The 139,791-nt window shown below is 33.4% G+C and overlaps 11 protein-coding genes across 16 annotated transcripts in view; 5 read left to right on the top strand and 6 right to left on the bottom strand.

Annotated features, from left to right (window-relative positions):
- Positions 1 to 5,681, bottom strand: part of LOC111704278 (uncharacterized) — a gene marked incomplete at its 3' end in the record, with an annotated part of 16,016 nt that extends 10,335 nt beyond the window's left edge. The window contains exons 1-3 of the mRNA XM_023476484.1: positions 5,409 to 5,681; positions 1,519 to 1,628; positions 796 to 853 (exon numbers count right to left, since the gene is read on the bottom strand). Coding sequence (XP_023332252.1) covers positions 796 to 853; positions 1,519 to 1,628; positions 5,409 to 5,475 — 235 coding nt within the window. The remainder of the gene's footprint in view (positions 1 to 795; positions 854 to 1,518; positions 1,629 to 5,408) is intronic.
- Positions 5,682 to 18,988: 13,307 nt separating this feature from the next.
- On the top strand, positions 18,989 to 27,179 carry LOC111704287 (venom dipeptidyl peptidase 4). The gene is made up of 2 exons (XM_023476496.1): positions 18,989 to 19,186; positions 24,388 to 27,179. The coding sequence occupies exon 2, from the start codon at positions 24,435 to 24,437 to the stop codon at positions 27,042 to 27,044; it is 2,610 nt and encodes an 869-aa protein (XP_023332264.1). The 5' UTR covers positions 18,989 to 19,186; positions 24,388 to 24,434; the 3' UTR covers positions 27,045 to 27,179.
- Positions 27,180 to 37,572: 10,393 nt separating this feature from the next.
- Positions 37,573 to 42,447, top strand: LOC111704286 (ADP-ribosylation factor-related protein 1). The gene is made up of 7 exons (XM_023476495.1): positions 37,573 to 37,730; positions 37,852 to 38,005; positions 38,534 to 38,574; positions 38,996 to 39,090; positions 40,468 to 40,540; positions 41,408 to 41,506; positions 41,653 to 42,447. Exons 1-7 carry the CDS (start codon positions 37,612 to 37,614, stop codon positions 41,678 to 41,680), a joined length of 609 nt encoding a protein of 202 aa, XP_023332263.1. The 5' UTR covers positions 37,573 to 37,611; the 3' UTR covers positions 41,681 to 42,447.
- Positions 42,448 to 42,571: 124 nt separating this feature from the next.
- On the top strand, positions 42,572 to 46,841 carry LOC111704285 (ras-related protein Rab-18-B). Its single transcript, XM_023476494.1, has 6 exons — positions 42,572 to 42,670; positions 43,475 to 43,511; positions 44,147 to 44,210; positions 44,751 to 44,842; positions 45,689 to 45,830; positions 46,157 to 46,841. The coding sequence occupies exons 1-6, from the start codon at positions 42,625 to 42,627 to the stop codon at positions 46,397 to 46,399; spliced, it is 624 nt and encodes a 207-aa protein (XP_023332262.1). The 5' UTR covers positions 42,572 to 42,624; the 3' UTR covers positions 46,400 to 46,841.
- A 2,448-nt stretch (positions 46,842 to 49,289) lies between these two features.
- Positions 49,290 to 67,687, bottom strand: LOC111704284 (chloride channel protein C-like). The gene is given in 17 exon segments (XM_023476493.1): positions 49,290 to 49,930; positions 50,453 to 50,654; positions 50,711 to 51,279; positions 51,531 to 51,711; positions 52,221 to 52,373; positions 52,720 to 52,846; positions 53,796 to 53,988; positions 54,829 to 54,999; positions 56,089 to 56,135; positions 56,498 to 56,722; positions 57,568 to 57,658; positions 62,515 to 62,608; positions 63,326 to 63,369; positions 65,370 to 65,487; positions 65,797 to 65,901; positions 66,295 to 66,689; positions 67,616 to 67,687. Coding segments are annotated over 17 exon segments (2,892 nt in total). The 5' UTR covers positions 67,656 to 67,687; the 3' UTR covers positions 49,290 to 49,793.
- Positions 67,688 to 71,482: 3,795 nt separating this feature from the next.
- LOC111704273 (AN1-type zinc finger protein 4) lies at positions 71,483 to 73,928 on the bottom strand. The gene has a single exon (XM_023476476.1). The coding sequence runs from the start codon at positions 73,431 to 73,433 to the stop codon at positions 71,505 to 71,507; it is 1,929 nt and encodes a 642-aa protein (XP_023332244.1). The 5' UTR covers positions 73,434 to 73,928; the 3' UTR covers positions 71,483 to 71,504.
- A 2,884-nt stretch (positions 73,929 to 76,812) lies between these two features.
- Positions 76,813 to 91,758, top strand: LOC111704282 (uncharacterized). Its single transcript, XM_023476491.1, has 6 exons — positions 76,813 to 77,225; positions 79,396 to 79,442; positions 83,476 to 83,598; positions 85,094 to 86,812; positions 89,470 to 90,527; positions 90,590 to 91,758. Exons 1-6 carry the CDS (start codon positions 77,104 to 77,106, stop codon positions 91,256 to 91,258), a joined length of 3,738 nt encoding a protein of 1,245 aa, XP_023332259.1. The 5' UTR covers positions 76,813 to 77,103; the 3' UTR covers positions 91,259 to 91,758.
- A 2,917-nt stretch (positions 91,759 to 94,675) lies between these two features.
- Positions 94,676 to 102,942, bottom strand: LOC111704289 (uncharacterized). Of its 2 annotated transcripts, none has more exons than XM_023476498.1 (5): positions 102,720 to 102,923; positions 98,240 to 98,347; positions 97,236 to 97,404; positions 96,437 to 96,564; positions 94,676 to 95,622 (listed from the first exon to the last, which is right to left on the bottom strand). In XM_023476498.1, the coding sequence occupies exons 3-5, from the start codon at positions 97,401 to 97,403 to the stop codon at positions 95,460 to 95,462; spliced, it is 459 nt and encodes a 152-aa protein (XP_023332266.1). In that variant the 5' UTR covers position 97,404; positions 98,240 to 98,347; positions 102,720 to 102,923; the 3' UTR covers positions 94,676 to 95,459. The 2 variants fall into 2 exon arrangements, with proteins under 2 accessions (XP_023332266.1, XP_023332267.1); XM_023476499.1 differs by lacking the exon at positions 94,676 to 95,622 and adding an exon at positions 96,614 to 96,779 and having other exon boundaries at positions 96,506 to 96,577; positions 102,720 to 102,942.
- Positions 102,943 to 107,349: 4,407 nt separating this feature from the next.
- On the bottom strand, positions 107,350 to 108,600 carry LOC111704291 (uncharacterized). The gene is made up of 2 exons (XM_023476500.1): positions 107,997 to 108,600; positions 107,350 to 107,771 (listed from the first exon to the last, which is right to left on the bottom strand). Exons 1-2 carry the CDS (start codon positions 108,424 to 108,426, stop codon positions 107,530 to 107,532), a joined length of 672 nt encoding a protein of 223 aa, XP_023332268.1. The 5' UTR covers positions 108,427 to 108,600; the 3' UTR covers positions 107,350 to 107,529.
- Positions 108,601 to 121,217: 12,617 nt separating this feature from the next.
- LOC111704280 (uncharacterized) lies at positions 121,218 to 125,690 on the top strand. 2 transcript variants are annotated; one of them, XM_023476489.1, is made up of 2 exons: positions 121,218 to 121,398; positions 123,987 to 125,690. In XM_023476489.1, exon 2 carries the CDS (start codon positions 124,131 to 124,133, stop codon positions 125,397 to 125,399), a length of 1,269 nt encoding a protein of 422 aa, XP_023332257.1. In that variant the 5' UTR covers positions 121,218 to 121,398; positions 123,987 to 124,130; the 3' UTR covers positions 125,400 to 125,690. The 2 variants fall into 2 exon arrangements, with proteins under 2 accessions (XP_023332257.1, XP_023332258.1); XM_023476490.1 differs by lacking the exon at positions 121,218 to 121,398 and adding an exon at positions 123,461 to 123,555.
- Positions 125,691 to 130,165: 4,475 nt separating this feature from the next.
- On the bottom strand, positions 130,166 to 139,355 carry LOC111704279 (tripeptidyl-peptidase 2; the record flags this gene model as incomplete). 4 transcript variants are annotated; one of them, XM_023476487.1, is given in 14 exon segments in its annotated part: positions 130,166 to 130,302; positions 131,183 to 131,267; positions 131,433 to 131,528; positions 132,572 to 132,630; positions 132,955 to 133,031; positions 133,575 to 133,728; positions 134,409 to 134,531; positions 135,469 to 135,657; positions 136,497 to 136,636; positions 137,283 to 137,368; positions 137,918 to 138,031; positions 138,365 to 138,570; positions 138,946 to 139,052; positions 139,229 to 139,355. In XM_023476487.1, coding segments are annotated over 13 exon segments (1,533 nt in total), but the record flags the coding sequence as incomplete, so codon positions are not given.
- Positions 139,356 to 139,791: the final 436 nt, after the last annotated feature.

Genomic DNA, 139,791 nt, shown 5'->3' with positions numbered 1-139,791 from the left:
ACAGACTTTATAAAAGGTTGAACCATATCAAATATATCAACACTAAAAAATGGTGGAAAGATGAAAAGAATATTTTTTTAGAATTTTCTCTAATCTTACTTTTTTCATTTTCTTTTTAATATAAATATTATTCCTGAAAAAAGAAAAGGGGAATATTAAATAGATTTAGTAAAAAATTTAAATAAATAAATATTTAAGCAATAGAAAATTCCTTAAATCTATTTGTATATATCATATTACATGTTATTAAAATACATCTTTTAGATTATGTTTTCAACATATAGCTTTATAATTTTATCATAAGCTTGAATCAAAACTTTTTTCCAGGAAGTGAAATTATTTGAATATGTCACACGCCATTATAAGAAATTAATCCCAAAGTACAGATATTATTATTATTCTGTTTCTATTATTATAGTTTGTTTGGACGGCTGAGACTAATTAGGAAACTAATTATCAGGGAGAAAAGGACATTTTAAAGAAATCTACGAACTTTATATTAACACGAAGGAAGTGTAATTAAATTTATAGAACTTTTACTGGTTTCTTGACATCCCCGTCTTCATCAGATTATTTTTTAAATTAAATTTCTTAAATAAAATTAATTTAATCAAAGTTACATTTTAAGCAATTTCATCTTTTCTATCAGATAAAACGAAGAATGTTTTAACTAAAAGTTTTCTCCTTTTAAATAAAATATGAATGACCAAAATTTTTTTACATTTAAAGATTGAATTTTTGATTATTTACTTCAAATATTTAATATTTTATTTTATTAGATTGTTAAAGGTTCACCTAGCTTGCTTCCCGTTCTTCGTTTTACACGCAAACATATTGTTCTGGACTTTATACACTGAAATATATATACATATTGTTCTGGACTTTATACACTGAAATATATATACATATTGTTCTAGACTTTATACACTGAAATATATAAACATATTGTTCTGGACTTTATACACTGAAATTAATTTAAATCATGGATTTTGATTTGAAAATAATTCTCATTTTTTTTATTTTGTCCTCATTGTGATAATAATAATAACAAAAATCTTTATTATTTTTACACATATTAATGACCCCGACTATAATTTAGACAGAATAAAAAGGTCACTGTATCCTTTTAGACTTTATAAAGTTGTTTTATTATTGATTTAACGCACAAGCACTAAAACAAACAGATAAACAGTGAGAACCAGAAAATTGTGAAATATGAAGACGACATTAAAGTAATAACTACATGTATTTGATGTTGTTAGGAAATCAAACATTTTAAGTAATAACATATTAAATCACTTATTAACTAAAATTGCTGTGTCTCATGTTTATTGGACTATTTAAAGTCTAAAAATCGTCTGCCTATTCCAAAGTTTTGTGGTTATCATTGTATTTAGTTGCACAATACACAGTAAAAATTCAAAACTTTTTTGTTCTTCTCAATTGCTTATTTGAAAGAGGAGTGTAGGAACTTGATCTAACGTGAAATTTACTTAAATTTTTTAATATGATACTCACATTATGAATATGTGTTATAACTTGAGAATGAGATGAATTGTTTAAAGATTTCCCATTGATTTCTAGGATTTCATCAGCAACCTCCAGCTCAGCCTTGTCTGCGGGGGAACCTAGAGACACATGAAGTTAGGACACAATGTTGTTCAATCTCAAGCTCTGCTCAAATTAACTAGAAAATAGTGAAGAAATTACCACAAGCTCTGATTTTCTAATCCCTATATTTTTGCAACCCAATATCGTGGACCTGAGATATTTCAACCTATGAATTCTGTTGGATCAAAAATTTCAAATATTTCAAAGTTTGAAATATTAAAGGGTTACACCATCAGGTTGAAAAGATATAGGGATTTAAAAATAAGAGTTTTTGGCAAAGACTCAATTCCTGTTATTTATTAGTAGTAGCGTGGAAACTAAATTTTCTTTATAAAAGTCAACCCACTTAACTTATAACCCAATCTAAGAACATTCCCGAGTTATGATCGGACATAAAAACAGACAAACAGAGATTACTACTTCGGAAAAATAATGCAACTTTGCGACCTAAGATTTCTCATCTTATTATTATTATTGCATATTAGAATTTTAAGACATATTTTTTATTATTGATAACAGTTTAAGAAAGGAGTTGTGTTGTAGTTTTCAAGATCTTAAATTAAAATTAAATAAACTTCGAATTGAAGCGATCTATTTATCTTCTTAAAATACATGTTCACTGCTCGCTCTTCGACAATTTTTTTATTTTAAATCTTTTTAAAACTTTAAATTATAATACAAAAATAAGGAGACATTATTAAACATGTCAAGCCATACAATGGGTTATGTAGAATGAAAGTGATACATAAACGAAGTCAAAAATAATAAAGTAAAAAGTACAATCAAATTTATTTTTGTTATTTTAACACTTTTTAGTTATTTTATTAAGTAATTGAATGAATATACTATGAAGTAATAGTTCTCTGATTTAGGCTTTTTAATGGTAATTTAAGACATCGAGATGTCTAGGCTATTTTGGTAAAGGTTTAATTATTCATACTTATGCTATTAAATTATCGAATTATACAATTTTGATTTACTTTTCAAAAAGAATCGATTCCAGACCTCGAATTGGTGTCCATTGATCGGTAATATTATGTAAATATAAAAAGCGAAAAAAGTTATTGAGTCTTTGCCACAAACTATGATTTTTTAATCCCTTTATCTTTGGAACCAATTGTAGTTGACCTGAGATATTTCAAACTGTGAATTATGTTGGATCAAATAATCTAAGTTTGAAACATCAAAGGTTACACCATCATGTTGCAAAGATATATGGATATATTATCAGAGTTTGTGATAAGGACTCAATTCCTTAACACAGTGCGCGATGTTATACAAATATTTCAATGATTTCTATTAGATCAAATAATCTAAGTTTGAAGGTTTACATTATCAGGTTGCAAAGATATAAGAATCAGAAAACCAAGTTCTTCTGTAGAAATATGAGACAGCTGTTTGTGGAACAGTACTTGTTAACATAGGAAATACACTTTTACAATCAACTGTAACAATAACACCTGGAGCAATAGAACTAAAGTTTTCCAATATTAGTTAATCGTAAAAACATCCCTGGAAATTTCCATGAAGGATATATAAAAAGGTTCAACAGAAAAAGATTTATCCGCGGTTTGATAAAAACTAGAAAAGAAAGGTGGAAGAAATTGTTGATTTAAAAGTTTTGGAAAGGAATCGAGTCTTTGCCACAAACTCTGATTTTATAATTCCTGTATCTTTCCAACCAAATTGTCGTAGACCTTTGATGTTTCAAACATCAATTCTGTTAGATCAAATAAACTAAGTTGGAAATATCAAAGGTGTACTTCATCCGGTTGCAAAGATATAGGGATTATAAAATTTGTGTTTGTGGTATAGACTCAATTTTTTTATCCAAATTTTTTTTTTTAAATTGCGATATGGTGGCTTGAAACCAATAAATAATACCTGAAAACCTGGATATCTAATATATTCTATAAACTGTATTGATGGAATTGTTTTGGTTTGAACTCTATCTTCAATTGAAACTTTATTTTTCTGTTTATACTTTGGCAGAGGAGTGGATTCACTGGAAGATTAGGATTTATTTTCGAGTTTTCTATTTATAGTTTTCTACAGACTTTATAAAAGGTTGAACCAAGGTTTTCTACTTTAATTTTGGTGTACCTCAAAAAACGCTACACATATGAAACGCTACCTCATAAAACGCTACACTCATTAAACGCTACCAGATAAAACGCTAGTAAAGAAAATAACGCTACTCTTATCTTTTTTAATATATTAATAATCTTGAACCAAGGTTTTCTATTTCAATTTTTTAATAGTTTTCTACAGACTCATGAAGTTTAAATAATATTTAACCAAGGTTTTATATTTCAATTTTAATAGTTTTCTACAGACTCGTGGAGTTTAAATAATATTGAACCAAGGTTTTATATTTCAATTTTAATAGTTTTCTACAGACTCGTGGAGTTTAAATAATATTGAACCAAGGTTTTATATTTCAATTTTAATAGTTTTCTACAGACTCGTGGAGTTTAAATCATCTTGAACCAAGGTTTTCTAAAAAGAAAGTTATCTCTAAAAGTTAAAGCAGAGTAGTTCGGTTTAACTAAACTCACATTCACTCCAGCGTTTAAACACCTTATAAAAGCGAACGTGTGGATTTTTTTTGGAAATCAACATTTTGAAAATATTTCCCGATCCGGGTTGAAATTTTAAGGGACCCTGTATTTATCTTATTAATGATGTTGAAGATAATGTCGTTTTTCTCTCTTAAAAATTGTTTATTTCTGTTAATATGCCTATTGTGCAAGTCATTTTTTAGCAAAAATAATAAACATTTTTTTATATTATAAATTGGTTTAAATAAGCAGAATTTTTCTCGATGAGCATCCGTGATCCATACATTACACAGCTCCATTAAGCACAGGATTACTTGCTTGATTTTGAACCTTTCTAACGCTTATTAAATACTGATTTATAAACCAATTGAATTATAACCACAAACTCTAATTTTCTAATCCCTTTCTTTTTTCAACCTGATGGTGAAAACCTTTGATATTTAGAACATACTATTCGATCTAACAGAATTCATAGTTTGAAATATTCAAGGTCTACGACATCGGGTTGCAAAGATATAGGGATAAGAAAATCAGAGTTTGTGGCAAGGACTCAATTCCTTTGGGATAAAAACGAAAATCTTTTTATTTAAAATTATGTAGAATTCAAAAAATTTAATTTTCTAACAAATGGCATGCATTCCAGATACCAAAGATATTACTTTAAAAGTTGTGACTTTTTTGTACAGTATATATAGTATATAATGTAGATATATATATTTATATACTGCAGATATAAATATACTGTAGATGTGTATATATATACTGTAGATATATATATTAATTTGTTCTCTTTAAAACTCTGCTGGTTTATTAGTTAAAATAATTATTCTGGAACAAATATTGTAAAATTTGGTCAGTAAATGTTTTTTTGGCTTTACAAGTGACTTATGAAAAATTAAGGTTGAATAATTTTATGGAGCTCTTTCATACTGTTCCGCATATTTAATGGTTTTTTATTTCTGTTCACAATTACTGAGATTAAAGTATAATAGTGAGAAACCCCATTGAAAAATTGTCAAGACGACATTTCATAAATTCTTTCCATCCTCCAAAGTTCTGGGTTAAAATTTATAAGTTTGCCTTTTCTATTATGCAAAATTTGACCCTAACAGAAGATAAATGAATTTTAAAAAAATAATCAATTTTCTTTCATTTAGACCTTGTAGATTCTAAGGTGTGTCTAAAATTTATCTGTTTTTAACCAACAAACTCCTGGAAAAGTTTGAATTAGCTCACCGTAAAGTTTGACCCTCTTATCCTTAGTCTCCACGAGGATGATGACGTAACCACCTAGATCCACCATCTTGGATTCTTGGAGGATTTCTAGTCGACTGTACTTTACCCTTTAGCCGCCATCTTTAATCGGAACTTTTATTCACTTTACTATTATCCTAGATTTATCATTGTTTCTTGTTATACTTCTCCTTTTCACTTAACTTCAACATTTCAGGGTTGTACTCATATAATCAAGATATAGCATCATTTTACATCACCTTAATCTTGCATTTTTTATCTAAAATAATATTATTGAGACATTTAGTTGAGTTTGTTTTAAATCTTCAAGACAGAAACAAATCTCAAGAACTGAAGAGGGTCAACTCAGACCGAAATATATTCTTTTTAAGTGGAACTAATACCTAATTTTTTACTATGAGAGGTTTGGAGCCTCATTAACACCCAAAGTGAGTTCCCCTAAACCCAGGTTTAGTTTAGAGTGATTCGCTCGTCTATAACCAGCTGTTTCCAAAAGTATGTTTCCTAAAGCCGATACACCCGCGAGATTAGAACTGACTAAGCGCAATACTAAACAGATTTATAATTCAAATTTGTAATGCTTTTAAAGGGTTAGTTAATTGAAGGAAATTACTGCTTAATTCTTTGTTGAGTGGAAGAAACAAAAAGTTTATATCTAAACTGGAGAAAAGAGGTGCGAAGCTCTCTAAATAATGTCTTAATCTTGTATTACTGTATTATGAGGGTTTATGCCTGTATATATTGTTTATGATCATGCAAGTCAGCACTACATAGTACATACTTCTTATAATTCAGGATAAAATAGCTTAAGAGGGTGACCGGGGGGGGGGGGGGCGGGGGGTTAACATGGATATATAGTAGAATGGATATCTCATAGACAAGCTTTGATGTAATTTTCTGGCTTGGGTGTCATGCAGTACATTAGACATTGGACCCTGGACTTCAAATTTGTCTGCGTTTTTCGTAAAGTTAACAGTCGTCAAAGGAGTATAGAAAAACATTATAAGTTTTTAAAACTTGGTAAAATTTTGCCTCCTTCTTTGTATTAAAGAAACTGTCGGAGATAAGATTTTAGTAACCTTGATAGTATTTAATAGTTTAAATCTTAGACCAGTTTGTCAATATCTCAGTCAACTCATAAGGTAAAAAAAATGGTAGATCAATTTTTGGAAATCCCAAAACAAGGAGCATTTGATGCTACTAATGTCTTGAGAGGCAATGTCATGTTTACACGATATTATTTATAGTATCTTGTTTTCTCTTACTCCAGGGCCCACCACTTACTAATACTCTACTCTGTTTTGAACCCTGAACTTGTCTCTGACAGTTTTTTAAGGAACTAGTTATTTTTCAAGAATGAACGATAAACAGAATGAAAATTTGTCAGAGTGAAACCTAAAGTACACGCACCCGGCAAAGATTTGAAAATTTCACTAAAAACCTAGGGCCCACTTATCTATAATCATCCAAAAGTATCCAGCGTGGTCCATAACAGTTCAAATAGGTAGATAGAATCATATCTATGAGCGTGGGGGGAATGTTGCTTTATAAAAGGTTACAAAACTTTCTTCGTTTTTTTGAGGGTTTTGGCTTCCTCAATAAAACCTCAAGGTATAATTAAGATGGGATTCCCAAAGGAGAGAAGTAGAAAAATTAGTTTAGAGAGAAAACTTATTTCTCTTTATTTACAGAAAAAAATGGTATAAACCATAATGATTGTCCTTTCAGTCTTTAAATCAAATAGACGAAGATAGTACCAATAATAGGATGAATAGGATAAGTACTAAGAATAGGATGATTATGTAACAATAATAAGATGAATAAAATACATAGAATTGGATGAATATTGGATACGTACAAAAAATAGAATAAATAGAACACTAAGAATAGGATGAAAATATAATCAATAATATGATGAATAGAATACCAAGAATAGGTACCAATAATAGGATGAATAGAATACATTGAATAGGATGAAATTATAACCAATAAAAGGAAAAATCGAATATTAAGAATAGGATGATTATGTACCAATAATAGGATGACTAGAATACTAAGATTAGGATGAATATTGAATATGTACCAATAATAGGATTAATAGAATACATAGAATGGAATGAAAATAGGATGAACAGACTTCTTAAAATGGGATGAATATGAACCATTAATAGAATGACCGGAATACTAAAATGGGATGAGTACAGGGAAGCTGGATCTTAGCTACCTGTCCGTGTATATTAGCCTGAGTGTACAATTAGGACAGTTTACTGATAAAGGATATAAAGATATCATGATCATTCGCATAATACAAACATCAAATATGCAGCACGCTTTCGGAGTACAAGTGTATGGGGAGGTTTTGTATCTTAAATTTTACTCAGTTTTCTCGGAACCGTTTATTAATGATGAAATATTGCTCTGTAAAAGACGGTAATAGTCTTCTTGTGAAAATATAATCCTGCATGCGATAAAAGAGCAGTAGATTTCATTAGTAAAATGGAAAACAAATTCTTCTAACCGGATATGCAATTGGCATTTTAAAAAAATATTACGGAAAAGATCAGTTTAAATAGTGTCTACAGTCTTATTAAGTTTTTTTGATTAAAACCTATTTCTGATTAAATGAAAATAGATATATTCAGAAATCACCCCCGAGTACTGTAAACGAAGAGTATAGAACATATATATAGATTAATAACAATACAGATAGAACACTAGATGTCGTCTTCGAAAATTTATGGGTTTTACGTTCACAATAACCCTGAGGCAGAAGCCAGAAGGAATTACGCGCAGGCAGCGTTGAATTACTAAACAGAGAGAGAGAATGCGCATTGTGCATAACTCCTTTGGGCTTCTGCCTCTGTGGTTTTTGTAAGCAAAAAAACCCTAAATCTTGAAAAGACGACGACATCTAGTGTTCTTTCTGTATTGTTATTAATCTATGGTTGGATAAACACTGTGTAGTTGGGTAGATGCTGATTCACATAGTAGTTGGATTTAGAAAGGAGATGGAGTAGGTTGGGATACAGGGGTAGTAGGTAGGGATACAGGGTGAGCAAGTAGGTATAAGGGGGAGTAGGTAGGGATACAGGGGGAGAAAGTAGGGATACAGAGTGAGAAGGTAGGGATACAGGAGGAGAAGGTAGGGATACTAGGGGAGAAGGTAGGTATACAGGGGGAGTAGGTAGGGATACATGGGGAGAAGGTAGGTATACAGGGGAGTAGGTAGGGATACAGGGGGAGAAGGTAGGTATACAGGGGGAGTAGGTAGGGATAAAGTGGAAGTAGGTAGGGATTCAGGGGGAGTAGGTAGGGATACAGGGGGATTAGGTAGGGAGTAGGTAGAGATACAGGGGGAGCAGGTAGGGATACAGGGGAAGTAGGTAGGGATCGGGGGTAGTAGGTAGGGATACAGGGGGAGTAGGTAGGGATACAGGGGGAGTAAGTAATGTTTGATTATGAAATAGTGAATGAGGAGGAGAGGGGGGGGAGGTAAAGTGAATGTAGAAAGAGGTTCCATTAAACAACTCGGAAACAGAGTAAATGGACCAGATTTACATTTACAATATATAATTCTAATGACGTTTTCTCTCTTTACTATCCCTTGCTAACAGAAGTACTCCTGCAAGTGTCATGTGTATATATAATCTTTACTGTTTTTATCAAACGTTTTCTTTTTTAATGAGTTTAGGGAACTCCTTGCCAAAGATTCGAAAATTTTCTCAGTTCTTTAAAGTAATTCATCGCCAAGTATATAATACTAGGCTTTTAGGGCGCTTCGCGCCCATCTTCTATTTCAATTGTGAACATGTTCTCCTTGTGTACATCGTAAAACAAAACAAAAGAAAGTTCGCGGATTTTAACAAAAAAATTCGTGGATTTACTAAATTTTCAAAAATTTAATAAAAATCGAATTTTGATGGAGACAAATATTTGAAATTTTGATCATTCATAAACCTTCCCTGGGGCCACTTGAGATCCCACACAAAATTTGGGCCTGATCGGTTCAGCCGTTTTTACGTTTATTGGATACAAACAGACAAGCTAATTTTATATATAGAAGGTGGTTTCATTCTCTCAATGCGCTCCAGTTTACGGGAAATGTCGTCAACTTAGCACAGATAGATAGAATCCTCATATGACGTCACTCTCGCCTCTATAATCAGTGACGTCATATGCAGATTCTATCTATCTATGCTAAGGAGAGGAAATTTTCCGTACATTGGAGCGCATCGAGAGTAAGCAACCTAATTATACAACCTTATTCTCTATACAGAAACCAGTTAATATTAAGTATAATAAAACATTACTGCATATATATTAATGTTAGGGGTTTTTTTCACAAACAATTTTTCCATTCATCGGTAAAAACCTGCATTCTTTTCTTCTTGAACCACTTCGACAACAACTTATGTCAACATAGTTTAATAACGCACTTGATTTCACCATTTTTATAATTTCAAATTACCTTTTATTTAAAGAGGGGCCTATCCGATACACAAAGGTACCCTATGAACCTTTAGGTGATTGATAATGTGGAAGATTTCGACGTTTTTCTACATTGAAAAGTGATTTATTCTGATAGTATAATTTTATCGTATCTGCAGTAGCAATACGCAAGTCACTCGATTAGAGAAAATCCAGAATTAAAAATAATAAATTTTGAAAGATTAATCTTGGTTGTTAATTGTTATATTAATTCTTCATCAAACAACGCTTTAAAGGTACCTTTGTGAATCGGACATAGAGACTCACTACTATACTCCTTTTAACTGTTTTGTATATTCATTCATATAATCTATTATCAATCTCTTTATAAAATACTAGTTTGGGAACCCAGCGCTATCCAGTGTAGTAATAGTTAATCCCGCCATTTACCCGCACTTTGTCGTGAATTAGGATTTTAGCTATTTTTTTCTGTCAAAGTGTACCCACTTAAGTTAGAATTTCAAAATCAAGCTAAGAACATATTACCGTGGTCCTACTGAGTTCCCTAATCAAAAATTGAGGCAAATCGGTCCTATGGTTCCTGAGTTATGATCGGACAAATAAACAAAAAGACAGACAGACAAACGGAGATTACAATTATATCTATATATAAATTTGGCTTGTCTGTCTGTTTGTTTTTATCCAATAAACGTCAAAACGGCTGAACCGATCGGGCCCAAATTTTTTGTGGGACCTCACGTGACCCCAGGGAAGGTTTATGAATGATCAAAATTTTTAAATTTGTGTTTAAAAGTTTTTTTTCTTTGAAAAATTTTGAAAATGTGCAAAAAATATTATGAAAACCGCTGGGGGGGGCTGTTCTTATTTAGAAGTTCTTAGTTCGAGGTTCTTTTTCTAAAATCAGAGATAAGAGAGTAAGAAATCTATTAAAGGCTAAAAAATATTTTATATTTTCCACAGCAGGTTCCATTGTGTACAACTGGAGTACACGACCAATAAACAGAAGTTTTTATTCAATGATATTTATGGATCCTTTGGATACTAAATACAAAACCTTCAAAAATAGACTAAATTCATAAATTTTATGTTTTATGTTAAAAGTTAGAGTATTACTTTAAAAATTGTAAAACTTAACCACTGAATGGGTATTACATTCAACAAGTGGCGGTTAGATGGCAGTCCAAAACCTTTCGTGGAAATGTAGCATGTCGTGCCGGTACAACTATAGGTTTGCTTAGCATATCCAGTGAGAGCTTATGAGCAGTCTGTGTATATCTAGTCTGTGGCTCAAATGATGTAAGATTGTAATGTCCCTGCTTTATAGTTTTGGGTTCCTGGTTCTAGATTTGGCTTAGATGGAAATGTCTGAAGGTTTAAAGGAGACTGAACACTTTTTATTCTTATCATAAAATCCCGAATCAGAACTAACACATCTCTCTATGAGTTCTTCAATGTTTTTTTTCCTGAATTAGGATTCATATTCCGTCAACCCTGATTTTTAGAAAGATTCAAGAAAGGAAAATTCTAGGATCCTTGCATTTCTGTTTATTGTATAATCCAGGTTACGTGATTGCAGAATCAGATTTAAGTAAGCAAAGATCAATTTCTAGTTTCAAGTATATTCCTTACTCTAGGTTCATGTTGTTTGTTTAACTTTTCAGATTTAGGTTCAACTTCAAGGTTTCTGGTTTTACTAAACTTTTTATGTTAGGTTCAACTTTGAGGTTTCTGGTTTTATTAAACCTTCTAGGTTTAGGTTCAATTTCAAGGTTTCTGGTTTTTCTAAACTTTTTATGTTTAGGTTCAATTTCAAGATTTATATTTTTATTAAACTCTTTAGGTTTAGGTTCAACTTCATGGTCCCATTTCTGTTAAACTTTCCAGGTTTTGGTTCAATATCGAGGTTTCATTTCTGTTAAACTTTCTAGGCTTAGGTTCAACTTCAAGGTTACAAATTCTGTTAAAATTTCTAGGTTTAGCTTTAACTTCAGAGTTCCAAAATCTGTTAAACTTTGTAGGTTTAGGTTCAACTTCAAGGTTCCAAGTTCTGTTAAACTTTCTATTCTTAGGTTCAACTTTAGAGCTCCAAGTTCTATTACACTTTGTAGGTTTAGGTTAAACTTCAAGGTTCCAAGTTCTGTTAAACTCTCTAGATTTAGGTTCAACTTCAAGGTTCCATGTTCTGTTAAACTCTCTAGGTTTAGGTTCAACTTCAAGGTTCTATGTTCTGTAACTTTCTAGGTTTAGGTTCAACTTCAATGCTACAGATTTTATTCAAATCTCTAGGTTTATGTACAACTTCAATGCTACAGGTTTTATTCAAATCTCTAGGTTTAGGTTCAACTTTAGAGTTTCAAGTTCTGTTAAACTTTCTAGGTTTAGGTTCAACTTCGATATTAAAGGTTTTATTCAACTCTCTAGGTTTAGGTTCAACTTCGATATTAAAGGTTTTATTCAACTCTCTAGGTTTAGGTTCAACTTCGATATTAAAGGTTTTATTTCGATATAAAATTACTGTCCCTATGTCTGGATAATGTCGGGGAACAATTAACTAGATGAATAATTAAATTCTTCATCAATAAACCTAATTATTTCATGGGTTTACTGACTATACAGTTACAATTCATTTGTAACTGTAACTTTCTCATATTCTTTTAACTGTACAATGTACAAATCTATGTACATTGAACACTGTACAATGTACAATTCAATTGTAACGAAACACATGTAAAAAAAGTGTAAAAGGTCAATTATATTTTACAAGTATCGTTTACTTTTCTCTTCACAATTTACACTGTGCAGTACATTTTACTCTATACGTACACTGTAATTTGTACGCTGTACGCCGCACATTGTACAGTACAAATAGAAAAGAAAACATGTGAAAAAGACTATTGTGCAAAAGGTTTATAACTCTTCAATTTAAGCTATATGATCCTCAATAATATGTTTAAACTTTAAACATTATCACGCTGTACAGTGTACGCTGTACACTGATATTTGTAATCATAATTCGTTCTAACATGATAGAGGAGGAGTAACAGGTTTAAAAACTAAACAGTGGAAACTGAAAACTGGAATCAGTGTTAAAGGTTTGAAGGGAGGTTCTCTACTAGCCTCCCCTTGCAGCCTCGGGATACATCCTCCAACTCCATCCATACCAGGATACAGGACTCATAGGATACAGGATATGTATAAGATACAGGATATATAGGATATAGGATATATATAGAATACAGGATGTATATAGGATACAGGATACAGAATACAGAATACAGAATACAGAATACAGAATACAGAATACAGAATACAGAATACAGGATACAGGATTAACGGATGATACAGGAGATACAGAGGATACAGGAGATACAGAGGATACAGGAGATACAGAGGATACAGGAGATACAGAGGATACAGGATATACAGAGAGGATACAGGGTATACATAGAATATATGGTATACATAGGATACAGGATATACATAGGATAAAGTGTATATATAAGATACAGGATACACATAGGATACAATATATACATATATGATACAGGATATACAAAGGATACAGGATATAATGAGGATACAGTATACAAAGAGGATACAGGATATATATAATACCCGATATATATATATGATACATTATATATATATGATACAGGATATACAGAGAGAATACATGATATACAGAGGATACAAATATACATAGAATACAGGACATATCAATGTACAGGATGTATATAGGATACGGTTTATACATAAGATACGGGATAAACATAGGGTACAGGACATACATTTGTAGAAAGTAGGATATTAATAAGGAAAAGGATACAAACATGCCACAACAGAATCATTATAAATATAGAAAATAGAATGCAGAAAACTGAGAATCTGTTTGATTTATTCGCATTTGTTTTACGATCCTTTTACAATATTTGTTCACGAACCACATGCAACTAAATGAAACAATATATGTTTACAGCATATGAAACTATATTAACTAATACATGTTTACAGCATATGAAACTATATTAACTAATATATGTTTACAGCATATGAAACTATATTAACTAATATATGTTTACAGCATATGAAACTTTATTAACTAATTTATGTTTACAGCATATGAAACTATATTAACCAATTTATGTATTGATTGCACGTGATTACTGTTTACTCAATATTTTTCCGTTATTTTGAATCATATCCTTCCGGTTCCCCGGGATATTTTCTACTATTTACTATTTAGAAACCAGATGGTCATATTCGCGGTTTGGATTAGGCATTGCACTAGACACTAGACACTAGATGCTAGACAATATACACTGAGATACTTCTCTGAATCTAGATGGCCTAAAATTAGATTAGATACTTGACACTAGACACCAGACACTTGACATTACATGCAAGACTGTAGAAACTAGATAAAGACACTAAAAACTAGACCTAGAAACTAGACTCTAGAAACTGTAAACTGTAAACTAGACTTTGGAAACTATTCACTAGAAAATAGACTTTAGAAACTAGACTCCAAAACTAAACATTGGAAACTAGACTCTAGAAACTAGACTCTAAAAACTAAATTCTAGAAACTAGACTCTAAAAACTAAACTCTAGAAACTAGACTCATGAAACTAGGCTCCAGAAACTAGACTCTAAAAACTAGACTCTAAAAACTATACTCTAAAAACTATACTCTAGAAACTAGACTCTAGAAACTAGACTCTAGAAACTAGACTCTAGAAACTAGACTCTAGACACTAGACTCTAAAAACTATACTCTAATAACTAGACTCTATAAACTAGACTCTAGAAACTAGACTCTAAACACTAGACTCTAAAACTAGACTCTAGAAACTAGACTCTAAAAACTATACTCTAAAAACTAGACTCTAGAAACTAGACTCTAGAAACTAGACTCTAAAAAACTAGACTCTAGAAACTAGACTCTAGACACTAGACTCTAAAAACTAGACTCTAAAAACTAGACTCTAAAAACTAGACTCTAAAAACTATACTCTAAAAACTATACTCTAGAAACTAGACTCTATAAACTAGACTCTAGACACTAGACTCTAAAAACTAGACTCTAGAAACTAGACTCTAAACACTAGACTCTAGAAACTAGATTTTAGAAACTAGACTCTTAAAAAAAGACTCTAGAAGCTAGACTTTAAACACTAAACTCTAGAAACTAGACATAAGAAACTAGACATAAGAAACTAGACATAAGAAACTAGACACTAGAAACTAGACTCTAGAAATTAGACTATAGACACTAGACTCCAGAAAGTAGACATTAGAAACTGCACAAAAGATAGACACTAGAGATTACATACAAGACACTATGCGCTGGACACTAGACAACAGAACATAGACATGTAACTAGACACTAGACACCAGAACATAGACATGTAACTAGACACTAGCCACCAGAACATAGACATGTAACTAGACACTAGACATGTAACTAGACACTAAACACCAGAACATAGACATGTAACTAGACACTAGACAACAGAACATTGACATGTAACTAGACACTAGACAACAAAACATAGGCATGTAACTAGACACTAGACAACAGAACATAGTCATGTAACTAGACACTAGACACCAGAACATAGACATGTAACTAGACACTAAACACCAGAACATAGACATGTAACTGGACACTAAACACCAGAACATAGACATGTAACTAGACACTAGACACCAGAACATAGACAGAACATACACGTGTATAATTTACAAATATGCTAATGATGGAAAATAAAAAAAAAATATAATGATATGGCTACAAATTAATCCAAACTAATCTCCGTATTCATAATTTCTATAGATTATTCATAAAATGTAATAGTGTGTAAAAACCAGGGGGGATGATAGTTTTGTACCTGTGCACTTACAATTGCTTACTAATAATGATATATACTATAGGTTAGGCCAGAATCAACTTATAATAAACAAATATGCAGTACGCTCTCTGTATAGTTTATGGCCTGTAAAATTAGTAAAGGATTCGCGTAAATCATCACTCTACACACTATAACCTCGTTGGTAAAAACTGCTAAATTTCCCCTTTCGGACAATCTTTACTGGCAAAACTGTTTAGACAAATAAGGTCGTCTTCAGCTGAAATATTAGACTTTTCTCAGGCAGTTTTTCTCAAATATACAAACATATTTGCTTAAATGTTTAAAATATCTGTTTAAATACTAAAAATGTTTGTTTTATATTAAAAATATTTGTTTAATATTTAGAATATTTGTTTAAATATTAAAAAATATTTGTTAAACTATTCAAAATATCAGAGATGTTCAGAGATACAAAATATCTATGTAAACAATAAAAGTGTCTGTTCAAATATTTAAAATATTAGTTTAGTTGTTAAAAATATCTGTTCAGAGGTACAAAATATCTATGAAAACAATTAAAATGTCTGTTCAAATTTCTAAAATATTAGTTTAGTTGTTAAAAATATCTGTTCAGAGGTACAATATATCTATGTAAACAATATGACGGCCATACGTAAAAATGATTTAAAAGTAAAAACTGGAAATGATTGTGGGTGCTGACAGCCACCATCTTTAATCCTGATATTGTTAAAAGCGCCAGGTGCTAGTCTAATGCAGATATTGCCTGCATGAATTTGAATATATGAGTCGTAGAAGTAAGAAGAGTATTTTCCCACAACCCCCCCCCCCTCCCCCTCTGGAAAAATCCTCCCTCTACATGGCTGCAGGAAAAATCTAAATCCAAAGAGAATAGAATATATATTAGAGTGGAATTTACTAGAAAAAAGTGTAAAACGGCCATTTTGTTGTACTGTTTCCATACTGCAGGTGTACTTCACGTATTTGTGCTACATAACCTTTTGGGCCCTGGAACATCATTTTATAGAAAATCTAAAGTTAATATTAAAAGAAAACCAAATTATGAAATAGGCTGGTTTCATAATTGACCAATGATCATTTCACATAGACTCCATGCCTTTCACTTTACGATAATTTTCCGTTATAACTATAAATCAAATGATGTTTTTTATTCACCTAATTAATTTTATAAAGTTTATTTAACAGCTATAAAAAATTCGAAATTGAAATGGATAGTCTAGGGAATATACTGTATTAATGTACTCTACTGCATATAAGTTGTGAACATTTACATGATTTGTACACTTTGAACTCCCTTTCAGGCTGAAAAGGACTGAAAAAATTCATACCGAGGGATTGTCTAAATTCCACTCTAACATATATTCTATTCTCTTTGTCTAAATCATGAATGTTTAAAAGCTCCCGAATCTTAACATGAAGCACTGGTTCGAACTGAGTAAGTTCTGTTCGATCACATGCGTTCGATACTGATTCGAGATGAAAAAAACATTATCCTGAACATTTGAAAGCGTTCCCTTGATCTCGATATCCAGTGTGGGCACTTTTTAATGTGAAGATCAATGCTCGGTCCCTTCATTTTAGTTATCCCTGCAGGGTATGACCAACACAGGATAAGATAAGATAAAGTTTATTGCTAAAATAAATGTATCTGTATACAGATAGAGTTTACAATCACAAAATTGATGATTATATTAACAGTACAAGTATAAAGCAAATAGGTAGAAAATAGCTCTTTGCTGTTTTGATTATTTTTTCCACCTAATTTTAATAATAATAACAAAACATTTCAATTAAAAAGATTTAAGGAGAACGATTAGAGATCAGGGTGCGATTTTATCTTATGCAAAATAGTTAATACATTAATTCGAATAACTAGAGTTTAAAGTAATTTTTTGTAATGTACACAACGAATATCAAAGCATATTAAAATATATCGAGGAGGAATTAAATTAATCCGAGGATCTGCATCAGATGAGTTGTATCAATCCTTGATCCGAGATTCACAAAACAAAAGTTCTAACTTTCTAGAGGAGAAAACAAGAAAAATATGAGATCTTCAGATTCTGGACTTGGGATAATTTTTCTATGAGAAGTAATTAAAGAAAGGCATCGTAGTTCATAATTGTCGGTTCAATAAAAAAATTCTTTTAATAGATCACAAAACCGTAAAAGCAGAAAGTTGCTTTCCGAAAACCTCCAAAAGAACTCTTATTTCATAATCGATGAATTTTTGCAATTTAATGCCGTAGACATTTGAATAATATTCAAAACTTTAAATTCTGCTAGATCAAATAGTCAGTATGTGTGTTTTTCTTTGAAACATCAAAATTTATACTATCACGTTGCAAAGATATAAGGATAGAGAATTGAAGTTTGAGGCAGGTGTTCAGTTCTTTTCCTTGTTAGTTTGAAATACATTAATTAAACCCCCCCCCCCCCCCCTGTGGAATGTTAATTGTCCACCCTCCTTTATCTTCATGGTGGCATAATAGAGAGCAGAGCAAGATCAAGGAATATTTACTTGATGTTACAAGATTAATAATCCCGGAACAATAATCCGGAACTCCTCATCATGCCTCTTCCCAGGAAACACGCGCTTCCGGTCCCCATCCTCTTCATCAGGAAGAAACTTGTGCGGCATTACTGGTATGACTTTGCGAGTTTTCATTTCACCCTCAAAATAGAAAAAGCAAATGTTTTAGTTTCATAAAAGATTTCAAAGCTTTTTATCTGAAAAATTAAGAAAAATGAGTTTTTAAGATCACATCAATGTAGAATATAACAAAAAATTTATCATTTTTTTTAAAAAGTGTGTATTACACATTTTTATGTTTAATTATGATATTTTGATGAAAATCTGTTTTATGTAAAATAATGAATAATTAAGTAGGACCCCCCCCCCCGTCATCTTTTTCCGTAAAATTCGTCTTTGCAATTTCGGTACTTTCCTACCATTGTAACTAATAACTTCCTGCAACTTCTCTTGAAAGAGATTACAAGATCCAACCCGGGGAACTAGAAACATATTTCACGGTTATAATCTCTTGTTAGATTTCTCTCACGAGATTATTTATCATTATTTGATCTGTTTAACCACGATGATACAAATACTTGGATTCAGGATCATTCCTTCCGATTTTACACCTGGATAAACAATATCCAGGGTTTAACTGAAACTGAAACCCTGGATCAGGATAGAAAGGAAACCCTGTGAACAGGTGAAACTAAGCCAGTCTCAGGCCGGTATCCAGTGCATACGTTACTAGAGATCTCTACGCCCAGGCAGTGAAACCCCTGCGTCAATCAGGCCGCAACTCAACGCATGAATTGTATTGAAATAGTGCAGAGACAGTTTCTCCTTTGTCCAGCTCATTCGTCCAGAACTAAACCCGTCCCGGAGAAGGAGAGAGAACACTCTAGGTAGATATAGATATATATATAAGCTCTAAAATCGTGCCAGGATTCGTATCCTTAAACTCAAACTATACGAATACGATCTCAGTTTGAACTCTGATGCATATTTACCCATTTTAGAGACAGTTTAGATTGGATTGTTTATCATACCAAGGCACGCTTGCCTATCTAGTTATATCTCTGTAAGATTATTCAGCTTTGTTTAAAGAAACTTACTTTGCCACAGTTCCTATTTAAAATATTGGAATATATTGATATTTGAACCCTCTTCCTCATTTTTTTTAATTTACATGAATCAAAATTTAGTTTTCTTCCCCCAAAAAAAGTTAAAAAGTTTAACTAAATATTAAAATTGTTCTATAAAAATAAAGATTGTTGTTGATAAACAGTTGTATCAGTCAGTCAGTTGTTTAGATCAGATTTGTTTACGTTTAGAAACAAACCAGAAAAATAACAAAAACAATAACAATATAGAATCAAGGTATCCTTACTTTACGCTGAAAAGGAATTCAGTCTTTGCCACAAACTCAAATATTCTAATCACTTTTTCGTTGCAACCTAATGGTGTGAGCCTTTAATATTTTTAAATTATATTTCTTGATCTACTCGAAAATCGAATTCATAGTTTAAAATATCTAAAGCCTGCGATATTGGGTTACAAAGAAACAGTATTAAAAATCAGAGCTGTGGCTCAATTCCTTCTTCTATCTATATACTTTGCTTGTCTGTCTGTCTGTTTGTCAGTTTGTACCCCATAAACGTCAAAACGGTTGAACCGATTAGGCCCAAAGGAACTGAGTCTTCGCCACACAATCGAATATTCCAATACTTATATTTTTGCAACCTGATGATGTAATCCTTTGAAATTTCAAACTTAGATTATTTGATATAAAAGAATTCATAATTTAAAATATCTAAGGTCTATAACATTTGGTTGCTAAGATATAGGGATTAGAAAATCAGAGTTTGTTGCAAAGACTCAATTCCTTTTGTATGGGACCTCACATGACCCCAGGGAAGATTTATGAATGCTCAGAATTTCAAAAAGTTGTCTCCAAAAATTTTTGATTTTAGTAAAATTTTGAAAATCCACGAAAAAATATCATTAAATATGCTAACTTTTTGTTTTTGTTTTATACTGTACAAAGAGAAGAGGTCCATAAAAGCAATTGGACTGTTTAATTCACTCCTACAGGATACTGCGTAAAGTTTATACACTAAACACATAGAAATCCATTTGGAAGCCTGCACATTCAATTAATCAGAGCTTAACATTTTAATATTCAAGATTTCCTGGATTAAAAAAATGGTTTCTTGGACTTTTAAATATGGTTCATTTTTTGATTCGATGATATAAAATGTGATCTCAAATATTTTATTTTAAAACTGAATTTTTTCAGCATCATCTTTTTTTAATTATTCTTACGTAAATCTAGACATACGAAAATTTTCAATATCTATGAAACAATTTTGAGGTAAACCACATAGAAAGCACAATTAATTAAGTTGAGTCGGTAGTATGTAAACTTGTGTCTCATGTGCATTGAAACTCCTTTCATTCACTATAGGAGGATTAATTATAAATCAAGGAAATTCAGTATTAGCATTGCAATATACATACATATCTAGTTTATAATTATAGGCGCAATTAGTTATCTTATTAAAGGGGGGGAGGAGGATCTTTCCATGTCTTCATAATGGTCATTTTGTTTGGGATAACGCTGGATCTCATCGCTGTCAAGCAAAAATTGATAAGAGTTTTGCGAACAAAGCTAACATAAAGTGCTTTATTGTGCTAAAATGTACATGTGAAGCGATAAAATCTAAGCCCAAGGCGTTGTTTATAAGCAGGCTGAATCGATGTGTTAGCATTAGCGACTCAACTTGATCTCCAAAATGTAAATTTTTAAATGAAAGATTCAAATTTTCTTTCGAGGACTAACTACAAATTCTTCAAAGATTTAAGAAACGGTTAAAGAGGATATTCACGATATTCTTGAACCGTATTCATGGTATTCTTGAACAGTATTCACGATAATCTTGAACCGTCGAGAGAAAAAACTGTAAATTATAAAAAAAATGTCTTCCTCTTATAAATTGTATAACAACATATCATAGCATCATATAAGGCTTTTGTTTTTCTGTTCAGCACAATAATTTATACCTGTTTTAACTGTGGGAACTCAATTTTTCTCTTTGGGATAAATCTTCAATGCTAATCTTTTGTATAGAAGTTGTACAGTATTCCATTTGTATGCAATAAAAGTCGGTGTAAAAAATAAGAATTGGGAAATATTTTTCTTATGGAGTAAATCTAACTCTAACATCTTTTTTTTAGAGGTTTTAAACTTGTTCTCACAAATGTAAAAGAAGTATTATTTCGGTTTAAAAACAAAAGACATGAAGTAACATTTATTCTTATTCAATATTTCCCACAGATGTAGTGCAGTCGTGTTCAGTTCCTAATTTGATGGTCAATAACAAGGAACTATATATAGGAACGCCCAACTTAGATATACGCTTATTATGTACTGTACTCTGTGGGAGGAATGTAAACAAACCCAGTGTCCCCACAGAAGTTGAAGGGAAAGGACCTAGGGCTCTGATGATATATTACAGTCCAACAAAAAACAAGTTAATATATCAAGTTAATATGATTTTTGGCTTTCTAGTCAATATGGAAAATACAATAGCAATAAATTTCTTATTCCCCTCCGTGGGCCCTTTTTCCTCAAAAATGATGGGCTCTGAGTTCTTTGTTTTGATCTCCTCCCACTGCAGTACACGGATTTGACGCATAAGATATGGCGGTTCCTGGTAAATATATAACTTGGTCAATAATAAGTTTTATTTTGAATACAAAGAATGATGATTCATATACTGAGGTTAGATTTCAATTCAAGGAAAAGATAAAGATGTGAGTTCCTGGAAAGGAAAAGATAAAGATGTGTGTCCCTGGAAAGGAAAAGATAAAGATGTGTGACCCTAGAAAGGAAATGAAAAAATCATAAAAATAAAACAAATCACTAGTAACGGAAAAAGATTGCATTTATTCCTTTCCTTCCTTTTATTGTAAAGGGACAGTATACGTAATTTCAATTGACCCTTTGCTTATAAAGTGGAATGTCTCATTCACAACAGTACCCTTTTTCTGAAGGATGAATAGTTGTTTCTCTGGAATAGCGAAAAATAAAGACAATGAAGGACATGGTCAGAATTTAACATTTTTACATTCACGATAGAAAAACGACAATATTTTTCTCATTTATACTCAGAGAGAGGTTGAAAGGGTAGCGATATGTATTTCTTTTTATAAATTACGTTTACAGTCCCTTTAATAAATAGCTATTGATTTGTTTTGTGTTTATTACTGTTAGATCTGGTAAAGGTTCCCCTGGAGAAATATCCAGGTTGGTTTACGGTTCACTTTCCACGCTAGAATTACTCCGACATTGGTTAACATAAGAGAAATTCAATGTCCCCCCGTCCCAGCGATCTTTTGGTTTTTATATTGTCAAACCTCAGACATTTTAGTTGAAATAACTTTTGCTAAAAGCTTTGAATTGCATTTTAGTGAATTATTGCACACCAGGACTGCACGATCTTGCAATGGTTTCAGCAAAACTTTAGTTCTATGGGTTTCAATTGCTTTAAAAGCTATCCAGCTATATTAAGTAATTTCCTAGAGAACGATTTTTGGATCCCCCCCCCCCCTTAATTTTGCACATGGTTCTCATATGTATCACATGGATATCATTGGCCATGTGGCCGCAGCGCCCGGCCCACTTGCCCGACCTAGCTGCGGCGCTCGGCCCCCTAGCCTATCTTAGCCGCAGCGCTCGGCCCCCTAGCCTGTCCTATAGCCGCATTGTCTTAACCTAACCTAACCCTAAAATACATAAAAATAAATAATAATCAATTTATTATTCAAGCTCTACTTATCCAATCATAAAGCACTCTGGAACACTTGGAATACCTGGAAAAATAAAGAATACAAATTTTACTGAAACACTGAAAAATAAGTGGTCAGACACAAAATTGGGGAGGGCCGGGGGGGGGGGGCAAAAATCGTTCTCTAGGACAGACGCCTACTGTATATTTTTCACTTCTACAACTGGAAATTTGATCCTAAATCCTTTAATCCTTTAATCTGATTGGATCCTTTAATCCGATATGGATTTTAATCTTATTTAATTATCTAACCATGAAAATCCCACCACCAAATTATCCTCCTACGTACGTCTACCTACATTGTACGTATTTTAAAACAATCAACTTTCATTATTCCTTGAGACAAACTCCTTTCAATTTCATGTTTGATCTTCTTTCTTTATTCGGTTAATCTCCTGAACACCAGAACAATTCTTTTTCTTTCTTTTGCCTTATTTCCTAAAAATCTCTCTCTCCTTTTCTCAACCAAACCCCTCTCCTTTCTTCAATCTAAACCCTCTACTTTCTTTAACCTAAACCCTTTTTTTTTCTTCAACGTAAACCATTTTCTTTCTTCAATCTAAATCCTCTTCTTTCTTCAACCTAACCCCTCTCGTTTCTTTAACTTAATGCCTCTCCTTTCTTCAACCTAACCCCTCTCATTTCTTTAACCTAAACCCTTTCCTTTCTTCAACCTAATCCCTCTCCTTTCTTGACAAAAGCCACTTTCCTTTCTTAACCAAAACCTCTCCTTTCTTCAACCTAGACCTTATCCTAACTTTAACCCAAACCCTTTCCTTTCTTCAACCTAAACCATCTCCTTTCTTCAAATTATAACTTCTCCTTTCTTCAAATTATAACTTCTCCTTTCTTCAACCTAAACCCTCTCCTTTCTTCAACCTAAACCCTTTCCTTTCTTCGACCTAAACCCTCTCCTTTCTTCAACCTAATCCCTCTGTTTTCTTCAACCTAAATTCCTTCCTTTTCTCAACCTAGACCCTCTCTTTTCCTCAAACTCTTCACTTTTCCTCAACCTAAACCCTCTCTTTTCCTCAAACTAAACCCTCTCTTTAGAGAAGAAATGGTAGGTGGGAACCTTTTTTAAAGTACACCCTTGACATGTTTAAAAACAAACATTTAAACCCCAACACGCGCCTCCATTTTTCATGGTTTTCACTTTTCTTTACAATATTTATTATTCATTTCAAACTAGTTCTCTGGGTATATTTGAGAACCATTTTATGATTTGGTTTATTTCTAATTCATTTTCATTCTAGGATGTGAAACCCTGGGAGTTGATTCAAGGATTTGAATATATTCAAGAATGAGCTTCTTAATATCCCGAGCCAGAGGTTTATTTCAGTACGGAGATCTAGAGGGAGACTCCAGGGTTTCATCAAATGGAAACTCTGTTGATATTGAAGGCACAGGAATACTCTCAGCTAATGCCAGGGTTCGGAGATCAAGACGATGTTTGTGGACCGGAATAGCAATCTGCAGTCTCTTAGCGATAATAATAATTTCGGCGGCCGTCAAAAATCGTCATCATATCAAAGCTGCTGCCGAAGCTTTGATGCAAAGTGTTGAAAATGAGCAGAAACTAGGTGGAGAAGTTGGCGAAGTTGTGCACTACAGTCCGCAGTCGACTGGAAACCAGTTTACATTCAACGATTTCTACACTGTGTCCTTCTATCCAGACTTCTTTAATGGATCCTGGATCTCTGATACTGAAATCCTGTTCCGAGATCAGTACGGAGGATTATCCATCTCTAACGTAGCGACCTCTGAGACCCAGACAGTGGTTAGTCACAATCAGGCCAGAGATCTTCATCCTCTTGACTTCTCCTTCTCCGCAGACCGACAATATCTTCTTGTAAAAACCCGGAGTCAACGGGTTTGGAGAAGATCTAGCTACGGAACCTATGCCTTAGTTCGGATGAACGGAGGAAGACCTGATTCGTCAGCTATTCCTCTTCTTCCACCGCATGCCGAAGTCGGTGACGAAGACATGAACCAGTATCTCCGGTTTGTATCCTGGGCTCCGGAAGGAAACGCTCTGGCCTATGTTGACTATGAGAACAATATTCACTACAGACATTCTGCTGAAGCAGAAGATATCAAGCTCACTAACTCCGGAAACGAAACCGTGATCTTCAACGGTATCCCGGACTGGGTGAACGAGGAGGAAGTGTTTGAGGATAACAAGGCGATGTACTGGTCTCCGGACGGAACTAAACTCGTCTACGGAGTGTTCAATGATACTCTTGTGGATATTGTTAAGCTCCCGAGATACGGGAACTGGAGACAGGATTCCTTGAACAGACAGGGATATCCCTTCCTTCAATACTTTCTGTTTGATGATTTTAGATATCCTAAGGTTGGATCCACTAATCCAATGGTCACACTGTGGGTTGCTGATGTAGGTCCTCCCGGAGTTTCAAATCCTATTAGACAGCAAAACCTTCCTCCTCCCATCAGTCTCATGTCAACTGAACATCATTTTACCTTTGTAGAATGGGCGAGTAACACGACAGTTGCCGTGAACTGGATGAATAGGATACAGAACACTACAGCCATCAATCTGTGTGAGGTAAAGAGAGATCTGCAGTGTGACGAAATGTTCGTGATGCCACAGCGTGAAGGTTGGGTTGATTACAAGTTCAGCGTGAGGTTCAATAAACACAATCCAAGCAGGAAGTTTTTAACCATCATGCCAGCAGCAACCATGAGACATAGGTTCCGACAACTATTTTTAATTGACCTTGAGAACAACAGGAGAACCTTGCTGACAAGGAAAGACTCCGAGGTGACCGAGATACTTGAGTGGACGAAGGAAGATCATGTTTACTATATTGGAACTAAAGAGAATGAACCTGGAACCAGGCATCTCTTCAGACTGGAGCTGGGTCAACCTGAACCTGATTGTTTGACCTGTTTACACAAGGATCATGTTACAGAGTTGAGTCACAGACCTGAGTGCGATTATGTGTCTGCATCTATGAGTAAAGATGGAACCTACTATGTTATGGATTGTAAAGGCCCAGGAATACCCTACTCCTGTCTGCACCACACTGCATCGAATACCCTACTATCAATCTGGACGGATAATAGGATTCTAGAGAACAGGTTCAGTTTATTAGATGTCTCTAGTGTTAAATACATGACTGTACCTGTACCTGGAACAACCCAGGAGGCGAGTGTGATCATCTATATTCCCTCCGCGGTTCAATCTCAGCCTGGGAAGAAGTTTCCCATGTTGGTTGATGTGTATGGTGGACCAGGATTCCAGTATGTGGATAAACAGTGGGGAGGATATGGATATCCGGCGTATATGTCCTCCTCCCAGGGTGTGGTTTATGTAAAGATTGATCCTCGGGGCTCAGGGTTCCAAGGAGATGCGTGGAGACACTCCGTTTACAGGAACTTTGGCTCAATTGAGGTTACGGATACCATTCACGTGACCCAGTGGCTCCAGAACAACCTGGATTATGTTGATGCAGAGAAAACAGCAATCTGGGGTTGGTCATATGGAGGCTTCCTCTCTCTCTCTGCTTTAACTCAGGATCTATCCAATGTATTCTCGTGTGGAGCAAGTGTTGCTCCGGTAGTAAGATGGGAGCTGTATGATACCTACTACACGGAGAGATACATGTCTACACTAGAAGATAACCCTGAAGGGTATAATACCAGTTCTCCTCTCATTGGAATAGAAAATCTACGCAACAAGAAGTATATGATGGTTCACGGAACCCATGATGATAATGTACACTACCAGCAGTCTATGCTGCTCTCTGCTGCACTAGAGGAGAAGGATATATTATTCCGTCAGCAGACCTACCCTGATCAGGATCATGGAATAGGAGATTATAGGAAACATTTATACCATTCTTTAACAAACTTCTTCTTAGAAGAGTGCTTTCATTCAAACCAATAATCTAGTTTTGCATCTTTCGTGATATTAACGGGACTGTCATGCAAATTTAAAGTACCCTCGATTAAAAAAATTAATTTTAATCAATATCTGACAAAAATTTACAAAATTATCGTCGTTTTCTATCTTTCTGTCTTAAATTGATCAAATCCTGAGCTGGGAACTTTAGAATGGGATACCTTTGATCCCGACTTCTTAATCCGAATATCCAATGTGGACTTTAATTTCTAGCTTAATCCACTCTTTTTTGAGTATAGTACAGAAAAATCAAAAAATGGATTTTCAAAATTATAGAGTCCCTCCCGTTTCTGTATATCAATCTTAAATGGCGCGCAAAATTTCAAATTTCCCGGCTTCTGATACGGGACTCTGATTGGTTGAATTTTATGCACTTTTCAGGATACAAGTACAAGATTAGGTTAGTCTCGAGATTCAGAAAAACAGAGGATCAAGCATTTATATCTACCATTCTAAAGTTTTCAGCTCTGGCCATATAGGAAAGTAGTTTAAATGGGTGAATAATTCCGAAGACAGTTCCTGTAATAACGAAAAATGTACTTATAACACATGTTGATATTTGTTAAATACTTTTTGTTAATTTATTTGATGAGCTTTTATCCGATATAATTCGATACATGGAAATAAACTTACCTGTCTCTACTGCAAGGGTAGAGACTGTAATGTATAAAAAGGTTATTTTTTGTTAATAAATCTTTACTTAAACTTTAAAAATTTCATGAACAAAGAGCTAAGATTTGTGGTATCATAAATATTCATATTTTTACTCGAATAAACCACGCTCAAATATCTCCAACATTCCTCCTTATTAACTTTTCAGATTTTATTGATTATTTCTTTTTCCAGCTTTCCTTCTCTTCTAATAATCAAATGCCTTGGTTACATTTTCATTTCAATATTTTATCTTCTCTAATCATTTTCTTTTATCCTCTTACTTTCCTCCATTCTTTTCATTATTTATCCTCCATTCTTCTCCTCTCATCATTTTCTTTTATCCTTTCACTTTCCTCCATTATTTTCATTATTTATCCTCCATTCTTCTCCTCTCATCATTTTCTTTTATCCTCTCACTTTCCTCCATTCTTTTCATTCTTTATCCTCCATCCTTCTCTTTTCATCATTTTCTTTTATCCTCTCACTTTCCTCCATTCTTTTCATTCTTTATCCTCCATTCTTCTCCTCTAATCATTTTCTTTTATTCTCTCACTTTCATCCATTCTTTTCATTCTTTATCCTCCATCCTTCTCTTTTCATCATTTTCTTTTATCCTCTCACTTTCCTGTATTCTTTTCATTCTTTATCCTCCATCCTTCTCCTCTCATCAGTTTCTCTTATCCTTTCGCTTTCCTCCATCTTATTCATATTTTATCCTCCATCCTTCTCTTTTCATCATTTTCTTTTATCTTCTCACTTTCCTCCATTCTTTTCATTATTTATCCTCCATCCTTCTCATCTCATCATTTTCTTTTATCCTCTCACTTTCCTCCATTCTTTTCATTCTTTATCCTCCATTCTTCTCCTCTCATCATTTTCCTTTATCCTCTCACTTTCCTCCGTTCTTTTCATTCTTTATCCTCCATCTTTCTCTTTTCATAATTTTCTTTTTTCCTCTCACTTTCCTCCATCCTTTTCATTCTTTATACTCCATCCTTCACCACTAATCCTTTTCTTTTATCCTCTCACTTTTCTCCATCCTTTTCATTCTTTATCCTCCATCCTTCTCCTCTAATCATTTTCTTTTATCCATTCACTTTCCTCCATTCTTTTCATTATTTATCCTCCATCCTTCTCCTCTCATCATTTTCTCTTATCCTCTCACTTGTACCTCCGTCTTGTTTATCCTTTATCCTCCATCCTTCTCCTCTCGTCATTTTCTTTTATCTCAGTTTTCTTTATCCTTAATCCTCCATTATTTTGCGCTCGTTGTTTTTCCTTTTATTTTTATCATTATTCAGCCTCTATCTTAATTTTTGTTCTTAAAAGTTACAGTTTTCTCTTCATCCTGCCCCCTTCCCGCTCTCTTCTCTCTCTTATTATCCATTCCCTTTTATCTCCTGTTATTCTCTGTTTATGTTTCATGTTTAATCCATACCTTTTCCTTGTATTAATTCTCCCTAAAGTTTTACCACAAAATCTAATCTTTTAATCCATATATTTTTTCAACCTGAACGGTGTAAATCTTTGATCTAACAGAAATTCATAGTTTGAAATATCTAATGTCTAACGATCCATTGGGTTGCAAAGATATAGTTAGAAAATCTGAGTTTGTGACAAAGACTCAATTACTTTCCTTGTTTTCAACAACACACCATCCTCCCTTATTTTACTCTATAATCATATATCCTTTCTTTTAAACTATTTCCATCCTCCATTCCTCTCTCATTCCATCTATCCTCTTATCCTACCATATATTTCCGCTTCTTAACCTTCCTTCTATCCTCTTATCCTACCATATATTTCCAATTATTAACCTTCCTTCTATCCTCTTATCCTACCATATTTCCAATTATTAACCTTCCTTCTATCCTCTTATCCTACCATAATTCCAATTTTTAACCTTCCTTCTATCCTCTTATCCTACCATATTTCCAATTCTTATCCTTCCTTCTATCCTCTTATCCTACCGGACCATATTTCCAATTATTAACCTTCCTTCTATCCTCTTATCCAACCATATTTCCAGTTCCGCTTCTTATCCTTCCTTCTATCTTTATATTTTGACAAATCATTGATGAAAATTGCAATTGTAATTCTACGCTTCGAATGTTACAATTTTATGCATGATTTTCCATATGATCGACATCACATAGATTCCACGTTCTATATATTTTAATGATATTTCAAGAAAAATTATTAAAATTTATCATTTCAATATTTTGATCAAATATTTTAAACTAAATTCGTAACAAGTAAACTATGGTATTTATAATTTATATTTATAATTTATTTATAATGAAGTATTCGATATCAAAATAACATTAGGACCTAATAGGTTTAGCCGCTTTCTGATTTATTGGAAATATACTGACCAAGAGACAAGAGAAAGGAACTGGGTTCTTGCCACAAACTCTGATTTTCGAATCCCTATATCGTTTTATCCTGATGACATCAAAGACTTGTTATATGTCAAATTGTGAATTCTGTTTGATGGAATAGTATAAGCTTGAACTATTAAAGGTTTACACAATCAGGTTGCAAAGATATATGGATTAGAAAATTTGTTGTATATTACAGTGATAACCAGAAAACTGTGAAATAGGAAGACTACTGTTAGACTCAAGGTTTGACTTTAAATAGTTAAATGAGCATTGAGCATGGGACATAGCAATTGTGCAGTGTAAACCGACCCATTTTACTTAATTAGTAATTTGATAAATGTCTAGTAAAACTATTTGCGTTGTAACAACCTCAAATACACTAAGCATTTCTGTAAAGTCGTCTTTCTATTTCAAAGTTTTCTGGTTATCACTGTACGTACAAGAACTCAGACTTTACAGGATACTTTCCGACCTGCTTTAGGGTACTGTATTTCAAGATTTTAGTGGGTTTTTTTTGTTTGTGAACTTTTTAAAATTACTGAATAGCTTAATAAGGAGACATTTTAGAATCCCGACCAATCATAGCCCTTCCCTGGGGCCATAATACCAGTAACCACATATAAATTTGGCCCAATGGGTTCAGCCCTTTTGACTTTAATTAAATACAAACAAAGCAAACACTGAGACAAATAAACCAAATGTAAATTACAAATGAATACACATACTCAAATTTTCTAATCTCATGTCTTTGCAACCTGATACACCATCCTTTTAATATTTAAAAATTAGTTTTTTTGATCGAATAGAATTTATATCTAAGGTCTATGACATTGGGTTGCAAAGATGTAGGGATTAAAAAATCAGAGTTTGTATAGGAAAGACTCAATTCCATTTCCGTGAGAACCTGTCTTATTTAGAGGATATTATTGGAAATCCATGATGCATGATTTCCATGATTAGTCAGTAAATTGTAAACATATAAATTTCATCGCTTTTCTCAACACTGACAATGCAAACTAATCCTTAACCCTGAAAAGACTTAATGCACTGTAAACTATATTTTTTCTCCATATTATTGTAGAGTCGTGTTTTTTACAGGTAAAAGTTACAAAATCATGGATTGATGGTTTTAAAAATAAACCCAAGCTAATTCAACAACGTTATCTTTACAGTAAGTTCGCAGTATAGTTCCATCAACCTACTTTTCCATGATTCTTGAGACAATAGTTGAAACAATAATTGTGATATTCCCCTGTCCTGGGATTTCCAAAATGTGATCTGCTTTTTCGTGATTTTGATATTACCGGAGAAATGAAGAATTTTGTTCAGATTTCAAAATATTTAATAAAATCATAATTGTCGAAATCTGAATAAAAGACAAACTTCACTTTGGAATTCTACTTCTAAAATTGTGTTACAAACAAATGACATAAATCCGACTGAAGCACTTCAATTTTATAGTTAATCGTCTTTAAATTCTTAGGATAAAATAGCCAAGAAAAAGTTATGCTCTCTTCTGCAAAGAAACCACAAATAAAGCTCGGACATCTCTTTTATCCATTATAAGACAAATGTTTTAAGAGTATTTCCGTTGCGAATCGACCATTTTACTCCAGAGAGACGAGTCACTTGAAACTACTTCTTTAGTTCCTTTAAGTAAGGAATACTTAATTTTGTCTAATAGATTATTAACGAAATTTGAAATGACTCTTTAATTAAAAACAGTCACATTAACAGTCATTTGAGTAACAATAATGGAGAAATTATCGTGTTTCCTTTTCTTTGAAATAAATATCTCATGTTGCTGTACAGTTAGGAATGCAACTAAACCAATCTTACTCCGTTTAATCATCGTTATATTTTCGCTTTTTTTGTATTTGTATATATATACAGGGTATTTCTGCTGAAATGGCAATTTCTATTTGTCTATAATATATATAAATAAGATTAAATTCGCAAAAGTAGTTTTGTTAATGTCTTACATATGATCATATCATTTTCTTTTAAAATTCGGTGATGGTGATGGACCAAACCTCTATAGAGTAAAAAAAGTAGATGTTAGTTCCACATTTATTGAAAATATATTTCGGTCTGGGTTGACCCTCGTCAGTTCTGTCACAAAGATTAAAAACAAACATTTTCATTTATACTTAATTATCGCCGCGCAAGGCGATTTGTAGATGCTTGAGTTAATTAAAAACGGCATAAATTCTGCCATTTTGGCAATCCCTTTTAGGAGAACTTTGTAGTATTTCTAAATATAACAATCTGTGTTTTTAATTAGCGAACCTATACCCTTGAATTATGGCCATGGGCTAAAATTTTATGAGAATGAACATTTTTGAGTGAAGTCATCTTGTCAATTTTTGTAAAAAAAAGATATGAGAAAAAGTAACGGAATTCTGACTGAATGATACTGCACTGCAGGAAATTCAATTTTACGGCTTCTTGGATCGGAACCTTTTATCAAAATCATCCAAGATTTTTACTTCAAGAAAATATTCATTCAAAAATATACGATATTGCCAATAATGCGATTGTTATTATTTTCTTTAGACTTCAGTTTCTTGCTTTAAAAAATTCTCAAATTTGTTATCCATAGAAAATGTATTTCTAAAACTAACTAAAATGATCCGTTGCACTGATTGCAAACTTTTAAACTAACGTAAAAGTGTAAATTCGTAAAATACAGAAGAAAGATGACAACCAACCATTTAGTTGTTTCTAATTATCACTGAAGCTAAAGCCATTAAATTTAAAACGGTAATGGTGACATCTCTTTACCATAAACTTGAAGTTTCTTTGTTGATTTTTATCCAACGAGGTTATTGTATATAGAGTTGTTGACTTTAAAAGTCACTATAATAAAATAAAAGAGATCCAAATGGATATTTCTAGCATTTATTTAAAAAAAAAAACGAAAGTTTTGAAATATTTTCCCAAGTATGGGTTAAAATTGGTTGGTTTAGAAATTAACAAAGGAATTAATGATGAACATTTGAGGGTACTTCGATCATGGGAGTGATGTAGAGCTTCATGTTGGTGGAGCAGATCAACAGGAACGGCGCACTGAGTATCTGCGTCATCATCATAAAGGAGTCATGGGGGTGATGTAGAGCTTCATGTTGGTGGAGCAGATCAACAGGAACGGCGCGCTGAGTATCTGCGTCATCATCATAAAGGAGTCAAGAGGCTCCCTGTGTCGGAGCTGTTACCAGCTCAACTCTCCAAACCTGACTGCGCTGGGATGTTTTATAGAGGGGTGAGGCGAGAACGGATGAGCGGGGTTTGACATGTGGGTGCTACATGGAGGAAATGGATAAACAAGTCTTGAGAAAAGGCTACAGCATTTGAGTCGGTAAAATCGTCTTCCTTATATTTCGAATTTGTGTTAACATTACTCCCTACTGGGGGTTAAATTAAAAAGGGATTTTAATTTAACAAAGATTAAAACAAATTCGAAATTTTAAAATCCAACCAACCAAGATATAACCCGCCTGGATTCCCATATTTCAAAATGTTGACTTTAAAAGTCACTATAATAAAATAAAAGAGATCCAAATGGATATTTCTAACATTTATTTTAAAAATACGAAAGTTTTGAAATATTTTCCCAAGTATGGGTTAAAATTGGTTGGTTTAGAAATTGACAAAGGAATTAATGATGAATATTTGAGGGTACTTCATGGGAATGATGTAGAGCTTCATGTTGGTGGAGCAGATCAACAGGAACGCCGCGCTGAGTATCTGCGTCAACATCATAAAGGAGTCAAGAGGCTCCCTGTGTCGGAGCTGTTACCAGCTCAACTCTCCAAACCTGACTGCTCTGGGATGTGTTATAGAGGGGTGAGGCGGGAACGGATGAGCGGGGTTTGACATGTGGGTGCTACATGGAGGAAATGGATAAACACGTCTTGAGAAAAGGCTACGGCATTTGAGTCGGTAAAATCGTCTTCCTTATATTTCGAATTTGTGTTAACAAGAGTGATGATGTAGGCTAATCTTTTACTAATTGTACTGGCCATGTACTTCACTTCCAAAGGTCAATCTGTAAATTACAGTACTCAGGGGTGATTTCTGAAAATATTTAAATGATGAATTTGTTTTCCATTTAACTATTAAAATTCACTACTCCTTTATCGTGTGCAGGATTCCATTTTCACAGGAAAACGTACATCATACATCCTTTTACAGAGAAATATTTCATCGCTAATTATAATTTTTCTGATAAAACTGAGTAAAATTCAAGATAAAAAACCTCCCCATACACTTGTACTCCGAAAGCTTACTGCATATTCGATGTTTGTACTGTATGAATAGGTCATAATATCTTAATATCCTTTATCAGTAAACTATCCTAAGTGTACACTCAGGCTAATACGCATGGAGAGGTAGATAAAATCCAGCCCCCCTGTTTTTATCTGATGAATAAAGAAATAAAAAACAAATGGTCCTTAAAATCGCTTTATTCTTTTTTCATAAAAAATAAATATCTTTAGCTATTTACAAATAAAAAACATATACAATAATATAATTTAAAGGGATTGTAAGCGTAATTTCAAGTGATCCTCCGTGCAAATATGACAACATACGCGGTATCCTTAAAACATATATGTGATCAATATTGGGGAAGATATTTTCGTTTTTTTCTAGGTTTAGTGTTACGTTCAAATAATTTCTACACGTTTTCATGCAGTAGAGAGGCGCAAGTTATTTTTTTAGAGAAACTCCAATTGAAAATCATCAGATGTAAAATCATAAACATCTTATTCATACTTGATCAGACAAAACTTTTAAAAGTACTATACTGTTGTGAATCGGGCATTGCCATCTTTGCCTGGAGGGCCACTTGAAATAACGCTTACAGTCCCTTTGAGGAGAGCTTTTACGATTTTTTCTCTTTTATTTCAGTTTTACTAAAATCTAGATACATGATAAGTAATGGAAGCTAAAAATGAAAAATGTTGCCGGGTAGCGCCATGAATTTTTATATTTTGGTAAAGTGTATGTATCCGGGTTGTAAACAATAGTGCGTGTTCAGGTTAGTCTTATAATCTATGCAAATCTCCTTGAGAATTGTATCTCCGTCATCCTTCAGGGTTCAGAGAATTCATCTTTACTCCAAAAACCTTCAATATACGTTGCTCCCGAAGAGAGCTGAGAGCAAACAGAGCAATCTCTCAACTTAATATATTTCTAGTTAAACCAGGGGAATATATTCCCGGTTAAAATATATTCCTGGTTAATACAGGGGAATATGTCCTTAGTTAAACCAGGGGATTCCTGGCTAAATCAGAGAAGTGATGGTTAAACCAGGGGAAACTTTCCTGGTTAGAACAGGCGTTAATACATACCTGGTTAGAAAAGGGGAATACATACTTGGTTAGATCAGCGGAATACATACCTGGTTAGAACAGGGGAATATATTCCTGGCTAAACCAGGGGAATATATTCCTGATTAGAACAGGGGAATATCTTTCTGGTTAAACCAGGGGAATATATTCCTGGTTAGAACAGGGGAATATAATTCTATTTAAGCCACGGGAATGTATTTCTGGTAAGAACAAGGGAATTTAATCCTGGATAAACCACGGGACTGTATTCCTAGTTAGAACAGGGAAATATATTACTGGTTATAGAGCAGGGGAATATATTCCTATAGGTACGTGTGTCATAAAAAATTAAAGCTTTTATAACTACAGGGTTGCTCAATAACATACTCATTGGACGATTTAAAGTCATAACAGTCTTATAAAAGTCGTCTTTCTATTTCAGAGATAACTGGTTATCACTGAAAATAAATTTCTTGTTAAAACTTAAATTTTTTATCTCAAATTAGGCTTTTAGGGCGCTTCGCACCCATCTTCTATTTAAATTGTGAACATGTTTTTTTTGTTTACATTTTAAAACAAAGAAGAAAAAAATTTCGCGGATTTTTAAAAAAAAGTCCTCGGATTTTCAAGAATTTAAATTCTTTTTAAAAAATTAAAAACCTTTAAAACACATTTTTTTTAATATTTATCATTCGTAAACCTTCCTTGTGGTCACATGATGTCCCACAAAAAATTGGGCCTGATCGGTTCAGCCGTTTTGACGTTTATTGGTTACAAACAAATTCAGACAGACAGACAAAGAGACAGACAAGCCAAATTTATATATAGATAAGGGTCAAAGGTATTTAAAGGTAGGGGGGGGGGGTTAAAGATCAACAATGTGAGGGTTAAGTTTTAATATATTGTCTTACGTAAAAAATCGGCTCGCTACGCACGCAAATCGTAAACATTTACCCTCCCCCAAGGAAGCCCTGAAGTACGTTCCCGCCCATAAATGGTGAATCTTAAGAGACGAATACAAAATATACTTTAAACCAATTCTTACATTATGGTTCCATGCGACAATTCAGTTTATTCCTTATTCAACTCCTTTGTATTTAAACGCTTTATTCAAGAAATTCAAGGCAGAATAATAAAATATAAAGCTTCATTATCGATAAGTACATTTACATAAACATACAATAATGCATTTCAGGTCGTCACTTAAGTCTCATACTTCATGAGTAACTCTGTATATTATATTTTTCCAAACCAAATAAAATCAGTAGACAGTGTACTGTGTCGGAAAACAGGGATATCTAACCCCATTTAAAAATATTTCTCTCTAAGTCTAAAATATAAATTTATTAACAAAAAAGCTGAAAACTTATGGTAACAATTGTAACAGTTATAAGTATCCCTGGGCCTAAAAGTAGAGTGTACATTTTTACATCATCTGTCTTTTTCAATTACTATCCGTTAAAAAACAATATTGCGTTATACTCAAGTCTACGATGCGTAAATTACGCACTGAATCATTTGTTTTCCTCTGACGTGTCTTTAACAATAAATATCTAAATAATTGTGATAAAAGTTTTTAATAAAAATCGTATACTAGGACAGGACCCTCTATGTCCTAAAGAACGATTTTTAGATTTTTTGATTTAGTTTAACTTTTTTTCTTTGTATATACATTGTTAAACAAACACAACAAAAAAGTTCGCGGATTTTATAAAAAAAATCATAGATTTTTTAAAGATTTAATGAAAATCAAATTTTGTTGGAAGCTTATTTTTGAATTTTTGATCGTCCATTCCCTGGGTTCATGTGAGGTGGGCCCGATCTGTTCATCCGTTTTGACGTTAATTGGACAGACAAGTTTATCATGTTAATATCTGAAAAAAGAAGATAATATGTGTTTCCATATTTTTCTCTAAATTATCTTTTTATATAAAGTTGTAATCTCAGTTTGTTTGTCCGATCTGAACTCAGGAACCCGTGGACCGATTTGCCTCAAATTTTGATTGGGGAATTTGTTTTTAGCTAGGTTTTGAAATTAAGCGGGTCGACTTTAATAGCGAAAATTTAGCGCTGGGTTCCCTGCTTGTTCATTATAAAACATTAGGATAAATATGCTTTTTCATGCATTTTTTGGTATATACATTGTACTGAAATATATTTATATTTTCAGACATCAATGTAATGTATACACTACTGCATGGTTTATATAAACATGTTACACAAAAAGACGAATTCTTCGTTCTCATCCTTGGTCTCGACAATGCGGGGAAGACGACGTTTTTGGAATCGGCCAAAACCAGGGACGAAAAATACAAAAATCCGCAAGATTTGTCCAATGTCATTTTTTAAAGTCTCAGCTGATCATTTTAACATTCTTTTTTCTTCTTAACAGTTTTTTTTCAAAATATTTTTCTCCTTAAGGTTTGTGAAGAACTACAAGGGAGTGAACTTGTCTAAAATTACGACCACAGTCGGACTAAACATTGGGAAGATTGATACTAATGGAGTTCGGTTAAACTTTTGGGATTTAGGAGGACAAGAAGAGCTACAGGCACTCTGGGATAAATATTATCAGGTAATTAACTGCTAATCATTGTTAATTAATTAACGGCTAATCACGTTTTATCAATTAACGGCTAATCACGGTTAATCAATTAGCTGCTAATTGCTGTTCCATGATTAACGGCTAATTACTGTTAAGTTTGATAAACAGCTAGTCACAGCTAATTAACGGTTAATTACGGTTAATCATGGTCAATTAATAAATGCAAACCACGATTAATTAAATAAAGATGATTATTAATTAAAGAATAATTATTTCACTCGTTTTTTGAAAATCAAAAAGATCTAAGAGTGGGTCAAATAAAGATGCCTTTTAAACAATTATCTATTAAACGTTTTAACACTATGATCCGAAACCGCACAAAATGTAATGAAATATTCACGAGCTGGAACCGGATCTATTTTTAGCCGGATTCGCATCATAATCAAATGGAATCTAAGCTCTATGCTCTTAAACTATTAAAAAGAATTTCTTTTGTAAATTGAAAACCTAGAATCCTATTCAAATAGATCTAATTTTCTAATCCCATGTTTTATTCAGGAATGCCACGCTGTGATATATGTAGTGGATACAGGAGATAGGTTAGTACTGGCTTTATTGTCTGGAAAATTTTCTTGAAAAATCATTTCCCCTTCTCTCAAAATAATTGGATAAATTAAATGATTTTTTAGAGGAAAATAATACATTTTTGGATAAAAGGTCCTTTTTTCCAGAAAGGTATATAAAAAGCTGAGTAAACTTGAATCACATGTCCAAATTTTCAGATTTTCCCCTTGATCATCAAAAATCAATTTTTATCATGTAATCCCATCACTTTAACTATCTATAAGACTGTTAATTTGGTTCGCAGTGTTAAAGTTTTTGGACAGAAATTTTCTCTTTATCGAGAAGGTTCAAGCCATTTTAGATTTAATTTTGTCCCGAGCTATAGCTAGGGGCAAAATATTATCTTAAAAGGCGAAAACCTTCCTTTTTAAAATGAATTAGTTTATATATTTGTAGGGAAAGAATAGGAGAATCTAAAGAATCTTTTATAAAGATGATAAAGAATGAGAACACTAGAGGGGTTCCTCTTCTAGTGGCCGCCAATAAACAAGGTAAAGAAAAAACTTACTGAAAAATACTTGAAGTCAATTTAATTAGAGCAAAATAAATAGACAAATAAATTTTGAAAGTGGATTATTTGTTAGATATTTAAGGAAAAAAGCAGTGCTTAGGATTCATTTAATTTTGATGCGGATCTGGATCCTGGATCCGCACCGGAAAAAATGGATTTGGATCCGGGTCCGGATCCAGGTCATTTCTTTACTGATTTACTTAATTTTTTTAACAAAAAATAATTTTCAAATTTTTTGTTTCATTTTTTTCGTATATTTTTATCCTAAAACTTGATGAACCAGTTAGAAATGCGGAAATTTTTAAAACCTCTCTTTTTCAAAAGGTCAGATTTAGGTTTCAGGAGTAAAAAAGTTTTTTTGCAGTTTTTGGTTGATATTTTACCTTTTGGATTCGGATCCGTGGATCCGCATATTTTTGCGGATCCGGATCCTAAGCACTGTTAAAAAGAAAAATAGAAATAAGAAAAAATAAAACATGAAAATATACCAAAATACTGTTCACTCATGTTATGCTAATAAAAAAGATAATTACATGTATAAAATTGTAAATTATGGAAAAAGTGGTTGGTGGTAAAATCTTTTTGTGTTCTTGTTGTTGTAGCCAATCATCGGATTTTTGTATATCTTCATGAAGTTCCTTTTCAATCATTGGATTTTTGTATCTCTTCTAGTAGTTCCTTTTTAATCATCGGATTTTCGTATATTTTCTAGTGGTTTCTTTCCAATCATCGGATTTTTGTATCTCTTCCAGTAGTTCCTTTTCAATCATTGGATTTTTGTATATCTTCATGTAGTTCCTTTTTAATCATCGGATTTTTGTATATCTTCATGTAGTTTCTTTTGTGGGTTCTCTCAGAGACTGATTATGAAAATAGGGATATGAGGTTGGGACTTGGTTTGGTTTAAATAGATTATCAAGTTCAATAGGTGGCAACAGATAAATAGACAAATTTTACTCGACGTCACAAGTGTCAAATATAACAAGGAAAACGAAATTTTCTCATATTTGTTGAAATGTTTTCCAAGAAAAAAATCAAAAAGTGTAAAAACAGAAAATAACGAAAACATAAAATTGCACTTATTTTACTATAAGATAAGCACTTTATTCTAAAATTATCATTATTATTAATAATTTGTCGGACACAAAAAATGAATAGACACTTGTGACGTCAGAATACAGCTGTACTGAGAGGTTAAAAATTCTACGTTGCCATCTATGTACTAGAATCTATTTGGTTTGGTTGAAATTTAGAGTAACATTCCGATTGGATAGAGAATATCTTATCAAATATTAATTAATGAAATAAAATGTTTAAAAAGGAATCAAAACAAACCAAATAAAAACAATTTGTTTAGATCTAGAGGAATGTATGGGAGTGCGTGAGGTGAAACCATTGTTTGAATCAAATGTTGATCACGTTGGAACAAGGTGAGAACAATTTTTTCAATCTGAAATAATCGGGATAGGGTCTTGATGGAACTAGTTTAATCAAAACAAAAACAAATATTGTAAATAAAGGTAGGAATTTGTCTGGGCAGGGTAATTAGTCCGGGCTGTTGTTAATTTAACCCCCCCCCCCCCTTTCGAAAATAATTTATTCCACCATAAGTTATACAATATACATATTTGAGAAATTTTTCGCTGAATTGGGAAAAATAAATAATTTTTAGGTGAAAATAAATAAATTGTTGGGTAAAAGAATGAAAAAGCTTGCTTTTTGATTTTAAATTTTTTTTTTTTTTTTTTTCCCAAATCACCGAAAATCATTTTTCTGAAAAATATACACCCCTGCCTGTTCCACTAAAATGTACACCAACGCTATCCCTCTCACCTATTGTGTACAGTATATACACACCTCCGGATAATCGGATATATGTATATATACAGGGTGAGTCAATAAATCAGGGATAATCAATGTTTTGGACATTATTTTTCAAAAAATTTAGTTTTGTTCGGATTTTAGGCTTAAATAAAATGATATATAATATAAAAATTCAAAAATTTGTTGGAACATTGAAAGAAAAAAACCGCGAAACCAATTTTTTTTTGAGGTCATAATTTGATAACATTTACTGCAAATTTCCATTCGAAATTTTTGGAGATTTTTTACGAAAGTATGGAAAACAATTAATTTACATTTTCCCAACAATTAAAAAAAAATCATTTTTAAAAAAAATTGGTTTCTTGGATTTTTATTTTCAATGTTCCAAAAAAAATTTGAACATTTTGTCCAAAACATCGATAAGCCCTGTTTTTTTGACTCACCCTGTAGTGTATATATTTGTATTTTTGTAGGGAGGTAATGGTATTAGCTACCTCAGGATTAACTGGCGAGGGAGTCGTGGAAGGGATTGACTGGGTCGCGCAGTGCGTTGTCAGAAATATGCACGCTAGGCAGAAAACTTTATCTGAAAAAAATCTTATTTTATCATGTTTTTGATGTTCAAATGGTCAATTTTTACTCCGGACTGACAAATATAAAAGTTTAATGAAGATTATTCAATTTATCCTTGATGAGAATGTTTTCTCTGATTCTGCAGGCCCCCTCACGACAAGGAGAAGAGCTAAAAACCAGCGGATTGATTTATTGATTGATACTAAGGACGGAGAAGTCCTAGTTGCACTGAATGCTCACAGCACAGGCGTGAATACTGAATATCGAACCACCGGTTCATCTTTGTCAAATATCACGTAAAATAATCTGCCCAAAATATTTATTTTAAATCATAAAAAATGTGCGGAAATAATGGCAAAAAAAAAGCTAACCAAGCATTTAGTTTGAAAGTTCAATTTATTTATGTTGTGCCAACTTTTGTGCGTTCTTCATTTTATGGTTGACCCCCCCCCCCCCGGGGGGTCAACCAATTGTTTGCAAAATAAAATGAATTTTTATTCCCCAAAGCACCTTGCCACTTTATCTGCACGCACTCTATTGTTTGTTTTTTAAATCTGTGATAAACTTGGTGTTTTGGTATTTTCATGTACGTTCTTCCATTTTTTGGAGTCAATGAGACGGTTGCGACTTAAGCTATAAAATCTTCAAAACACGGTTCTGAAATAATGATAATAATGTTGAATCTGGGACCAAATTTTATCAATATAGAAAAGTAGTTTAGCCGCGTTTAGTAGTTTAGCCACTTCTTTTGTGCGCCGGTTCAAGTTTTGAAGAAGTGGTTTAACTTTGTCTCCACGGTTCATCTACTTCAGACTATTAATTAAATCTGATCCTTAACTTACTTCTTTACCTTGCTTGCGTAATGTTAAAGACTCTTTTTAATTCTACAATGAAAGCTATAAACGATAGATGAGTTATAATAAATTTTTATAAACCAAAATCAATTTATTAAGTTTTAAAAAAGCTAAAATGAATTTATTTTTTGTCTTTATTGGTTAGATTGATATTTCCAGTATTAAGGTTTCCCTTACACTTGAAGAACATATGTTTATTGTTATGATATTTGATAATTATGATATATTTAAAATAGTTAAAAGATAATAATTTCAGATTTAAAATGGAGGAAGATCCCGTTTTAACCAATTTAAAGATATTGATAATCGGTAGGATTTTTTAAAGATGTTTTTTCTCGTGATAAAATCGATCTAGGATATAATTCACAACATCCTAGGCGTAATTTCAAGTGATGATTTATTTGAAGATGGGCATTTCCAAATTAAAACGGACCCTTTAATCTTTATCTGATAAATAGTTCTGACGATATTGTGAATTTCTATCTTAAAACGTGTATAATTCTGAACGTTTTCTTCATTGTTTCTGAAACAGAACTCCGGAAGTAACATTTAAAGAGAACCCACATTATAAAATTATCAATTTACAAAGTTAAAAACACGGATATCTCATTCTTCTTGATCATAAATAGCTTTGAAGGGTATCGTTGTAAATCGGACAAACCACTAAATTAATGACGGGTCACTTTAAACTACATCCTTCCTACAGTCGCCCTTAAATAACAGAACGTTAGATAAAAATAAGGTTATAATGCAAGGAAAGTTAATTGCAGTTGCGTAAACTCTCCGTACATATTGAAACCAGTTCTCTCTGGGCGGAATAGATGCATCAGTGTTCGTTTAGTATCCGAGGAGGTTAAAAACATTAAATTTTGATAATTTTGATAATTCACATAATTGTTTCCTACGGCCAAAATATTTCATTGATTTTTTATGTGAAAGAGGATTCCATGTCAGGCTTCGACATCCGTCTTGTGTTTACATTACCGCTCAGAGACAGTACACAGTGGTACAAAAGATGCGTACACCTCTGAAATAACTTTCCTTGCATTATAACCTTGCATACAAAGACGAGAACTACACAGATGTTGCAAGATTTAAATTTCTTAATTTCAGGAGAAAGTGGTGTTGGAAAATCTAGTCTGCTTCTCAGGTTCGTCACTATTTTATCTCATATTAAAGTTCAATGCTGAAGCTATAATATTTAAGTTTAAGATAGACGTAAACACTTGTGATTTTATAAAAATATTTCTCAAGATCAAAAATTTCATTTTCAATAGGGTTTTCTCCGTTTTTTCAGCTGACAGACATTTTTAAGTTTAATGTATATTCATTTGATAATTATTTTTACCCATGATCATTGGTCATTTTGGTCTCTAGGTTTCTAATGATCAATTTAATGCTTATGTTAATCAATTTAATGTTCAGGTTTACCCAGGATCAATTTATGTCTAGGTTTACCCATGATCAATGTAATGTTTAGGTTTAGTAATGGTCAATTTTATGTTTAAGGTTACCCAGGATCAATTAAATGTTTAGGTTTACCTATGTTCAATATGATGTTTAGGTTTACCGATGAGTAATTAAATGTTTAGGTTTAGTAATGATCAATCAAACGTGGTTTACCCATGATCAACTTAATGTTTAGTTTCATCCATGATCAATCTAAAATTAAGGTTTACCGATGATCAACTTAATGTTCATGTTTATCCATGATCCATTTTATTGTTTTGGTTTCCCATGGTCAATTTGATAATTTGGTTAACCCATGATCAATTTAATGTTTAGGTTTACTGATGATCAATTTGACCCTGAACTAGCGGCAACTATTGGAGTGGATTTTAAAGTCAAGGTGAATAAAATTCTAAATATTATTTATTTTTTAAATAATTAAAGGTTTACTGAGTTGTTCATGGGTTATCAGGGGTAGAGATTGATTTCAGGATCAAGATATGATACTATTGGTATTCTTTAAACCCTTGTCTGAGTAATAATGATGTAGATATCCTGTTTTTAATTAAAAAATGAAAATTTTTCATTATAAAAGTTAGTAGCTTATTAATGCATCAGAGAGAATAATGATAATTGGCAGAATTTACTTCTAAAAACGACGATATCATCCTCATTGTTACTCTGAGAAAGGTACCATTAGCGAATCGGGTGGGCATCTACTTAAGATTTGACAGGTGTTGACAGAAAGGGGCTCTTCGAATCGGGCGTGCGGGCACGTATTTTATCTTTAAATGTTGTTTTTTTAATAGACAATTGAAATGAAAATTACCTTTCAACGCATAACAAAACTTCTTCTAAAGATCTGGAATTATCCTAAACTTCTTATTTATTACAATAATAACCATTTTCTTTTTTATTGAATAAATAATATTTGTTGTAGGTAGTGAATATAGATGGGAACCGTGTCAAGCTGGCAATATGGGATACTGCAGGACAAGAGAGATTTAGAACTTTAACACCTAGCTACTACAGGAAACTCAATCAATCAATTCATTTTACAGTTCAGATCAATCAAATAAATTAATTCATTTTATAGTTCAGATTTATCAAATCAAATCAAATAATTCATTTACAAGTCAGAACTATCAAACCAGTCAATTCAATTACAGTTCAGATCAATCAAATCAGTCAATTCTATTTACAGTTCAGATCAATCAAATCAGTCAATTCTATTTACAGTTCAAGTTCAATAAAATAAATCTATTCATTTTAAAGTTCAGATTAATTAAACCAATCTAATTTTCTTACAGTTTAGATCAATCAAATCAAATAATTCATTTACAAGTCAGATCAATCAAACCAGTCAATTCAATTACATTTCAGATCAATCAAATCAGTCAATTCTATTTACAGTTCAAGTTCAATAAAATAAATCTATTCATTTTAAAGTTCAGATTAATCAAACCAATCTAATTTTCTTACAGTTTAGATCAATCAAATCAAATAATTCATTTACAGTTCAGATCAATTAAAACATTCAATTCGTTTACAGTTCAAGATCAATAAAATCTATCAATTCTTCCTACACTTTTTAGATCAATCAAACCAATCAATTCTTCTTACGTTTCAGATCAATTTAATCAATCAATTCATTGTACAGTTCGGATCAATCAATCAGCACAGTATAGTTGCTTAAACTACGAAATCTCGCATTATTCTTACATTCAAAATCAAGATTAAGTTTTAAATGCTTTATATCATCTATTTGAAAAGCTTAATTAATATATACGATGGTTTTATTTTATCAATCTATTGATTAAGATTTATCAATTTAATTGTTAGATCTTATATTTGTTAATTGATTGATTGATATCTCAGAGGCGGTCAGGGCGCCATTTTGGTTTATGACGTCACATCCCGCGAATCTTTCCAAAAGATCGAAGATTGGCTGAATGAGTTGGAAACTTACTCTACAAATCATGATATCAAGAAAATTTTAGTTGGAAACAAATGCGATAAGGTAACTTACTTTACATGAAGTTTAATTCCAGTTTTTAATATCACGTGACTTTTCATTTAACTAGAGGCAAGTTCAATTCTCAACAATAGCTTTAAAAACTTTTATCTGATCAATAATATGGAAGATATTGTCGTATTTTAAGCTTGAAAAGTGTATAATTCTGACAATTGAAAAATATCAATATCAGATAAAACACATAGGGGAACCGTTGTGTATCGGATACTCCATTCTTATAAATGGATATTCATTTGGAATTAAGCCAGCTGTTACAAAATTACTTTATTACACGTTAAAAATATAATAAACATTTCATTCTCTATCCTTAGGAAGGTGAGCGTATGGTAAGTCGTGAAGAAGGACAGAAATGTGCGCGCAAGCACCAAATGATGTTTATCGAGTCTTCTGCGAAGACGAAGGAGGGTGTGCAGACCGCATTCGAGGAGTTAGTTGAGAAGATTATACAGACTCCTGGTCTCTGGGAGACGACTAGAGGAGGTATCAGGGTTGCTACATCAGATAGAGAAGGTCAGGGGGATGGAGGATGTGCTGGTTACTGCAGTGTGTTATAAGAGATTTTATTAAATTTAAAATGCATTCTTGAAATAATGAAGTGTTCAATCTTTAACAAAAAGTACAGTTTTTCTGATAAATATGATTAATTTTATAGTGCTTAAACTGTTAATATGCCATAAGCAATGAATTTTTATGGCATATTGAAAATTAACCTTAAACCCTGTGTATTAAATGATGTGCCTATCAAATCAGTGTGTTTGCCACTTAAGTAACAAATATTTTTTTTTTAATTAAATGAATTATTTAACCAGAAAATATACTTATTTAAAATGATTTATTGACCTATTCACTATTTTTATATTTTATCTTCAAAGATTTTTTTTCGGGACCCTTATTATATTCTAAGCTAATTGTAAAAAAAACTAAATGTCCAAATTTTTGTGAGCGCTAAAAGAATCCCAGTATCATCATGTTTTTTGAATAAAAGTATATCTTGAACCCAGATTTTTAGATTTGTATTTATTATTTTTGTGTGTGTTATTTAAGAAGCAGGGTTACACACAAAGGATGAGACTGGTAAGGACGACTTGAAACCAGGGTTGGCATTAAAAACCAGCTCAAAAACCCTACGCAATAAAACTCAATAAAACCCACCTGTTAGTGGGCTTTTTTGGGTTTTATTGAGTTTTTTTTTATTTTTTTCTAATATGTGCCTTTTAATGATAAACTCTTCAAGAAATAAGGTCTTCTATCAACTGCATAGATTTTTAGGGAGTTTACAGCACTAAAACCGACACATTTATGTATTTCCTAAGACGTAAACCAATGATCTTAACAACGTAAAAAAAATTTTTAAAATATTGAATTAATCACTCTGGACTTCAAGACAGTGTCGGGCTTTAGACCAGATAAACCCAATTGTAGAAAACTTTTGAAATAATCGATTATCTGCAGTGCTTGGTTTTTTAAAACAAGTACAGGGTGTCCCACGAAACATGACAATAGGAAGACGACTTGAAAGTCGTCTTTGGTATTTGAATTTATTTGTGACATTTAGTCTACTATCTACTATAACATGTATGATTCTTGAAACAATTATCACATAATTCTCCTAGCCCTGGCATTTCCAAAAAGTGGTCTGCGTTTTTTGTGCTTTCAATATTACCTGAGATATAAAGAGTTTGGTTCAGATTTCAATTTTGTTAAATAAAAGCAAAATTATCGAAATCTGAACGAAATTCTTCATATCTCGGGCAATATTGAAAGCACACAAAAAAGGCAGACCACATTTTGGAAATGGCAGGACTAGGGGAATTTTGTGATTATTATCTCTAGAAATTTACTTCTAAAGTTAGGTTGACAAATAAACGCAGCAAATTATATCAAAAATCAAGACGACATTCAAGTCGTCCTGCATACTGTCATGTTTCGTGGGACACCCTGTATTAAAGATATTGAAAACCCCAAGAAGTTACACAGAATTGTATCAGAGTTTTCAAAATTTGTTGCGATAGAACAAAGATATAAAATTCCTTTGTCATTTTTATGTGTGATTGAGCCGAAGTTTTTCGGTATTTAACAGTGGTCTTCCTTCTTGAGCATATAAATATCTACCAATTAATCTGAGTAGCCCCACCCCACTCGGAAATATTTATCCAAGTGAGAAAATAGAATTAGTCTGAAACTTAAAGAACTAAAATTTCAAAAAATTGTAGTATTCCACCTATGAAGATGGGAGGTGATGTTATTGTATTTGAAGAGTATTTACATATGATTATAACCTTTTATCGCAACAACATTATTATTTTTCACAACTTATTACTTAAATAGTCTTATTATTATGAATTGGTATGAATTTTAGTAGATTTTAAATACTTTCAACTGGAAAAACTCATAAAAGCCCCCCAAAAAGCCAATAAAACCCACTGGACTGGAGTTTTTTTTTTAAATAAACGGGTTTTGTCCAACCCTACTTGAAACTCTTGAAATTTGACAATTCCAAGTTTAAATGAAGTCTTCTGCCTTGAATGTGGTCTTTAAATGGCTTATTTAATGATTTTGCTACGAAAGAATGAAGTTTATAGTTGCAGGGAATCATAAGTGTTAGTAAACAGACAGTTTGAATTCCGTAGAGTCGTCTCTGAAGTCTCATTGTTTGTGGGTAACCCTGTAGATTGAAGATAAATTGACACATACGTCCCACGAAACATGACAGTTGGTGAATAGTTTAGAATGTCTTCTTTCATAATTTGTTAAGTTGATTGATACCAAAGACAAAAATAAAAATATACGGGAGTCATTATAGTAAACTTTATTTCAAAGTAAAATATATTTGAGCAAAAGATTTTTTTTAACGAAATAAACTGTAAAAAACCTTTAATATCACAATACAGTATATGCAAGACGACATTCAAAAGTATTTATCAACTGTCATGTTTCGTGGGACACCCTGTAGTTTGATTGATTATAGTCAGCTGAAAACAAGATATAATCCAATTTCCACTGAACTGATAAATTTATTTCTATGAATAAAATTGTCAATTAATAACTTCTTCTTCTTAACAACTTTATTTAAACAAATCAACAATACTACAGTCATAACCAGAAAACTCAGAAATAAGAAGACGACTTTATAGCGATACGTAAGTGTATTTGAAGTTGTTATAAAGCAAATAGTTTTACTAGACACTTATTAAATCACAAATCAAGTGAAATGGGTCTGTTTACACATAATACTTTCTGTTTCCTGTGCTCATTGGACTATCTAAAGTCAAACTTTAAGTTTAAAAGTCGTCTTCCTATTCCAGAGTTTTCTGATTATCACAGTATATATCATTTGCAAAAAATTCTCTCATTATAACTTCGTATCTATTGTCAATTAATAACTATCATATTAAATTAATTTGATCCCTGAAAACACTGACATCAATAAATCTGAAACCCTAATAACATAAGTATTGTATTAAACATCATTTATACTTGAAATCAAAAATATACAAAATACAAATCACATACAATCTTATGTATAGGGTTGTTAATCAGGTTGGTTCGTTCCTGAGGGTTCATCAAAAAAGTTTTACAAATTTCAAAATTGTTTAATCTAAAGATTTGTTTTTCATACACTTTGTCAAATTTTGACCCCGAGAAAAGATATTTACAAAAACGATAGTTATTATTGGCTCGTTCTTCATCATATTTTCTCTTTGAATAAAAATATTGCAATGTTTAATAAAAGCAAACTTTTAACAGAATTTAGTTTAAAATGATGAAAGTTTTTAAGAAAGGAACCAAACCGATGAACAACCCTATCTTTTTATTCCCATTTCACCTTTAATTAGAAACATAATTTTATCACAGCTTGTTTGATTGATTAATTGATATCCGTCTTCAGATCTATTTAACTAAACATTTCACAATTGCATTCAACTTTACAGCTATATTTTCTTCTTTTTATTTTTGTTCAGATACGACATTTAATTTCTGTGCAGATCCAAGCTTTTCGTCAATATTAAATCCCATTAGATCCTTCCTAGTGAGTATACCGACCACCCTGTTCTCATCGTCTACTAGAGTCAGGTGACGCAGTCCTATTTACTACATGTTAAAATCATATTTTTATATACAGGGTGTCCCACGAAATATGGCAGTAGCAAGATAATTTTAAAGTCGTCTTTGATCTTTGGATTTATTTGAGACATTCAGTCGTCCACCTGCTTTCACATGTATGATTCTTAAAATAATAACAAAAGCAAAATTCTCCTAGTCCTGGAATTTACAAAATGAGGTTCCGTCTTTCTGATGCTGTCAATATTACCAAAGATATTGAGAATTTCGTTCATATTTCAATTTGTTTTAAATAAACCCGAAATTCTCAAAATCTGAACAAATTTAAACATATCTCCGGTAATATTATGAGCACAAAAAAGGCAGACCACATTTTGGAAATGCCAATACTAGGGGTATTTTGTGACTATTAACTCTAGAATTTTATTTCTAAAATTTGGTTTACCGATGAATAACGTAGTTATTTCAAAAATAAAAGACGACCTTCAAGTCGTCTTGCTACTGTCATGTTTCGTGGGACACCCTGAATTTTAATTTATGTTTACCTAGAGTTCTAAATATGAGATAAGTTCTCTGGAAGCTAAATCTCTCCGGGAGTACAAGAGCACTCTTGTTTATAAACCGTCTGAGGTCTAGACTAGAACTGGTTCTCTCCCAAACTAGTTCTGTCTGGTTTAACAGCTCGGAGCTCAGCTTTGGATCACTTAGCTTGTGTCCACGCATCTGGTTAAACTCGGAAAATTTAACCTGAATAAAGAAAAAAATGTTTCTTGATGTTTTCTAACAAACCCGGATAATCATACCTTCAAATCTAATCCATCCTTGTTCAGAACTGGTTCCCTGGTGAGACCTTTACAGAGGAGAGTCATCAGTTGAAACCTTGTAATTAAGCCTAGAAAACGTCCTTGCTCTGATACTATCGGAAACCCACCGTGTTCCGTCTCTCGGAGGATTTTTACAATCTTACCGAGGTTTTCAACCTCCCGGAGACAGTGGACGGGATGCTTCATCACGTGCTTAGCGGAGAAGTTCTCCAGGTGTACAGGTTTTCCGTCCTCCTTGTATACCGGAGTATGATCCAGGAATGGAATACATCTGAGTTCCAGCTGAGAATGATAGATGGAGTGGGTGAAGAAATCTCCAACCCACTTGGCGAACATGATCGTTGTGATGATGAGAAGAAGAAACTGAATATCATTCGTGATCTCAACCATTATAACTGCCAGCGATATGGTAAGCCTGGATACCCCAGCAAAGAATGAGACTGCTCCAAGAAGAGCGAATGCACCAGGATCCATCCAGTCCCAGGTATCGGTTCTTACTCCAAATATGTCCACAGTAACTCGTCCGAGCAGTCTTCCGTACAGACCACCTGGATCAGGTATGTTTAGATTACACTGTGGCCCATACAACTTTGTAATGAGAAGACGACTGTTAGACATTTATATAATGCGAATAATGATATAGGCATTAAACACAGCAATTGTGCAGTTTTCGCAGACCCATTTTGTTGATTTTAAGGGTACTGGTGAAGTTTTTTTTTTGCTTCAGTACGACACCAATTACATAATAATTACTATTCCACAGTTTTATGGGCCCTATAACTGTATGTTTATAGTTTACCTATAAGAAGCATAGGAACCACTATTCCGCATGATATTTGTGTGCCCGAGGCCCAGCAGGCGAGGAAGAAGTAGATGATAAGGAAGACGATTAGAGCTGAATATCCGAACTCTAGGTGGGTATTCCGGGAGAATAAATGCTGGATTGCTTTCTCTCCAGTCACAAAAAACAGGGTTGCTGCCTTTATGCAGTGCACTTGAAACAAAACAATTCATATAGAGCGAAAAAATAAATTTTCTAGAAGAAGGTATTTTTTATCCAAATATAATTTTTAAATAATATTTATTCATAAATTCAGGGAGGCAGAAATAAAGTGGATCCTCATCAAAACAGATTCCAGTTTGTGATACAAATTTACCACATTGACGTCATGCAATTTTAAAAAGAAGCAATAGATGGTGGCCATCTCTTTAATATCTTAAATTGAGTGATCAATCATTTTTCCTCAAAGGAATTGAGTCTTTGCCACAAACTCTGATTTTCTTATTCCCATATCTTTGCAACCCAATTTCGTAGACCTTAGATAATTCAAACTATGAATGATGTTAGATCTGTTGATCAAAGTTTGAAATATCAGTGGAGAACACAATTGGGTTGCAAAGGGATTACAAAATTAGAGTTCCTTTAAATGTGACCACATTGGATTTCGAGATTAAACACTCGAGATTAACTATCTGTGCACATACGTTCCTCATTGTAGGAACCATTGATGAGTTGGGTTCCGTTTCCTAGATTAATCTGTTCCCAGGGACACGTGTAGTGTTCCACGTTCGGTTTGGTTACTCCTAAGTTTGCAATATTTCCAACACGTGCCGGTAAACAAACCCTCTCACCAGAGTTATCCTAAACAATGGATATATTTCTTCTTGAAAATAAGTTTAAAATAATTTCCCAAGATGTTATCAAGAAGGTAGCGAAAAAAAAACATTTGTTTTTATCACTGAATTTCACCTTTTGGGAAATTAATCAATTTCAGAGGAAAAGTATTAAGACAACGTAATAAACGTAATAAAGCGTTAAGTTAAAATCCTCATGTTTTTTATGTTATTTTCCTTCAAAACTTCCAAAAAAAATTCACCCTCGAAGTTTTATTTAGGTTGTTGGATTTCGTTAAAAGTTTTATTTTAGATTGAGATAAAAATTCAAACGAAAAGATATCGAGATTATTTTTTATTGTTTATTAACCTACCGTGACTGTTTGATCAAGTAGACAGTTCATCTGTGTACAAGGGAACATGGCAGGGACAAAAACAGATAGAAGACAGGTTAGGAGAAGGATCAGGACGGGTTCAGCTATTTTCATCAATTGTAAATATCTAGAAAATAAGTAATGAAGGATCAAGTTAAATCGATAAATATTTACGTTATTTATGTTTTGCCTTGGGTTGGATTTTAGGGTATAAACCTTCTCCTGATCCTATTTGGGTTGGGTTGGGTATTTTGGCCTGAACCTTCTCCCTGGTCTTATTCAGGTTGTCCCCTGAAACCTTATCCTGGTCCTATGTACATATAGTTTGTTTTCTACCTAGGTTGGATATCTTGACCTGAAACCTTCTCTTGGTTTAAATAGCTTGTATTCTACCTTGGGTTGGAAAGGATGACATGACACATTCTCTTGGTTTATATAGATTGTATTCTACCATGGGTTGAATAGGATGACATGAAACCTTCTCCTGGTCCTTTTTATAGGGTCTATCATAGGTTGGACAACTTTACCCAAACCTTCTCCTAATCCTATATATAGATTGTATTCTACCTTGGGTGGGATAGGATGACCTGAAACCTTCTCCTGGTCCTTAATATAGGTCCTCTACCTTGGGTTGGATATCTAGAACTAAAACCTTGTCTTGGTTTATATAGATTGTATTCTACCTTGGGTTGGATAGGATGACATGAAACCTGTTCCTGGTCCTTTATATTGGCTCTACCTTGGGTTAGATATCTAGAACTAAAACCTTCTCTTGGTGTATATAGTTTGCATTCTACCTTGGGTTGGATGGGATGACATGAAACCTGTTCCTGGTCCTTTATATAGGCTTTACCTTAGGTTGGATATCTAGAACTAAAACCTTCTCTTGGTTTATATAGATTGTATTCTACCTTGGGTTGGATATCTAGAACTAAAACCTTCTCTTAGTTTGTATTCTACCTTGGGTTGGATAGGATGACCTGAAACCTTCACCTTGTCCTTTATATAGGGTCTATCATAGGTTGGATACCATTACCCAAACCTTCTCCTAATCCTATAAATAGATTATAATCTACCTTGGGTTGGGTATCTTGGCTTGAACCCTTCTCCTGATCTTGGCAATTTGCAGGTTTAAAGAGATGAAGAGAGAACCCAGTAAACCTCCCAGAACCCCAAGAATTATGCTGGGAATGATGGCAAGAATGTTCATGTCGATACCGTTCTCTATCTGGAAGATGATATAACGCTTGGTCGTGAACTGTCCGAACCCTGTAGCAAAACAAATCTTGAGATTTTGTTCCTTGATGATTTCAAATTGTCTGATAAACATGGAACACATCAATGACTAAAAGTAATACTGCCCATTTCACTTAATAGTTTGATTTTAAATCTACTGGTTAACAACAATAAATACACAAAAGTCAGCTTAAAGGGACTGTAAAGGAAAAATAAATAGGGGGTATAGGCTGAAACCTAACCATTTTAGGAGTTGATCGAGACCCATGAGAGTTCTATCTAAAATTCCGTCTCGAGAAATATAAAACTGTGTGAAATGTATACGAACACTTATATATAAAATGTTGTTTAAAAATCGTAAGTTTAAACAGATCATATTCAGCAAATACACAACCAATCTGAAAACGACGATATCCCAGAGGAGCCTGAGGTTTGCTCCTATTATTATTTGAATTTATAATTGATATTATTATTTATACGTCCGTATCACGTGACCAGAACTCCCACCAATAACAGTGCAGTATACTAGTCACGTGATACTGACGGAGACACAGTTTTATATCAATTTCTCGAGACATGAACCTCAGATAGAACTCTTATGGGTCTCGATCAACAAATGCACAGGTTTCAGCCTATTCCAGTATACAGTGAGAACAAGAAAACAGTGTCTTGAGGTCTTCTTTTATTTTAATCATGAAATTATGCTGAGGATTCCGCAATTTTAGACTAAACTTTTTCTTGTACCTCAACATATTTACATATTAAATAATTGATAACATTTGCAGATTACAAGATTTTCAATGTTTTCTAAATCTTACTGTAGATTTTTATAAAAAATGTTTAAAATTTCAAAATTAGTAGATTTGTTCGTTCCTCCGGTGTACTTGAATCCGGAGAAGGCGGAGTTGAAGAGATCCGTGGTGAAGGCGCTAACCATGCTGCAGAAAAAGATCTGCCAGGACATCTTCATGTTCCAGAAGGATGACACCTCCTCCATTGCGAAGAGAAGTCCACCCACCGGAGCACCAAACGCAGACGATATACCTTAAAAATGTTTCATAAAACCGCCAGCTGGGTTACACAAAACATTAATCTCACTTAAAGGAGATTTTTCATTTTGTTTACCGTCACATTATGCTATTTATATTATACAAATCGCTCTAGCTGCCGAAAAGTCGGTTGGGTACTTCAAATGAATCTCGAAGTTTTAGTCAAGAATGAGACTTCAGAAACGACTGCTCATTTTAAAATTCATAATTCTCTACTTTTTTAGCGTTTGAAGATTGTATTTGGTGCAAACCTTCAGATGGTGACATTACCCAATACCCAGTAAAGAAAAATCTGATAAAAACGGAAAATTACAATGGTCACCCACTCCTACTTTCTCTGTCAACATGTATATAATCTGTTGAAAAGGTGACCTGCAGCAGCACCAGCTGTTATAAAGATTACCTACAGCAGCACCAGCTTTTATAAAGATTACCTGCAGCAGCACCAGCTGTTATAAAGATTACCTACAGCAGCACCAGCTTTTATAAAGATTACCTGCAGCAGCACCAGCTGTTTTGAAGATTACCGACAGCAGCACCAGCTGTTATAAAGATGACCTGCAGCAGCACCAGCTGTTATAAAGATTACCTGCAGCAACACCAGCTGTTATAAAGATTACCTGCAGCAACACCAGCAGTTATAAAGATTACCTGCAGCAGCCCCACCTGTTATAAAGATTACCTGCAGCAGCACCAGCCGTTATAAAGATTACCTGCAGCAGCCCCAGCTGTTATAAAGATTACCTGCAGCAGCACCTGCTGTTATAAAGATTACCTGCAGTAGCACCAGCTGTCATAAAGATTACCTGTAGCAGCACTAGCTGTTATAAAGATTACCTGCTGCTGCACCAGCTGTTATAAAGATTACCTGCAGCAGCACCATCTATTATAAAGATTACCTGCAGCAGAACCAGCTATTATAAAGATTACCTGCAGCAGCACCAGCTGTTATAAAGATTACCTGCAGCAGCACCAGCTGTAATAAGATTACCTGCAGTAGCACCAGCTGTTATAAATATTACCTGCAGCAGCACCAGCTGTTATAAAGATTACCTGCAGCAGCAACAGCTGTTATAAAGATTACCTGCTGCAGCACCAGCTGTTATAAAGTTTCTCCTGTCTTCGGTATTTCTAAAAGAGAAAAAAAATAAGTTGTCTTTTAGGGGTTGCAACATAATAGAAGACCCATATTTCAAAGTTCAATGAAGTTCTGAATTTTTAAAATTTACGATATTTTTACAATCCTTCTTTATCTTATTATAAAACTTCGATGAAATGTATTAATGTTACAATTTTGTGCGTTCTCTATAATGTCTTATCTCTACATTACGTTCTCAAAGTGAATCCTAAATATTAATGCGTATTTTTGATTTAATCAAAATCCTCACTTAAAATTGCATTTCACTTCCGTTCAGATTTAAGTTAACATGAAACCTGAGATTCTGATCTAATTTTTTCAATCCTAATCAAGAAGGTTTGGATAGTTTTTAAACCTGAATCTTGTGAAGAATGGAAAACTTATTCCCAGGGTTTTGCTTTGAAACTGAGATATTCCAGCTCCTACCATACTACCCATATGGATCATAGGACCCTCCGGACCTAGATATTATTATTATTATTATATGTAATTATTATTATAATTATTATTGTCATTATTATTATTTTTAAGAGCACAGGAAATGAATTTGACAAGGAAAGTTTTAAAGTTGAAAATATGCCTGAAATATAAGGTATTTAACTGATATGAAAAAAAAACAGTTTTTTAATATTTCTAGTTTTAAGTTTGTTCTGATCAAACCATGTCATTAACAGTTTCCAATTTCAAAATTAAAATAAAAGTATAATCTAAATAATTACATATACGGTTTAAGACAACTCTGGTTCTTAAAGTGCTATTTTTCAATGTTTAACAAGTTTGTCAATATATACAACTGAAGACATTTCAGGGGATACATTAATTCGCTGTAGTGGAGTAAACTAAAGGTTTACTCTTTTTCTTGTGTTGAAAGTTTGACCAAAGCAAACAATACTTTTTATGGTTTCTAATTTCAAAATAAGATAAGATTAATGTAAGACTCAACAAACCAAGGTATGCACACTCTGACGCAAAAATCGAGCAGTATTTTGCAATAAATGCAATTTAAACTCAAGCTAGAAACAAGCGCCTTGCATTTTTAATATGTTTATGTCTAGGGCTACATAAAAGTTAGCGTAAGTTGGTGAGGTAAAACCAGTCTTTGTGACACTTTAAAGTCGAATCTGTCCAAAAATGTTAAGACTTACTTTCAGGGAAGAAGAGTCTCAAAGTCTGATCAAAGTGTTCTTTAGGAGAAAAAATAGTTCCTGGATACCTGATCATAGTTCCGTTCAGAAAACCAATTAGTTCCTGGATACCTAATCATAGTTCCGTTTAGGAGAACAAATAGTTCCTGGATACCTGATCATAGTTCCGTTTAGGAAACCAAATAGTCCTGGATACATGAGTATAGTTTCGTTTAGGAAACCAATTAGTTCTGGATACCTGATCATAGTTCCGTTTAGGAAACCAATTAGTCCTGAATACCTGATCATAGTTCCGTTTAGGAAGCCAATTAGTTCCGGGAGTCCGGACCCGGCTGCACTAGGACGTAAGAAGACGACTATACAGGTACTCCCTAAATAATCCGAAGTACAAACTAAGAAATATGGATGTTACATACTCAACACTCAACTATACAGATGTACATCAGGTTGGTATACTGGTCATTTGAGTTTTTGTTGATTACTTTTAAGAAAGATAAAATCAGCATGATATTTACAATACACTATGGAGGACGTCGTGCCGATCTCCAATAACACAAGGAAGTTTTCTGGAGTATATATTTAACTGATAACAATATCAAAAGAACTGGGTAAAATATGTCGGAATAAATCACATTGTTCTAAACGAGAGATGCAGCGCAGGATTCTCAACTCTTTTCTTTGTTCACGGCCTTTGTGTAAGGAGGCCGCCAGGTCTCGTCTTCCACAGTACCCCCCCCCCCCGCGTAGAGGCCGGAGGTTGACCGGAGGATAAGCGTCTAGTCTTCTATTATCACTGGAGTAAGTTTAAAAACCACTTTTTTCCTCCTAGGAAATATCACAGTCGAGGCTGCGGCTGGATTCTGGAACAGGAGGAAGATCAGGTGGAACCCTACGAGGAGGACGTCCATGACGAGTTGGTTTGGCTGGTTTCTCTTCATCAGAGGTAATAGCTGGTTTCAATCTCTGCACAGAAACCACCTCTACTCGATTACCAACCTGGAGACGGAAGGTTCTCTGGGATCGACCGAGAACTTTATAAGGTCCTTCATACAGAGGAGATAGAGGGGGAACATGTCCATCTCTGCGTACCAAAACCATGGGACAAGTTGTCAGAGATATTGGAACCTGCTGAGAAAGCTCTGGAACTTCTGGAGTGTTGTGACGAGCAGGTACTGGACGAAAACCTGACATTGAGTTTTTAAGATCCTCGTAGAACTGTTTTGAAGGAGGATCCTGACTCTGTAAGAACTGATGAGGGAGGACCAGATCTGAACCATAAACAGCCTCCGAAGGAGATGAGGCTGAATCCTCTCTTGGAGCAGAACGGAGACCCAAAAGAACCCAAGGTAAATGATTGTACCAATCAGCAGCTGCCAACCGAGCTCGTAGAGAGTTTTTAAGCTGTCTGTGGAATCTTTCAACCATCCCATTTGCTTGTGGATGAAAAGCTGTGGTTTTTCTGTGAACGATACCGAGCAAGGAACAGATTGCTGACCACAGAGGAGGAGGTGAATTGAGCTCCTCTGTCACTCGTGATAATTGCTGGAACTCCAAACCTTGCAATCCAACCGTGGAACAAGGTAGAGGCACACTCTGTTGCTGAAATACCCTGGAGTGGGAATGCTTCCGGCCAGCTAGTAGATCTGTCCACACAGGTCAACAAGTACGTGAAACCTTGAGAAGGAGGTAGGGGACCAACTAAATCTACATGAATATTTGAAAATCTTTGAAACGGAACAAGGATTTTTTCCGGTCGGAGCTGAACATGACAGAGAACTTTTCCACGCTGGCAGGAAATGCATGCACGACACCAATTTCTCACGTCATTGGCTAGTCCACGCCAGACAAATCTTGATGATATTAATCTCCTAGAGGCTCTTGTCCCTGGATGAGATAAGCTGTGTAGAGCGGAGAATATCTTGAAAGGTTGAGAAGCAGGTACTAGTGGACGGAGAACCTGCGTTCTAGCATCACAGAGTAAAAAACCATTCTTAACAGGTACAGAGACGAGGCGGAGAGAGGGAGAACTCTGTAGTCGGAGAATCTCTGGACAAGAACGTTGGTCTGATGCTAGTTCTTCAAAATTAATACCTTTGGCTGAGGTTAGAAAGGGAGAGGGTAGAGAAGAATCTGTCACCTCCACACCTCCGACACCTGACCACCAGGGGGATGGGCAAAAGGCGGATGACAAAGGGAAGGGGGATGGGAAGGAGGAGATGGACGGGAAGGGGAAGGGGGATGGGAAGGAGGATGGGAAGGAGGAGATGGACGGGAAAGATTATCTGCTACAACATTGGCGGATCCTGGAGTATGGTGAATATCACTGGTAAACTCTGATATATAAGATAACTGGCGTTGTTGGCGTGCTGACCAGGGCGGAGAAACTCGGAACAGGGCAGAAATCAGGGGGAGATGATCTGTATTGATGTGGAACTTTCCACCTTCTAGCTCGAAACGGAAATGACGTAGGGCGAGAAAAACCCCCAACAACTCTCTGTCAAAGGTGGAATATCTTTGCTGGGTGGCTGAGAGTTTGGCGGAGAAGAAGGCTAGAGGTCTCCAATTGGATTTCTCATGCTGTTGCAGGACTGCTCCAACCTGTGAGGCGGAAGCATCTGTCACAAGGGAAACTTCGGCGGACAGAGAAGGGTGAGTCAATGGAACGGCGGAGGAAAGGGCGGACTTGGCTTTCTCGAAGGATTCCTGATGAGTTTCTGACCAGTTTAATGATTTAGGGTTCCCAGCCAGGGCATCTGTGAGCGGACGGAGAATCTTCGCAATACCTGGAAGAAACCTCCTGTAGAAATTGACCATGCCAAGGAATCTTTGCAAGGAACGGACATCTTGAGGAGGAGGCAGCTGGAGTAGTGATTCAACATGCCGGCGGAGCGGGACAATTCCTGTGGCTGTAATCTTGTGACCGAGATAATCTATTTCTGGAAGAGCAAAACTGCATTTATCGAGGTTGATGACCAGGCCATTCTGCACTAGGAGTTCCAGTACAACTCGGAGATGTTTCAGGTGAAGACCTCGTCCACGGCTCGCCACCAGAATGTCATCAAAGTAAATAAAGACGAAAGGTAAACCTTTAAAGATCCGGTCCATGAGACGTTGAAAGGTCTGTGCAGCATTCTTCAATCCGAAGGGCATGGATAGGAACTCGAATAAACCGAAAGGCGTAACTATGGCGGTTTTACAAATATCTTCACTGTTCATGGGTACTTGATGATAACCCTTCACTAAATCCAGCTTTGAAAAAACTGTACAATGTTTCAAATTGTTTGTGAAATCACGGATATTTGGCAAAGGATAACGATCAGGCTTTGTCACGTTGTTCAAATGGTGATAATCGCCGCAAGGACGCCAAGAACCATCTGGTTTAGGAACCATGTGTAATGGAGAGGCCCAGGGGCTGTCAGAACGTCGTATAATTCCTGCCTCTTCCATCTTGCGAAACTCAGCTTTTGCAGACTCTAACTTTGCTTGATCCAATCTTGGGCAAACAGCGGTTGACCTTCAGTCTCTATGACGTGTTCTACCTTGTGAGCAGGAAGTTGACCAGGTTGACGAGGTTCCCATGCAGCTGGGAATTCTTTCAGAAGGGAGGCAACATCAGGAGCAAGTTTGAAAACTGAAGCAACGGCGGGATTGGCGGTTGACATGACTGGAGCGGAAAGAGGTTTCATAGATGCACGTTCCAGAACCTGTCGTTTAGAAGCATCCACCAGAAGGTTGAATTCAGCCAGGAAATCAGCCCCCAGAATAGGACGATCAACATCTGCCAGTAGAAATGAAAACTGAAAACGGCGGTTACCAAATTGGAGCGGGATAGTTCTAGAACCCCAAGCTTTGGTAGGACGACCATCAGCCATCAGTAGACGAGGACCTGTGGGAGCAGCTGATGAATGGTGTGGAAAAACTGAGCGTGATGCACCTGTGTCGACCAAAAAGTTGCGGTTGGAGAGGATATCCTGGAGGTAGATGAGAAAACCGCCGACGGGAAGACTGTTTAATTCCTCCTTCTCCCGTCGGCTCTGGAATTTCCCTGGAAACTGCATGGAGGGCGGCTGTTATTCGCAGATTTTCCAAACCGTTTGTGAAAATAGCATTCACCTGCACCAGCTGGACCCGGAGCCTGGCTTTGTCGGACAGGAGAAACACTTGAACGTTCCCTTCCTCGAGCACGAGAAGGAGAGGTAGAAGCTGCAGCTAGGAGAGGATCAACTGCTTGTGCTCTACGAGCATCCCATAACTTATCTGCATGTAAAGCCATCTTGCTAGGATTCTTGAAATCCTTGGCCACCAGGTGGTCTCTCATCTCTACAGGTAACCTCTCAAGGAAGAGACCAAGAAACAGGCTACCTGGTACTTCATCTTCAGGGAGTAAGGCCAGCATGGCGTCCATCAAAGCTGTGGGGCGGCGGTCACCTAACGCAGGATGGGGAATAACTTTGGACACCCTCTGCCAGCGAGACAAGGTGTAAGAGGATACCAGCTTCTGTTTCAGATCCTCATAGGGTGTAGAGGATGTAGCAGACGAACTAAGTATCAGGCCACGTACGGACACCATGATGTTCTGCGGGAGTTTCTGTATAACATGATCAAACTTTGTTCTCGATTGTGTAATCTGAGCATTACGGAATGCAGACTCGGCATGAATGAACCAGAGATCAGGATCGTCGGACCAGAAATCCGGAAGTTTGACGGCTACCTTTGTAACGTAGTGAGCAGCAGGGGCTGAAAGATTTCCATCATCTTCACTCATTTTGATAGGAATCGCTCGTTCTCCTTCGCGTTGACAGAATTTACTCGTTCTCCCTTGTGTTGATAGAATTCAGGAACACCGTAGTTATGTTCAAGGTCGGGGTCACCAATATGGAGGACGTCGTGCCGATCTCCAATAACACAAGGAAGTTTTCTGGAGTATATATTTAACTGATAACAATAACAAAAGAACTGGGTAAAATATGTCGGAATAAATCACATTGTTCTAAACGAGAGATGCAGCGTCTTCCACAACACATTACAAACATTTAAAGGAGTGTTCTCGAAAAACAAAAAAGGGTAACGATTGATACCTAATTAGTAGCAAAAGATTGGTAAGAACATTTTTAAAACTACCCGATTTTTTATTTCAGATTTAGTTTTAATTATGAAACAAAATGAAAAGCATTTTCCTTCCAGTGTAACATTTCCGCGGAAAAGGTGTTTAAATTCATGAATTTACCTGTAAGAAATATAAGACTGTATCCAGTAACCCAGATCCATGCTGCTCCGTAATTAATATTTCCATGCTCCAGCAAGGTCTTAGCATAGCTCCACTAAACCCAGGGCTTTTCATTGCTTTTAACTCCGCAGAGGAACTGAACTCTGGCAAAAAATAGGATTTTCAAATCCCTTTTATCTTTGCAACCTAGTGTCGTAAACATTTGACTTCAGGTTGCAAAGGTTATGAAACTAGAACCTATCTATTGCGAGTGTTTAGTTCGTATGCATGGTGATTAATTGAATATTTCATATTTATGATGGAAAATATTTATTATAAACGAGGTGAGGTATACTTGTAATAATTATTTAAAAGTAATTTGTTTTGTTTTTTTAAACTTTTTAACGTTTTTGAAACCAACCCGGTTTTTTTCGAGAATAAAGTTAAGTATAGTTTAGAATTCTTAAATTAACTCCAAAAGGCTAAAAAAATACAATGACTACTTTCAACCCTTAAAACGTCCATATTTTTGAAAAACACTGTATTTTTATTATTATTATTTGCTGCATGTTATACTTTACACAAACAATTAAGTTATATTAACCCTAGAGTTTGATGGATAAAGTCGTGTTTCAGGATATTTATAATTTATTATTTTCTTAATGAGGAATCCATGTCAATTTATTCAATAAGCAACAAATTAATTAAAAACCTTGTCGCGACATAATAATTTTTATAATAATTTATAAAAATATTTGACATAGTTTTTTAGAATATTCAAATATAATGTTTGAAGGCTAAAAATGTATAGTTTATTCAAAAGCTCATGTTCCTTAGTGTCTGCTATTAAATCAATAACTTGATGAAGAAGAAATCCTGAAAAAATAAGATTTTGAAAATCAAATTTTCCTATCCCTATATATATCTTTGCAACCCAATGTCGTTTACCTTTGATATTTTGAACTATGAACTCTGTTAAATCAAGTTTGAAATGTTAAAGGTTCACCCCATCCGGTTGCAGAAATATAGAGATAAGAAAATTTGAGTTTGCAGCAAGAACTCAGTTCTTTTAGTGTTAACTTTTTTGTATTTTAAAAAAAGGCCATGAATCTATTTCAAAAGAAAGTCGTCACATTGGTGTTTCACAAAGACATTAGTTCCAAATAATGATTATTTGGCGTCAAACCTTCTAGAAATCCAACGTATGGACCCGCTACGTATAGCAACATGGCGTATTTTCCGGGAGAACATTTTTTTATATTTTTGAAAAATTAAATTATCAATGTATAATAAATATAATCCTTTTATTTAAATGGTAAAACGGAATTTTATGAAATCATATTAGCATTACTGGAGAACTTTTTTTATACTTTTCAGAATTTTTGCCAAACCTAAAATGTACGTATTAAACTATTTTGCTCCTTTAATGTCTAGGTTATTTTAAAAAAAAATAGAAATTATGATAATGATAATGATAAGCTACAATATTTTACAAAAACGTTTAATTTTTCGAAAATATGAAAAAATGTTCTCCCGGAAAATACGCCATGTTGCTATACGTAGCGGGTCCATACGTTGGATTTCTATAAGATTTGACGCCGATTATTTTTTCTATTGGGAAGAAGTGGAGTGGTTTGTTTTATCCTAGTTTCAAATACGACTAGATATTTTCATTGGAATCAGCTTTTAACAATCCTTAATAATTTAACCTTTTCCTTGTGACGTCATCGTTCACGTGTAAATCTATGTCTAATTTTAGATAGATAGAAAGTTCATCATTTATATTTGTCTAAAGCAAAATTACATGAAACAATATAGAAGTTTACAATTTAAAAATATTACTCTTTTATCTGGATAAAGCATTTTATGATTAACAGGGTTTGCCAAAAAGACAGGTGCCGTACAAGACTTTAGCATTAGTATAGTTTAGTTATGCAGAGGTGGTTTTCAGAAATGTAGTCTCTTGGTCGCAGTCTAGTGTTTTTCGTTTTCTAAAAATTTGTTATGATGAAAGCACTGCAAGGTTGATAGATTATCGCACATTGCTTTAAAACCAACACTGGGTTTGCAGAACTTATGCAGTTTCTTTGCTTTGTTTGATGGTGAGATATATATGTAAAAAAATGTCCGTTTAATTTCTGTATATTTTCAGGAGTGTGAACAGTTTATTTTAAAAAAATCTATTTTTTTTAAAACTGGGAATGGTATTTATCTGGATCCAGCGAATTGTAATAATAAAAGTTAAAAAATAATTTAATTATGATTCATTAATATTTTTCATTTTTTGAGACTATTCCCTTTTTGTATTTTCTGCAGTGAATTACAAGTATAAAGTGTTGAAATTAATTATGCAATAAACATCAAATGAAAGTGAGGAACAAAAGTTGAGTGTATACACAAAAAAGCTCCAAGACCTTGAATAAATATTTATATATTTTGTCAAGGTAAATATATGACCTAGTTATTGCAGTAAATTAATTCAAAGATTAATAAAAACAAACTTTTCAATGACGCAGGATTCAAAACATTAAACTAAATTTAGTTTTTAACATTATTTGAAAACAAAAGTTTTTAATCTTTTTTTTAAATGCACTGAATTCCTTTTAAATTTTGAATTTTTAAAAAAAGAAAATGATTAATCATGAAAACGATGTCTAGATACATATTGTCTATACTTCTTTTAATACTAATTGACATGCAAGGTTCAACTTAAATAAGTTTTTAACCTACATATTAATCACAAGAAATTTTATATTTGGCGCCAATTTTTATTTTAATATTTCTGAAATCCATTGGCACGGTAATACCTATCTTCTTTAATTTTTGAACAAACATTAATCAAGTATGACATTTTCAACAAGATGTTTTAATTTTACCTGTGACCCCGACAATAAAACCAATAATGCCCATCATGACCCATCTATCCCACTCTCTGTAAGCAGGCTGACCCTCCAGCCAGTCCAGGTAAACCCTACTGTCAGGAGGAAAATAATCCTTAACATTAAAATAGATTTTATTTTGGATTTTAAAAAAAATGGCTGACTTTATCAGGAAACCAAAATTAACTCAAACTTTAAAGTTGCACGAGCCGAATAAAACTTTACTTATCAAACTTTTATTAAGTTTCAGGGTTAAATCAAAAGTTTTAAAAAGTTGTTCATTTATTAGAACAAATTAATTGATTTTATATTGAAAATTAAATAATTCATCAATTAATAAAGTTCTAATTAATGTTATCGATATTTACAAGGACATATAATTATTTCCCTTACATGTACATTGTACAATGTTCATAGTACAAACCTCTGAATTGTAGCTTTGAAGTATATTTCTTTCCTGTACAGTGTACTGATGGTTTACTGTTGTACCATGGAGATCTTTTAAAACCTCAAACGGTGAATCATCAACCTGTACATAAACATGTACATTGTACACTTAAACCTTAGTTTGTCAATTTTTAGTCAGTTTTCAGTTTTCATTGTATAGTTTACAGTTTACAGTTTTCAGTTGATATTTTACAGTTTACAGTTTTTAGTTGATAGTTTACAGTTTACAGTTTACAGTTTTCATTGTATAGTTTATAGTTTTCATTGTATAGTTTACAGTTTACAGTTTTCAGTTGATAGTTTACTCTTTACAGTTTTCAGTTTACAGTTTATAGTTAACAGTTTTCATTGTATAGTTTACAGTTTACAGTTTATAGTTTTCATTGTATAGTTTACAGTACTGAAATTACAGTTTATCGTGTACAGTGTACAGTTTATAGTGCAGATTTAACAGTGTTAAACTAATCAACTATACCTTAACCCATTCTTCATCATGATGTAGGTTCAACCCATCAACCTCATCTTCAACCTGTCCTAGATCCTGTTCATGCTCAATCCGTCTCTGAATCTGCTCCAATTCAACCCGTCCTGAATCTTGATCTAGTTTAATCTGTCCTTGAATCTTCATCAGTTCAATCCGTCCTAGATCCTGCTCATCTTCAATCCGTCCTTGAATCTGGTCATCTTTAATACGTATTTGACTATGATTATATCCAACACTTCCAGTATCTTGCTCTAGGTCAATTCGTCTCTGAATCTGCTCCAGCTCAGTCCGTTCTTGAACATGATCAAGTCCAACCTGTCCTTGATCCTGCTCATTTTCTGTTCTCAGATCTCTAGATGGAACCACATCATCCAAGCTCAGTATTTCTAAAAACAAGATCGGGATTGAATTCGCAGATTGTTGAAATAATGTTGTTTACAAACTGTGATTATTGTTTACAAAGAAACCCGTCCCAGGGCAGTCTAGATAGTGGCATAAATAGATTCACAGCGGTTCCTTTCTAACCCACATTCAAGTATGAATGCTGTAGATATATTTGTTTTCTATCTAAAAATCGCGTTCTAAAAGAACGCTAAAACGAATAAGAAAATGGTTGAAATTCTTACATTTTTTCACAAAAAAAGAATATATATATATCTTTAAACGCTTGTCAGAGGTAGGTTTGATTGTCACTGTTTTACAATTATTGATACGAATTGAAAAATTAAAAGGTCCTCAAAAATAATGTTTACAGTCCCTTTAAAGTTGGTTTAATTGTGAGATATTGTAAATTAACCAGGAATCCCCGGCTCATATCTTTGTTTACACTATAAAGTGTACTGCAGTTTCTGAGAGGAGCATAAACAAAGCTCAGCCTGAGCATTACTCAGTTTGTTTACATTCCCATCATTACACTTGTTTGTAAACAAAGCTATGGGTTTATTACATAGACTATAAGATGTACACAGACTGCTCATAAGTTATAAGTTATATAATGGATAGGCTAAGCAGAACTAAAGTTGTACCAGCACGACATGCTACATTTCCAGGAAAGGTTTTTGACTGCCATCTAACGGCAATTTTTTAAAGTAATAGTCTAACTTTTAACATAAAACATAAAATTTATGAATTTAGTCTATTTGTGAAGGTTTTGTATTTCGTATCCAAAGGATCCTTAAATATCCCTGAATATAGACGTCTGTTTATTAGTCGTGTACTCCAGTTGTACACAATGGAACCTGTTGTGGAAAATATCGCAGTTTCCAGCCTTTAATAGATCTCTGTACTTTCTTATCATTTTTTTTTCCTCGACCTGGACGATGTTCTGATAATCCAGGCTCAGGTTCCAACATTGTAAATTCTTATTTTCCCATTTTCTAGATCTTAAACGTCATAAACATATTACTAAGTATAACAAGATAAATATTTAATATTTTCTACATACGAGATTTTCCTAATTCGTTTTTATTAGACTAAAAGTTTGGAAATGAGAACATGACGTTTCTAAATATAAATATTTTTTAGATGGTTTTTCAACCTCTTAACGTTTTAATTCTGTCGGGTACAATAAACACCTAGGGTTAAAAGAGTCATATTTGAATGCAAAACAAAATATTTTTCTCGAAAAAAACACACAGAAAACTTAGATGGTATAAGAACAAAATTGAATATTGTGCAATGAGCATATACATACTTTGCATGATGGTTAAATGTTTGCTCAAGTTTTAGCTAGTTTACTTCATGTGCATATATACTACTCTAATAATCTCTATGGTCCATGCCACACTATGCTCCAGTGTGAGTATTCTGAAGGTTAGGGACAAAGGGTCTGTGTACACTATTCACTGTGACGTATTAGAACCGCTAGGAACTATTTTTTCAAAACAATAACAAACATTGTAAACAATAGTCCACATTTTACCGACCGGACTTATTACTGTTTATTTACCTTAAACGTACCAGTACCAGAGCTGGATCTCTATATCCACTGTGGACACTTTAGATTTTCTGCTTAATCCTCTCTTTTGGATATCCTGGGTAATGATCGGATCCTTAGTTAATGAAAACGACACTCTAGTTGGTTGAATTTTATGAATATAAAAAAAAATTACACTAATCTGTAGATTAACAAAAAAGGAGATCAAACGCTGATCTTGATATTCACAATTCTGAAGTTTTCCGCGCTGAGCGTTCTTAATACGTCACAGTAAAAATACGCAAACCCTATCCCCCTCACCTTCCATCTAATCACTTTGATCTCATTGACGAAATCAGGTTAATTCACCACAATCATATCAGTTCAAGGATTCATATCAAACTGAAATTAAACCCTATTCAACTACATACCTAGTCCTACATAGGGGTAACCCACAAAGGATGAGACTTCAGAGACGATTGTGCGGAATTTGTTTAGTCCGTTTTCTTGCGTTAGGGGTTCCTTGTAGGCCAAAACTGACTTAAATTTCTGTGCTTAATCATTTAGTAAACCACCAAAATATTCAATTGAATGCAGAAACCAAAAATCTAAATTCAAATCGTCATATTTTTTAGTGTTTTGGGTCTTCTTTACAGTCTCATCCTTTGTGGGTAACACTATATATAATGAACACTTTAAATAAATTTTTCATAACAACGTTTTGTTTAAATTGTATTTTTTTGGGACATACCGCATAATATAGATAATTAGAAGAAGATAATAGAAATTGAAGATTTCTATTTCAAAAGTAAAATATAAACAATAAGTTAAAAATTTAAATTTAAAACTATCCAAGTCAATCTATAACATGCAAATATTCGAGCGAATCAATTATTGATTATGAAGAAACTTTCGAAAACGGTGAAACAAAAAATCTTATTAAATAAGAAAGCTTTTGCTTTTGCTCATATATATATTTGTATATATGTTAGCTTTAGCTGGCCAAACGGATTGACCAAAATAGCTGAATCGATTTTTTTTTCAAAAATCAATTTTAATTTTCAAATTAAGATTTTTTCTTTAAAATTTCAATTTTTTCAATTTTTCACTTTAGCTAGTATATTATATTTTGAATTCAACTGATTAAATTAGACGCATTCCGTGTACCCTAGTCCAGGGTGTGACTTGTTAACTATTTTTGCTTCAAATATATGGTCCTGAACCTAGTTTCTAAGTTATAGTGAAATTTTTCAGCTAGAAAAATAAGGATATTCCCGTCATTCCTAATCAGGCAAAAGTTACGCTACACATGGAAGGTCACTTGAAATAACGTTAACAGTCCCTGTAATAAAAAAATACTATTTTTAACCTTGATGGGTTCAAAAACCCAAAAAATCCTTAGGTAAAAAATATAAATAATTGTTTTCAATATAATTCAACAACATTCCTTCTTTTGTGAAATATTATTTGATTTTTTATGAAAATCACGAAATGTCAGCGTAAATTGTAACTTTATATAAATACAATTAATTATTTATAAGATCTGTAAGACGAAAAAGATTCAGTGAATTTCAGTTGGCGCACGGTGATGCTAGATTTGCGTATTTTGATTGGGTTAGATTTGTTTACGTTGATTAGATTAGCGTACGTTTCTTAAGTTGGATTTGGGTACGTTGATTTGGTTGGATTTGGGTACGTTGATTGAGCTGGATTTGCATAAGTTGATTGGATTGGATTTTCGTACGTTAACAGGGTTGGATAAAACATAAAATGTTAATTCCGCAAACCTATTTAATTATTTACACAAATTGTTTAATCCAGCTATTAAGCTTTTTATCAAACATGCAAAAAAATTAGATTTTTCCTTTTTGGGGATTTCTCAATATTTAATGGTAACTAGCTGAAGTGCCCGTCGTTGCCCGTGTGGGTTTCCTCAAGTTCAACAATGGTCTCGCCGTTTGGCAAGCTATAGCTAATATATTAATAAATATGAGCAAAGGGCTATATTATATAGATAACCTAAGGTTTAACCTTTCTCCGGATAATTACAATGTTAATATCTAACCAAACAGTCTAACTTTTGATATGTATTTACATAAAAACCTCTAATTTCACAAAACTATCATACTATTTTGTTATAGTTACTTCTAGCTGTGAAGTTTCTAACTGTATAATTCCTCCCACTAGTTTATATAGTTTGTGGTTACATTACATTATCTTTTCTCCAGGTACAGGGAACAGTAAAGACGGACAATCTATTCTTCAGGTTTAAGGTACAAGATAGACGGACAATCTATTCTCCAGGTTTAAGGTACAAGATAGACGGACAATCTATTCTCCAGGTTTAAGGTACAAGATAGACGGACAATCTATTCTCCAGGTTGAAGGTACAAGATAGACGGACAATCTATTCTCCAGGTTTAAGGTACAGTATAGACGGATAATCTATTCTCCAGGTTTAGGGAACAATATAGACGGATAATCTATTCTCCAGGTTTAAGGTACAATATAGACGGACAATCTATTCTCCAGGTTTTGGGAACAGTATAGACGGACAATCTACTCTCCAGGTTTGGGGAACAATATAGACGGATAATCTATTCTCCAGGTTTAGGGAACAATATAGACGGATAATCTATTCTCCAGGTTTAAGGTACAATATAGACCGACAATCTACTCTCCAGGTTTAGGGAACAATATGGACGGACAATCTGTTATCCTGGTTTAGAAAAACAGTATAGCCGGACAATCTATTCTCCAGGTTTAAGGAACAGTATGGACGGACAATCTATTCTCAAGGTACAGGGATCAGTAGGACGGGATAACTTAAGATATTAGCTGCGGCTATTTACATAGTACTCAATATTTAAAACTTTGATAAAAAATAAACGGAATTGTAAAAACGAAGTAATCGGGTTACCTTTACTCTTTAGAAGCGTAAATCAACATCATTATTGACTTCAATATTTTCTATAAAACTGCCCCCCACGCTTCTTTTTCTCTCTCCAAAAAATAATAAAAAGATGAGGGAGTTTTTAGCTATTTTCCCCCTTTCCACATAATCTGTATTTAAGAATCCAGATTTTGTTTCTAAATGTTTTAAGTGGTTCTGAACCATCATTAGTTTTCTCTTCTTTAGAAACATTTGGGATTTGTTTAAATATAAATTCTTTTTTCTCTTTCTCTCTCTACTCTTCATATTTATGTATTTATTAACAGAATATCATATATTTTTATTTGAATAAAATCTTTTGATTATCACTGTATTTCATTTGGATTAAGGTGGTTAGATTTTTGGTAGTTTAGGTATTGTTATCATTGGGTTACTAGCAGCTAGAGCTCTTCGTCCTTCAGTCTTGTAATCAAAGGTGCAGGCGTGTGTCTCCGGGTGCCTATGGAGAGCACAGAACTGTCCTTCACATCTACAGGAGAAACTAGAAGTTAGAGTTAACTTCTTCCTGCAATCTGAAACCTTGCACCGAGGTTTAGAAGATTTTTTCTTCTTTGGTCCGCTTAGAGGTCTGGTTTGGAAGGTTCGGTTATTGCTTTCTCCTGAGCGGGGAGTTCGAGGGGATTTAAAACCTTTTGGGGAAGCTAAAACTCGAGGAGTTTTAGCCGCAGAGTTTACTGCACGGGAGAGTTTACCTCTTCTACTATTAAGAAGTCTTCTTCCCATACCTCTGGGACCCGGAGATGAGTTTCTCAGATTTGAAAGGTTGGCTGTGTATGAATGCTCTAGGGGGTTGTTAATACTGTAGGGTTGAGGTTGGGTCGAAGTATCCCATACAACTTCTTCATCAGGCAAAGGCACTTTGAAATTATCACTGAGGTTTCCATTTCTTTGATCATCGATAACTGTTTTAATATCAAGGTCTGACATGGAGCTTCGCTCTCTCCTGCGTCTTGGTTTAAACTCGGATTCAACTAAACTTTTGTTAAGTCTTTCTCCGAGATCTATTGACGATTGAGATGCGTTTAGTAATCTATTGTGTTCTCTGGCAGGTTGATCTTTCACAAATAAGTCATAACAATCTTCGTCTTGGGTTCCAGAAACTCTACGTCTCCGACTCCGTGTAGTCGGAACCCTTGTGTTTTGTCTCCGGGTCGGATTATAACCCTCATTCTCATCATTCCTATTCAGTTCCTTTATATCCAAGGATATAAGTTTAGAGGAGGATTTGCTGGAAGAAGGTTTGGCAATACTTCTTCTTCCCTGGGTTGGATGAAGAACGGATTGACGTTGTGGAACAGGGTTTCCAAAAACAAATGTAGCCGGGGAACCTCGCTTCGACTCCGGAGGAGTGTCGGAGAATTGAATACTCTGTTCCTGTCTAAATTTCATTTCTGGAAAAATATTATTATTTTGACCAAGTCCCGTATTTTTGGCGGGTTTTCTACCCAGTTCTGTTATTGTTGTTATCTCCGTTTCTCGTCCTGAACCTTGTCTGCTCCCACCCCACCTGCTGGATAGGTTTCTTTCTCCGGAGATAGAAGGAAGATTCATAGAATCTATATCAGGAAGAAGATTATCATGAGATATTTTCCTCCGGACCTGAGATTTATTTACGCCTAAACTTCCCATTTTATTTTTCAGATCTTGCATTTTACTCATTGTGTTCGCATTCTCCTGGATCCTCTGTTGTACATCAGGATCATCCTGCTCCGCAAACAGGTTTCGGATTGAGGATCCACTCCAGGAATCAGAGAGTGGAGAATACGATCCGTCCGGTCTCTCCAGCACATGGTAGAGATTGATCTCATCTCCTTCTCGGAACACAAGAACAGTAACGTGTCCTCCTTCAGGGATCTGTCCTAGAAGGTCTTCTTTGTTTCTCTCCACAGCGTCCTGGATTTCACGAGCAGTTTCTTCAGGAAGAGATATTCTTCTTGTGTTAATGGGTCCACCGCGCATGGCCAGGACGAGTTTTAAAGTTGCTCCGTCAGGTACATCACAATCCTGCAGGGTTGAATTATTCGGTAGCTCCAGGTTATTAAAGAGTAGATGCTGCTGGTTCACTGGAATACCCTCAAGCTGCTGAAGCTTTGCTTTGATAGCAATCACGGTTTCTCCTGGAGATATTCTCATCTCGAAACTAGTCCCGGTCAAGGTTTCGATGAAAAGGTAGAGGAAATCTCCTCCAGAGGAAAAATATCCGGACTGATCAAACTCCGAGTCAAATTCTTCATCGGAGAGGTTGGAATCCGACATTATCATTTCCCTCTCCCCCACCCTCAACCCTCTCTGCTCTAGCTACCTCATTGCAATAGGTTTGACAGGTTTGATTTATCAGATAGTGAATCGATTGCTAAACTTTACAGGTTTCACACCTTATTCACATTCTACCGGAAATTGTTCTATTTTACCGGATCTAGTAATACAAGTGTCTTTGTTCTCTCAAAATTGAAAGGTTCTCCATACCCTGAGAAACCCTCTTCGATTCCGTGTACTCCAAGTACTGGGTTTAACTGAGAAAGCTGTGACCTTGTTGTCTTGTTCTAGTAAACTAAAACTCTGTGGAATTCCAACCAACGGAGGTTTCAGTGCACTCTAAAGGTAGAGCAGGTAATCCTTCCTACTAATCAGACCACAACGGAGTAATTAACCAAACCTCATCTTACTCTTTGTAAAGCTACGAATTCTAAAACATTTTAATTTCCCACATTTTGCGAAATTTTAACCTTTCCTGTTTTAAATCTAAACATGTGAACTTTGTTTGTTTAGAGAAGGATTTCTCCAACTTTTTACTGCAATAATACACTTTCAAGCTAGCTGCTTATTCTAGCACCCACCCCCTAAAAAGAAACATTGTTAAGCTCTTCTTAATAATAAAGCTTAACTTTGGTGGACTTTCATTATTATTTACGTTTTTGCTGTAATAAATCTACTTAATTAATTTCTGTTCACTACTCTCTACTACTTTTATCATCAATCCTTCTTACACAATTAAAGTTTAATGAATTTCCCTTTGTTCTAAATTTCTTAGGATTTTAAGTTTAAAAAAATAAGTATTGGAGGTAAGTGTGAAAACGTAAAAAAGCCTCTTTTTTGGGATGCTTTGGAAACTGACCTAGAGGACACAAAACAAAAGGGTTTCTGAAAAAATTGTTAATGTTAGAAAACCCTTCTGTCAGTTTCCTCTATGTCGGATTGAAAATATACAGGGTGAGTAAAAAAAACCGGGATTATCGATGTTATTCACAAAGTTTTCGAAATTGTGGATTACATTGATCTAAAATCTATTTTTCTTATTCCTATATCTTTGCAATCTGATGGTGTGAACCTTTGATACTTAAAACTTAGATAATTTGATCCAACAGAATTAAAATTTTGAAATATCTAAGGTCTACGACATTGGGTTGAAAAGATATAGGTATCAGAAAATCAGAGTTTGTGGCAAAGACTTGATTGATTGGTTGATAATTGATTTGATAACAATTTGATTCCACTTCCATTTTGCGAATAATTGATCAATATGTGAGAACTTAATCTATCTAATGGTAAAATTGTAACTTTTTCTTCTTATTTCTGTCCAATAATGATTTCTTGTCTTTTAAACTATAATTTTTCTGGTGACATAAATAAATTGTGCAAAGTGCTTAAAATTTAATATATTTAGTATTTAGTTTACTATATACATTCACCTTTGCTAAACAAATATAATCACATGTGTAGTAATATTTATTGTGAAATGTAGCGCACTGAAATAAACATTTAATAATGATTTAAAAGGCTGACTAATGATTAATAAAAAGCATTTAGACTAAATAAATATAGAAAGCTAAAGATATTTCATCTAGATTATTTCTTCTTATTGGATGAAAACTATATAATAAAGCTCTTCGTTCATATATATATTTATATATAGTATTTTCAACTTTTTCAGTTTAAATATACATTTTAGATGTTTAAGTATATTTCTTCCAAGACAAAATGTTTCATGGGTCTAACCCAATCATCAGTTGGAAAAAAATTTATATATATATATATTCCCTATTGCCGGCTGACATTTTTTTTAGGGTACCCATGGCCGGGTCCCAGGGGTGACATAGCTAAATATTTTTGTTTTAATTCCACGGTCAATACCGGTCATTTAAGCAGAAATTATGGTTCAAGCGCGGGTATATTATAACAATATAATTCAGGGCAACGCCGGGCACTCCAGCTATTAATACACATATCTTAAATGTTTCCTACAAAAATGTTTTTAAGAATGTAAGAATGATTAACAAGAATGTATACTTATTTGTCTTTGCAACTTATTATTGGTGATATTAAACCAAAATAAAGTTGACTGATAAGTCTCTGGCAAGGGTTAAGGTACAATTTTGGAGATGTATAAAAGTTACCAATGATCAATTTTTTTCAAACTTCAAATATTAAGAGACCTCTGCGAGACATTATATAATCAGTAATTTTTAGACTCTGTTAACCTCCGTGTGCGGAGCACTGTAAGGTCATAAAGTTTGGAGTTTACACTTTTAAAATCACCTTAACTTTTTTTGATATTTGAGTTATCGATCTAATTTTAACGTCATCAAATAGGTAATGAAAAAAGGCTTTAATTGTTTTTTTTTCATGAAATAATCGATAAAATTAATTTTATTGTTTGATATTTTCCAATAAAAAACACGGAGGTCTACAGAGTCTAAAAATTACTGATTATGCAAATGTCTCAATAGGTCTCTTAATTTTAAAAGTTTGAAAAAAATCAAAGATGGCGCCGACTAGGGGTGGCTGATTTCATATGGACTGAACCCATTGTATTTTCAAGATTATATCAAAGTTTTATCCAGCCTTTTTAAAAAGAAAATAAGATTTATATAATGTTAGCGGGAATTTTTTTTGTTGATTATAGTTTCTATAAAGACGACATACTTTACCCTTCCAAATAATTTACTTGATCCGTAATTCGTCCCAACATATCTCATTTTGGTTTAGATATTGAGATGTTCTAAACTCGAAGATAATGAGTGATGATTGCTTTTCAGATAGAAAGTTTTAAAATTTAAAGTAGCAGCATGCAGAGATAACTTCAAGAGTAGTTTTACTAAACTTTACAAGAAAACTTGTATTCTTGCTTTTTGATGGGTCTTGTTTACAAAACATTATTTCATGCATCTTTAATGCTTTTCTACTCAACTAAACAGACGTTGTGTGAGGTGTATATATGCCCTTTCCCCCTTTGGAAGCATCTGAACTTCAAATTAAGAATAGATAAAGCTTTTTTCTCTCGACATCAAACAAAAAAATCAATGTTTTGCTTTTCTTTTTTTGTTGATAAATATCATCCACAATCTCAGGTTTTATAATTGCTCAAGAGTGTGTATAATAGTGGACGTTAGATTGGTAGATAGATAGGAAGAGAGCGAGAAAAGGTGATAAAAGATATTGAGAGAGAGAAAGAGTCTTAGAGATAACCTATAAAAAAAGAGAAAAATTGAGAAGGGGAAAGAGAGAGAGAGATGGAGTGAGAGAAAGAGCGCAAGAGGGAGTAAAAGTGTGAGTAAGAAAGGGAAAGACAGAGAGAGAGAGAGAGTACCAGGAGGACGTGAAGAGATCAATAGAACCAGCTGAAGCCACGTGATCGAATCATTCTCCTCTACTCCTCCCTCCACTTCTCAACTAGACCCGGAGTACTGTCATGGGAACCCAGAACCTCACTCCTCTTGCAAATATCTCTAGGCTAGATGTTTAGATTCGGGTTCAGATATTACCTGGATCCTTCATCTAGCATCATTTACCTGGTTCGGTAGATATGTTCTCTTTATCCTGCTCCAGGACCAGATATCTAACTGTACAATAACAAAACTTATTAAGATTTAGCTACTACCTGAGAACCAAGAAAAAGCGTCCTAACCAACGGATTTAAGACTTCTAGTTAGAGATGGCCCAGCCCCCGCCCCGAAAGGGGGCGTACAACAAGTTCGTGATGAACCTCCACAAGGAGCAGTTTAATAAGCTCCAGGCTAAGAATCAGCAGGAGCTGGATCTTCTAGATGATATCAGGTATTGAGCGCTTAACTGATATAATCACTCCTTCGTTTTACTAATTATTTAATTAATTATAATTATATAATTATTTAACTATGGAAGTGAACCAACCACTACATTTAAAAAATGAAAAAAAAACAATAAATAAAAATTGAATTATTTGTTGTTTTAAAACAATTTTATATATTTTTCTAAACTATAAAACTTTGGTAAAGCCTTACTCCGATTGTTCAGATTTAAAATTAAAAAACAATTATTTATTGTTTGTTGTCATGTCGTCAGAGGGCGTGCACTTACAGGAACTTAAAGGAACTTCTCTAACTTTATAATCCCTATAACATACATACAGGTTAAACCACACAGCAATAAGGACCAGTATTTTATGACGCCCAATCACTCTTTTTAACTTTGACAATTTGAAGGTTCAATTAAATCTTCTTCTTTAAATAAACTATATCAACTGTGTGCTGAAAGAAAGGAAAAAATCAAGTTCCCAATCACCGGAAACTATGGATGTAAACAAATAGTCTCTGATCGAAGCCTTAACCTTTGTGGGTATACCTATAGTTTGCAACCTTATGTTATTTACCTCATATTTTTTTAATATCTAAGGTCTACGACATCAGGTTGCAATGATATAATCATAGATTAATTAAAACAACAAACAGGACACTAGATGTCGTCTTTCAAGATTTAGGGGTTTTTCATTCACAATAACCCTGAGACAGAAACACAAAGGAGTTACACGCAGTTAGCGTAGATTTACCAGACATAGAGAGTCTGTTCTACGCCAAATGCGAGTAACTCCTTTGGGGCTCTGTCTCAGGGTTATTGTGAACGAAAAACCCCTAAATCTTGAGAAAACTACATCTAGTGTCCTATCTGTCATTTTAATTTATCTATGGATATACGGAAAATTGTGTTGTAAATCTTCAAATGTAAGCAAAATCAAGCAATTTTGAAGTTTTAAATTATTAAACATGGAGAGAAAGTTTTAAATTTTTATNCTCTTTTTTTCTATATACTTCGTGTTTAGAAGATATTACTGTGGCTAGCTGGAACTTATTAATTAAACTATAATTACACAATCAATAAAATAATCTAAATATTATTATTTATTAATGGAACTATTAAGAACTAATTTCTTACATTACATGGGATATTAGTTCCAAAATTAATATCTAACACTGAGTGTTAGAAATGGGCCAAATCTGCAAAGTTATCTTTTTCAAGAGTATATATCTTTAAATCCAAGACGAGTAAAACAAAATTACACCATATATTTATAAATAAAATGGCTCAAACTATATATTGAAACAATTTAAATGTCAATTTTAAACTAATAATAAGTTGTGAGAATTAGTTTTTGATGAGTCTTGATTTCATTTTCGAACATATCACTATTTTTGAAACATTTTTCCGGATTTCAGCTCATGTCACGTTTTCGGAACATATCCTGGTTTTGAGACAATTACCGGAATTCATATCAATGTCAATTTCTAAGCATTTACGCACTACGTAACAACAAAAAGATTTTTTGATAAGGTAGAATATAAACAACATAGAAAATAAAACAAACTGTTCTTTTATAATTTAAAAATCATTAATGCAGCATTGTGAGAAATCAAAATATTAATATCATTTGTTCTTATAGATTTAACTAGAAATGGGGGAAACTGTTTGTTTAAAATGCTTGAAAATATATCATCGATATTCTCTAATTTAACAGATAAAATGCGGAAACTTAGATTCTAGAAATAATTCAGAAGTTAATTTAGTCTTCATAAGATAATTTCTGTTTTCACTGATTTATTTTGTAAGGGAAAAGTGGGGTTTGTCTCGAAAACGCGACAATGTTTCAAATTCAGGATATGTTCGAAAATGAAAAACATTGTCTTGAAAACGGTCAAGAGATTTAATATAACAAGAACTCCTAATGTAATTTTGATTTTTTTTTAAAGTTTAAAATTGGAAATTGTTGCCCTCGTCATGATTAATAAATGTTGATTATAGTTTTTATTATCGACTTTTACCCTGGATATGGGCTGGGATCCCAAAAACCCCAGTCTTTCAATTTGTTCCCATTTCTAACACTCAGTGTTAGAAATGGGCCAAGTGTTAGTTTTGGAACTAATGTCCCCTGAATATTCATCATGTTAAATTCTATTTTATATATTTTTTTTAGAAACTTTATGAAGCAGAAGGCTGCAATAGAAAAACATTACGCGGAAGGTAATTTTTCCTACTTTACTTTTATTTTTATTTTTTCTTGATTCTTTTCCTCAGATTAACCTAAACATTTCCTTTTGTTTATCCTACAAGGTCAGCCATCCATAATCTCTTTCATAATTCCATTATCTTTAAATATCTTATAATCTAGAATCTAGAAGATTAAATTTTGTTGAATTATAAATAAACTTTTTGGAGATAGATGCTGAGTATTTTGTTAGGTGCTCTGGCAAAATTAAGTCTTTGCCTTAAACTCTGATTTTCTAATCCCTAGATCTTCACAACCCAATGTCGTAGACCTTAAATATGCCAAACTATGGAATCTGTTAGATCAGTTAATCTAAGTTTGAAAAATAAAAAAGGTTTACACGATAAGTTTGCAAAGGTATAGAGATTAAAAAATAAGAGTTTGTGACTATAACTCAATTCCTTTTGAAATATTAAAATCTTAAATTTCTTACAATGCATTAATTTTAGAATTTTTAATAAATCTTGTCATCCTGAGATCTTACAGCTTTCTCCAGTTAAATCTAAAGGTTCCTAATTATCCTGAAACCTTCCATTATCTCCAAATTAACATGTACTCTCAATTTTCATTTACCTTTCTAGATCCTTCCTTAAACCTTCCATTATCTATTCATCTATCATGTAAGTGTAATCTCAAGTGACCCTCTATGCAAAAATGGCAATTCCCGATTCACAATGGTACCCCTAAAAACTTTTTCTTATCAAGTATGAATTAGATATTAATGTTTATAATTTTGAAAACTGATCATTTTCAATTGTGTTTTCTCTACAAAAGTAACGCATTTCTACTGTATATAGTTTATATTTTATAATATTTTTTAATTAATTTGTTTGTTTCTCTTGTCGCTTGCGCAACTATCTAAGAATGCCGCACACCACTCACAATTTTCGAAATCCATTGAAAACGTTTTCTAAAAAAATAAAATATTATAAAATATAAACTATATACAAATGTGGCGAAAGATAATCGATGACTATAGGTTGTAATATCTAAATGATTTGTTTGAAATTAAATTGATTTTTTACGGTTTAAGTAGTATGTTGTAGTTTTCTCAATTTGTATGGCCGCTAAGTTATTCGGTATGAGACGTCTTTAACAAGTTTCTCCTTATAGACGCAACAGATAGAAGTAAGATTAGTAGCGATCAAAAGCGCTTTTTTATCGCATTAAGCCTATACCCTCTTTCATTTTTCGTGAACACTCCCTTTAAGGAAAATTATTATATTTAAAATATGCAGGGAATTACCTAAAATTCGAAAATTGTTTTAAACTGCATGGATGTTGAGAATTTCGTACTTTCTTGGAAGAATATTGCAATTTATCTTGTTGTTGCCAAGAATGCATTTTTGTGTAGTTTCCAAAAATCATGCAAAAGTTCTCAATGCAATTTTTGCAATACAAGTGATTTCAGTATCGTTTAACAGCAAATCTCCTGAAAACTAAAAATATATTTTGCATTAAAACCATACATTAAAATTTGTCATAATCCGAAAACAAGTAAATGTTAAAAATTCGCGGAATTACTGTTACGGCTTTCAACCCAGGAAATCTTCTAGTTTTGATTCTACACCCAAGAAGAAGAAAACTTGTAACGAATTTAAACCATTATTGTCTCATCATTAGTTGCCTAGAAAATGTAAAGGTGCTTGAAAACAATAAAGATTTCAATCTGAAATATAGGTTACTTTAGTTTAATGTGGATTGTACAATGTTCCTGATTTCCAATTGTTACTTGGTGAATTATCTAAAATCAATTAACCAATTGTGCAAGAAAGCTTAATGTCACGTAGGAAACAAATATTTTTTCATACGTTTTATTATTATAGTTTGACCCTCATGCCTCCATTTCTTATTTTTAAATAAAATTTTGGAATCTAAAAATTTAATAACTGACTTAAATAGATTCTGATCAATAAATCCACAATTCATTATCATAGAAAAACTGCAAATAAAAATGATAAATTTTTATTTTAAAAAATAATGACAACTCCATCGTTTTAGCTCAGACAAAAAAATGAACGGTATTATTGTGAATAGTCTTTTAAAACTATTTTTGCAAATAATTTTTTTTTTCACAATAACTTCTTTGGGCGTCTGCCTCAGGGTTATTGCGAACGAAAAACCCCTAAATCTTGAAAAGACGACATCTAGTGTTCTAACCGTATTGTTATTAATCTATGCTCTGAACAAAAAGTAACACAATGTGGACATGGTCCTCAAATTGAAAATTGATAAATGATTGTTTTTCGCGAATGTTCATTTCGATTAGTTCCGTTTTGTCTTGCGTGATTTTGTTTTCCTAGCCTATTATTTTTCTAATTTTTTAAAATGAAAAAATCAGGGGATATTATAATAAAGTAATATTTAGAAATAATAAATATTAATCTGACTTTATCTCGGAAAAAAGAAAGGAGAAGAGAGAATTGTTTAAAAACCTTGAAAGAAAACTGTTGAAACTTAATTTTTTTAACATTTTTATTTCTACTTTTGCACGAAACATTTTCAATGGTTTGTAGAAACATGAAAAAAGTAATATTTATTTTATTAATATTTTCATTCTTTAAGTCAAAGTCAAAGTCAAACTTTAAGTCGAGAAAACTGTAAAAATAGAATTTTATGGTTTCAAATTTTAAAGCTTGATCCATAAAATTTTAGATTTTCAAATATTTAAAAATGGATTATTTTAGATTACTGCAAATTGTGCAAAGGGCTTAAGGGGCTTCAATCCAATATTAAAGTTTTGTTTTGAAGAAGAATTAAAAATTGATTAAACGTATTGTAAACTTACACTTGAGGAGAGATTCTTTAAGTAAGGATAATTAGTCCCCTTTTCTACCTCCTTCAGCGTTAAAGGACTTCACAACAAACTCTGATTTTCTAAACCATTAATCTTTGTAACCCAATGTCGTCGACCTTAGATATTAAAGCATAAATTCTGTTAGATCAAATAATATGGGTATTAAATATCAAAGGTGTACACCATCAGGTTGCAATTCATATGAATTAGAACATTTAAATTTGTGGGGGAAAAAATCAATTCCTTTGTCACTTTTTTGACAACCCTCGAGCGTAAATATTCAAGTTTAAAATACAAAACGAAGTTAGCTTCTCGATTTCAATTATTGTTAACGAATAAGCGGTGAAAATCGTTTTAAAAAAGCTACACTTGAAATAATAGCCGTATAGTTCCTTTACATGCTGCAACATTCAATATCTGGCTTATAATTTTGATTAAGATTCCAGGCTTTTGAAAAATAATAAAAAAAACTTAAAAACACGATCTTTTAAGTTTTAAGCTTCGCGCTATGGTGATACGTCATATCCCTAGTAAATTAACTAAAGAGCTAATAATAGGAAAAATTGTTTTTAAATTCTTACATGCAACTGAGCTCTTTCTTTACTCTTGGTTGAAAACTAGAAACAAGAGAAGTCGTAAACCAGCTTTACAATGTTCAACTTGCAAGTAATTGTGTCCAACCCCAAACCATCACATTGTATAATGAATTTTATAAATTTCACCATAGATACATAATTAAGGCTTTAATTTTTTTATTACAGTAATTTGGACCAACATATAGGATTGTTAAACAGTAAAAACAACCGTAGATGTTTAAATTTTTTAAATTTAAAGATATGTTAAGGGAAAAAATTTGAAAATGTTTTTTCAATGACTTGCAGTGAGAACCAGAAAACAACGGAATAGGAAGACGACAATATAGCGGTGCTTAAGTGTATTTAATGTTGTTACAAAGCAAATAGTTTTACTACAGTTATTAAATCACTTATTAATTGAGTATGAAAGTCATCTCTCTACTCCAGAGTTTTCTCTGCTTCATACTCTTGGGCGTTCTTAAAGTTATAATTTGATTCTAAAAGTCGAATTCTTATTCGATCAGAGTTGTTTCACTAATTCACGCAAGGTTTCCTTTGATGATTAAAATCTATTTTTCAGCTTCATTAGAAAAATAATTCATTAGAAAACATTAATAGATTTTTTCATAATTGCAGGACTTCTAAAACTGACAAATGTGTACGCGAGTAAGAAAATTGCTACTATAGAGGATCTCCCTGAGAACGCCAGAGTTAACGAACACGAACATAACATCTACCAAATATGGAGAATTGTTTTAGGTAAAATATTCTAAAATTCAAATATTTCCACAAATAAAGTTTAAATGAAAAAAAGGTTTCCTAAATTGTTTCGTGTCATGCCTTGATTAACATTATATGAAAATACTGCAGGGGTAAATCCTTGATTTAAAAAATTGAAAGTGCTTTCTTTTTTTCTCCAAGTGAAATAGAATTTAGATAAATCCTGAAAATAAAAATCCAAGAAAAAGAATTTTTATTTTTATAAATTTTCCTGATTCAATATTTATCAAAACTTTGTGGAAAAACATCAAGATAAAAAGCTAAAAACTATCTTTATATTATTTTCTTTTAAGCTTTCATATATCACATGAATGAAAAACTTTTTTAATACAATTATTTTTTCTGATATACTGTACATATATATGAATCCAGGTCACGCGTGAAAAACTGTTTTAATAACATTACTTTGTGTGATAATATTGCACATGTATCATTCAGCCAGCTCAGCACACTGGGTTCTGGTTGACCGGACGGGCTGGTACGAGTAAATGTGTGTTTAGTGTAATTACACTACAGTTAGACTAGAACCAGCAAACTGTGGAATGGGAAGACGATATTAAATCAATTATTAAGTGCATTTGATGTTGTTACGCAAAAAGTTTACAAGTAACTTATCAAATCACATATTAAGAGAAATAGGTCTATATACACTGCACAATTTCTGTGCTCATATTCATGGGACTATTTGAAGTCACAACTTGAGTCTTAAAGTCATCTCTCAGAGCTTTCTGGTTCTCACTGTATAATGGTAAATCCTGGTTCGGTTCATGCAACGAATGGACAAATAGCAATACTCAAGTGTATTTGATGGTGTTACAAAGCAAATAGTTTTGCTAGACACTTATTAAATTACTTTTTTGTGAAATGGGTCTGTTTACACTGCACAATTGCTGTATTTCATGGTTATAGAAATTTTTAAAGTTAAAACTTGATTCTCAAAGTCGTCTTCCTATTCCAGAGTTTTCTGCCTATCACTGTAATTAAAGGCATATTTTTTAGAGAGAATCAAGTAAGAAAATATTGGACCCCTAAAGTTAAAATGTTTAATTGAATTTGTAAAAAAAGTAAACAAATACTAAACCAATATTCTAGGTTTTCTATAACTTAATATAAAGGCTGTTGTTAAAGCTCTGCTTTATTTAACCCTCTGAATACATTGATTTATTTAGAATACATATTATACATATCTTTATATATTTATATTACATATTATAGCTTTTACAATTCATTATTTTTTATGCTAAAAGTATGACTACCCAAGATGGATAAACAACCCGATATCCTTGGATACGAAAAGTTAAAAATTTACTAAATTCATTTTTTTTTCAAAAAACTGTTGATCAGAACAATGAGACAAATTAAGAAACTGATTATTAAATTATCATTTCGAAAATTATTACTGAGACAGTGTTGAATTACTTTTGAATTATTATCAAATTATTATTTAATTGTTATTGAAAGAATTATTATTTAGATGAAAACGAAAAGATCTCGAAGGCAAGACTGGCCGCGGTTCAAGTGTTTATGGAGAAAATATCAGATGATGCTAAGAATGTTAGGTTTGGGAAAAATATGCACGCAAAACGGTCCCTTGATCGCCTTGGTGTAGTTCAGAGAGATGTCCAGGTATCAGTGAGTGAAGTAGATCGGAGTAAACGAATCTATTTCTCAGAGGAATCGGATGCTCTTGATGTAGCGACCAAAGCGCAAGATGCTGACCTGAAAGCGAAAGGAAAGAAACGAGATGTTAAAAGTCTCTTTACCTCTAAAAGCTCGTTGAAGAAGCAAGCAGTGAAGATGTCTGCAAAGCAAGATGAATCTGATATAAAATCTACTGGTGCTAGAAATGATTATATATTGTCTCTAGTCACAGCCAACGCCCACCAGGATAGATATTTTCATAACGATCTTCAAGCTACAGTCCGGGAAATGGAGGGAGGTATTTACGAGAAGATTTCAGAATATCTCGGAACCTTTGCTCGAACAGAACTTTTAACCTGCGGTGCCATGCAGAATAGTTTTACAAAGATTAAAGATGGGGCTGAAACCATTAACAGAGAGTACAATTATAGATGTTATCTCAAGGCATTCTCTTGTCTTGGCGACCATGTCCAGTACGCCTTTGAAGCTGTTGAGGGTGATACAATAACAACAATAACACCTTCGGAGCATGATGCTGGATACTCGCTCAACTATGAAGCCAGGAGTATTGCTGGAAAACTGAACCAAGCAGTGAAAACTATTAGAGCTTTCAGGAAAAGAATAAAAGCTTGTCAGCATCACAAAGCTAAAGGTTTGAAGCATGAGCCTAATGATCCATCAGGACCAAATCTAGATGATAAAATCGAAGAGCTTGAGAATTCTATTAGAACAGCAGAAACGGATAAAGTAAAATGTGAAGCTCGTCTGAACAAGCTAAGGGAAGGTGGAGTAGCAGTTGACGACTACTTGGATAAAGCAAGTCTTGAAGCTCTTGAAAAGGAATCGGATGAGCAGATGAATACTAAAGACTGGAATTCTAGTTCCAACGGAACATCACAGATGGAGACACCGGTAGCCGAGGAGCCAGCGGCAGAGGCGCAGGAAGAGGAGAACGCTGTTGAAAATGGTGAATGGGATGGGACCAGTGAAGATAATGTTAACTGGGCGGAGACCGAGGAAGCACCAGCTACTGAAGATCAAGAGAACTGGGCTGCTAATGAGAACTGGGCTGAAACAGAAACTGAGGACTGGGGTCAGGAAGGCCAGAAAGGCCAGGCAGAGGCTCCCCAGAATGATGGAGCTAAAGAGATAGATCCAAACGCTGAAGTGTGGAAGGCCCTAGTACTCTTCCCCTTCGCAGGGCAGAACGAAGATGAGTTGACCGTCGCTGAGAACGAAGAAATTGACGTGATGGTGAAGGAATGTGATGAGGAAGGATGGTTGATGGGAAGGAATAAGGAAGGAGTTCGTGGTTACATTCCATACAACTATATTGAAGTTTACGATTTTGTCATGGTTGATGACTCCACCCTTCCCGTACAACACGCTAAAGCTAGTTCCAACGCCGGTCAAGTTGTAAGACAGCCCTCAGTAGAGAGTACAGCAAGTTGGGGGTTCCCTGGAGCGCAAGCAATGCCTGTTATCCTGGAGCAACCTCCTCCAGATCTAGGCTCAAGTTCAGAAGAGGAGAGCGATGAAGAATCCCCCTTTGGTAAGTTTGAGGAAGAGATTAAAGATAACTTTAACATACCTTTCTTTAACTTCAGTATTTTTAAGCCAAAGTTCGAAACTTCTAACTTTATATTAACTGAAAATCTTAGCTAAGTTTAAGATTAATTTCGTAATTGAAACAATTACTTGTATGAATGTACTTTTTAACGAGTATTCAAAGAATACCCTGAGTTTGTTTCTCCAGAGTTTTTCTTTCCCTAACGATACCCTTTAAACCCTTATCAAATCAATGATGTGCAAGCTATCGTTGCTTTTCTAGCTTGATAATAGTTTTGTTCTCATAATTTCCCCCATAGTTTCTGTTGCAAGAAATCCGCAAATCACTTTTACAGAGAAACCACATTTAAAAATGATGGATACCTCATTAATTCTTGATAAGACAAAGCTTTTAATTTGATTTTGATTTGAACATTCCCCTTGGTCTGTAAACCATTGTGATTTAAAGGTTTTAAGCTATCAAGCAAAAATCTATGAGAACTTTGCCAATAACTTTTTTAACCCAAAGCTAACGAATAGTGCTTTGTAGTGCCTAAAATGTACATGTAACCGGTAATGTCTAGTAGTTGAACTGAGAATGTAATATTTGTGGAGAAATATTTTAAGATTCATTTAAAGATGTAAAATTACTGAGTTTGAGCGCAAAACCGACCTTCAAAATCATCCATTTTGGTGGTTACGTTTTGAAAATCGATTTTTTAACGACGACAAAAAATTCTACGGTAAACTAATAATTTGTTTAGGAACAGGTTGAGAAAATTAGAATTAACTCTTATAATCAAAAATAACTAATCTTATTCATTTATTAGTTTCTGTAATCTCTCATTGTTAAAAAATATTTTCTGTAGATTTTCTGGAACTTGTAGAATTTGTAAAATTCTGCGAACAAATTCGTAAAGAATAAGAAATTCAATATAATGATGAAAAAGAAATAATTGATTCTAATATTGATTTAGTGACAAATTTCTATTGAAAAATATGTTTCTAAACATTTAATTAGTTTACTGTGCATTTTTGATACATTTTTCGTCGTTGTTGCTTGATAATTTTGAAAAAAATCGATTCTCAAAACGTAACCACCCAAATGGATGATTTTGAAAGTAGACTTTGCTCTCAAACTCAGTATTTATACATCATTAAACGTCTCAAATAAATCCTAAACAAATTCTCCACAAAATTACATTCTCAGTTCATTTTCCATACATTGCCGGTCACTCCATTTAAAAATTCATTAGACTTTTTATAAGCAGGCTGAATCTATGTGAAACAGAGGCTCGCTTAAAATTAAGTCTATATACAAACCCTTTAAATGGACTGTATAGGAAAAATGAAAGGGGATATAGGATGAAACCTGAGAATATCAGGAGTTGAACGTTACATATAAAATATCGATCTGATGTTCCTGTCTCGAGAAATTGATATAAAATTGTGTCAAATTTACACAAAAATTCATATGTATGCAATTTTGTATAAAAGTTGTAGTATTAAACAGATCATATTCAACAAATACACATCAATCTGAAAACGATTATTACTTATGGTCCGTATAGTCCGTATTAAGCAACCAAACCCTCAACCAATGGCAGTGCAGTATACTGGTCACGTGATATGCGTCTGTATCATGTGACAACTATACTGCACTGCCATTGGCTGAAGTTCTGGTGACGTAATACGGACTATGTGGACTATATGTAATTATATTATCAATTATATCTATTCAAAATATTCAAAATTGCGTATTTGTTGAATATGATCTGTTTAATACCACAAATTTTATACAAAATTGCATATATATGAATTTTCGTATAAATTTGACACAGTTTTATATATCAGTTTCTCGAGACAGGATTATCAGATAGATGTTTTATGTGTATCGTTAAACTCCTGAGATTCTCAGGTTTCATCCTATACTCCCTTTTATTTTTCCTTTACAGTCCCTTTAAGATATTTACAATATCTCATATATTCATTGATTCAATATCTTATTCTCGTTATTTTTGTAAAAAAAAAAATTTGAAAACAAATTCGGAATTAATGTAAATTAATTTAAAGACGTAAAAAGTTTCAAAGGAATAGAATAGAATTATTTAATAAGGAAAACAAAGTTGAAATTTTTTCTTATATCTTTTTTCTTCACAATACGAGTTTCCACTTTTTTAAAGATTTTTCTAGACTTCGTTTAAAATCTTTTTTTTCAAATGTTTTGTTTTAAACTAAAACCCATTACTACAAGTGAAAAATTGTTTCGTTATTGTTTATTTTGAAAAATTAGATTTCTGTCAAAAATATTTCCATTTTCTTATTTTCATCTTAAACATTCAGTTGCAAGACATTTTACCAAAGTTTTTTTTGCTTTTGTTTGTAATTTTCTTTAACTTAATTTCTTTCAAATATTTCAGAAAGTCTATTTTTCAAATCCCTATATCTTTGTTAAATTTGATTTGATTTCATATTAGAGTTAATTGTTTTATAACTTCAGATGGAAAAGATATAAGGATGCGAAAATTGGAGTATATGGCGAGAAATCAGTTTTTTGCTTTTATACAATCCTGCTCGCCAAATCATTTCATCAACTTTTAACTTTTTTGGAGAGATTGAATTGTTGCATTCTATTGTATAAAAACCTATATTTGTATTTAGGTATGGGACCACCTCCTGCCCCGCCCCCACAAATAAGTATCCTTGAATCTGAACCTCTCCAGGTTAGAAAACCTGGTCGACCCATCTCTATCCAGTTCGGGTCCTCCATGGATTCTGAGTACTGTAAAGCTTTGTATGATTACGAAGCCAATGGAAGTGATGAACTAGGGTTTAAGGAGGATGAGGTTATACACATTGTCTCCAGGAGTCCGAACGGAGTTGAGGACGGGTGGTGGATGGGAGAATTAAACGGGAAAACTGGTCTTTTCCCGTCTATAGTTGTTGAAGAGTGTCAGGCAAACGGGGATGATTGGTCTCCAGATGTATCACTAGCTTCACCAACTAGTATTGGACCTCCTTGCTTCTCTCCTCCACATCTAGACGATGGTCCTGATTTACCTCCTCTGGGTCCTCCTGGACTACCCGCCCCACCTGGTCCACCAGGTCGTCCTACAGACCTACCCAGTGGTCCACCTCCCCTACCACCTCCATCATCTTCACTCCCTGGACCTCCTCCAAGGCCAACAGCAGCAGCTCCAGGAGTAAACAATTCTTCTAATGTGCCTGAACCTGCAGCAGCCTCTGGTCTCATGCTTCCTGAGACTATGATAACAATCACCAACCCAACTCCACTTGTAGAGAACTCAGATGATAACCGAGAGGAAACTCCTGTCTCCTATCATGTAGAAAATCCTTCCTTCTCCATGAATATGAGTGATGACAAGAAGGAGCAGTATAACACCAACCAGGTCGCAGCTCCGGTAGAGATAGAGATAACGTGTGATGATACTCCTGCTGCAGATGAAGATGAGGAGGAGGAGATTCAGTCCAAACCTGAACCTGTTGTCTCTGATTGCCTTACATTTACGGAAATCATGGTTACAGCACCAACTCCAAGGACACAGTCTCCTGTGGAAGAAGAAGTGAGCTTTCCTGGTCTGGAGAAAGAGAATGTAGAGATCAACGAGGAGAATATTGCTGCTGCCATGGGAGCTGAACCATCACAACAAACTGAACCAGTAGCAGATAACCAGGATTTGGGCTGGGCCAGTTTTCAGGTAATTAAAAATATTGTAAGATTATGAAAACTAAAACAAATATTGATAACTGCCATATGTAGGAGCCTGTTGTAGATGAGGATGAGGCGAAACAGGATGGAGCTGATTGGGCCAATTTTTCAGCCCCGGAACCCGAAGTTCAATCTGAACCTACCCAACAAGCCAAACAAGAGTCCACACTTGAGGATCAAATTGAAAAAGAAGAAGAGAAAAAAGAACTCCCTGCACACATTCTTGATGATCTCGTGGACTCAGAAGAAGAAGAAGAGGAGAAGAAAGCTCAAGTTGATGCAGAATTTGAAGTAGAAGAAGTTAAGAAGAAGAACCATCTTGTTGATACAGATTCTGAAGAAGGGAAAGAAATGAAGAAGAACGATCAAGTTAATACAGATGATTCTGAAGTAGAGGAAGTTAAAAAGAAGAAAGATATTGTTGATACAGATTCTGAGGAAGAAGAAGTTAAGAAGAAGAAAGATATTGTTGATACAGATTCCGAGGATGAAGAAGATACGAATAAGAAGAAAGATCATGTTGAGGCTGTTACATCATCTGACTCTGAGTCTGAGGCTGAGCCTGGCAAGGGTGATCCTGACTCCTCTGACACTGAATCCGGAAATGATCTGAGCTCGAGTCATCTTTCTCCAAGAAAATCCACAGATTTAAATAAAACTGAAGACCTTGAACCCAAACAGCTAAAGAAACTTGAAACTATGAAGGAGTCTCCAGCCTAAAGTATCTATAATAACCCAACCAGTGTTTAAGTGCCCCGTCACGTGTTTTCCTGATAAAATGTTTTATTAACACGTGTTGTAGATATACTACTCAATATAAACTCAAACTCAGAAGTTGATTTGAACATAATCCTTTATAGAAAACTATGCAGCTTAACCGGATTATTTGCTTCTTTTCTTTGATCATGAGTAAAAAAAATAAACCAGAATTAATGAATATTGAGAAGTAGTTGAACCAAGTGGTTGAACTATGTCTACGTTGTTGACCTGTTTCTCGCTGTTCATCTAATCCCAGGTTAGGCGAAGAGAATTATATCAAAGTTTGATTACGGAGCTAAAATGCAGAATTTACCGATAAAAATATTTTATGCAAATATTAATTTTTTTTTTAATTTAATATTTTCTAGTTTTAACAACGACCAATAATAATAGTCAAAGGTTATACGTTTATGCTTGCTTAGGATTTATAAAATTATCCAATATCATTCATTGCTTTAGTATACAATTACCAGAGTTTACAGGCTTAAGTAAACAATATATACAATACAATATACTTACCAGAGTTTACAGGCTTAAGCCTGGATACGATCAGAGATAAACAATACTAGGAAAATAATTGGAACAATAACAACATTAATATTATACAATTGTTAATTATTGATAAAATTGAAAATAAGTATGATAACAATTATTTACAACTACTTCACAGGGAAGTTAAGGGAATTTTACTTTACCAAGGGTTCCCGAGACCAATTTTGCTTACAAAACATCCAGAGCACAGCGAGGGGTGTTTTGTTGTCAAAGTTGGTCGAGGGAATTAAGTAAAAATTTTAATTTCCCGAAAAAGTAGTTGTATACAATTGTATCGTCTTTTGAGATAAAAATTCGCGAATTTGTCCAGGAAAACTTTTCAGAGCGGGTCGTTATTTTACTTAATTGTCCCCAGGGACCTTAAGCAACTTAATGTCCTTCTATTGAGGTAAACATGGGTCGGTAATATTGGTCAAAAAGCGGTAAAAATAATAATAATGATGACAATAACAACAAAATACTACTTCTAATATAAATAACAATAATAATGATAATAATAACAATAATAATAACGATAATAATAATAATAATAATAATAATAATAATTAATAATAATAACAATTAAAAGAATGATATTATAATTGTCAATCTTCTAAACTTTGTATATAATTGTTTATTATAGATGTTATAAAACCTGTAAAAACTATACAATTCCATCACTTTCTTCTCTGAAGTAAAGTATTATAGGTTGATAAGATAATAAAAATACCTATAAATTTTACTATGTAAACTCACAAAATGTTATAATAAATTAAAGATACAGTTTTAATGTTTTTTTGTTGTCTGAATTTATCTCAAACCAGATAATTTGTTGTTTGTCATAAATAAATTATTAAAAAGTATAATTTTCCTTGAAAATTTGAGAGAAATGGTAAAATATGCTTAATATCTAAAGAAGAACTTTGTTAAGCAAATTGCTGGATTAATTAGTTGATAGATCGATACTTTATTATATTGGATGGATCAAAAAGATTTAAGTGTAAGTAAAACCTATACCATCAATAATGATTTTCTCAATTAAAAAACAGAAAAAGGGCTTTTTGATTTTAATACAGCCTGTATCCGACTTTAGGCATGACAAGTGGATCAAAGGAATAGACCTTAGATATTTCAAACTATAAATTCTGTAAGATCAAATAATCTCAGTTTAAAATATCAACAGTTTACACAATTAGGTTGCAAAGATATTGTAATTAGATAACTTGAGTTTGTGGCAGAGATTCAATCACTTTTGAGATCCTTCAATGATCAATGCTTAATTTCTTCATAATAGCTATGATTGTTTCATCTGGTACAATTACACTGCGGGATATTGAATAAAGATTAATTTAATCTGCAGATTAATGTAAGATCGAGATCTAGCATTATCTACAATACAAGAGTTCCCAGCTCAGAGTTATTTTCAAAGATTGGAGTTTGAATTCCTTCAGATATCAATCAACGAGAATAGCACACAGATTTTTGATTGGAGACAGTCAAGGATGTGGTTCTCATATCTTTGGTCCAGATGGAATAGAGTAGCCTCTCAGTCCCCTGGAGGAAGTGTGAAGACGAGATCCGTGATTAAATCCATGTGGCTGTACAAAATGTTTACTAGACAATTTATTTTAAGTTGTAACATGTACAATGTACATTACTGTAAACTCCGGTTTATGTCAAGGACTAGTCCGACTTTTAAGCAATCTGTACAGTAGACATACAGACTATATAAGGCAAAACGGGATATTAGGAATTAGAGTATTTTTTAGAGTTATTATTTTTTAGAGTATTTATTAGAGTTATTTAGTAAACAAGGAATTAGAGTATGATTAGGTTTTCCTGAGCCAACCTTTTTGACCCGCCATATATAATAAACTCTGTGACTGTCCTTTACCAAAATATCTTCAAATTATTTTTGCATCCCAACTATTGAATAATTCTTAAATGCCAAATTTTATCAACTATAAATCGAACTGTTTTCTGTCTTTATACAGTTTCAAAGTGGTATCTTATTTATGTTAGAGATGTTTTAGTTTTGGAACTAATGTCCCCTGTATTTATTAAAATATTCAGACCAAGAAAAAGAAAATAGATGAGTGGGTCGGAACACACATGAGATCGATATTTGTCCGGTTGGTAAATTGGTTTCCAATAAACGTTTAAACAGATAAACTGATTCGGTTCAAGTTCTTGTGGGACCTAAAACGGCCCTAGAAAATGTTCATACCTGGCCGGTTAGCATCTAAAAATATAATCAAGAAAAAAAAAATTTCTTGATGGACGTTACGGATTTTGAGAAATATTATGTATTTTTTCAAACATGTCAGGGGCACATTTTCAGAGAAAACACAATTAAAAACTTTTCATACGAATACATGATTTGCGGGATTTCTAAGAAAAAGCGAAAACTACATTTATTCCTCTTAATATTGGTTATCAATGATGTGGTTGTTTAATGTTTATACAGATCTAGGTTCACGCATCTTCATTATGCATGATAAGGAAATAGTTAATAGTAATGCAACGTTCTGCCAAATCGATGTTTAGTAAGACTAAGGAGATACTCTCCGCCAAGGATGTGCTCTACTAATTAGGGACTGCATGCATAATTTTAAATAATCAACCTTAAAAACATTAAAGGATTTGAGTCCTTGCCACAAACCCTGATAACGTAATCCCTATATCTTTGGAACCCAAAATCGTAAACCTGCGATATTTTTGTGAGGTCATTTAATCTAAATTTGAAATATCATATGTTACAACCTTAGGTTGTAAAGATATAGGGCTTAGAAAATTTGAGTTTTTGGCAAGAACTCTTTTTGAGAAATAATCTTATAAACACATTCATTTCTAAACTTTTTTCATTTTATTATTCTAACAAACATTAATACAATTTTTACCAATAGATTTGATCTTTCTAGACAAAATACGAGAATTATCACAGAATTTAACAAAACAAATATAGTACAAAATAAATCAAACTTTCAAGGTTTGAATGCCCTTTTTTCCAATTTTAATTAAAGCACAGTTAGACTAGATTCCATTGCTAAAATAGAAATAAAATATGTTATAATGCCGTTTATCAAATTAGAAGCAATGTCAGGGGTAGAGGGTCAAATGAAGTGTCATGTACGCTTATGTACAGAAGTTTTTGCTTTTGTGCTCTTTTCCTTTGATATTCAGATACTAGAGATTACTGTACAACGTCGTACATATTATTATAAAAATAGTGTACAACGTATTTTATGCATAGCGTTAGCACCATGAAACACATCATCTTGTAAGAAATTCTGCTTAGCTCGCTAGTTTGTCTAGGATTTTACAATGTACACTGTACTTGTACGTACGCTCGTATCTCTAAATGCTGCTGTACACGTACATTGTTTAGTGACTTATTTACAGCGTACACTAAAGCTTGTTAGATCTTACAAGTTGTACATTGCTTTGTGACCAATGTACACTGTACGCACACTGTACGTTCAGTGAATATATATATATATATATATATATATATATAACACGTTGTACATTGCATAGTAAACCATGTAAGTGTACTGTACACTGTACAGTGCTAGATCTTACACGTTGTACATTGTTTATAGTGACCTATGTACACTGAACATTGATAGATTTAACTAAAATTGATTCTCCGAGCAATTTCTATGACGTCATTACTAGAAAAGGGGCAGCTAGGGTAGAAGTTATGGCATCCTTGACCCAGCACGCCTCTCACCAGCTGACCCATGTGTGCTGCATAGCTGTACTTAGAGGGAAAACCGGTTAGTCCAACAGATCTAAACAACATATTTCAGATATTTATAAAGATGGTGGTTATAGTTAATAAATAATGATAATTCTAAAATTTAAAAATAAGATATTTTAACTCCAATAAACCCATTGAGGTTACAAGAGATAAAAACAGACCCAATGAGATTAAAAATGATAAAAACTAACCCAATGAAATTAATAAATAAAAAAAATAAAGATACTAAAACTGACCCAATGATATTAATAATGATAAAAACTGACCCAATGATATCAATAAAGATAATAACTGACCCAATGAGATTAGTAAAGATAAAAACTGACCCAATGAAATTAGTAAAGATAAAACCTGACCCAATGAAATTAATAAAGATAGAAACTGACCCAATGAAATCAATAAAGATAATAACTGACCCAATGAGATTAATAAAGATAAAAACTCTTAGATTAAAAATAAAAACAAAAACTGACCCAATGATATTAATAAAGATAAAAACTGACCCGATGAGATTGATAAAGATTAAAAAACTGAACCAATGATATTGATAAAGATAAAAACTGACCCGATGAGATTGATAAAGATTAAAAAACTGACCCAATGATATTAATAAAAATAAAAATGGACACTCTTAGATTAAAAATAAGAAAAAAAACTGACCCAATGATATTAATAAAGATAAAAACTGGCCCGATGAGATTGATAAAGATTAAAAAACTGACCCAATGATATTAATAAAAATAAAAACTGACCCGATGAGATTGATAAAGATTAAAAAACTGACCCTCTAAGATTAAAAAAGAGATAAAAACTTACCCGATGAGATTAAAAAAATTAAAACTGACCCGATGAGATTGATGAGGTTTCTCTCTGAATCTGAGATATGTTCCCTGGATTGCAAGGAGTAAAGCTGGCACACAAGCTTAGGTAGGCAGTGTGAGGTTATAGTTCCTAGAACTGCCTTGTTATCAACCTGAAATAAAGGCCTAGAACTGCCTTGTTATCAACCTGAAATATAGTGCCTAGAACTGCCTTGTTATCAACCTGAAATATAGTGCCTAGAACTGCCTTGTTATCAACCTGAAATATAGTGCCTAGAACTGCCTTGTTATCAACGTGAAATATAATGCCTAGAACTGCCTTGTTATCAACCTGAAATATAGTGCCAAGAACTGCCTTGTTATCAACCTAAAATATAGTGCATAGAACTGCCTTTTTATCAACCTGAAATATAGTGCCGAGAACTGCTTTGTTATCAACCTGAAATTTAATTTGTACAAACTAGGAGGACAAACAAAGAAAAAGAAAGAGAGAATAAGAAAAGGATTAAAAAAACAACAAAGCAATTATAACAAAGAAAAACAAAGAAAAAACGAACGTTATCAAAATAAAACAAAGTTGAAAATGAAGTTAAAATAATAATGAAAGAAAAAATTTGCAAAATTAGTTGAAAAAAAATGTAAAAGAAAAATTATGTGTTATAAATGATGATGTTGAATACTACATATTTCGTTTTAATTATAAGATTTTGCTAAGGATTAAATTGTGCGGCGCCCATTATTGACTTTTGCAAGATTTCACAATTAATGAAAGACGGAAGTCGACAATCTGTCCATCTTTTTTGGTTACCACGTCATATCTCACCTTCTGATCCTGTTGTCCCTGGTACTGCAGAGTAGTATGCTGAGTAGGTTGGCCGGCCCCTGCAGCTGGTTTACACCAACCGGTCAGCTGACCGACGATTTGTACACCGGTCTCTGTCAACAGGAATACAAGGAAGAAAACCGCCAAGACTCTGCCCCCCTCCAACATTCTACATTAAAAATGAACTAGACAAAATAAGATTACAAACAAAAATGTAATTAGTTAAAAAAATTGAAGTTTCGCCTTGTTGATTATTTGGTATGCCGTATTCAATATTCATATATTCTAAAAAAATATCCTTATCTTGGAAGATTAATATGAACATAAAATTCAATTTTTTATCTTTCCCTAAATTTTGAACTTTAAAGAGCAAATCTTATGCAAAAAGTTTTTATATAAATTGATTATTTTTTTCCCAAAACCACATTAAAAATTATTTTAGACAAACTTAAAAATTATGTTAAAAACGGCGAGAACAAAGAATCTATATTTATTAATAGATTAATTGTAAACTTTAGTCAAAGAACCACTGAACTGCGGACATTAGCATCTTTATCCTTTGAGACTTATTCCTTGATAAAGCAAGTGACATTAAGTTTCTGAAATAAGTGTGCAGACTGCAGTCATTTAGAGGTAGTAGTTCCATGTATACTTCTCTTATCTAAAAACCTTATGTTTCGCTCTAAGAAAACTTCTAACTCTTTTGATAAACTCAAGTTTTCTAATCCCTTTTTCTTTGCAATCTGATGGTTTAAACCTTTGATATTTCAAAGTTGGACTATTTTATCTACAACACTTTGTTGCAAAAATAAAGGGATTAGAAAATCAGAGTTTGTGTCAGAATGCAGAGTGGAGAAAGCTATGGGGGTTATTAAACTACAGTTTAAGACAAGTGTTCAGTTCCCTAGTTTTACAAAATCATTGTTCCTTGAAGAAAAGCGATTGCCATTACTCGACATTTTATAATTGATTTCATTTCAAATTGTAGAGAAAAAACCTCTAACCTGAATCTCTCCGGGTTCAAGAAATCACTGATAGAACTGCATCATTTCAAGAAACCAATTAGTTAAGTTCCACGTTCTTCTCTTTCATTGGATTATCCCAACATTCTTCTGTAAAAAAATACATATAAATTAGTTTTTGATAGAGCGTGTGAAATATGCGTAGAGTTCTCTGGCGCATAAATCCTGTTATGGAAGTCATTGACGCAATTGTATAATGTTGTAACTGTAAAAAAAGACCAAGCAGCTAATTTAATAATAAACTTTATGAGTTTATATAACTGTTACTCAAGAGTTTCATTTCTTAAACCAGATTTATAGATGGATGGTTTTGAACTTGCTTACCAAGATTTAGAACTGTTTACACAAGATTTATTACTTGTTTACACAAGATTTAGAACTTGTTTACACAAGATTTAGAACTTGTTTACACAAGATTTAGAACTTGCTTACACAATATTTAGAACTTGTTTATACAAGATTTGTTTAAACTATATTTCTAGTTTGTGTATACAAAATAACCTGTAATATCACACAAACTATGAAATAAAGTAAATATAGATAAATATAAGTAAATATGTGTGTAAAGCTGAACTGTTTACTGAACAGCTGAGAACCTCGGATAATCCATCCATTCATGCATTTATCAACTTTCAATCCCTCCATCCTTACAATTCATACATGAAGGTAGAACATTTTTGTCAGGTTCAGTGAGAAACAGAAAACAATGGAATTATCGTCTTCTTTTTCATTTTATAACAAATGTCGCTTAGGATTTTTAATGTGCAATTTCACAAAACAAAATGTCCTGAGATATATCAGTTGCAATAATTCAGTATTACAAAATCCTTACCGACATTTAGATAGAATAACAAAGAAGATATTCTTTTTACAGTTTTATGGTTTTTCACTGTTTATCGGTTTATACTGTACTACACCTGTGTATAGTGCATGTATTGTATACTATAATATAATATATGCAATAATGCAAAAACAAGTTCGCAAACTTCAGTCTGCATCTGCCATTTATTTTTTCTAATCAGAAACATTTGCACTCATTCATTTGACTTAATTTTAGTTCCACTGTTTTTTTTTGTAAACTTACTTCTTACCAAGATCTTATGTTTCTTTCCTATACTTCCTCTCATCCTAGTTCTCCTGGTCTTATCCTAGTTCTCCGGTTTTATCCTGGTTCTCCTGGTCTTATCCTAGTTCTCCTGGTCTTATTCTAGTTCTCCTGGTCTTATCCTAGTTCTCCTGATCTTATATTGGTTCTCCTGATCTTATCCTAGCTCTCCTGTTATTATCCTTGTTCTCCTGGTCTTATCCTAGTTCTCCTGGTCTTATCCTAGTTCTCCTGGTCTTATTCTAGTTCTCCTGGTCTTATTCTAGTTCTCCTGGTCTTATTCTAGTTCTCCTGGTCTTATTCTAGTTCTCCTGGTCTTATCCTATTTCTCTTGATCTTATCCTAGTTCTCCTGGTCTTATCCTAGTTCTCCTGATCTTATCCTAGTTCTTCTGGTCTTATCCTAGTTCTCCTGATCTTATCCTAGTTCTTCTGGTCTTATCCTAGTTCCCCTGATCTTATCCTAGTTCTCCTGAGCTGAGAACTTTAGAATGGGATATCCTTAATCCCGACCGGTTAATTAAACTGGAGATTAATAACAAGAGGAGAACAAGCATTATTTAATCTGGAGATTAAGAAAAAGTTCCCAGCTCTGGTCTCATCCTAGTTCTTCTTGTATCTGTTCAAGAAGTTCAAGTGTCCCAACTTAAGATCATTTTACTTTTTCCTATCCGTTACTTTTTTCTTCCTTTTCCTATCCGTTACTTTATTTCTCCCTTTTCCTATTCTCCTATCTGTTACTTTATTTATCCTTTTTCCTATTCTCCTATCCATTACTTTATTTCTCCCTTTTCCTATTCTCCTATCTGTTACTTTATTTATCCTTTTTCCTATTCTCCTATCCATTACTTTATTTCTCCCTTTTCCTATTCTCCTATCCATTACTTTATTTCTCCCTTTTCCTATTCTCCTATCCGTTACTTTATTTATCCCTTTTCCTATTCTCCTATCCGTTACTTTATTTTTCCCTTTTCCTATTCTCCTATCCGTTACTTATTTCTCCCTTTTCCTATTCTCCTATTCATTACTTTATTTCTCCCTTTTCCTATTCTCCTATCCATTACTTTATTTCTCCCTTTTCCTATTCTCCTATCCATTACTTTATTTCTCCCTTTTCCTATTCTCCTCTTTCAGATTTTAAACTCTTTTCCTTTATCTCATATTCCGCTTTGATATTCTCAATTGTTATTAACTATGTATTTCACCGAAATAAAACTTTCCGTCTCATAGGAACTCAAAAATAATATATAATAATAATATAATAATTATATATGTAACATATGTTCAGCATAAATCACTCTCAAATGTTTGGTTTGTGTAATGGTTGACTGTCTACTGAACAAGTCACAACGGTTTATCTATCTATCCTTATGCTTGTATCTATCTATCCTTCTATCTGATATCCTTCCACTTCCTGGGTTTATCATTCTTGCAGTTTATCCGACCTTGAATTCCCGCCTGTGTTCACAGAAGGCAGATAGATAGGCAGCTGGAACTTTTAAAAGAAGACAGTTATAAAAGGTTAAGGCAGATAGATGGGCAGCTGGGAACTTTTAAAAGCAGGCAGTTATAAAGATTAAGGCAGATAGATAGGCAGCAAGGAACTTTTAAAAGCAGGCAGTTATAAAAGATTCAGGCAGATAGATAAGCAGCCGGAACTTTTTAAAAGAAGGCAGTTATAAAAGGTTACGGCAGATAGATAGGCAGCTGGGAAATTTTAAAGGCAGGCAGTTATAAATATTAATGCAGATAGATAGGCAGCTGGAAACTTTTTAAGGCAGGCAATTACATAGATTAAGGCAGGAAAAGCAGCAAGGAACTGTTAAAAGCAGACAATTATGGTCTAAAAACAAAAACTGTTAAAACAGATTAAGATAAAAAGGTAAATATATAGGCTAAGGCAGATATTAAGATGAAGGCATATAGAAAGATGAAGGCATATATTAAGATAAAGGACAGATATTAAGATGAAGGCAGATATTAAGATGAAGGCAGATAGAATGATGAAGTCAGATAGAAAGACAACTGGGAACTGTTAAAAGCAGTTGAAAGATGTAGAAAGGCAAATATATAAGGGCCAGATAGGTTGATGAAGGCAGATAGGCAGGCCGCTGGAAACTAGCAGATGAAAAGGCAAATATTAAGGCTAAGACAGATATGGTTGATGAAGGTAGGCAGATAGGCAGCACGGGACATTAAAAAGCAGATAGATATAAAGATAAAAAGCAAATTTTATAAACCTAGACCCAGACAGAGATAAAGTTGTCGAAATGTGTGCAAATGGAAAATAATTAGGCTTGGGCAGAGATGCATTTTTAGTAAATGAACAAACTTATGTATGGGTTACCCACGAAGGATGAGACTACAGAGACGATGTATATCTATTCTGTTTTTTTCCACATTTTTAATGTTCCAGGAACTGTTAACAATAAAAATATTTATTCTTTTCGAAATCATTTATTATAACATTAAAAACTACTATATTTGAGGCAGAAACTCAAATTAAACCTTTAGATCGTTCAATTTAAAGCGTTGTATGGTCGTGATAAAAGTCTCATGTTTTTTGGGTAATCATGAGCGTAGCCCAAGCGGTTATCAAAGAATCCCGAGGTTCTTAAAGGGAGTGTTCACGAAAAATGATAGGGGGTATAGGCTTACGGCGAAAAATAAACGCTTTTGATCGCTTGATATTTCATAATATTTTTTATTTTTTTTATGATCTGTTACTTTTGAAAACAATTAGTCCTGTTTCGAGGATTTTTTTATTATGAAGACGACATTTTCATATTTTCCAGGAATGTTCGAAAATTCAGCGCCAGCGAAATATTATTTTAAAAAACTAAATCAAAACTATTATGAGATATTAACTATATACGAATGCGTCGAAAAAAGATCGATGACTATTGTTTGTAGTATCTGAATGATTTGTTTGGAATTAAATTGATTATTTTACGATCCGAGTCGTATATTGCAACTTTCTGAAATTGTATGGACGCTACGTTCTTTAGCATGAGACGTTTTCAACAATTTTCTCCATATAGACGCAACAGATAGAAGAAAGATTAGTAGTAGCGATTAAAAGCGCTTATTTTTCGCCGGAAGCCTATACCCCCTTTCATTTTTCACGAACACTCCCTTTAAGTGTGCAACAGTTTTCATTAAATTTTGCTTATCTAAAAATATATTTCTGCAGGTCCAAGTTCAAACCAGACCAGCTTGTTTCAAAACAATGTTTATTGTTTAAAACAAACAACTTGTTGTGCAATTTTGGAAAAAATCAGTTACAAATTTTTTTTAATCAGCAACATTTCATGACAAAAATCACTGCAATATGGTTACTTCTGTGAAAGAATATTACCTTTTTAACGCACGTAGAGACGTAGTTAGGTCACTTAAAACTGTGGAATAAGAAGACCGGGCTGTTGGACTCAAGTTATGATATGGTCCAATGAATATATCGTAATTAATATGTAGATTTTAAAGCAAAAAGCTATATTTTGTTTAAAATAACAAGAAATACATATTTAAATTGCTTAAATATCGTCTTCCAATCCCACAGTTGTATAGATCTCTCTGTATTCAAACCCTTCTCTGAAAAATGTTCAACTAAACGACAAATAAAAAATATTGGAATATCTGATTTATGATAAAAATTCCAATTTAATATAAATAAATGACAGAAATGAAAATAGAAATATCGGAAATATTATTTTACTATAATTCAAATTTTGGAAATGCAAAAGACAGCGAAATATTGTAGGCAAAGGTCGAATATGTTACGAATTAATGCTAAAAATACATTCACTATTGAATTGACATAAAAAAACAACATGTGTAATTGGAACGCGACGTCTACAATAAGCATATATTTATAAGGAAAGTAACAAAAAAATTGTTGCACATTTGTTGCACGAAACATGACTGTTAATAAATAGTTTGAATGTCGTCTTACATATACTTCATTAGATATTAAAGGCTTTTTGCAGTTTATTTCGTTAAAGATCTTTTGCTCAAATATATTTTACTTTGAAATCAATTTTACTACAGTGAAACCCTTAATAACGAATACATCGAAAGAATTTATCAAATGTCGTCTTGACAATTTTTCAAATGAGTTTTATACTATATTACGTAAATTTCAGTATTTGCGAAAATAAATAGATAGCCATGAATAAGCAGGAACAGTTTTAAAGAGTTCCATATAATCATTTAATTAAAAAACTAAATATTTGCAACATTCCATTATAAGAAGGTGGAGAATACGACATTTGATGAATTCTTTCGATGTATTCGTTATTAAGGGTTTCACTGTATAATATGACTCCCATAAAATATTCTTTGGTATCAATCAACTTAACAAATTATGGAAGAAGACATTCTAAACTATTCACCAACTGTCATGTTTCGTGCGAACATTGGAACGACAATAAGCATAAATTTATAAGAAAATTCGAAAATTTGTTGCGCATGAATTTGAGTTTTTTTAAGTGTAAGTTCAGATTTTCCGAAAAAAAAGAAGACGACATTCAGCTCTTCTCAAATTTACGGGCTTATACACAAGCGAAACAGTTAATGATATTAAAGCTTAAGCTTTCGGTATAATGTGGAGCCAATTTAGATTTAACTTTTTTCATAGAAAACGCCAACCAGTTATATAACATGTTATACAGTACTAGGACGACATTTAAAGTTTTCGTTAGGGGAGACGAGAGGTAAGGAGTATATATTTAAACTCACCATTCCTACCATTATTGTTTTTTATATCAAACAAAATAAATGCTTCACTGTTTTTGAATTTGAAAACTTTAATGGTTTAAAAATTTTGAAGGTTTGTATGTTTAGAAAGATTTTCAAGATTTAATTGTTTAGAAGGTTCGGAAGGTTTAGAAAAGAGGGAATGTTTTGATGGTCTTGATTATTTTCATGTTTAGACAGGATTGAATGTTTTAAAGATTTTGTTAATGTATTTTAAGGTTGTAATGGTTTTCAAGGTTTTTAAGGTTTTCAAGTTTATCCAGGTTTAAATGTTTTGAAGGATGAAGGCTTTGAAGGGTTTAAAGGTTGTGAAGGTTTCGAAGGGTTTGCAGGGTTTGAAGGTTTTGAAGTTTTTTAAGGTTGGTAAGGTTTTATAGGTGTTAAAGGTTGTGCAGGCTTTGAAGGTTGTGAAGGTTTGAAAGTTTTGAAGGTTTTGAAGTTTTCGAAGGTTGTGAATATTTTAAAGGTTTTTCAGATTTTCAGGTTTCGGTTTTCAATTCTTTTAAAGCTTTTATATTAAGTGTTTTGAAACTTGTGAATGTTTGGAAGGGTTTAGAAAAAGTTTTTTGAAACTTGTAAAGGTTTTGAAAGGTTTAGAATTAGTGCTTTGATACTTGTAAAGGTTTTAAAGGGTTTTAGAATAAGTGTTTTGATACTTGTTAAGGTTTTGATGGTTTTATCATTAGTGTTTTGGAACAATTGTGAATGTTTTGAAGGGTTTAGAATAAGTCCATAAACTGCCTAACAAGGGTCAAATTTAAGAAAGAATAAGTTTAAACGTAATTTGAGTGTAAATGTTTAGCTTTGACCATGTAACAACTAACTATATATTGGAAACTCAACCTAGCTATGTTGCCAGTTTTTTCAAGAACATTTTCTCAAATTCCGTTAAAAATGAAAAAGCCAATTGTGTCAAAATTAATTGTAAATTCTTTTTTTGAGCATTGTTTAATGATGGTAATAATAATAACTGCAATAATATAAAAATTATGCAAATAAAACTCTCATGAATTGACTCTTTTTTACAAACTCAAGTTTTCTGATCCATATATCTTTGCAATTTGATGGTGTAAACCTTTGGCATTTAAATTTTAGATTATTTGATCGAACAGAATTCATAGTTTGAAATATCTAAGGTCTACGACAAAGAGATAGAGATTAAAAAATCTGAGTTTTTGACTAAGACTACTCTAAGAAATTTAAAATTTTCATCTAATAAAATTTGATGTCAGTGCTCCAACCAATTTTGTTAGATGAAAATTTGAAACTTCATAGAGTGAGATCAATTCCTTTCAAATCTATTTTTACTCGATCTTTTTTGTTCATCTTTAAACTTAATTAAAAACTAACTCTGAGAAATGCAAAGATTCAAATCAATGTTAAAATTTATATTTTAAGTTTAAAAAAAATCAAAATGGCGGAACAGCAAAATTTGATAAATCTGCGAAATAATTTAATAGAATCCTTATTTTTATTCTTTACTTTCACCTTCACGACCCCTTTCAGTCGGTAACTCCCTTAAACGTTCTTAATATATGAGAAAACATCAAAAAATGATTGTTGGTAAACTTTTTTAGAACAGGATTCATTATGCAATATAAAAAACCGGGCTTTACAACTGAAAATAATTTGAGAGAATCAAATTAACTACAGGGTGTCCCACGAAACATGACAGTTGGTGAATAGTCTTGAATGTCTTCTTTCATCCATATACTGTATTATATTAGAGACTTTTTGCAGTTTATTTAGTTTAAAAAACTTACTCAAATATATTTTAGTTAGAAATCAATTTTACAATAATATGGATGTCATAAAATATTTACTATTATTCTCTTTGGTAACAAACAGCTTGATATATTATGGAAGAAGACAATTTTAAACTATTCACCAACTGTCATGTTTCGTGGTTCACACTGTGTATAATAAATTATGAGCTAGAAAAAAGCTTCTCTTTTTACGTTTGTGCAAATGAGAACTTTAGATTTTTATTAAACAAAATGTTTTCTTCTATTTGCAAATCATCTTATCATTATGTAATACTGAAATGCAATTAATATTAAAATGTTTTTGTAAATTCAAAATGAAACAAACGGTGTTTAAAGTTTTGTAAGCAAAAGTTTAAAAACAAAAGCTAAACGATGAGAACCACATTTAAAACTTAGTTCGCGCTGAAAAATGTTTAAAACTTTTGAATGTAGTTTTTACAAATACTGACTATTATGACATTAAAACACTATTCAGTTTATCTCTTTTAAAAATATATTTTCTCACATATTCTGTTGAAAACCAGACTTAATATTTCTAGTTTAAAATATTATAAAATATCTGTAGAAAACCGTCTGTTGTTAGTTCAACTGTTTGTCCTAATCCCTGCAGGGAGTTAGATTTACAACGTTGTTATTTTATTGCAGGGATTGATTACTCTGTTTGTCCGTCTATCCAGGTCTTGGAAACCTGCTCTGCATCCGTACTAAACCACCCAGCCAAACCTCCAGATAGTATTCAAGTAAACCCAGCCAACCCCCCAGATAGTATTCCACTAAACCCATCCCAACCTCCCAGATAGTATTCCACTAAACCCAGCCAAACCTCCAGATAGTATTTAACTAAACCCAGCCAACCTCCCAGATAGTATTCAACTAAACCCAGCCATCCTCCAGATAGTATTCAACTAAACCCAGCCAACCCTCCAGATGTATTCAACTAAACCCAGCCAACCCTCCAGATAGTATTCAACTAAACCCAGCCAACCCTCCAGATGTATTCAACTAAACCCAGCCAACCCTACAGATAGTATTCAACTAAACCCAGCCAACCCTCCAGATAGTATTCAACTAAACCTAGCCAATCCCGTCAGATGACAACTGATTCCAGCCAAAAGTCAATATAAGTGTGTCTTTAATAAACTATCTGATGAGATGGCAACACTTAATTTCCATGTTTATTGGAACACCCTGTTTTCTGGTATAGCGTGCCTAATAGTTTTTAAACCATTATCCTATCTCTTCCTAGACTAAATTTTCTTCATGATCAGTCTGGTAAAAACTCTGCAAATTGCACTGTATCCAAAACAAGTGCAACATATTTGCCGGGGCCTGCACGGAAAAGGCGGTATTAAACAGTTTATAATCAACCAAGTTTTGGCAGTTTATAAAACGTCAATCAAAGTCAACTAAAACGTTTTAAACGTCTCAAGATCTTATATTTAGAGGCGGAACCTAAAATATCCCGGGTATACATCGTAACTAGATTTATTTTAACAATATTTACAGCAGATTTTTTACAGAATGTATGTAAACCGTTTACACATATTAATGAAGTTTTCGTGTATTCACTTTTCAGTCTTAAGCTCAAGTTTAAAGGTTTCTGTCTGAATGAATTCTCCGTATTCTCCTTCTCTCTCCCGATTAAGTTTATCGGCTCATTCTTCGATTCCTCCACAGTTTCTGCAGATCCTCACTGATCTCATCAACATCATTGGTTTCACTGGAATCACTAAAAGAATTTACTGGGACGGAGTCTACCAGATTTGTCTGCTCCAGGTTCTCTATAGAGCTTCTGCTTTGCTCCAGGCTCTCTAAAGAGCTGCTACTTTGCTCTAGGTTTTTGAAAGAACTCCTGCTCTGCTCTAGAATATCAACATCAGCAGTCTCATCTGAAAAAAATGATAATCAGGCGGTTGACAAAAATTATTATTAAGGGCTTTATTTACCCTATTTCAACAAATTCTCTAAGGAGGTTTATTCATTTGGAAGGCCTTCTCAGAAGAGATCTGGGAAATTTCGTTTTTGCATGCTTTTGTTCTTCCCTTTTCTAGGACGTACAAGAAAAAGAAAAAGGTCGGATTTAGAAGAGGCTAGTTTATATGAATAGATTATACCTTGTCCAAACTGTAGAACAATCCTTCCCGGCTCATCTACTAACTTGAGATTAAACAGTAGGCTGGATTCAGACTGCTGACCCAGTTGTTGTCGTTGCTGCTGTTGCAACTGCTCCTCTATCTGTTGTCCAAACTGTGTTAGCTGTTGTTGATCCAGTTCCAGCTGTAATAGGGTCGGAGCATCTGTATTGAGCTGTTGAAGATGTCGAACTACGAGCTCTACGGAGATACAGAGGATAGAGATGAGGGAGAAGGATGCAATCACGAGGAGCAAGGAGAGTCTCAATCTGAGAGAAGGATCACGGAGAGGATAAGGAAGAATGTTTATAGGACGGATAGTCCAGGTTCCAACAGGAGGAGAAGAAGGTGTGTCTTCCAAACGATCCTCCGGAATTGAGAGAAGGGTGGCAGTGTCCTTACAAGGAGACATTTTCAGAAACTAGCAAAAACCCGCGAGCTTGCAGAAGAGGAGATGTGAAACGGTCGATGTCCAGAAGAGAACTAAAGTCTGAATGAGTTTCTGGGACCGCTGGCTCTGCTCCAGGTTTGGGGGGTACCAGGGAGGGGAGGGGGAAGGATGGACACTACTTGTATAGTGATTGGGGAGAGGGGGAGGGGAATAGGGTGCGAGAAAGGGGTGCTTTCAAATCCTAGAATCCGGGGTAAACATTGTTTTAAAAGGGTAAAAAATTAGTTTCCGGATTTTTTCTTCCTTTCTCTTTTTGTTTGTAGTTGTTGTAATTTTCACTTTAAATCAAACTACCCTCCCCCCCCGCACCTCACTGCTACAATCGCCCCCCCTCCCCTTTTTGTGTCCATAGAAATAGGATTAAGTCCCGGGTACAGAGAGAAGAACCAAGACCCATAATTCAATCCCGGTGTGAACCCCTAATTAAACTCAAGTACACAGTACAACATGTATTTATACAAGGGGAGTAAATAGTACACCATGTATTTTGTTCAAGGGGAGTACACGGTACAACATGCATTTTATTCAAGGGGAGTCAACAGTACAGCATGTATTTATACAAAGGGAGTAAATAGTACACCATGTATTTTATTCAAGGGGAGTACACAGTACAACATATGTATTTATGCAAGGGGAGTACACAGTACAACATGTATTTATACAAGGGGAGTACACAGTACAACATGTATTTATACAAGGGGAGTACACAGTACAACATATATTTATACAATGGGAGTCCACAGTACAACATGCATTTATACAAGGGGATTAAATAGCACACCATGTATCTATACAATAGGAGTATACAGTACACCATTTTATCTAAACTAGAGGAGTACACAGTACACCATGTATCTATACAAGGGGAGTACAAAGTACAACATATATTTATACAAGGGGAGTGCGCAGTACACCATGTATTTATACAAGGGGATTACATAGTACACCATGTATTTATACAAGGGGATTACATAGTACACCATGTATTTAAACAAGAAGAGTAAACAGTACATTATTGTATCTAAACTAGAGTGGTACACAGTACACCAAGGATAATAAGTACCAGAGTACTTACACCTCGCATTTTTAAGGATCGTAAACTCAGTAAACACATATAAATAAAGTACAGTACTATATTTATAATTAGTACACATAAAATATGGGTTATAACTTATAAGGCTTCCGCTTATCAAGCAAATTCGGCATATATATATTGGCGATCAATATGCGTTCAAATTGCAATATGCTATACTTCACATAATAGCTTGGGTACCCAGATTTGTCTGGAAATCTCTTTACTCCTCTTACCTATACATACAGGCATTACAATCAAAATCCAGAATATTTTGCTTTATCAGCACTATCCTTGTATCTCAAGGTAGGGTTCTGGATAGGGATCCAGGTTGGGGTATCTTATCTTGTATACAAGAATAGTACTATCCTTGTATCTCTAGGTAAGGTTCTGGATAGGGATACAGGTTGGGGTATCTTATTTTGTATACAAGGATAGTACTATCCTTATATCTCTAGGTAGGGTTCTGGATAGGGATCCAGGTTGGGGTATCTTATCTTGTATACAAGGATAGTACTATCCTTATATCTCTAGGTAGGGTTCTGGATAGGGATCCAGGTTGGGGTATCTTATTTTGTATACAACGATATTACTATCCTTATATCTCTAGGTAGGGTTCTGGATAGGGATTCAGGTTGGGGTATCTTATCTTGTATACAAGGATAGTACTATTCTTATATCTCTAGGTAGGGTTCTGGATAGGGATCCAGGTTGGGGTTTCTTATCTTGTATACAAGGATAGTACTATCCTTGTATCTCTAGGTAGGGTTCTGGATAGGGTTCCAGGTTGGGGTATCTTATCTTGTATACAAGGATAGTACTATCCTTATATCTCTATGTAGGGTTCTGGATAGGGATTCAGGTTGGGGTATCTTATCTTGTATACAAGGAAAGAACTATCCTTGTATCTCTAAGTTGGGGTTCTGGATAGGGATCCAGGTTGGGTATCTTATCTTGTATACAAGGTTGAGGAATGTCGGAGCGAGGTGCTACAAATTAAAAATGCTCCAGGCGTCATTGACCAACTCAATCCCCCCCCCCTCATTCTTTAACCTTCCCCTACCCCCGGTACCGATTCTTTAACGGCCCCCTCCCCCAGGTTAACACCAGCTAGGGGGGAGAGATTTGTAGGAGGGGCGGGCAAAGTCGTAAATTTTTCCCGAAGCGGACAGTTTTATTTCCCACCTTAGCCGTAGAAACTTAAGCATTCACTTTTAGTCAAGCATGTGGGGCTTACCGGACCAAAATAATGGTGTTGGACGGAGGGGGGGGGGGGCAGTTTACACCCCTGAATATTAGATGAATTCATGCAACCTAAATTCCATCTTGATTGTAGAATTGTTTAATGTTCACCAGCTCCTCAAGTCAGGAGTGTTCAAAAATAATTTATTGAAAAGAAAAATTAAACCTGATTAAACATGATTAAAACAGTTTTAATTGCACGCAGGATTTAAATCTTTTATATTTTCAATAATAACTCCTATTTTTAACGAGCTATGAGAAGAATAAAAATGTTTTGAATTTCTAATACAGGGTGTTCCAGGAAACATGACAGTTGTAAATAGTTTTGAATGTTGTTTTCCATACACTGTCTTAGATATTAAAGGCTGTTTGCAGTTTATTTCGTTTAAAAAATCTTTTGCTCAAGTTTATTTTCCTTTGAAATGAATTTTACTATAATATGACTTCTATATAATATTTTTATTACTGTCTTTGGTATTAAACAACTTAACAAATTATGGAAGAAGATACTCTAAACTCTTCACCAACTGTCATGTCATGCATCTTTTGAAAACATTTTTTAAAAACTTGAAACTTTGAAAGATCTCTTAACTATCAACTTGGCATTCTCAAAATGTGCTCATTTCAGTATTTACCATCAAGCTCTCTTCTTAAGATGTGGAATAACCTGCCTCTTGACTCAAAAAGAAGCAACTCTCTAAGTATATTTAGAAATAGACTACTAAATTCTCTTTTTGAAAATTACATTACAATGTGTTATGAACAGAATTGCTATTCATGAAAACTAATTAGATATGTTTTAATATGCTTTCATATTCGTTGTGTACATGTCAGAAAATTACTTTAAACTAGTTATTCTAATTAATGTATAACCTATTTTGCATAAGATAAAATCGCACCCTGATCTCTAATAGTTCTCCTTAAATCTATTTAATTTAAATGTTTTGTTTTCATTATTGAAATTAGGTGGAAAAAATAATCAAAACAGCCAAGAACTATTTTCCACCTAATTGCTTTATACTTGTACTGTTAATATAATCATCAATTTGTAATTGTAAACTCGTTCTGTACACAGATACATGTATTTTAGCAATAAACGTTATCTGTCTATCTATCTATCTATGTTTGGTGGGACACCCTGTATATAATCGGATAAATGTGTGTAAAATCAAAACTAGAGAAGCAAGAAGGTTACAAAATCCTACCAGTAATGTAGCATTTATTTTACCTTCTCCTTAGAGTACTTTCTTAAACATTCTACCATAGGTAGAACCATAGTCACACTATGGTCTTTCAATTTCAACACTTTTGATGCTTTGACCGTGTAGTAAAGCATCCAAAGTGTAATTTGAAAGCATCATAATCAACATTTGAAAGCATCATAAGCAAGGAGCAATCAAATTTGATGCCTTAATCACTTTTTTTAAAGAAAATATTAACTTCCCAGTCAAATTATGACTTCATAAGCTAAGAATTAGGAAGCATTGTTTTTCCCTGTGTCCTGCTCTGCATCCGTACTAAACCACCCAGCCAAACCTCCAGATAGTATTCAAGTAAACCCAGCCAACCCCCCAGATAGTATTCCACTAAACCCAGCCAAACCTCCAGATAGTATTTAACTAAACCCAGCCAACCTCCCAGATAGTATTCAACTAAACCCAGCCAACCCCCCAGATAGTATTCAACTAAACCCAGCCACTTTGACCCCTAGAAGTATGAGTTCGCAGACTGTACAATTCTTGGTGATTTTGCGTACATAAGCTATCTATGTTTATTTATTTATCTATGGTTAAAATGTTCTTAAACTTATGAAGGTTGGTTTTGAAGGGTTTAAATGTGGGGAATTGTAATTTTAGTAAAAATGTATCTACCATACCAATCTTCTCCCCTGCAGCCAACCAATCTGTATTGAATGAATAGGTGGCTGGCAGGGGGCTCAGACTATTCAGGGTCTCCGAGACGGGAGGAAGGGAGGGATGGGGGGCATTGATTTTTTATAGCATGTATATCCAGAATGGGGTTTAAATATGAAATACATTGCGTAGTGCGTATCATTTTCGTGTTTCTATTCTGGACAAATGCAGTAACATTTACTTCAAAGCTATGAGTGTTTTTAGATATCACTTATCTATAGTCGCTTAAAATATTTTATTTCCGTTTAGAAATCTTTGCTCAAATTTTTTTCTTTAAAAACTCCTTACATATACTTCATTAGATATTAAAGGCTTTTTGAGATTTCCGCAGCTTGGGTTATGTTAGGTTACACAAAGCATCACAAATTACATGTGAAAGCATCATAATTGTCCTAATTGATAAAAAATAGTTACGCTTCACCAGAGCAGTGTAGATAGATAGATACGACATATAGTTGTACCTTTGGTAACATGAATAAGAAATTGGCCACTTATGTCTATAGTTATATATACTGTACTTGAAAAGTTAACAACATATACAAATATATCTGATAAGCAAAACACAGATAATTTCCCATTTTATTGCTGTACAAATTGTTTCGTGTTTCAAACATCTCCTCGGCAGTTGGATTAAAACATTTTAATATTTATATATAATAACTACAATATCAATTAGATTTCAATAATGGAGTGTATAGATAATGGTTTAATATTTATATATAATAACTACAATATCAATTAGATTTCAATAATGGAGTGTATAGATAATGGTTTAATGTTTGATACATATTTTCTCTGAGGTTGCAAAGTGCATACCAGCGTTGCGGGAGATAATTTAACAATTTGTTGAAAACAATAATATTTTCACACAAATCAAACATACTCATGCACTTCAAGATACAGGGTGTCCCATTAGACAGGGCAATACAACTCTACAACTTAATGATAACTATCCAAAAAGTGTGTCTAAACATCTTTTTAATGAGTTCTTTTTTAGTCACATTTCTGTTGATTGTTTTAATTAGTTTTCTAGGTTGGTTATTTTACAATTTTGAGCAAAGCTTTTTATGCATGTGTTTATGAATACTGCGTCTGATTACAATATTGTACAATATACAATTCATGTAACAAAAATTTAGAATTTTATCTGATTGAGTTACGATTTTGATTAATATTTGTTAGTGATGCATGTGATAATGATACTCTATCTACTGTACAATTCACATTTTTGAGTATTGTATCTGATTGAATTCATGTTCGTGTACAATTGTACAGTAAATGTATGGAATACTAAAATGTGTACATGCATGCATCTCCATACATTTACTGTACAATTGTACACGAACATGAATTCAATCAGATACAATACTCAACCATGTGAATTATACAGTATTATTATCAGATAGATCACTAACAATATCGTGCTATTATTCAGATTTATTGTAAGAATTCCACCTGATTGTGCATAAACTTGAACAATGTTCATGTTCAGGTATATAATGTACATGTATACGTGGACAGTGTAAATCTAGGTGAACAATGTACACATTTGTAAAGTTTAGTAGTACTCTATCTCATGGTACTGATATGCAATTAAGAATATAGTACAAATGTAAACGATTTATAAGAGAAAAAAAGACTTTATCTTTGGTGAGCGTAATTTGCCTGTACATACTCCTAATAATTTACTGGCACTTTACACCAAACTCTTTATCTGGAGGTTCAGATGCTTAAAAAGGACTTTAACTCTTAATGCTTTTTACTCTTGGTTTAAGAATGAGATTTATATTAACAAAATGGCATTTGAAAAAGATAAACGTTTAAATTACTTAAATGAAGACTCTTTTAACTTGGATTTACAAGCCCATCCTTAAAATGCTACTTCCTAAACTTATCATTTTAGTATGGTTAAAACCTGTGCTACTAATATTGCAATACTTCTTCAGATTTAAAATCAGCCTTTTCCCGGTATTAATCCTACATATATTACAGATGGAGCTGAGTATCCCGGTTCACAAGGACCCTTATCCACAGCCAAGAGAGAGGACGAGCTCCATGTTTAAGCTACCTGACCTCAGCAACCCCCCACCAGCGATTCCTCCAGGTTACGGAACCTTGCTTTACCCAGGAGAGAATCTGGATCCGAACAGTTCCCCTGAGAATCTACTTGAAGAGATTAGTAGAAAACGAAAATCTACAGATCTTGCTACATTTGTTAAATCCAAAGTCAAGAACTACAGAGATATCAGGAAGAAAAATTTTTCATCTAGGGAAGAAGTACTGCAGCATAAGTAAGCAGGAAGAGGAAGCACTATGACAGATAGATGAAAGCTCTAGAAACCAACAAGCAATGATCTCCAGAACGAAAATGTGATATTGATGAACTATCCTTTTCTGTTTCTTAAATTGAATTTCGAGTTTAGCAAAAACTCAAGTTAATCAATTTATCGGAATTCTTCCGACATTTAAACCTCCAATTCTATTGCTTAAATTGAATTTCGAGTTTTTCAGAAGTTTGAGCTTATCAAAATTAATCAGAATTTGTCCGTCATTTAAACTTCCAATTCTGTTTTTTTAAATTGAATTTCGAGTTTATCAGAATCAGTTTTTCAGAATTTTGAGTTTACCAAATTTATCAGAATTTGTCCGTCATTTAAGCTACCAATTCTATTTCTTAAATTGAATTTCGAGTTTATTAGAACTTATCAGGGTCTGATAATTTTAAACCTTAAAAAGAAACAATGGTGCAAAGCTATTGGATCTACAATAACCGCTCTCTCCGCAGTCGTTTTTATTTTTATGGTGCAAAGCTATAACTCTATGCTGATGGTGCAAAACTATAATATTGTCTTTCAAATATTTTTAACTCTTAAAAAGAAACAATGGTGCAAAGCTGTTGGTTCTTCAATAACATCTATCTCCACAATTTAATCTTTGCCGATCTAGCTTTTAGCTGTTTTCGTCTACACATTTATTAAAATCAAAAAATCAAAATGTACATATCGTTTATATATATATAAAGTTTGTTTTTATTTGTTCCTGTACTTTTTGATCAATAAATAGATTTGAATAATAATAATTTATAAGAGAAATCATTGACTTGAAGAGGGAAGAGGATAGGGTGTATGAGTGTTTACGACTAGCCGGAGAGGAATCCTTCACACGGATGTTTCTTGAAATAAGATATGTCTGTATACATGTTTCAACCCCCTCCCCCCCCTCTCTTTACGACATGTCGCAGAGGTGGAGGGGGGGGATATAGGAAATGGCACAGGGGGTGGGGGTGTCCTAAGGGAGTGCGGAAGGGTTCAGTTGAGTATGGGATAGTTCGTTTGGAATACGAGTTTCTCTCCGTCCTCCCCCCCCCCTCCCCTCCCTCCACCTCTTCAAGATGAAGGGGGTTTAAGTCATGTAATACTCCAGTCCTTGGGGGGTGTATATCCAAGACGTAAAGGGGGTATTCGTACTAAGGGGGTGGGGTATAGAGAGGGGTGGAAAGATCAGGTCAAAAGTCAATATAGTTCTGTGACAAACAAAACTGCGTAAACAGATTTTAATAAACAAAAACTCTTCTTGAAGCAGCTAGGGGAGGGTTACAATACATTTAAAGGGACTGTAAGCTTAATTTCAAGTGACACTCATGCATGCAAAGATGGCAATGCCCAATTCTTCTCAAGGATTAATTATATCAATGCTATAATTTTGAAATCGATTTTCAGAAATAAACACTTTAAACTCAGTAAATCTGGGAATAGAGCAGAACATTTAGCTTCTTGGATAACAGGCAAAAGTCGCATAAGTATAAGATACTTTAAAGGTACACTTACAGTCCGATCATCTTGCAATTACTTCCTTAAGTACTACTATATCTCTCCTTCAAACAAAACTCTGTGAACTTAAAAGGGAAAATTAGGTTACAGCACTGCAATAATATGTATTCATTTTATGGTGTGGGGGGGGGGGTTCCCCTCAAACTTATAAACAGTGAACTATTTTTGTCCTGTTCTTCAGTCTTCACTCTTCATTTTAAGTTTTGAAAAGTGTGATAGCTCTGAGTTCTATGGAGGCTCTGCCCCCCCCCCTGTATACGCCCTTGCGTGGAAACAATGGGCATATTGAGACCAAAATAACTGTGGAATTGGAAGACGACTTTTTGTAAAGTCTAATAAACATGATACACAGCAATTGTCCAATTTACACAGACCCATTTCACTTAATAAGTTTAATTTTCAAGATACTGACAAAATTATTTTCTTTTTAACAACCTCAAGAACACAACAAAATTGCTAAATGTTCGTCTTCTTCTTCCACAGTTTAATGGGTCTCACTGTATGTGGGGGAGGAGGAGCACAAAATATAGGGGAAATATCCGTGAGCTATTGGCATGATAAACCTGGCGTGTGAGCTATTGGCATGATAAACCTGGCGTGTGAGCTATTGGCATGATAAACCTGGCGTGTGAGCTATTGGCATGTAATAAATATCGTAGTAAACCCCATATTTGTAAACCTAAACATCCCTATACTTATTACGTGATAACATTATACCCTAATTACTTTTATGAATTTAACTACGTAAAACCAATCAGTCCTTATCATTATCATGTATTAAGTTTGTTAATGGCTGAGAACTACGCGCATTGGATTGACTACGATTTAATTGTGAGCTATTGGCATGATAAACCTGGAGTGTGAACTATTTATTTGATAAACCTGGCGTGTGAGCTATTGATATGATAACCTGGCGTGTGAGCTATTGATGTGATAAACCTTCCGTGTGAGCTATTGATATGATTAACCTGTCGTGTGAGCTATTGATATGATAGACCTGGAGTGTGAAATATTTATTTGATAAACCTGGCGTGTGAGCTATTGATATGATAACCTGGCGTGTGAGCTATTGATGTGATAAACCCTCCGTGTGAGCTATTGATATGATAACTCTGTCGTGTGAGCTATTGATATGATAGACCTGGCGTGTGAACTATTGACATGATAAACCTTGCGTGTGATATATTGATATGATAAAACTGGCGTGTGAGCTATTGATGTGATAAACCTGTCGTGTGAGCTATTGATATGATAAACCTGATGTGTGAGCTATTGATGTGATAAACCTGGCGTGTGAGCTATTGATGTGATAAACCTTGCGTGGGAGCTATTGATATGATAAATCTGGCGTGTGAGCTATTGATATGATAAGCCTGGCGTGTGAGCTATTGATATGATAAATCTGGCGTGCGAGCTATTGATTATATAAACCGGGGTGTGAGCTATTGATATGATAAATCTGGCGTGCGAGCTATTGATATGATAAACCTGGCGTGTGAGCTATTGATAAGATAAATCTGGAGTGAGAGCTATTGATATGATAAACCTGGCGTGTGAGCTATTGGTAAGATAAACCTGTCGTGTGAGCTATTGATAAGATAAATCTGGCGTGTGAGCTATTGATATGATAAACCTGTCGTGTGAGCTATTGATATGATAAACCTGGCGTGTGAGCTATTGATATGATAAACCTGGCGTGTGATCTATTGGTAAGATAAACCTGTCGTGTGAGCTATTGATATTATAGACCTGGTGTGTGAGCTTTTGATATGATAAACCTGGCGTGTGAGCTATTGATATAATAAACCTGATGTGTGAGCTATTGATGTGGTACACCTGGCGTGTGAGCTATTGATGTGATACACCTGGCGTGTGAGCTATTGATATGATAAACCTGATGTGTGAGCTATTGATGTGATAAACCTGGCGTGTGAGCTATTGATATGATAAACCTGGCCGTTTGAGCTATTGATATGATAAACCTGGCGTGTGAGCTATTGATAAGATTAATCTGGCGTGTGAGCTATTGATATGATAAACCTGATGTATGAGCTATTGATGTGATAAACCTGGCGTGTGAGCTATTGATATGATAAACCTGGCGTGTGAGCTTTTTTATAAGTTTATTAATTTGACACCTTTGATTACAGACATAGTTGTAATTATTGTTCAAAACGTTGATCAAAAGAGAAGTTGAACATTTGTTTTTATTTACAAATAATAAAACTACACATTGAACAAATACACTCGCCTTTTTAATTAGTAGTTGCATCACACATGGTCATTTAACAAAAGAATCCTGGCTATCTTATAATTTTTAATTCTAATGCAGGATATAGTACTTCTGACGCTTAATAAAAGTTTTGAAAGTATTAATTCTGCAAAATTCGGATAGATTTTGGTGTAAGAAGATTCAGAATATCAATAGTTTTATTCACAGTGTCCTTTTGCGGTGATTTTTAAGTATTAAAAATGTATGTTTTAATTATTCAAATTGTCATTTTTTTACACCAGTAATTATTTCACAAGATTATTAGAATATTTTAGACTTTTACACTCTGAATTTGTCCATAAAGTGTTATTGTTTTTTTTTACCAAATAATTTATTTATAATATTTTTTTGTAAAATCAGATTCTGATTCACTTAGAATTAGATCTTGGAGCCTGTAATTGTATACGAAAAGTCCGTTCCCGTATGGTATCTGTAACGGTAAACATGGTGTTGTAATAAAGAAAGTAATTAATTTATAAAGGGGAACAAAAAATTATTAAATTAATGGTTTAAAGAGACTGCAATGACTGTGGATGTACTTTCAAGTCTGGGTCTTTATTTATATTTTAAGTGTAGCTCTCTATTTAAAGAGAGGGTCCTGTCCAATTTCTGATAATACCCTTTAAACTTTTATTTGATAATAAATGTGGAAAATATTTTCGATTTTTTAGTTTAAAAAGTGCAGTTTTATTCTGACATTTCCCTTTATTGTTTTTGTATTAAAAAATCCGCACGTCAATAATTTATCAATTCTACTCCCCTCCCTTAAATCGCCTATATATATTTGGAGTGGGGGGCAGGATTACATGAAAAACAAGAAATCATTTCGAAAATTTTTAGGAATCTTCACAAATGAACTTGATGAATCGTGTTAGAAATTCTGATAAAAAAGTTGCTTGAAAATAATATTTAGACATAAAAACACAAGAGTTTAGGAAAATATTAACTTTTATTATTATTTATTTATAAGTGTCATGATTAGAAAGAGCTAATTTTGTGTTGAGAAAGTGTTAAAATACCTTCTAAATTTAGGAATATTTTAGTGCCAAACACTAACTTGTTTTCCACAAACTTTTTTATTCTTTGCGGTTGCAACATAGAGAGATTAAAGATGGAGTAAGATATTTATAGAAATTACGTTGGAGGTGTGAAAAGGATGGATCTGGAAGGGTTAAGAGGGAGGAGCAGGGGGGGTGAGGAGGCCCCTAGAAGGGTCACATTAAGGGTCAAGGTAGAAAGGGGGGGAGGGTGAACGGACACTGGACAGCAAGAGAAAGAGTCAAAGTGAAGTGTAAGTAGAGGAGGAGGGGGGGGGGGACGGGCAGTTTAAAAAGGGGGGAGCTGCTAGTTCTAGTGCCCAGGTAAAGGAGGGTTAAATAGGTTGACCAAGGTTTAATTTCTAATTCTGGTAGATTGGGAATCCGTCCAATGGTGTTAATTACAGGGCGGGTTTCCTTTATAATAATCTTTATCAGCTGAACCTCGTAGATAGTAGATACACAGATACATAGATACACAGATACACAGATACACAGATACACAGATACACAGATACACAGATACACAGATACACAGATACACAGATACACAGATACTCAGATACACAGATACACAGATACACAGATACACAGATACACAGATACATAGATACACAGATACACGGATACATAGATACACAAATACACAGATACACAGATACATAGATACACAGATACACAGATACACAGATACACATATACACAGATACACAGATACACAGATACACAGATACACAGATACACAGATACACAGATACACAAATATAAATATATTTAGATTTTGGCAAATCATTACAAATTTGGTCAATAAATAAATGTATTCAAACTGTGATTTAGAAGGAATTAATATTTTTTTATTTTTTTGAAGATGTCTGGGCTTCATTAATAACATAATATAAAATATCTTTCTGTTTAGCAGCAAATTGGGATCCCTTTCTGAAATTGAATTATAATTTCAAGCATAACTTCGTGTAAATCTAGTTATGTATTCATTATTATTTGAAATCTTTATTATATTATTATTTCCTCTGCAATTCAAATTTAAATGATTCATGAGAATTATATAAACTTAGTTAATAGAGAGATTCGTAATAATATGGCGCCGCAAAAAATATCAAAAAGTCACCATTTTTACCCACCATAAGTTGAGCCAATTTTTTTAAAGAAAATCATTCGTAGTTTTGGCAGTAACCCACATAATTCTTAATGCAAACTAAAGAATCTGTTCCTAAGTGTTTTATCGAAATGTACCAATTCTTTCAAAACCGATTATGAGAAAGAAATATCAAGAGAATGAAACCTATGAACCTACGAAGTATCTTTCTATCCCAGGTTAGCCTAGGACGGATCAAATTACTCCAGGTCTGGAGTTAGTAAGGATAAAACAGTCAAGTGCCACAATACAACAAGGTCAAGCAGAGCAGAACCAAGAACTTCAAATTTGATCAAAATTTGAAAAGTGATAAATCTAATTTTTAGAAAATACTTTAGTTAAAAGAACTTGAACGATTTATTAATAATTATGATTAATTATTGAAATATTCTCGACTTCTACTCCTTAGAAAAGGTGAGATACATCAATATCATCTTCGCTCATATAATTTATATATATACATATATATATGTTCGCCCAGAAATATCAGACAGAATTAAAAAAGAAGCAGAATTCTGAACCAATGAATAGATAAGAGGAATGTTACAGACTGTTTTTAATACCAATTATTTTGAAAATATTTAAAATCAATGTAGCCCACTTGGGTTTTTCGGGAACCTGGGATCCCCCTCCTCAACCCCCAGGGGGGAGGGTCCCGGGGCCCTGGGATCTCCCTCCTCCACCCCCAGGGGGGAGGGTCCCGGGGCCCCAAGAATCACAAAGTATAAAAAATCGGAATACTGTAAGACTATTAAAATAATTTTGTCCAATTTGGTAATTATCTTTTATCAAATATTTTTTAAAATAAAAAGAATAAAAAATTGTTAAGACTTACAAGATTTCTTTGAAATAGCAGGTTTATGAAATTAGAGATTTGAGAGTGAATACTTCTAAAATCATTCCTATATTTAAACAAAGCAGATTTAAACTACACCATTAATATTTGTAATATGTAATATGTATATGAATATGTATTATGCATATTAATGTGTGTGAATAAATCTTTAATAGTAATAATAGTCGTAAAGTTTACAATGACAGTGACTTCAAACTATGACTGAACCCGCCGAACTTTTTACACCATCTCTTTTTATACAATAATTTTTTACACCATCACTTTTTATACCATCACTTTTTACACCATCACTTTTTACACCATCACTTTTTACACCATCACTTTTTACACCATCACTTTTTACACCATCACTTTTTACACCATCACTTTTTACACCATCACTTTTTACACCATCACTTTTTACACCATCACTTTTTACACCATCACTTTTTATACCATCACTTTTTACACCAACACTTTTTATACCATCACTTTTTATACCATCACTTTTACACCATCACTTTTTATACCATCACTTTTTATACCATCACTTTTACACCATCACTTTTTATACCATCACTTTTTACACCATCACTTTTACACCATCACTTTTTATACCATCACTTTTTATACCATCACTTTTTTCTGTTTTTTTACAGGAATGCTTTAGTAAAGGTACTTTCAGTGAATTTCCTGCTCCATATATAGAAATGCATGTCAGGTTCACGACGATATCAAGAAGTTTCTCTTTAAAACACAATTAAACGTATAAAAGAACAAAAATAAAAAATGTTACATTTACCCCCCCCCCCCCCATGGGTAATACAGGAGAGGCAATGTCGGTTACTTCCGCTAGTGTATTAAAAAATAATTCACTAGGAAATATTATTTAAATTTCATATAAATATTAAGTATATACGATTATAAACACCGTGAAATATGTTTGAGTAGGAGAATAAAGTTAGAAATAAATGTTAAGAAACAAAGAACATTGCACGTAACATTAAAATTTTATAAGTTTTAAAGAATAAATATGTTTTAAGTATGTAAACGGATATATTTGTGCGTAAAATAAAAACTTTAGAGCCTACAAGGGCACAAAGTCGTACCAGAAATGTCGCATAGCTTTGATCTTCTCCTTCTGTCTAACTGTTGACTGTTCAAAATTGCTTATGCGTCCNGGGGGGGGGGGGGGGGGTCGTAGGATCGGGAAAAGGAAAGCAAAACTTAACACTTGGCCTTGGCTTATTATTTTAGAATAATGGAGGCTTTGTTAAATGTATTAATTAATGCGTTTAACAATTTTAATTCAAGCCGTTCTTTTTCACAAAACAGTTTGATTTAATAAAATAAAAATCATTTTGTTCACCCCATAACATCATGCCATACAGTACCTATTCTACTCTTGAATTATATTAATAAGTAATTGTATTTTGAATAAATTATTACTCATGAGTCATGTGAACTTAGTCCTTCCTACCTGACTCCGTCATGCAGATTTGCATGATTTTGCTATCAATCTATCTGTCTTTCTATCTATTCTTTTTATCTGTCTAATCTAATTTAAACATATATCTAGTTTCTATTTCAACCATTCATCTATTTCTATGAGATACAAATGTCATTTTTATCCATCTATCTGTCTAACTATTAATCTATCCAACTATCTATCTATCCATCTATCGATTAAGGGTTGCAGTAGACCTAGAAACTACCTCCAACTAACATTTAACATGGTAAAACATTTTTATGTTCGGATTTTTTTTATAACAAATATACAATTTAGCTTCTTTTCATTTCAAACAATATTTTTCTACCGCTTTTTTGTTAGGATTTTTTTGTAACAAATATACATTTAAAATTGACTTTGAAATTTGCAACATGTTTTGCAAAGTATTGTTATTTAATGAAAGTAAGATCTAGATATGTACGGACGGTTTTGTCACAATGAACTAAAATGAATATGAATAAAAAAGTTACATTGAAAATCTACCTTTTTTCACAAAATAAAACATGATTAAAAGTGAAAAAATACACAATTCCGTTTGTGGGCTCACCCTGTATTTAAAATGCAACACCTGTATATGTTAGACCCTAATCTATTAAGTAAATATTGATAAAACGGACACAGTATCCAGGATTCAGGATATACATCTCAGTATTTCAGGTTGAGGGAGAGAGCAGGATCTGGGATATCATGGAGCTTCAGAACCCGGTGAATGGATCCTTGAACATAGATCCTAAAAGTTCAGTTCCAATCCTGATACAGAGTAAGATGACGAGGTTTAATGAGAAGGTTCGGTTCTGAAGAATGGGAAACTGTTGTCTAGGGAGAGATCGTGGAACTGTTAGATCCTACAGAGTTGCTCCGGAGAACGGAACCCAGAAGAATCCAGCTCCGTCCTACAACCAGACCAATGGGGTTGTTTATCTAGGTGGAGTTCACAACAGGGAGGGGTTCGACGAAAATGAGGACAATAAGTCAATTCGAACCTGGGACGGACCAGAAAGAGAAAGTTTCTCCTTGAAAGGTTCAGATTCTATGAGATGCGAACTAGGAAGTAGAACTGTTCTAGACAATAATCCAGCCTCAAGACGTAGTTCAGAAGCTCCTCCAAGTCGAAGTAAGAGACCGGAGACAAGACGATCCAGTACGCTTAACCTGGGAGCCTCATCACGTTCCGCCTTACTCCGTGAGAGAAGATTAACTCCAGTAAATCTAGAAGATACGTTCTGGATTCCCGGATCTCTGGCAAGACATATGGGGTACCCTGATCAACCCAATCCTCCTGTTAAGGAACGGTGTCCAAGTATACAACTAAATGGTAATGTTGTCCTGGTTCCATCCCAGGATAACAGTCCTGCAGACGGGAAGGAGAAAGGATTGTTCGAGGAGGTGATGGATCTCTATGATCACCCTCGATCCCTTCTGCAATCCCAATCCAAGATTGAGAGCAGAGGTATAATCAACGAGAACTTTGAAAGCTCGGAATCTGAGAGCAGTCATAACTCTCTAAACCGAACAAGAAATATTAGCGAGTATAAAGTTGAGAATCAGGTTTCCAACGCTTCATATAAATCAGAATTCCAGGATTCCGGAGATACCTCTAGAACAGATATCCTAGAGATCCAAGGCTGTGATCGATCCTTGCAGAAAACCCCGTCCTTTTCCTCTCCAATATTTGTAATCCCAGCTCCGCCTCAGCACACAGAGTCTCAGGAGAATATGGAACCTAACTCCTCTGCGGATGGGAATGACAAGGATGACTCAAGTGATGAAGATACAGTGAACCTGTACAGGGTTGAGCATGGGAGAATGAGAACTAACAGTATCGTCCTCATGCATAAAGTCCAGGTTACAGCTAGGAAATCAATAGATTTATCAGAGCTGGACTCACTTCCTGTCAGCGGATACCAATCCAAGAGCTCGGAGGACGGAGAGAGTTCAGAATGTCTAGAGAAAGACTCGGAAGTAGCTCTACGGACAAGAAACGTACTTGAGGTGAGACGAGAGGACGGCCGGAAACGAAGTTCTGTTCACTTGTACGTGGACGACGTGTCTGAAAATACTAGAATCTAGTCTCACAAAACATCTAAATCCGTCCTTAAATTACAGCCTTATAAAACCAGTGATCATGCATTATGTACAATTTTTCCAATTTGAAAACAAATCTCCGATTAATTGTCGTCTTCCACTCCATGATTTCTCTATTTAATTGATATAAAAGAAACCGCAGACTTTTATACAGCATTTATAGACTTTTAACTGCTCGTGAGAACAACAAGTATAAGGTCTGGAATGCATGAAACACTGCCTGTGTAGATTACAACCTTGTTTTGCAATATGATAGTTTAACCACCTTGTCTCAGAGCAATATAAAGTATTCTTTATGCAAAACTTAAAGCATTTAAATAATCAAAATGGATCCTTTGTACAAAAGTTCGTAAGTATGCAAAACTTTAAGCTATTTTTTTAACTTGTTTTCTATTTTTTTCTTCCACTTTAATATGAAGTGATATTTATTATACATATTGCCTATTTTTTAAAAAATGTTCCGAAATATTTTTCTTGGATTGTCTTAAGTGTTCAAACAACGAACATTTTGAACCTTTGTCTTCTTATAATTTTTATTTTTCCAAATTATCATATTAAAATGTTATAAAATGTTGTTTAATTTCCCTCAACATTAAGACCAATGTTGTCTAATTTTCCTCAACATTAAGACAAATGTTGTCTAATATTCCTCAACATTAAGGCATATTGTCGTCTAATTTTCCTCAACATTAAAACAAATGTTGTCTAATTTTCCTCAACATTAAGGTCAAATGTTGTCGAATTTTCTACATCATGACAAAATGTTAAATCTTTTCCGTGAAAAATTGTATAATTTTCCTCAACATTATGATAAAATGTTGTGAAATTTTATAGCTTATATTTTCTTATTTTCCACAACATAAAGGGTTACAATTTTTTTTTTGAAAATTGTCAATTTTTTTCAACATTATTTAAATTTTTAATGAATTTTTTCTTATTCTTCAGATTGAACATAATGAAAACTCTTGTCTATATTTCCTTATGATGTTATAGCTAAATGTTAGTCTTTTTCTTGAAAATTGTCTAACTTTCCCCTCAACATAATGATAGAATGTTATGAAACCTATTTGTTAAATTGTTTAATTTGTAAAAATTATGAAATCTTTTATAAAAATCGTCAAAATTTCTTCAACCTATAAAAAATATCTATATCTTAAAATGTCAATTTTCCTCAAAAAAATGACAAAATGAAATTGTGATAGATTGTCTTAATTTTTAAAAATTATGAAATCTTTTATAAAAATCGTCAAAATTTCTTCAACCTATAAAAAATATCTATATCTTAAATTGTCAATTTTCCTCAAAAAAATGACAAAATGAAATTGTGATAGATTGTCATAATTTTTTAAAATTATGAAATCTTTTATAAATATCGTCAAAACTTCTTCAACTTAAAAAAATATCTATATATTAAATTGTCAATTTTCCTCAACAAAATGACAAAGTGAAATTATGATAAATTGCCATAAAATCTTCACCTTGAATTGTTTACGTTTTCCATTTTCTTCAAGATAATGATAATCTAAAGAAATCTGTTACAAATTAATAACATGTCGTTCTTTATAACTTTTCTTTTCTCTTAGCGCCGACTTTTTATTCCAATATAATCTCTAATTGTTATTTATTGTTTTTTAGGATTTCATTACAAATTCAAAAACATGAAAAATATACGTAATACAATTGAAGATATTCCAGAAAAATCCTTCCAAATCAGACCGGCTGTATTTAGCTAAAGATAATATTTTCTTATAATACTAGCTACAGTGATAACCAGCAAACTCTGGAATAGGAAGTCGACTTTTATAAATCAAGTTTTAACTTTATTCCAATAGGCATGAGAAACAACAATGGTCCAGGTGGAACAGACCCGTTTCACCAAGGTTATAATGCAAGGAAAGTTATTTCAGAGGTATACTCATCTTTTGTACTGCAGTGTACTGTCTCTGGGCGGTAATGTAATCACAAGACGGATGTCGAAGCCTGACATGGGATCCATCTTTCAAATAAAAAATCAATGAAATATTCTGTTCATACGAAATTATTTTGTAAATTATTAAAACTATAAAAATTTAATGCTTTTAACCTTCTCGGATACTAAACGAACACTGATGCATCTATTCTTGTTTACAAATTCCGCCCAGAGAGAACTGGTTTCAATATGTACGCAGAGTATACGCAACTGCAATCAACTTTCCTTGCATTATAAACTTACACTTCGCTAAAAAAGTGATTTAATAAGTGTCTAGTAAAACTATTTTCTTTTTAACATCAAATACACCTAAATATTTCTGCAAAGTCGTCTTCTTATTCCCATGTTTTCTGATTATCACTGTACTGCTTCTAACACCGGTGTTTTACACAGTTTTTATTAACCCTGGTTTGAATGTTAAACTTTTACTGTTACGATTCAAAAACAGTTCAATGTTGTAAATATTAAAGAGAATACGGATACAAACAAAGAATGACTGTAAAAAAAACTATTCAATCATTTTCTAAATTCTACATTTTTACTGGAGAAGATCAAGCTAAAATTTCAGATAAACAAGTTTCAGGTTCTCATTAAATTTTTTTTGAGGAACCCTGTATCTTAAATGTTATTTTCAAGGCTCGATGTGAACTACCAAGCTCGAATTATACATATTGTATTCTTGATGTTAATTTTATCTATATGTATATTTATATATATTTCCACAAACAGACGAAAATAAAAAGTTCGAAATCTTCTAAAAATGCTCGCATTTTCCTGCAAAATAAGCTAATGTAAGATTTTCCATAAAAAACTTAGTTGTAAACAAAAAACTGATAAGTGTTTTAAAAAGACTGTTTAATAAGTAAATTTATCTATTCCAAATTTATAAAGGATTTATTACGTATTTACCAATTTAATAAATATTTAGGTTGGGTAACTTAATATTGTTTTAAAGAACTCAAATAATAACATTTAAAAATCAATCATGGACTGTTTACTATGTATTTTTGATGTTAACCTTAACAGACGAAATCAAAAGTTAAAAATCTTAAAATAAAATGTTCATTTTTTCCTGCATCATTTAACGAAATAAGCTTATGTTTGACTTCCATAAAAAATTCGTTCCTGGAAATAAATGTGTTAAAAACTTTATAAAAAGAATGTTTTGATCAGGGGGGATGAAAGATCCCTACTTGTGTGCTCAGTTAGCTGTACTGTACACTTACCACTATATACTAATAATGATATACTATAGGTTAGGCCAGAATCTCCTTATAATAAACAAATATGCCGTACGCTCCCGGTATAGTTCATGGCCTATACAATTAGTAAAGGATTAGCGTACATCGTCACTCTATAAACTATAACCTCGTTGGTTTTGATCCAAATCTTCTAACATTGATTTCGATGTTTTATTAATTTGTTTAATTTTTGTTTCTTTTTATTTCTCAAGAATTTAGGTAATTTTTCGACATTGTTGGATGAAAAAAGAAGAAAATGAATTTGTCACTCCGATACTTCCATTTAGTTAGTTATTAAGTTGTCTAACAATTTAACGCCCTAATTAATCTGTAATTGGTGTTAGGACAAACTAATGTTGTTTCTACATTAACTGTTACAAATCTCAACTCTTGGTAATAGTTTTCATTTAACCTTTACTGCTGTTCTTAATCCTCAATCCATTAGATTTAGAAACGAATCCATTTCCAACTTAAAATTGATCTTTGTCTGCAGCATATGCTTTTATAAATAAAATTTTCTCCAAAATTTACTTGTTTTAAGCAACTTTAGACTGAAACATGATACAAAGTGTTCCAATACACATGGTAAGTAAATGTCGAGTTCCAGATCGTCTTTGTTAAAAATTAGCATTTTAATACTTAATTTAAAAAGCTATTATAAGGTCGTGTCTACTATAGCAATATTTCTACAAGATGAAAAGTGACGAAATACAATTGTACTTAGAGTACTAAGCAATCTGTCTACGCATTACAGCTCTTCTAGTAGGCATCAAAATACTAAATGAAACATTTTTTACAAAGATACATGCTCAAAATAGTTTACATGTCTATTGGGACCAAGGAGTATGAAATAAAGGGGAGATCCGCCCTACCATATGATTATAAATGCTTTGTAAACGGTACTTCATTTGAATAAGAAATATTTGTCTTATGTACAAATACCGCACAAATACCGCGTATACAATAACCTATTCTGAATATTTCTTATACAAATGGAGTCCCGTCTGCAAAGCATGTATATTGTATAATCATATGGTAGGTCTGGCCGCGTCAGTTGTATCTCCCTTCTCTTCAATATGTTGGTTTATTTTTGAGGGGTTTGGACTTAAAGGTTACAAAAATGTTTGACCCTGTGAGAAAATGTCAAAAAAAGAGTTTAAAAAAGAGTCTAAAACGAGCCTGAGACGAGCCTAAAACGGGCCTTAAACGAGCCTAAGACGAACCTAAAACGAACCTAAAACGAACCTAAAACGAACGCGTTAAAAATAATTTTTTTTTGTTCGTATTAACTTTTCTCTCCCTTAGGATATAAATATTTCAATTTTTTAAACAGAAAACAAATTAAAAATGCTTGAAGTTTCATTAAGACGTTAAAAAAGTAACCTAAACGATAAATAACCTTGTATTGTAGATCAACGGGAAATGAGGCGAGTTCTGACCGATATTTGTTTAATTTCAAGATATTAAGGATCCATTAAATCCGGAAGCACTACTAAAATCGATGTGTACCGATTCGGGATTAGACAAAAGAAACAGATGAGTTAGTTCCTCTTTCATGTATTTAGTTGGAAGGTTATCAATTCAGCATAAAATACGAATAACTAATCACAAAAAATTTAAATAGAAATGTAATTAACAGAATATTTATGCAGTCACTGTGTACTCTGTACTCTGTACACTGAATATTTTATGATGTACAATTTACAGAGTACAGAGTTCAATACAAAATAAATCAAATATATGGTCTAAAGTAACTTTACAGATAATTTTCCAGTCTCAAGTTGATTAAGAACTAACCAGTCTCAAGTTGATTAAGAACTAACCAGTCTCAAGTTGATTAAGAACTAACCAGTCTCAAGAGACATGTAAGCAAGTTTATTTATAAGTCTCGAGCTAAAAAAAGTGTTTATCGGTCTGTAGACATAAATAAGAAAGAAACTTGAAGAAAGTGATTTTCTTAATGAAATTATAATCTCGGTGGTAAATCTCGGGAAAATTGTGCAGTCTTTATTTGTTTAGTTAGTGTAGTTAGTATCGTAATGAAACCAAGTATCGAAACCCGTTTTTATGAACGGAGTCAGCCATTTTTTTAGATACCAATTTTTTTGTTAAGAAATATTATTTCACGTGGTTTCTTCACATTCTATATTTGTTTTCTAATTTCTTAAATTAAAATCTACTCAAATGTTTAGACCCCAAACAAGAAACTCGTGAGTTTCGTTCAACGCCACTTTCAAAAATGTACACATATAATCTGCTAGATAAACAATTGGTAACAAATGTACATGTGAACTGTATCAAACAAAAAGACCAATAATGCACCGTGTACATTTGACTACAATTCTAAATTCAGGGGTGCATACTGTATAAATTATAGAAAAAACATTCCTACTCATGTCAGAATATATTTTAGCTATCTAAACAATTCATTTGATCCTTTTCGGATCGAAATTTTGAGAAAATAATTTTAAAAAGGTAAAAAAGCCTTTAAATTAGTCCAATTTTGTAACCCCCCAAGCTTTGAAATTAATTCTTAAATAGTTTAAATAAATTCCCCCCTGTCTAGTGTCATGAAATTAATAAATATTCTAGAAAGGTTGATACTCGACAGGAAACTTGGCAGGAATACTTTTCTCCAAGAAACTGAAACAAATAAATATTAGATTGAAATAAATATGATAAATATAAAACCGTCGATATTGACAAAATTCAGATTTGAATTTAAAAACGTACGAACCAATCTGAGGTGTTTTCAAATTTGATAAAGGATTACGAAGCGTCCAGAATTAATTCAGGTATATAACTGACCTGGCAGCATGTTTCCAGCCGAGCTTGTTGAGTAGGTCAACCACCTGGAGAATCAGATCCTTGCTGTGCTTCTCCTCTATCTGCTTCACCACGTATCTAAATACGGCGACAAATTAAATAAAAAGAGAACAAAATAAAACAAAATTAATAACTAGACCTGTGGCCGAATTTAAAGAATTTGAGCGGCGGTTTAAATTCAAGTCGCGGCTTCAATATGGTTGGTTCCACTTAAAATTGTATCAAATGTTTTAAGATTTAAGCCGGCGCATAATTTAAACCGGGTTTTGGCAGATTTAAACCGCGACTCAAATTCATTAAATTCCATCTCTAGACATTCTTGTTCTCAGGAGGGGGTAATGAGCCTTCTCACTCCTCTTCTAATTTTCCTCCTTATTTCAAATCTTTTATCTTTTAAGACCAGGGTTAGTTTAAGTTTTTTTTCGTGTTCAAAAATATATGATATTAATTATGTAATAGTTTAAAACTTTAATAAAGAATTTATTTTCAAGGATTTGGCTGATATATGTACATTCAAAAAAGTAAATGCATTAATAAATTTCATGTTTAAATGCTGAAAATATCTGCTTTAAGTGCTTTATCTACAGGGGCGTACGAGAGCATTTGTGAAGGGGGGGGGGACAATTTGTGTGCCCCCCCTTGAGAAACCCTGTTTTGAAAAAATATTGATGCCCTTTTAAACTATTTAAACTATTGAATCATGTACACACTTCCATATAACAAGTGTTAATAAATTATTCATGCAATTTTCTTAAGTGGACTCATCAGACACTTCCTCTTAATACTGTGGTGTAAGCTTCAATGGGTGAAAAATAGAGATGAAAACGTTTATTATAAAACATCTATATTTTCAAAGAAACGATACATATTGTATAATTATAAATAATGAAATCAAAGATATATTTACACTGAAAGCAGTATTGATTAAAGCTTTTTTGATGAAACTTTTTTAGCTAAGGGCAAAGGTGAGGTTTTTAAGTATTTCTTATATGGGTGCCCCCCCTAAAGAGGGGGGGTGGGGGGTGGCGGAAATACCGGCCGCCCCTTGTACGTCCCTGTTTATCTATCCTATAAAACTGGACTAAAATTAAAGTATTATGAAAATCTGAAAAAGTACTTACTTGAGCGCTTTCCCATAAAGCTCCAGTCGTATAAGGTATCCAACAACAAACCCTATCACCTACAAAACAGAATTAAATATTACACAATATAAATATGATTAAGGCCAGTGCGTAGGTTCCGAATCCATATTTTGCCCACCTGTATCCGGAACCGGATATCAACCAAAATAAACATTTTTTTGTCTCAAATAAATAATCTTAATTGCATTGTTGGCGAATGAGAGAATTGTAAATTTTCCCGGATTCCTCATTTATAACAGCAGAAAAAAAAAAAAAATATCAAAAACGGACAGAAATATTTGTTAACTGAATCAGGACGGATTCTTATCCATCTAAAAATTATCCTAATAATTGATTCTGAAGTTTGATATAAGAAAAAGTACCTTTGTATCTGTTGGATCGCAATATTTAACTATGTTAGTATAAACCTCGGACAGTTCATCGTTCTTCTCCCCTCCAACTAGACAGAAATATTATCAGAATATAAAATTGTCTGGCATAATGGGTAACTTTCCAATAAATGGTGAAACGACTGATCCGAACGGGCTAAAACTATTTTTGGAGATTTTAAAACAGAACCTTTTGTTTTACGAATCTCGGAATCAAGCATTGATCTCAATCTTAAACAGTCCAATGGGTTAATTTAATTCCTCTTCAATATCTCGTGGTGGTTATTTCCTTCAGGGATGATTTTAACTAAGAGTGAGGAGTTACGCAGTTATCCTCAAATTCAAACGTGTCCACATTGGATAAAGAGATCAAGCGTTCAAGATTAACGATACTCCAGACAAACGTTCCAAACTCTGATCAACAATATTTTAGATCTCTTCAATTTTATAATTTCTAATTTTAATCTAATAATACTATGCTTTCAAAATGATTATTAGAAAATGCTCGCAAACAAGTATAATGGAAAATTTCATTTTTTTAATAGAGAGGGACGCAAATCGCCTTGGCAGTCCAGAGTCTAGTATTTGCACAAAAATTTAAAAATGACCCTGACCTTTAAGCAGTGCTTCTCCTTTAGCTGCTAGTGCATCAATCAGCTGTCCTTTCATCTTCTCCATATCCTTCTTTACATCAGCAGCGTTGTCCCGTGTATCCGCCTTCGTTCCCAACCAGGCCAACAGCTCAGTTTGGTTCACACAACCAATCAACTGTAATAAAGGGACTGTATATGTAATTTCAAGTGACCCTTCAATCATAAAGTGGCAGGTCTGATTCCCAATGGTATTCTTTTAACATTTATCTGATAACGAGTGAATTAGATATACTTGTTTTTCTACAAAAGTATAATTTTCAATCGTGGTTTCTCTATAAAAGTGACTTGCGCATTTATGCAGTATAGACATTAGACAATGATGAAAATTGTTACAATTCAACGCTTTTCAAGATAGTAAATCGACAATATCTTCCTCATGGTTGATAAGGTAAAGGGGTTTAAGTGCCGTCGTGAATTGGACAAGTTTCCCTATAAACATTAAACATAAAGGTTAAAATATTGATTTGAATAGAAGACATAAGACAAATCTAAGCTGAATCGTTTACCAAGTGGTAATATTTTCACTTTTTGTAATACTTTGCCGGATCAAAACTTTATTTCTTTGTGACAATAAATTATATATTTTGGTCAAAAGCATCAAAAGTCCCAAACTTAAAAAAAACACTTTCAGCTAATGTCCACAACCCCTAGAAATATTTTCATCTTTACAAAATTTACGAGATAAAACGGTTTTTAAAATACATTTATTCGGAAAAAGAAGTTTGTTTTTATTTCTTTGGATAGATTATACATTCCAAAGAATGTATAGAAACAGAATTTCAAATTTTACTTTACCTTATCTGCTGTTGCTAGAATCTCGTTCCAATCCTTGTTCTCAGCTCCTGTTAGTCCCTGGAGTCTAGCTGCATGTACACTAGTCAACGATACTCCTTCTGTACATAGCTCACTGTACAATTCCTAAACAATTCAATTTGTTTTCAAAAATAATGATTTATTTATGCAAAAAACCTACAATTTTCTCAAATATCCTCATCTGAAAATGAGCATAGTTGTATAATTTATTTTTAAAATTAATTTTTTACTTATAAATCTCCGCAACACTTTGAGATCTTCCTCTCTGTTAGTTAGCAATAAATAAATAAAGCACAGAGAGGATTTTTTATTGCTAAGTTTGTACTTGGAGAAAAGATATTCTTATTAAAAGACAACCTGTCATATTATCAAGTTGGGGCCAACGGTCCTGTATATTAAACCTATCCATGAATAATGTCCCGATATGTCCGATATGTCCCAATGGTCCTGTATATTAAACCTATCCATGAATAATGTCCCACACTATCCCGATATAAATCAAAACGATTTATCGAAATGTTCGATTAAATCAAATCAAATCTTGGCTGGTGTGATGGCCTTAGACGAACACAATCAAGAGTTTTAATTCTTCCGGCTCCTGGAGTTCATTTAGCAAAATTTCCAGTCCACGACCAAACTTGAGCCCTGTCCCCCACTTTAGAACGCAAAAAATTGATAAATTTAACAGGTTTTAATTTTTAGTTTTGACCTGATACAATCTTGCTTCAGAGTTAAAATTTCAATCAGAGTACAAAGGAATTGAGTCTTCTCACCACAAACTTAAATTTTCTAATCTCTATATCTTTGCAACTCAATGTCTTAGACCTTAGATATTTCAAACTTTGAATTCTGTTAGATCAAATAAACCAAGTTTGAAATATCAAAGGTTTACACCCTCTGGTTGTAAAGATATAGGAATTAGAAAATTTGAGTTTATGGCGAAGAATCCATTCCTTTGTTCTCTGAGAAAAGATATAAATAAAACGATTAATCGAAATGACGAATAGTTTTCATCTTTTGTCTAATGTCATTAAAAATTAACCTTAGTCTGAATACTATCAGCTGGAAGTTTACTCAACCAGGCAATCTTTGAATCCTTGATAGAATCTTTATAGGACTCATAATCATCCGTCTTAGCTTTCTTTCCATCCTTGCTCTTATCCTTCTTCTTCATGGGTTCAGGCAGGATATATTTTATCTGATATACATCCGTCTTCTTACCCTGCTCATCCTAAATATAAGATAAAATACGATACAGTACATACAGGGTGTCCCAATAAACATGGAAATTCAGTGACAAATTCGATATCGTCTTTGTTATGAATTAGCAGTGTAATGCCTAGTTTCAAAAGTCATAATATTCTTATGTCTGCTAGAGTTTATTTTATGAAAACGGTAAATGGCTTCAAAGATGTGTCTATAATGTCTCCGCTAGATAAACAGTGAAGACGGACAAGATTACTCTGAACTTGTAATTTTCTTGTTTTACTAAGTACAATCGTGTACAGTCAAAACATAAACAAACAAATTGTGAACATAGCAGACGCAAATCTTACAGATCACAGCTTTCTCAGTAGGTATCACTATACTAAATCAAAGAATTATTTAAAAAGACGATATCGAATTCGTCACTGTATTCCCATGTTTATTGGGACAACCTGTATAATACATAAATACGATCAGTGCGTAGGATCCATTTAATTTTGATGCGGAACCGAATTCAGGTCATTAACATTTCTTTAAGATTTACTGGGTTTTTTTTTTCAGCAGATAAAAATTTCCTAATTTGTTTCATCTTTTTTAGGAAATTTTTTATAAACTCTCACTTTTTACAGTTGCGATTAGTGTTCTGAGAGCAAAGTTTAAACACGTTTTGGTAAACATTGGTTAATATTTTCCCCCTTGGATTGCGGATCAGGATCCAGGAAGCCAAAATATTGAGGATCCAAAGAATCCGGATCCTAAGCACTATACAGACGATAAAATCAGCTTTTTTAGTACTAGAACATGATTTAACATAATTGATTGGTATTTTGAATAAAAAAACAACATAAAAATGCAAAATATTACCTTAGCAAAAGTAGCAGTGCCTTGTAAATACTGTCCTAATGATGAACCTTTGGTATGTTTATCTGAGGAGAGCGGAGATATATAAATAGGTATAGATCTACCAGGATATCCTTTACACACACTCATCTTCTTCCCACCAACTAAACATTATCTAATATATAACGATAAAGAGATTAAATCTGAAAGCCCCCCAAATTTGGAAGACCCCGATCGTCCACGGGTTTTACCACACTTAAGCCCCCCCCCCCCCGCGGCCTCCAAAACAGATAATGGAGAGATACCACCAGGAGGTGTGGCAGGATCATGGAGTCCAGAGGTGTAAATTACCACAGCCTATCAAGAGTGTATTAGTTGTTCTGACATTACTTGTTATATGGGGGCCGATTTATACATATATATGGATATCATCAATTAATTATTCAATAAAAAAAACAGATATACATCCTCATATGGATATAAATATAGATATAGATTTGCACTGAAGGTTCTAGTAACCAAGAACCATTATGTTAATTTAATTGAAAGTAGAAAATGCCGTTTTATCAAGATAAATATGAATATCATAATGCAGGGATTGCTCCGTCATACAGATGGTAGATTTTGCACTATGGTTTCTCAGTTCAAAACAATTATTTAAAAATTTCACCATGTATCTTACAGAAGGAACAAAGCAAAAAACAGCGTAATTCATGTCGTCTTCTTTCTTAGACTTCGTTCTTTAGTTAAACGAGGAACAAAGACGACATTAATGCAACAATTTTCTGGTTCTCCCTGTAGAAGACCAACCTACTGCCTCTGAATGGGATGAATAAACATCCAGGGAAACTGCTGAAGATAATTTGGAAGAAAGTAGAAGAGGAGTCTCAGTAAACCTAAATTAAGCATTTTCAAAAAATATTATTTAAGCCTCTGTAAATAGAAAAAAAACCCATTACAATACTTTTATAAATAGAAAGGGCTTATTTTACACCAAAAGTTTAAAGTTAAAAAAAGAGAGATTCCTTTTAATCCAAAATAAAAAAATAGCTTTCAAATATATTTTACACCATAGATTAAGGAAAGGGTTAATTGTCCAAGGTTACCAACAAATTAGACTTCATAGACGCTGTACAAAATGTATTCTTTATTTTTCTATAAATTAATGATTCCCTGTCAATGTACATTTATTTCATTCTTTGCCAAATCAATAAGTATACGATTATAAGACAATCAAATCAAATCAAATCAAATCAAATCAAATCAAATCAAATCAAATCAAATCAAATCAAATCAAAACAAATCAAATCAAACAGTTTATTATTTAATTTAAAGAACAAAACCAAATTCAACGTTCCATGTTTTTTTATTTTAGTTTTAGGTCGCTATTAAAGTATCATTCTTTTCGTCTAACCATATTTTCCCTGACCAAGTATTTATCTAACCTGTCCAGAAGATCTCGTTTCTCCTGTCTAATATGAACCCGGAGAGTATATTCTCCCTTCTCCACCTTTAATCCCCACTTACTAGGGTAGGCGTCCCCGGACCCAACCAGTCTCCTGGACACAACAGGGATTAGATTATATTCATGCATGTCCGATTCACAATGGTACTTTAAAACCTTTATCGGATCAAGGGTGAGGAAGATATTGCTATTTTTCTAGCTTAATAAGTGTTTAATTCTGACACCGTCCTCCCATAATATATGTGAAAGTAACTTTAGTAAAGAAACAACACTTGTAAATGATGAATTTTTAAACTTGGATATCTCATTCATTTTCAACTATACAAAACTTTAAAGGGTTGTGAATCGGACTCGGTCCTCTTTTAAATAAGAGGTCACTTGAAATTACGTTTACGGATAGATATGTCCGGAACATCAAGTTACTCACTTGTTGGAATCATACAACATCCAGAGCTGGGATTCTATCTCACTCTCGTAGAGAACATCTGAGAGCATCGGTAGGTTCGGAGTAATCTCTGTAGATTTAGGAACAGATATTGTGTAGAAGAGCTGGAGCTCGAATGTATGCCGAGCAGGAGGAAGGATATCCCGGGAACCAAGAGTTACTACTTTACTCTCTGTCGGTCGTAGAACCTTAACACATCGATACCATGAACATTTAATATATGTTTAACAAATTAGAAAACAAATCAATATAAAAAAGGCCGGTCACAGGGGTTGTAGATTTTACGACGGCGACCAAAATAATTTTCCAACGGATTTGATTAAAAATGCAGTATGCAGACACGGCGGCTTGAAGTGGATTTATCACACCACGAAACGTTTGTGTCTAATATCCGCGAGTTTAAGATTCCTAGGCTTAATCGGTCTCGTGCATCAGTTCTTCCCAAACTGATACCGGCTAAGCCTCCGTCTAGTGTATAAGTGACCCACCTTTAGATTCATCTGATTCATAAAAAAGTAAAAAGAAATGAAAGTGGATGAAGACAGGAAGAAAATTAAATATACCTGAACTGCAGATTTAAGTTTAATTTCCGGTTGAATATCCTCTAGACTGATCCTAGAGACTAGATCTAGTCTCATCAAACCTTCTCCACCATGCATCATAATTTCTCCTAGATAACAAATATCAGGGAAACACTTGCGACAGATAAATATCTATATTTTCTTCAGCAACTAACCGATTTTGTTAAATGCGTAAAATTCTTGTAAAAATAAAAATAAAAAGGAAACTTTAAAAAGGTTTAATATTTCTATAAAAATGATATAACTATATATAGTATCTACTCACGTTGGCTCGGTAGGACCCCGTGAAAGTTGATTGTATATTTGACATCTATATTTCCTAGGTTTGCCCACCACTTGGATACACAGAACTCAACAACATTACCATCTCCTCCCTGTACTGGTACACTCAACTAGAAACAGAGAACAGTTAAAAATTCGAATTGGACATTTGATATTTGTACTACAGTGAGACCCATAAAACTGTGAAAAGGAAGACGACTTTAATGATTTTGAATGGTCCAATTAACTTTGAACAAATTTTACGGCTTTTTACACAGCATTTAAGAGATATATAAACTGAGATCTCTGTCCTCGATGATCAGTCAAGGGTTATAAGGGCACTGCTGTGAATCGGGGATGGAGCTCTTTAAATTGAACGTAACTTGAAATTACGCAAAGAGTCCCTTTAAATATTTGATTTTCAAGCCACTGATGAAACTATTTGCGTTAAAACAACATCAAATAGACATAAGATTGATTATAGTCTGTCTTTCTGTTCCAGACAAAATATCAAGAAGGGGGATGACTTGATAGTTAATGTCTGATTTTTCACCCCCCCCCCCCCCA

The sequence above is a fragment of the Eurytemora carolleeae genome, unplaced genomic scaffold (assembly GCF_000591075.1).
Source record: "Eurytemora carolleeae unplaced genomic scaffold, Eaff_2.0 scaffold607, whole genome shotgun sequence".
In the NCBI taxonomy this organism is placed as follows: Eukaryota; Metazoa; Arthropoda; class Copepoda; order Calanoida; family Temoridae; genus Eurytemora; species Eurytemora carolleeae.
The sequence above is the reverse complement of the archived record's forward strand: the minus strand, read 5'-3'. Positions and strand labels throughout refer to the sequence as shown.

Excerpts from the sequence above, each read along its gene's own strand:
- LOC111704287 (XM_023476496.1), top strand. The coding sequence starts at position 24,435 with ATGAGCTTCTTAATATCCCGAGCCAGAGGTTTATTTCAGTACGGAGAT.
- LOC111704286 (XM_023476495.1), top strand. The coding sequence starts at position 37,612 with ATGTATACACTACTGCATGGTTTATATAAACATGTTACACAAAAAGAC. Across the intron at positions 37,731-37,851 it reads TTGGAATCGGCCAAAACCAG|GTTTGTGAAGAACTACAAGG; the intron begins GGACGAAAAATA and ends TTTCTCCTTAAG. Across the intron at positions 38,575-38,995 it reads GTAGTGGATACAGGAGATAG|GGAAAGAATAGGAGAATCTA; the intron begins GTTAGTACTGGC and ends ATATATTTGTAG.
- LOC111704285 (XM_023476494.1), top strand. The coding sequence starts at position 42,625 with ATGGAGGAAGATCCCGTTTTAACCAATTTAAAGATATTGATAATCG. Across the intron at positions 43,512-44,146 it reads AAATCTAGTCTGCTTCTCAG|GTTTACTGATGATCAATTTG; the intron begins GTTCGTCACTAT and ends TTTAATGTTTAG. Across the intron at positions 45,831-46,156 it reads TTGGAAACAAATGCGATAAG|GAAGGTGAGCGTATGGTAAG; the intron begins GTAACTTACTTT and ends CTCTATCCTTAG.
- LOC111704273 (XM_023476476.1), bottom strand. The coding sequence starts at position 73,433 with ATGATAATGTCGGATTCCAACCTCTCCGATGAAGAATTTGACTCGGAG.
- LOC111704282 (XM_023476491.1), top strand. The coding sequence starts at position 77,104 with ATGGCCCAGCCCCCGCCCCGAAAGGGGGCGTACAACAAGTTCGTGATG. Across the intron at positions 77,226-79,395 it reads GATCTTCTAGATGATATCAG|AAACTTTATGAAGCAGAAGG; the intron begins GTATTGAGCGCT and ends TATTTTTTTTAG. Across the intron at positions 83,599-85,093 it reads AATATGGAGAATTGTTTTAG|ATGAAAACGAAAAGATCTCG; the intron begins GTAAAATATTCT and ends ATTATTATTTAG.
- LOC111704289 (XM_023476498.1), bottom strand. The coding sequence starts at position 97,403 with ATGTTGGAGGGGGGCAGAGTCTTGGCGGTTTTCTTCCTTGTATTCCTG. Across the intron at positions 96,565-97,235 it reads AGGGACAACAGGATCAGAAG|GTTGATAACAAGGCAGTTCT; the intron begins GTGAGATATGAC and ends CCTTTATTTCAG. Across the intron at positions 95,623-96,436 it reads AACCTCATCAATCTCATCGG|ATCTGTTGGACTAACCGGTT; the intron begins GTCAGTTTTAAT and ends TATGTTGTTTAG.
- LOC111704291 (XM_023476500.1), bottom strand. The coding sequence starts at position 108,426 with ATGTCTCCTTGTAAGGACACTGCCACCCTTCTCTCAATTCCGGAGGAT. Across the intron at positions 107,772-107,996 it reads TGTTCTACAGTTTGGACAAG|ATGAGACTGCTGATGTTGAT; the intron begins GTATAATCTATT and ends CATTTTTTTCAG.
- LOC111704280 (XM_023476489.1), top strand. The coding sequence starts at position 124,131 with ATGGGAAACTGTTGTCTAGGGAGAGATCGTGGAACTGTTAGATCCTAC.